At 48.4% G+C, this 141,440-nt stretch overlaps 6 protein-coding genes across 6 annotated transcripts in view; 1 reads left to right on the top strand and 5 right to left on the bottom strand.

The window, feature by feature from the left end:
• Positions 1-595, bottom strand: part of YWHAB (tyrosine 3-monooxygenase/tryptophan 5-monooxygenase activation protein beta) — a 13,866-nt gene extending 13,271 nt beyond the window's left edge. The window contains exon 1 of the mRNA XM_034066679.1: positions 478-595. The gene's annotated coding sequence lies outside the window, so the exon portion shown is untranslated. The remainder of the gene's footprint in view (positions 1-477) is intronic.
• LOC117436754 (WAS/WASL-interacting protein family member 1-like) lies at positions 130-813 on the bottom strand. The gene has a single exon (XM_034067001.1). The coding sequence runs from the start codon at positions 811-813 to the stop codon at positions 130-132; it is 684 nt and encodes a 227-aa protein (XP_033922892.1).
• A 34,000-nt stretch (positions 814-34,813) lies between these two features.
• RIMS4 (regulating synaptic membrane exocytosis 4) lies at positions 34,814-83,887 on the top strand. Its single transcript, XM_034067070.1, has 6 exons — positions 34,814-34,910; positions 68,042-68,183; positions 80,514-80,626; positions 81,282-81,383; positions 81,639-81,778; positions 83,669-83,887. Exons 1-6 carry the CDS (start codon positions 34,814-34,816, stop codon positions 83,885-83,887), a joined length of 813 nt encoding a protein of 270 aa, XP_033922961.1.
• Positions 83,888-94,911: 11,024 nt separating this feature from the next.
• KCNK15 (potassium two pore domain channel subfamily K member 15) lies at positions 94,912-104,070 on the bottom strand. Its single transcript, XM_005146737.2, has 3 exons — positions 104,055-104,070; positions 98,917-99,201; positions 94,912-95,825 (listed from the first exon to the last, which is right to left on the bottom strand). The coding sequence occupies exons 2-3, from the start codon at positions 99,197-99,199 to the stop codon at positions 94,912-94,914; spliced, it is 1,197 nt and encodes a 398-aa protein (XP_005146794.1). The 5' UTR covers positions 99,200-99,201; positions 104,055-104,070.
• A 9,212-nt stretch (positions 104,071-113,282) lies between these two features.
• On the bottom strand, positions 113,283-114,296 carry LOC101874457 (P2Y purinoceptor 1-like). The gene has a single exon (XM_013128457.2). The coding sequence runs from the start codon at positions 114,294-114,296 to the stop codon at positions 113,283-113,285; it is 1,014 nt and encodes a 337-aa protein (XP_012983911.2).
• Positions 114,297-115,212: 916 nt separating this feature from the next.
• On the bottom strand, positions 115,213-122,868 carry CCN5 (cellular communication network factor 5). The gene is made up of 5 exons (XM_031046929.2): positions 122,809-122,868; positions 120,294-120,507; positions 119,490-119,744; positions 119,117-119,310; positions 115,213-115,326 (listed from the first exon to the last, which is right to left on the bottom strand). The coding sequence occupies exons 1-5, from the start codon at positions 122,866-122,868 to the stop codon at positions 115,213-115,215; spliced, it is 837 nt and encodes a 278-aa protein (XP_030902789.2).
• Positions 122,869-141,440: the final 18,572 nt, after the last annotated feature.

Genomic DNA, 141,440 nt, shown 5'->3' with positions numbered 1-141,440 from the left:
CAACCCCTTCTCCTGGGCTTGGGGCGGCGAAGGCGGAAGCCTTCGGGAAGGGCAGAGCTGTGACCGGCACTGCCCCGGGCGCTCGGTACAGGTGTGCGCGCCCGGCCTCGCCCTCGGGGAGCGAGTGACTCACCCAAGGCGGGGCAGGGCCCGGAGCTGGGGGGGGGAAGGAGGCGGCACCGCCCGCCCGGCCCCGCAGCGGCAGCGAGGGAGGGTCACTCCGTTACTCGAAGGGGGGGGCAGGACCCGCCACCGGCCCCCACGGCCCTCCCGCGGCCCTCTGCGGCCTCGGGAGCCCCTGGCCGAGCCGGCCAGCGGGGATACACGGGTCCGGCCTGCGGAGAGGCGGAGGTGGGGGCAGGCCGCGGAGGCCTCCCCCGCAGGCTCCCGTGGAACCGCAGCGGCGCGGCCCAGCCCTGGCGGCGGGGGAGGGCGAAGGGAACGGAGCCCCGGCAGCGGCGGGCCCGGGACCCTCACCTGGCGGGGGGCGGCGGCACCGCGGCCTGGATCCCGGCGGGCGAGGCGACTGGAGAGCGGCGGCCGCTCGGCGCACGCACACACACCCTGCGGCGAGCGGGCCCGCTTCCGGCGCCGCCGACACGCCCCTTCCGGCACCAGGGGCACCACCGCCCCTCCCGCCTCCCCATTGGGCCGGCGGGCGGCAGCCGGTGCTCGGTTGCCATGGCGACAGGAGGGGCTCAGCCCCTGCGGCCTCTCGGCTGCCCCCGGCCCGGCCCCACCGTGGCCCACCGCGGGAGAGGCCCCCGGCAGGCAGAGGGTACAAGAAGGCGGAGGGTTTGGGGTTATTGGCATTTCCCAGTACTGTTCTCTGGCTGAACCTTGCAATGAGGGACATCTCCACAGAGCGCAGGCAATGGGTGCCATGTGGTCGTGTAAGTTCGTGAGTCCTTTGAATTGCAAGGTCACCTTTAAGCACTTCTAGTAGTGTATCCTCCCCACAATTCATATTGCACGTTTTCACTGTAAAAAGCCCAAGATCCTTATCAGCTAGATACGTTTTATGCATCTGTAATAAAATGAGAGAGAATTTAGCAGGGAAGTGGCGACAGAGAGCATTTTTGGGGGATGAGGAAAAGTCTAGTTTGGTCTCCAAGAAGGAATCCAAGGAAAAGAGCTCAGTTTTATAATGCATGTAATCCTTTTGGATAAGAAGGGACTGAATGCACAACCTTCCCCGCTCCCAAGTCTCAAATTTATAGCAGCACCACTTGCCCAAGTGTTACTGGGGCTGAGAGGCACTCTGTTCAATTACAGTATCCTGGAGCCCAGTTTTCTCTTTCAGATACAATCATGGTCCTGCCAGAGTTGCTGTCAGATTCCTTTTCGGTGATGGAAGGACTTCATTCGTTTCCTGCTTTGTCTCGGTTCAAAGGTTAATTACTTTGTAAGGTCAGGAAGAAAATGACTTGGCACTTGTGAGTTATCTTAAGCTGCAGACACTGATTCAGAGAGATCGGTTATTGTCATCTCTCTCTGCTTTTCTTGTCTCTTCTCCATAGCCCTCATTTTCCTGGTTTCCATCTGGGCTGTTCCCACTGCTCTCACTGAGGCATTGGAAGTGCTGGTTTGGGACAGAATTACTCGCATTCAACACCCCTTTCACGTATATCCGCATACAACACGTGGTTTGTAAAGTGTACTGTCAACACCTGTTTGGTCAGTCACCTGCTGTACCTCCCTCAGCCTTCTCACTTCGCTGTCTGCTCCAGCTGGTCCCTGCCCTGCCTGTGCTGTCACAGCTCACTCTTCCTGCTTCTAGTGAGGTGCACCCAGCTCCCTCATCCTGCTCCTCCAATCTGTCCAGATCAGATTCGAATAATCACCTCTGAGGTGTTTGCAATCCTTCTTAGCTGGTAGTTTTGGACCGTGTGTCCTCCATCTCAGCATTCAGGTAGAGCAATTCAACACTGTGTACTGACAGAGGTGAAAATACCACCCTCTGCTTTCACAGAGCATACTGCCACTCAGCAGTTCTTTCCTCCATGAGCTCTTCTTAACCTGGGGTCCTCCTAGCCCTGTATACCAGGTCTGGCAGAAGCGATAAGCAATGGACCTGTAGTTTCTCCAGGCACAGAAGGGTGAAGGCTGGAACTGACACCAAATTAAGCTCTGAAACACATTGCCACAGCAGCAAGTCTTTCACAGTGTCACCTTCCAGAGGAGGAAGTGCAGCTCCAAGGATTTGAGACAGATGCAAAACCTGGTGAAAGCACAACTTTTATCTCAGGAACAGGCACAATCCATGACTAAACAAGTCCAACACAGTTTCTCCAGTAGAAATCATGCTTGTGTATTCCCAGAGGCACATTTCAGGTGAAGAAGGGTGAAGAAATACCAATGCTATTTGTACTAGTCAGTGTTAACCCTGTTGTTGCTCTATGGAGGGCAGAGCAGCTATGCTTGCAGCATGCTTGCTGATGTGCTCATGGTGAGCTGCAGGCACCTGAGGCGTAAAACCACAAGGAGGGAAATCACAGGATTCTGCTCCCGTAAAGGAGGTGGCCCATGGCTGAGATGGAGACCCCTTGTTAGAGGATCAGTTCATTGCCGGAACTGTGAGAACTGTGCTCTTCCCTGGCTATATGATAGACTTCACCTTTAAAAGAAGCCTCTTAGCCTGCAGCTGAGGCACGCAGGGACAGTTTGTTCCAGCCTTTTGCGACTGTTTTCACTCCAGAGAGAGAATTTCAATCTTCAAAAACGCTCCTCTAGCATTAAATTTACTTAGCATCGAAAACAGTCCAAAGAAGCAGAACAACCTCATTGTCAAAGGTGGCCTGCGGCAAGCAAAGAGGGCTGCTGGCTCTGTGCTCCCTGTGCAAGCAGCTAAAATACGTTGTTTCCAGCAGATGGCACAAGTGGTTGAGCCGCTTGAACTGCTGATTTCAGCAGCAAGGTAACAGCCCTCAGGTGTGCGTCTCTTGTGCAAGAGATGTGATCATGAGATTTGTAGCAAAATATTGTATTTAAATGGATAAAATTTGTTTCAGAAATAAAGTCTTGACGAGTTGCTCAATTCTGGTATTTTTTTTCGGTCATTTTTGTTGAAATCAGTAGGTCTCAGATGATGTGCATACCAGAAGCAAACAGTTGATGGCACTGCATGATTGCTGTCCCTGCAACTGATGTCTTCCTGGATATCCAGCAGTCTTCCTCTGAATGAAAAGGTAAAGTGTTACACTTTCATGATGCAGGAAAAACACTCAAAAAGTGTAATCATTACTGAATAAGTATATTTCATTTCTTGACTCCTCTGTTACTAATTTTCTTTGTCTTCTGCTCTATGTGTGAGAGTAAGCTCTTTCAGAGTTGGATCTCACAGGTCACTAAACAACATCACAGAGAGTTGGGGTTGTTCAGCCTAGAGAAGGATCCAGGGAGACCTTAAAGCAGCTAAAGAGGCTGACAAGAAAGCTGGAGAGGGGCTTTTGACAAGGGCATGTAATGACAGGACAATGGGGAATGGCTTTAGCCTGACAAGGTAGATTGGTGCTGAGGTGCTGGCACAGGGTGCCCAGAGAAGCTGTGGCTGCCCCATCCCTGGCAGTGCTCAAGGCCAGGTTGGACACAGGGGTTGGAGCAGCTGCTCCAGTGGAAGGGGTCCCTGCCTGTGGCAGGGGTTAGAGCTGGATGAGCTTTAAGGACCCTTCCAATCCAAACCATTCTGTGATTCTGTGATAACACATTAAATGATGGATCCTAAATGGAATTAGCTCATGGTTTCATGAATATTTCTTCAATAGGAAATAAAAAGAAATCCCCAAGGGAAAAATTTCTACATTTTGTGTCTGTGTTTTCTCTGTACATAATGTGCTTGTGACAATACAGACAGTTGTAATGAAATTAAGACCAGAATTGCATCAGTTAGAATTAAATTTACAACCAAACTGGGATCAGGGCTAAACATCTTGCATAGGATGGAATTAATATTAGCATTATTATTAGCTTTAATTAAAGCAACATTTAAAGCAAAGAGTAGCAGGTTTTCCTCATGGGCCCTGCCAGTTAAATGCTAGACTAAATAAGACTTTGTTTGGACATCTTTCAGTTCTTCCTTCTGTCCAAAGAATGCAAGTACAGCTTTCCTATTAAATACAATTTGGACTGAAGTCAAATGGCTGTTTTAATTTTAAGGTATTTAAAGGTCTGAAGGTGACTTTAGAGAACACAATTAAGAGCATAATTGCAAAGAATCATATAAGAAGTAAGTGTGGGAGCATGAAATTCTAAATGACCTAAATCGTATAAAATAGTATGATGGGAAATATGGGTAGAATGAATGTCTTGGATGGGATAGGAATTCAGCTCCAGGAATGCAATTTTGGCAGTAGTGTCCCAAACAGAGTGTGCTATTTCTGGTGAAATGCTCTGAACTCTGGGTCATGAATTAAACTCAGGTAATTTATGTTTGGCTCATGAACAGTGGCAGTACAAAATCCAAGCAGAAATGGAATAGAATATATTGCTGTAAATTCTCTAGCCATTCAGACTTGTCGGGTTGTTGTGTGCATCTGATGCCAGGTAATGCCTAAAATAAATTCAAGCCAAGGAACACATAGCAAGCCCTTCAAAGCTGCCAACTCAAAGACCTTAAGGAAACCCAGTTTCAAACAGCATATTAAGAGAGGTTTGACAAGGTAACTTCTCAGACTCTGATCTTTATTTATTAGCTGCTTCTTACAAGTCTGAAAGAAAGCAAATGTCTTGATATTTTGAAATTGCATGGCAAGCGTTCATTTTATAGGAAACTCTGATCTTTAGGAAATACCAATACTTTTCCATTTCCTGATTTCTCATTCTTTTTCTCTCTTGGTATTTAATACCAGTCTGCTGTGAAGTTCTTCCAAGCCAGTGTCAGTTCCAAAGCTTGGCTGCCTGGGGCTCACAGAGCTCCAGCTTTCGCACTACCAGCTATCTTCCAGGCGCCTTTAAGCATGATTTCTGCTGAAAAACTAGCTACAGAAGAAATACACCTCCATGTTCTAATCAGAGTTAGGTTTGGTATCGTTTCGATAACGTTTCACTCCTCAGCAGGGGCAGGTCAGTTGGGCTTCTTCATGGGGAGATGCAGCCAAAGGAGAAACCTCCATTATGCAGGAGGATGGGTCCCTTTGGGGTTTGGTGAGATCAACTCAGACAAGCCTAGGCCCATTATGGCAAATGTGGGAGAAACCTCTCTCCTAAATATCCAGAGTGGTGGAGCTCCTTCTTTGGTATAAAGCATAGGGGAGCCTGGAGTGATGTTTTCTCTGAATATCTCTGGGGAAAGGCAGCTTCTCTCACAGCAATATGTATCAGTTTCAGGCCATACTTCAAAGTCCAGCCTGGGGTTTTGGTGTTTGCTTTGTTCCTTTTAAATAGGAACTATCTGAAGGCCTAAAAAGCTGAAGCTTAAAGAACTGTACAAGCTGCCTAGAGCTCTGAAGAGTTTCTTTATAGTTGCAGTGTGTGACAAATCAATGTGGAAGAGATGACCATTCCTCTGCCTCCACATGCAAAAGACTCTCAAACCCCTTATTTTTCTCTAAAAAGTCATGGTGAGAACTCTTAAGTAGATCTCTCTACTGGATATCTATGGGATATCACCGTAGACATCACTGGGATATCTCTTCTTTATTCCTGTTTGTGGTTCAAGGGGTCTTTTTCTTAATAAGCACCTACCACTAAACCATTAATGGTTTAACAATCCACAGCTTCCAAGGAAATGCTTACCATCATTCAGAGCTGGAAAAGAATTCAGAGGATGGCACATGCTTGATGAAAGGATTAATAAATCTCCACATTGAGAGCTGGGAATTCAGCCTGACACTGTCACTAAGGATTGTTTCATATATTTAGTGCTCTGATTTGCTTTTTCTCCCCCTTGTGCAGCTCTAGGATAGGCACAAACTGAACTAGATTTCTTCTTGATTTACATTTCAATGCAGGTCTTTACAGCAGGCTCTTGTGTACTGAGTCAACCAGATTACCTGATTGAACTGATAGACACAGGGGGTATGGGTGACACCTGCTCTCACTTCTATCATGGCAAAAGTGGAATATTTTTGCAGAATAAAGCTGTGAACAATTCCAACCTAGCCTGGCTATTCCGCTTTTCTTGGAATCCTTCCGTCTGTTTCCCTGAAAATGAAAGTCTGTTTTCACTCCTGCCACCTGCTATTTCCATATGAAAGAGCTGTTTTGTTACAATGAAAGTACCGTTTCTCCCAAGGGCAAACTAAGGACGTTTCATCACACTGATCTTCCTGAAATCTCAGTAACCAAATTCAATATGTTAGTAGATATGATCTACTTTTCCACAGAGCTGTAAAGCCTTTCAGGAAAATCACAAGTTCTGTCTGTGGGTATTTACAAAACAAAATGCCATCTCCCTGCTGAACTATAATGGAGTCTGATCTGGCAAAACAAAAAGGGAATCCAAAGCCAAGATTCACTTTAGCTTTGATGCTTGTTTAGTGACTAGACTTGGAAACCAGGCTATGATTTCCAGGCACAGACCATGTTTTTATCCCAGGCACAAGTGAAGCACACTGTGACCAAGAAGTTTCTTCATGATGGCCTGAGGTTTGTCCTCTGTGCAAACCAGCTCTTTGCAGATTCACTTGTGCTTTTTAAGAAACGACTTAAACTGTCTTTTGACTCCAGCCAAAACTCCCCAGATCAGCCATCCTTGGCACCCACCTTTTATCACTTCTCCTGGCAGCCTGGCATTCCCCTCACCTGAGATGTACTCTTCCCTCTGCCCAGGGTTAACAGGTGTCATCAGGATGAGAAGGAACAGGCTGAAGAGAAGATATAGCTGGATTTTTGCTCAAATTCCCAGGAAGTCACTAACTGTCACCAGCTCTCTGGCCAGGATGCTACAGGTCATCTGAGACTATCCACGTTCAGAATATACCAGGAGTGTTGCTTCTTCTTTGACTCCTTCAGATTCTTGTCTAAGGTGAATCCTACAGAAATAAGGATTGGGGTCCATAAGAGCATGAGGCTTTCTTGAAAATCCCAACTGATACTTCCCCATTCATATTAAAGATCTGGCTGCTTCTGCAGAACATCTTTATTTCAGGCCTGATTCATTTATCAAATATCCAGAGCTCAGCCAAAGGCCAGGACATGGGAACGTGTTAATGCATTTACCCTCAGATTGCCAAAACATCATCTAATTATCCATGTTAATGCCAGCTGCTTTGGAAGACAAAAATCCCTTAATAAAGTGCAGTAAAGAAATGATGAATTGAAACCAGCAGAAAACGGCTCCACAAGCTGGGGGATTCTGACCTGCAAAGGGATTAACAAACGCATCATAAATTGATACCTAAATATTTTGCAAACACAAATGTATCAGGGAATGAAGTCATCTGCAGTTGTGGTCCCGGGAGCTGAGACAGAGTGTGTCTTTCTGTTTCAAATCTGTTCTCTGCCAGATTTCTTGTAGGAAGCTTTGCAAAACTGCATGAGCCCTGGAACTACGAGTGCTACCAGCCACTAGATGTCCCAGAGCTGCACTCAAACCTGCAACCCACCAGCTGCAGAGGAAAGGCAGAGCACCGGTGGTGCAGGAGACAGAGTATCTTTTATCAAACCAACTGATTTGGCTGAAAAACAAAGGAGTTTCTCTAGGCCTTGTAGTTGTGATGGTGCAAGGAAATAAGGAATCTGGACAGACAGATCTGAAGCAGAACTTCTACATCCCAAAGTTGGTCTTGCTTTGTTGTTAAACCAGGGTACCGCAACACTGCTACCCCAACAGGAAAGCAATGCAAGATGGGTAAACCAACATTTCAGCATTAATAAGTTTCTCAGAATAACGATATGGAAGAGCAGAACAAAGACAAGTATTTCTGTGCTTGTCAAGCTGGTGTAGCCATGTGATCTGCATGTGGTGTGGCATAGAACAGTGCAATGGCACATTGCTTTTCTTTTCCTGTTCCTCATTTGTGGTTTAGTGGCTTTGCTCAGCAAGCTGCAGTGATGCAAGTTTCCATACACACACAGTGTTTCTCCCTTCATTTAATTGCTTTGCCATAATACTCAGCAGGGTTTGTGATTCTGCATGCAACCCAGGAGAAGGATGTGAACAGCTCACTGAGACGAAAGAAACAGAAAATGGCTCAAGTGCAGTCTGTGATCCTTCCACCCAGAAGTGTTTTAGAAACAAACACCTTTCGAACATTCTGATACTCACAGGGCCTCCCGCAGCCCACGTTTAACCTCCTTGCATCTCCCATTCTTGGCTAGCTCTTCTCTGAACAACCTTTATGATGATCAACAATATCTCAGCTTATATGAAGCCTTCTGCTATGCTGGACTATTGTGTTAGGGCTCCCATAATTTCTTTTCTCTGTTTTTCCCTGCACATGGGCTGTGCTCTTGCGTGATACATCTGATACAACCCAAGCAAAACAGCTTTGCTGGACACCCACTGTGAGTCAGTCCTGAGTGGGCACAGCAGATCCTTCCTTTCTGGGGTCTTCTGGACTCTGGGACTGCTATGGATGTACCCCTAAAACATGGTTGGGATTTTGGGAGGCTCAGAGAAAAGCGTCAAGAACCCCGTGCTCCCCTCCCTGGTCTAAGTGCACTCCTACACATAGAATAGATTATTTAAAAGATTAAAAAGATTAAAAAATTAGAAAGATTAAAGAATTAAAAGATTAAAAATAGATTATTATAAAAAAGGTGTATGTTATCCCTTTGCAGCTCAGAATCCCCCAGCTTGGGGAGCCATCTTCTGCTGGTTTCAAATTCATCATTTCTTTACCACACTTTATTAAGGGATTTTTGTGTTCCAAAAACCCAGGAGATCTGTGTTCCTGTGACGTACCCAAATCTGCCTCTTCCGTGGATCTTCCAGGCTCACTTGCCATTCAGTTGCTATTTCTTCTCTGTCAGAGCAGTAATTCAATAACGCATACCAGGAACCAGCCAGCATGTCCAATACGGGAACAGAAGCACTTTAATGTCATTCATGATCAGTCACAACTAAGCAACAGAGCTAATTTTTTGGCATCCATTCTTCGAGTAAGGACTCAAGTTAAAAAAAACAACATATTCTTGATTAGATTTGAAGGAAGTAGAGGAGTCTGCAACCTACTCACAGACAGAAAGGCAACTTAATCCAGGACATCATCTGTGTATGTAACCCACTGCACTGATGGATGGAGAGGGAGAAAGGATCATGTCCTGAAAACTGGTGCTGCCACTGGCCTCCTCCAAACCATTCCTGTTGGAAGACATTAAAAAATTCAGAAGACAAGGCTGGATGTGAGAATACAAGGTGCTTGAAGTACTTTGATCTCTTGTTTCCTTACCCTTGGATACATCCGCTACTAAACAGAGTGAGATAGAAATGGGTATCTAAAGGGAGTTTAGAGGCAGGAAGGTTGTATGGGGGCACCTGCTCTCCATTTTGGTGCAGATTGGGTGGTGTCATTTGTGCTTGGCAGGTCCTGAGGATGAATGAGAGAGGACTAATGAGAATGTCAGGAAAAAAACATCTATTAATGCTCTTGCCTAGGTAGAAAAATCCATTGTGTCCTTCTCCTGTTCCTTCTACTTTACTTACAACTTGACGACATTTTTAGGTTCATCATTTCATCAAGCCTGTGAGATAAATCACTGCCCAGTGAGGGAAATGGGCTCAGCAACATTTATAACAGTGTAGGGTCTCATGAAATCTTAATTTAATGACTACCATTCCCATGACCATCATTAGCTGTCATATCTACCATCAGTTATGGCCTGCTTGCTCTGGTTTTACCCCAAAACATGGAAATAAGATACTCCTCACCAAAGGGAGCACACAGTGATGCAGCAGTCCCTCAGACTGGTAGGGACCTATTGCTCCCTATTCGGTTGCATGGTGGCAGACTCCTCTGGTCCTGGGCAGAAACCCCATCCACCAATGAGCCTCTCACCTGCGAGGAAGCAAAGATACAGCGTTTGATGCCGGCTCTGTGTGGTGACGGGGAGCAGAGCGCTCGGAAGGGGAGAGCTGGCTTTGCCAGAAAGCTGAGCTCCTGCGTGGTGGGACGCGGCTGTCAGGAAGCCTGGCCAAATGTCTCAGTGAGCTGGTGACGTGGCACTGCCTCGCCACCATCTGCCGCCAGCCGTCCCCAGGCACAGCCTGAGCACGGAGCTGCTCTGCAAAGCAAGGCTGCAAATTAGCTCGATGAGAAGGAGGCCGGTAACGAATCTCACCCCATGCAAGGGGAGCGAGTGTGATGTGGGAGATGTGGTAGGTGAACTGCACAGCATCCTGTGAGCACCAGGTCATGAGTAGCTCGCACAGTCAAAGCCAAAGGCTGCTGAGCACCCAGCACTCACACACCACCATCTTCCTGGGGCAAAGTGGTTCGATCTTCTATGCATTTCTCACTGCCAGCAAGGGGTCTATAAAACTGCTGATTCCTCTGCAGGCCTTGCTCATCTTCTGCAGCCCAGACACCCTTGGCTGCTGCATGAGATGCTGCAGGTCTGAGTCTGCCTTCCAGACAAAACACTGGTCCCTCCCACAGGCACACAAGAAAACTTGGAATTGGTGTTTTGTTTTCTACAGGGCCAGTCTCACACATATGTTCTATTGCCTTCTTTACTGCCCAGAACAACTCCCCTGGAGCTAGAGGAATTTGCTGTTTTAAGAGGAAATAATTACTGATGAGCACTAAGGGTGTCACAGATTTTACTCTCCCCCACCCTCTCCCTTTCCTCTCCCAATTTTCTTGCTGTTGGAAACAGCCATCTGCTCTGCCTGCCCCAGGGTTCAGCCCTTGCAATAATAGCATCTCCAAGTGGTCCCAAGCACAGGAAAGCTGTGAGCCAGCAGAGTCTGCAAGCACCAGGCTGAGGAAGCCTCATGGGAACTGAGTGAGAAAATAGCAGGCCCAGCCTAATCATTCTCTTGGAGTGTTCCCATCACTTGAGAAGCTGAGACCGGTGGCAGAAAGAGGCTGCTCTGGGTTATCACTGTTGCACATGGAGCAAACCTGAGCCAGGCAGCTTGCTTGATTCCCAGTCTGCTTGGCACCTCTCTACCACCCAGATCAAATCCAGAGACTTTGCAGAGGAAGGATGCCAATCTTCTGGAATACTTACAGGAAGGAAAATGTGGCTTTATAATTCGGTTCTTTGTCTCTAGAGTTTCACACTAATCAGCGGCAGCCCAGCAGCACGGTGCCAACTTCAGCAAAGCCCAGAGCCGTGCTGCAGCCAGCAGGAGCTGGGCAGAAGGAGCTGTCAGTGTAGTATTGCCCTTTGCCTGACGCTCACGTGCAGCTGCATGGGACTGATAACATTGCATTGCTTTGTGTGCACACCTCAAAGCAGAAGGCATCGAGCTCCAAAATGATTCCTGTGTCAAGTCCAGTCCAGCCTTCCTGCCAGAGTGAGCTTTCCAATCAGGTAGCACAGGCAAAGGTGGCTTCTTGCAGCACAGCGTTGAGTTCCACCATCCAGGGCGTTTCTCCTCCATGCTCAGGAAACAGGACCATGCTCCACTTTTCTCTAAGAGCTACATCTCTCTCCCTGCGGTGCTGTGAGCCTTCAGCTAATGAGACAGCTCCGCTCTAGAAACTCGGAGGCAAAAAGCAAACTGTTGCCAATTTTCTGCAAGGTTCCTTTCCAGGGAGTCCAATAAAGCACAAGAATAGAGCTGATTTGCTAGAAAGTAGGACTTCTTCATCCCTAGAGCTTGTTCTTATTGCCATAGAGCAAGCTGCAGCATGGTGATCCACCCGCGCACGGAGCATGGTGGAAACAAGCCCCGAGGCAAGTGAAAGATCCTCAACTCCCTTCCAGTGGTGACAGAGTTCCTGGAATGCAGGCAAAGGGCTTGAGGGCTGCTCTGTTCGTGATCTCCTGGGGAATTTTAAAGCATCTTAACTCCGTTCCTCTTACCTTCCTACCAGGTGTGTGCTGTAAGTGCTGGAGATTGATCCTGTAAACAGAAAGGAAAGCGATGACATGGTGTGAGCCACAGACTTTTAAAGAGGGACCTGGGAGCTTTCTCGACTAATAATCCCAGCTCAGTGGGGTCGTGCTGGGGATGGAGATAGCACTGCAGCCCCACACTGGCACAGGACACTGTGTCCAGTCCTACAGCCCATTGTGCTCCCTGGAGAAAGCAGCTCCATAATCCCATGTTTACAAAATGCCCATTTAGTGCTGGAGCAGGACACACTGGGCTGACTGCCTTTGCCAGGGAAATACACATGTGCAGGGTGGCAGACTGCCTGTAGCACTGCAGAGGCAGGTAGGACAGGAAACCAAGGGGAACAAATATCCTGTTCAAATACCAGAGGACAGCGTGTAATTACCTGAGCTGGGAGCCAGCCAGGACTCCAGGAGTAACACTACTGCAAGAGCAAAGGAGCTGAAAAGCGGAAGGGAAGAAAGGAGGGAGAAGGATGGAGGAGGTTGGTACCAAAGAACCAGATGCAGAAATTGACTCTTTTTAGGAAGGCAATAGCACAACATCTCTGCAGTGTGTATCTCACTAGGGTTTTGATCCAGCACGGATGGAGAGAGAGATGTGGTCCCCAGAATGCCTTCCACATTCTGTCTTCCCCAGCCACTCCACTGCCCTGTGGAGCTGGGATCTGTGCAGAGATGTTATGACCCAGGTACTCCTTGTACCATCCCTCATCAGTGTGACCCAGCCATAACCCCCTCACACCAGAGTCCATAAGAGCTCTGCTGGCCTCTTTGCACTGGGTCATTCTATACCCATTCCAGTCCTGAGGTAAGCTTTTGCAGCCACACCTGAACACTGCTGGAATGGCACATAAGGACTTGAGGCCAAACCAGCCCCAGAATCTGGTGAGGTAGATGTAGCTTGATTGCATCAATACACCACAAAATATTTCAAGGACAGAGAGCTGTAGCCTTCAGCTGGTGGCAAGAACCTGCTGTCACAGGAGGAGCATCAGGTTAACAGTGACAGAGGCTGTGCTTTGCAGAGACAGATGCAAAGTGGTTTCAGCCTTACATCTGTGACCTTCCTCAGAGCTGGATGAAACCTGCTGAATTCAGACTTCTCCAGATACTTCAGAGCTGCCAAGCAGCAGGTCAGGCTGTGCTCTTTAACAGTGTTCATGTGTGCATCAGGAAAGTGACCCTGCAGGTACGTAAACCAGGATGAAAACCTTCATGTTTTCTAAGAGAGGCAGTGCTGGAGTCTCTGCTGAGGAGCTTTCTCAAATTGGGCCAAACCCTCCTGGCTCAGTTTTGTGCCTGTATTGAAGGAATCTGGATGAACACAGGATTATGATGTGCTATTTTCTCAGGACTTTGCTGTGTTCCTTCGGCTGGCTCATGCCAGGCTTCAGTGCCCCAAATCTCTACTGAGAGCAGCCTTGCAGACCAGGTCTCTTCATGGAGGAGACCCTCACCCTGGTCCCACCACCCACAGAGGTTTTCCAAAGAGCTCATTCTGCTTGGTGCTTCCAGATCTATCTACAATTCCTTTGGCCTGGTGGAGCTGCTGGCTTTGGCTGAGACATGGGACCAGAGCCATGGCTGGCAGTGCCCAGGGCAGACGGGCAACTGGCTGGCTTTAGGGTATGTGTGTTAGGATCCAGGACTTATGAACCCTGAACTTCTGTGTCTCCCATAGGATTTTGCAGCTGGTGTTGAATTGATTCAAAGCCATCTCAGTCTCTGGAGCTATGTTTCGGTGTCCTTTGGAGCACTGGGCTATGCAGTTCCCATTGCGGAGAAGTGAGCAGCCGCCACCATCTCCTGCTTCCATCCATATCACTGCGTTTCCCATCACACTTTTCAAGAACAATTTTTCTTCTTAACCACAAGTCCCAAGTTTCAAAGTTAATTGGGGCTGGTGCGGTATAAATAGATGCTGGACCAGATGGAAACTCTGTCGTGATTTATAGCTAGCTGAGCCATCACATGTTCCACTTGTACTCTGAGCAAGGGCACTATTAATTACGGCACTGCCCAGGCAGATCGCATGGGAGGTTACAGTGATATTCAGGCTGAAAATTTAAATATAACCAGGCTGTGACGTTTTGCTGAGTGAGCAAGATGCAGAAAGGACCTGCCCATTGCAGCAACACAGTTTGCAGGGCGCTTCTTCATCAAGCTCCAGGGAAACAGGGGGTTTGGAGGGCTTTGCATAGACAAAATCAACATAGTGGGTCCTTCACAGCGACTGTTCCATTGTGGGATCCTGCTTGTGTCCAGGCAAAGGGCAGTAAAGCCAAGGGACACTTTCCCTGTGCTGAAGCTGTGTTTTCCACTGTTCCCCAGCAGCTGCTTTGAGAAGAGCCCACATCACAGGGCCCTTCTTGCTGATGTAGACAAGACCTCCTGATCCAAACAGGGAATCAGGATTGAGCTTCACCCATAAGCCTTCTCCTCCAGTAATCTCCCATCCCTGTGCTTCTAGATCCTGAAACATTCCCCAGAGGAAGAGAAAGGCTCCTGTTTGAGACCCTGGGAGGGGAAGGACTGGGATATAGTAGCAGGAGATGAGGGAGGCTGAGCCCTGACTGCAGCTGGCCTCTCCTACCAGTTGCCTTCACTGCACAAGGCAATCCAAACACTGGGAAAGGAGCACTGTACATTCCTGGCCTGAGGAAGGCTGTTAAAAACAAGAGTGTGAGCATCCCCGCGCACAAGCCCTGTCTCCTTCACATCACAGCTCCAGGTGGATGTGGACCATTGTTCTGCCAGCCCAGAGCTCAGCCCTGCAAGGCTGCAGTTCAAGCTGATGAGAGAAGGGGAGAGGGAAGGCTCCTTATTGGTGTTTCCAGGGGGATATAAGGATCAAAGGACTTGCCTGAGGTCATGTGGAAGAGTCTGGTGCTGTACCAGGTCTCCTGAGTTTCAGACCTCTTTTCATCACTGCTTGTTTCTCCTCACAGCCCACACTTAAAACATCTATTCAGTTATCCATTGTGAATTGGGATTTTGCTAATTACTGGAATAAAATGGGGGCCAGGACAAGGGGGGTGACTATTCCCACCTTTCCCCAAGCCCCTTCTGCCTGAGGAACAGATTCCCCATCACTTAGGAAGCAGCCAGTTCAAGAACAGTTTGCAGATGTCCTGATTTTTCTGGGACCTGCTGCTGAGTGGTAAAAGACAACACGAGCCACAGCCTCCTTTTGCTTTTAGAAGGCATTGGCTCCTTGCATTCCCCACACTGTGTAGCCTCCAGAATACATACACGTGTCACACTACTGTCAAATATGAAGTAGTCTTTATAGAGGCTTCCCTGGGAGCTCTTTGTATCACAGACTGAATAAGATGTGCAATTACAGAGCCATGATTTAAGAACTTAAAACCCAGCTGAGCTTGATAGAAGGTATCAGACAAACAATACGTAGGGAGAATTTAATCTTGCAGGGACTGCAGTTATTTGAGGGGAGAGATTGTGTTTGGGATTAAGAGGCAAATTACTGCCAAGTTTTTATTAAATCTTTATATTTTCAGCCATACCTTATTATGTCTGTTGTGGGACAGGAGCTTGGGTTTACGAGGGGCATAAATCCAAAAAATAGTTTGGATTCTTTGAAGCAGGCAGAACACGAGCAATGTGCATTTGGACATTATCTAGGCTACTGACTGCTTAGAGTTCACACACCAGCATTTCATTACTGCATGTGATTTTCCAGAAAGCACCAAAAGGAGGCAAAAAATACTTAATTCTTAATTTCCCTGGTATTTCTAAAACCCCAAAGAAGCCCTGAGCACGTACACACAGCCCTCCCTTCCTGCCTGCATTCACACTGGGAAGCATGTGTCTGAGCATCCCTATTTTGAACTGATCTCAGTATTAACACTCTGCAGGGACACAACCTCCTTGTTACCTTAGAGCTCAAGGGACCGGAGCCCAGCTCCTCCTGTGGGATGCTGGGTGGGTGTTAATGGTCTTTGCTGGGCTCCGCAGCCCTGGCTGGATACATGCAGTGGCTTTGCAGCAGCCATGGGAGGTGGGGAGCAGGGACTGGGGGCTGCTGGGGCTCAAGCCCGGGGCTGGGTCCGCAGGTGAATATCCTCCATCTGATAAATTAATCCAAGCACACCAACATCATGTCTTGGTGTGCAAGGACATAGCTGTGCAAGGCAAACACCTGATTTAGAGTTAGCATCATTGCCACAGGGGAATGAGCAGGAGCTTGGACAAATGTTTTTCCCCCTTGACATCTTAGATTTAGGTGGCTTTGTGCAGCTGATTCCATAACTGACTCCGGGACTGGGAGCTAAGCTTGGAGCTGAATGGAGATAGTTGTCTCCAGCAACAGTGCAGCATCCCTCTCTGGCTGTGTGATGGATATTGTCATGTTATTATAACAATACTGCCTGCAAAAATACTTGGGGAAGTAAAACTGAGTGTCTGTGGCTTGATGCAGGCAGTGCTGGCCCCTGTGTCCCCATGTAGCAGCTCCCTGCAGCTCATCCTTAGTGCCAGTCACTTGGGCACAAGTGCTCATCTTGCTAGATAATGTTTAATAAACCTGTTCATGTCCCTGCACCTCTGCAAGTGGTGTGGCAAATGCAAAATGCATTGAGATCCTCTATGGGAAATGACTCACTCCTGTTGCCAGACCTGAGCACTGACCATCATTTTATCTGGCAGGAATGTAGGTCTGTGCCAGATGAACAAGGATATAATCACAAGTGATTAAATGAACTACAGAGGCCAGGAGTTGGGAGCAGGAAGGAGCAGTCTGGGACAGGGAGCAAAATACTAAGTACACACGGAGATGTTTGTGGGTCAGATCCATGGCACCAGGAACACTTCAGCCTCAGCTGCATTTGCTGCTGTTCAGGCTCCCTGCTGCATCAGTTGCTGGCTGAGGATCAAAGCTGCTCCAGAGCTCTGGTGGCATCTGGTGCTTGGTGTGGCAGCAGGAGGAAGCTGTGTCCCTCTGCTGAGCCATCACATGTCCCTGTGGGCATAGCTTCCATGCAGGCTGCAGAGACCCCACTGGGGAACTGTCACAGCTGACGCAGCAGCAGAAGAAATGGTCTGTTCCCTGTCACCTCTCACTTGTGCTGCTGGCTCATCAGCTACTCTACATTGGGTCACTCCCCTCAGCTCCGTTTCCTGCTTTGCCCTTTCCATCCCAGTGCAGTTGCTTTATTCCTGCTGAGACTCGCATTGTTTCCCAAATTGGGTCAGTCTGGCCAATACCATCTTGTTCCATGTCCCAAAGACCTTTTCCCTTTTGCGTTTTCCATTGGGAGAGGACAAGGGAAAGCTGGAGCAGCACCCCTAGTGTGGGTACCTGATGCTGCACCCGTTGAGAGCATCACGGGCACTGGGATGTATTAAACATTCAAGGAGCAGAGTGGTAACCTACTGCTATGAAAATACTCTCCTTGTCACCGTGGCTGTGGTCACCTGCCACTAAGGGCTGACCCAGGCCAAGTCCCCTTCCTGTCACACAGCTTCACAAAAGCTGACTGCTACTCCTGGGCCAGCTGTGCTCGGGTGCAGCATCCTTCTAGGTCCAGCACCATCCTCCCTGCCCACTGCCCACTGCTCCAGGCAGCAGGAAGCCAACAAGAGGGAAACATTCACTGAGCTCAAGGCTGGCTTCTTATTAGAGAGAAGCCTGATTCTCTCATCAGGACAAACACTTCTGATTTATGGTGACAGATGGAAGGAATTTGATGTTTCCTGGCAGCCATAGTTTTCTATCAGTCTTCTGTAACTTAGTCCCTGTTGTGCAGAGTGCTGGCTCTGCACAGAGCGAGCTATGGGAGGAGGCACCCTGTTGGGAAATGGCCATGCCGGGGCCATCAGGACAGACTTGGTGCTCTCTGCCATGTCCTCAGGTGCTGTTTCCCTGGCACTACAATACAGCCTCTGCAGGAATGCAGCACTGGACCACGTCACACACCTTGCTGACACCTCCTGCTCTCCATGTCCTCCTGGGGGGATAAAAGAGCTGTGCACAGCACTCTGCCTTCTGGGCTTTGCACAGAAGTCCTGCTACATGTCTTGCACAAGCCATGGGTCAGCAGCAGACAGGGAAAAGCAAGGGCCTCTGCCTCCAGCATCTTTGCCCAGGAAACACTGTCCCTGCACGGGGCTGCTTCCCATCCCCGAGGCACCAGCGCCTTCCCCAGTGACCCTGGCTCACTCCCACTGCAGTTGCTGCCGTTCTGGGTGATTAATTCAGTGTGAGTAATTTTGGAGCAGATGATCTCGTTCACGTGGTTCCTGCAATTTCTCCAGCAGAGCAGAGGGAAGGGGGAAAAGAGAGGAGTGGACAGGAACACGATGTCCATGACAACCATCCCCTCCATGCATGCTCAGAAAGCCTGGCACCAGCTGCAGACCACTTACTGCTACAGGCAGAGCAGAAGGAAACTTGCAGGCAAATTGGTTTCTCTCAATTGAGGGAAATTTAATCATTTAGGCTGATAAGGCCTCAATTATGGATTTGTAATAAGGCCAGGGTCTGGGACAGCAAGCAGCAGCTGGGACCAAGGAGCAGCCTCGCTTGCTGGGCTCCCAGGAGGGTGGGGAAGGCCCCTGATGTGGAACGTGGCACTGGATGGCTGGGCCATTGGGGACTGCCCAGCTCTGCCTCTGCCAGGGCTCAGGGAGGCTTTGTGAGGGACTCTAGGGACCCACTAGGGTCCGGGCTGATGGAGAGATGTCAGTCAGGAGAGTGAGGGTGGCAGCGCTGCCCTGTCCCGGGCTGCACTGCAAGGAAACTGGAACGAACCCTATGAAATGGGATGAGATTAACCAAGCAGCTGAATTATTCTAAGCTAATAAAGTACCTGGTCCAGATGGCTCCTACTATGAATACTATTAAAGAGAAAAACTCAGGGTAAATTAGGAGATTTGAGGCTGACGCTTTCAATTCCTGAGCAGAAGATGCTCTGCGGGGTGGGGAGCAGTCTCCTGCTCTCTGGCTGCCTCCAGGGGCAGATTTAGGGCTTCCCTGCAGCCCTGGAGACAGGAGTATCTGCTCTTTCTCATCTAATTTCTGCTGGTTTTCCCTCAGAAACCCATGCTGCTGCATTTGTTGCCTCCTGGCAGTGCCAGTTCTGGAGCCATGGAGGTAGTCTTCTGCCACACATGTGCCCAGGCAAACCCCAGCTGCTTGGGATGCATTTGTGGAATTATTTTCCATCTCTGAAAGTGGTCTGAGCCCTCAGATAACTCCAACCCTGCTATCTCATGGGTGCCCACACTAAGACTTTGCTAAGAGAGCAAGCAACATGACTTTACTCCTAAGTTTTGGTGCCTGAAATAAGCCATAAGCAGCAATAAGACTTGCACTGTGTTTGCCTTGCAAAGGGCTGAGCTGCAGCCCCAGATGCAGAGGGGCTTTGCAGGAGTCTGCATTTAAAGGGCAAGCTGCAAACCACAGCATGTGAGGTACTATTTATCCCCCCTGTGCCCTGGGCAATGGATGCAAGAGGCAGTAAGTGAGATCTTGCTGCAGAGCTGGGGCAGATGCAGCCTTGAGCTGCACTGAAGGGAGTGGGGCAGAGCTAACCAGGCTTCAAAGGGCTTGGGACATCCATGCCATGCAGAAGAGAGTGACAGCTCATGACATGTGTTTGGCACCAGCCAGAGCAGCTCAGGACAGGGAAGCAGAGGAGGGAGGACTCCTTAGAAGCACAGCATTTCCTACCCACCATGGTGACGGCTGGGGATGGATATTTAAAGCGCATCCTTATTCTAACAGGGAAAGGGAGAAACTATGGCAGGGAGAAAAGAGCTGTTTTTACTCTGCTCCATCTGCAGTGACTGGGGCAATAGATGGCTGGTGTGTTCAGGTTAATTCCCCTGATGAGATGCATAAGCTTGTTATTTGTTTTAATTAATGTGAAAGAAGTCAGAGTGCCAGAAAGTGGTGAGAGAGGCGGAGCAGGGAGGGGAGATGGGGACATTTGGAATTGAAGCATCCTATTAATAACCCTGCTGTTATATGAAAAGTCATTAATGAACCAAAGAAAAATGAGCAGGGAGGGAAACAAGAGAATTGAATCACTTTCTGCTTCCCATCACTTGCACTGCCACCAGGACACCTTCCAAGCCCTGCTGCAGTCCTGCTGCCCTGTGTCCTGTCCCCTTCCCTGTTGTCTTTAGTCTACTGGGGGAGTCACGCTCCTGCTGGCAGTGGGTGTGATGGGAGAGTTTCAGAGAGCTGGTGCCACATGACACTGACACCCATCTGACATCCAGAGCAACATCTCCTGCCTTGGCCCCAGGACCTTGCCTTGCAAATCTGCTGCTGCAGGCACCGAAATCCCAGCCCTGGCATGTTGTTTGACAAGGAGAGGTGCTGTAACAGGCAGTAAAACCTCACTTGGTTTATTTATCTTATATTTTCTGCTCTTTTGGAGGTTGACGTGACCAGTGTGTGTTCCCAGCCTTGCACTGAAGCTCTGCTTGCCCAGGAATTGATTTGCCACGCTTGAGATGGAAGCACAAACAAAGATTAAATTTAAGCTATTTGTTCAGTATCTCAGTTACGCAATTGGACATCGTAGATTAGGGAAGGTGACCTCCTGTAGTGCAGGGGGGATTTACTGACATGTTCGAGTAAATACTACACTTCCTGGGATCCAATACAACTCAGGATCGAGGAGAAAAGGGAACCAGCCTGGCTGCCTGGCCCATCTGCGCTGCCTTACTGCATCATCTCTGCCTTTCCCCAGAGCTTCAGACTGCAGGACCAAGGATCTCCAAAGAAGGGCCAGCATTGCTTCCTCCAGAAAGGAGGAAAGGGAGAAAAAGAAAAATGAATGGGAGGGGAAGGTGGAAAGAGCTTTTGCAGGATCTCGGCCACCTGCTAAGCATGGTCAGCCCCAGGAGATGAGGCGTTTGTTCTGGTCACCGTTTCCCATACTCCTGGCTCCTGAGAGACGTGGTTTTGGTGGAGCCAAGGCTTTGGGCTCTTGGTTTGCTGAAGGGAGGCTCCCTAGGGCTAGGGCTAGTTTGAGGGCTGTGGCAACAGGCAGAAGCCAGGCACAGGAGAGGACACAACACTAGAGACCATGGGAAGGTTCATTTGCTCAGGAGGCCATTAATGGAGCAAAGATTTAAAATTTAAGTCTGTGTGCTTAAAAACAGCAAAGAAGGGAAAGAAGCCGGGTGAGGACTGGTGTTTGCATTGCAAAACTGTCACTGCCTCTGTTTGTGAAAAGGCTTTTGACTGACAGCAAAGTTTGTCAGAGGCATCTGACGTCAGAGCTCTGATCAGCGAGGTGTCAGAGTGACAGTTTGCCAACAGCAACAGCAGCATCAGCTGCCTCTGGGTAGCTCCAAGCTCTCCTCTTCCTCCTCCTTTCCAGGTTTCAGAGTAGATGAGTGGCTGCCCCAGCATGGACCTGCCCTCTGCCTGGGTCACTCCTCGGTGGAGGAAGAAAGGAAAGATGCATTCATGCCACGTGGCTACGGAGTTGCTGTACCCTAATAATTGAGCCACAGCCCCTTCTCTGCCTTCAGAAAATTCATGAATGTGCAAGTTCCAGACTGCAGCACTAACCAACCTCCTCTGGGGCCTTCCCCCTTTTCTTGCTGGCTTCTGTGCCACCTTTGACATGACCTGGATGAACTAAGGGCTCTGCCAGAAGCAAAACAGGCAAATCAGCAGGAGGCTAAATCAGTTATTGCATGCTTTGACACTGAAACAATATCATACCTCTGGCAGTGGCAAGGCCAGGGCAGAGCAGAGGATAGAGAAGGAGGCTGGGGTGAGGGCAGCGCAAATGGATCATGTTTGCTCTCTTGATGTGAAGTCTTGCAAATGGAAATGATTTGTCAGAAGAGCATCTGTTCCTCGGGCATGGGCTGTACCACTGCAGGCATCCTCCAGAGACATTGCTGGCCCTTCCTGCAAATAAATAAATCAATAAAAGCAATGGCTATAGTGAGGGATTTAGCCATCCAGGCTTGGAAACACCTGAGCCATGGGATAACTGCCCTGTGGCTGTGGCTGGATGGGTTTTCTGAGCCGCAATACACCTGCTTGCTGCCAAAGTGGTTTAGCCCATCTGTTTAATGCTGTGCTAGCTGGGAAATTGTTTCTCTGCTTTGGCTTTAAATGATGAATTATTGCCTCAAAGATTATCCTTTGTTTATCTCTCTTTGTTCCAGTGACCCTCTTGGCTGCCCTTCTTCACACCTCTGCTCAGGAGCTGCAGGAGCAAGGGCAGAGGGAACACAGAGGGAACAGAAGGCAGGAACATCCCAGCCCTTAATATCAGACTGTTGATCTTTCCTCCAAGACACTTGTCCCCAGTTGAAATCCTGCCCCTGTCCAGCTCATGGCTTCTCCAAAACGCAGAGCAGGGTCTGGCTTTCCTGGGAAAAGAGCATAAATACATAATAGCTGTAATAAAAAGGTGAGGAGGAAAAGGACCAACCTCCACGTCTCAGCCCCTCCCTGCCATCACCTCCTGCCTCTAACTTCCTCCACTTCCATGGAGAGCACTTGGGGCTGCCCTCTGTGCCTGAACAGGAAGGTCTGTGTGTGCTTATCCCCCTGTTTTGTGGCCCTACTCAGATGATCTCTTCTGTTTTCCCTGTGTTCAGTGGTCTCTAGAGGAGGGATTTGCCAGCTTGATTTGTGGTTTAGATAATCTCCCTCAGGAAAATCCTCAGGTTGTAACTCTATTAAGAGGGCCAGATACTTCCCCTCTGAAATTTGTTCCTGGTTGCTGCTCTGCCGATGCAAGTGTAAAAGTGTTAAACCTCCTAAGCCAGCTGGGTCTCCAAGCCTAAACCAATAGAAGCAGCAACCCCAATCCCCAAACCACCACTGAGAAGCTCTCATTTCATCTGGGTGTTTCTGAGAATAGGAACCCAAATTCCACTCTGTTCCCTGACAACATGGACCAGCCACTTGGGAACCAGGTTTTCATGCAAATGAAAGGGAGCTGTTGAATCTCACTGAGATTCATGAGCCCAGCTCAGCGCAAGAGCCAGAATAAAGCGATGAAGTGACAGGATGGATTCAGCTGTAATTTAGTTAGAGCTGGAGTGAGAAATCTGCAGAAGGTCACAGTGACACTAAAGAAGTGTCTTGTATTAAACTCAGCTCAGGTTTTCATGTCTCGGTAAAAGAGCTGGAGCATCTATAACTAGTAGCAGGTTATTTTTGGCATCCCAACCTATTTTGTAGTTCCCAGGAGGGCAAAACTGCTTCTCTTTGACTTTGCAAAGCCCAGATTTCTTTTTGTGTCTGCAGGATGCATTTAAATTCTTCTGCCACAGCCTGTCTTAACAAAAACTCACAGGTTCAGGCAATTAATCTTCTTGCTTGCTTTGCATAAAGCAAAGAGCCCAAAACCTAGACGAGGGCTGTGTTGTTCAAGCTGCTGTTCAAAATGACAATGCAAAAGGGTATCACAACCCTAAAAAGCCTAAATTCTCAGCAGATGCAATGGTCTGAGGGATCACTCTATTATTTCCTTCTTACAGATCACTTTGCTTGAGGTCACTTGGAAAGTCAGCAACAGAGGCTGATACAAGAACCAGGCCACCAGTGGTTCCATGGACCCACCATAAGACAGGTTTCCATGACTCTCTCTTCCTTTAGCATGTCCTTTCCCGAGCCCTACATTCACCCACACCATGTTCCCTCACTTCCTCAGGCTGTTTGTGAGATTGATGCCAGTTTTGCAACACACTGTGTGACATCTGGTCTGCCTTCCTTCCCACTTCTCCTAAGTGGAGATAGCCAGGAAAATATTTAAGCCATCATACACAAGCCCATCAAAATCAAAGTCCTTCACAAAATTGACTGCATTTCACTGGAATGTTGTTTGGAAATGAAACAAACAAACAAAAAGATCTGGCAGCATCAAAACATCTTGTTTCAGCATTTTCAGGAGAAAGAAAACCTCCTGTTTTACTCTGAAAAGGCTTTTCACTGCTGAGATTGTTTCAGAAAATAGCTAAATCAAACGGAAACAAACCTAAATACCAAAGTCTTTTGGAGATGGATGCAGTTTCCATATTTTTCTCTGATGGGCAGCTAAGGAGGACTGTGCCATGCCAGGCACCCCACCCAGTACAGTGCTGGTACAGCACTGCTTGCCTCTGGCTCCCTGTGCATGCCTAGGAGGCCACAGAAGGCCAGGGAGGTGGCACAGGTCTATCTAAAAGTGGGAAAACCAACCAGTATCAGAGAAACCCTGCTATCCATAAGGAGATGCTCTTCCTCTCAAGGACTAACCTCCACAATAAAGTTGTGCACTTAAGAGGGACAAAGGGGACTCATGATATGACAAGAGCAGATTTAAGAGGTGTTCCCTGCCTCTGTCTCCTGTGTGAGGAAGAACCAGGTGGGCTCTTCCATTGCATCAGTGCATGTAACACCCATGGCATGTACCCAGGACAGGACTGCTCCTGCACTGCCTGTGCCAAGGCCCCATCCCAGCAAGGTGGGGACCACAGAGCTGAGTGCTGCAGCTGAGCATCCTACAGCTCCCCCAGCAGCCAGGCAGTGGGAGCGAACCCCACAGGGCTGGGGTACATCTCACAGGGTACACTGGTTTCTGTGGCAAAGTTCATTATAGGAGAGTTTTCAGTGAATTCAGGGCTCTGAGCTTGAGCCTGGCTTTCAGCTGCCCAGACATCTAATCTATTCATATCTCAGTATTTCATATTTCCATCAAATACTTGGATGTGTATGGCCACTGTAACTCTTGGCCGTGACAGGGAGTAGAGCTCCTGGCACAGGGAAGCTGGGTAGATGCCTGCAGAGCAATCAGCTAGGGACTGAGGGAAGTGTATATAGGGTCAGCATCTCCTCCAGTGTCCATCCAGGGCTCCAGCATTGAGTGTATTTTGTCCTGAACAGCAAAACCAAGAAAAAACTGAAAATGGACTCGAGCCACTGAATCCCCATAGTGAACAGGTACTGATGCTGAGGAGTCTACTAGGACCTTGGGCAGCCACTGCTGGAGAAACAAAATTCCTGCCTCCTTTATTGATGTCAATTTTAGACAGGCAGGAAGGAGAAAAGCAAACACGGTGTTTACAAAACTAAAAAACTCCAAAACCTCAGCCTCCAGGATGGGCATTATCCTGTCCACGCAGGGATCCAGAGAAGAGCTGGTACAACATGTGCTGGTGCATAGTCAGTGGTGAACACCTCCTTCCCATATTCCTACATCCTTCACAATTTTCTTGAAACAAACTAAAAGCAAGTCCTGGACCTTGTAAGACAAGGTAGTTATCTCTACAGCCAGCCAGCAACAGATTTATTGACCTCTAAGATGCATTCAAACCATATTTCCTTCATATGACAAGTGTCCTATTTTATTAAAGCAGTTTTTCAGCAGTACTGAATCACTGCTGCAACTCCATTTTGTCAAAAGCCAGCTGAAGGTTTGTTTTCTACTAGAGTCAAGGAAACTGAACACTGAACCTTTGCGAAACAGGGCACACCAAGCCTTTAATGGTAAAAATTGAAGCACAAAAAGGGCACGTTTTCAGGCAATAATAATAAACACTTTAATAGTTGAACTTGAAAGTGAGGGAGTCTTTTTGGCAGCAAGAAAAAATATGGTAAACTGTTTTTACAGCACTTTCACTGAATATTGGAGTGAGTGGGACTAGATTTTGAAGACTGGAAGCAATCTGAAGAGTTCTCTGTTGCAAAAGTGTGGAACCCAGCCTGAATTGCATTGGGAATGTTGATAACGATGCCCTCAAAAAGACTGACAAAGATGAAGGATTTGATGAGTTTGCAAATGTAAAAAAAAAGTTGAAATTAAATGTGAAGAGGGGAATAAAAATAAGACTGGTGAGATAAGAAATGCAGTGATATATCCAGGCATTTAGTGTTAAATATAGTGTCTGTAAAAACATGAAAACATTATCTGTGTTTTTACTGGTAGTACCAGAGCCAATCTATCTTTATAGACAGATGATAAGAAATATAATGGCTCTGAAACTACTAAAGCAATCCATGTAAAAATATATTCCCAAGATATGCTTGTAGTGAATTTTATCATGTTCTCCTTTAATGCAAACTTTCAGAAGATATATATTCTTCCCAGTACAAAATCCCTTACATTTCCTCCTAGAGTTTTCTATATTTAGAGAATGAAGAGAGGAGTTACAACACTTGAAAGGGCAGTCTGTTGATGGCATATATACATAAGGCATTTTCAAAGGTAATGCACATTATTTTTGGCTTTAAGATGGGTTACATCAGCAGACAGACGAGTGTTGGGAAGCTAAATGTGAGCTTGCTATGAGGTTATTGAGATCTCTGTTTATTTTCGAGTTGATGCAGTGTTTTAGGGTATTATGGTAAAACTTGTGCTATCACTTGGTTGATTATAACTGGTCTTGCCTTCAGTTTGTAGTTACACAGTTTGAGTCACAGCTTCAAATTATTTGTCTTGTATAGTCTTCTATAAACAATCTGTTGGGGCTCCTTATGTAACATTATTCTTCTCAAGTTCAGCAAAAAATGCTGCATCGTGAAAAATGTGCATAAATTTAGCCCCCACTGGTAACTGCAGACAAGCAAATCTTTCTTTCATTTTGGAACATGGTTATTGCAGCCTGGAGAAAAGACAGAGAGAAAAGGCAGAACAAAAAAAAAACCCAAGGAAAAGGGTAAATGCAGCCTTTGGGGCAGAACTATAAAAATACAAATGTGTTTTACCAAACTGTTGCTGGCTTTTGGGATGAATAAAAAGTGTTTTTTCCTTTCTCCACTGGTTTCTAGGGTCTTGCCCCACACTGTAGGACACAAAAGTTCTTTTGACTGAGACCAGCCTCAGCACAGGTGCAGGATGGCAACACATCTGGAGTATCCTCAAGTGCTTGCAGTGACTTCTCCCTCCAAGAAGCAATTTTCCTGCAGCCACTATGTTGCATCTCATTCTATAAATCTGTCAATGTCTATCCAAGCCCAGAGCAAATCCATTTGCTACAACTTTTACAAGTACTAAAGCCCATCTGTAGGAAGCCGCACACAGGATTATTTCTGTCCTGTTCTTATTACAGACTCAGCAGACTCATTTAAAAAAGATATTTCACAAACCTGTTGCCTCCCAGGCTGAGAGCATGCGTGCAAAGGGGATGGTAGTCCCAAAACCAAGGCCTTCAGCAGCATGGATGATCCCAATGTGCCACTCCTGTGGAGGGAGCAGAAATGTCGAGATGAGGCATGCTACCGTGAGGAGCATTTCATCCACATGAGTATTTATTCTGGAAACTAAAAGACCTAAATCCTAACATTAAATCTAAATTAAATTACCATTCACTGAGCTGCTGAGAGTATCTGCTCTAATGGAGGGTTTATGCCACAGACTGCAGGAAAACCCGAACGAAGTCAGCTCACAGTTACCTCCGGCACCAGCAGCCCGCTAGTTGCTGTAGCACGGAGTTTACATGCCCTTGTTCTGCCTGGAGAAGAGAATGCTCTGGGAAACCTTAGAGCAGCTCCCAGTGCCTAAAGGGGCTAGGAGAAAGCTGGAGAGGAGCTTTGAACAATGGCCTATAGGGGCTTTTGACAAGGGGAAATAGCTTTAACCTGACAGAGAGAAGATTGAGATTAGATAATAGGAAGAAATTCTTCCCTGGGAGGGTGCTGAGGCGCTGGCACAGGGTGCCCAGAGAAGCTGTGGCTGCCCCATCCCTGGCAGTGTTCAAGGCCAGGTTGGACACAGGGGCTTGGAGCAAGCTGCTCTAGTGGAAGGTGTCCCTGCCCGTGGCAGGGGTTGGAACTGGATAAGCTTTAAGGACCCTTCCAATCCAAACCAGTCTGGGATTCTATGATTTTCTGGGTTTCTTGACCTGACGAGGCACTGAACTACTCAAGCCCTGCAAAGCTGGGCTGGGGAATTGGGGCTGCCCAGGGCATGGGGTAATCCCTGCTATGGAAATCTTCCCAGGGATGGCTGGAGATGTTCTGCACTGAGGGCTGCTGAACTACAGCAATGTTGAGGCATCTCACAAACACATCCTTACTTAAAAAGCTAGATTTATATTTTCAAACTCGGAAGCTAATATCACAAAGATGAGGTGTCTATTTTCTGTATTCCTTCCTGGAAATAATCTAGTCTCACAGGTAAGCAGAACTTGCCAGTCCTGGTACTGAATGTTAACGTTACAACAGTATTTAAACATTTACTCTCCTTTTACACATACTGTGTGTATGCAGGGGGAATCAGGTGGACACATAGTCCCTTTGATGTCAATGAGAGAAGTAAGCCTGAATCTTTCTAAGTATGACTTGGGACAGGTGCCATACTATTGCTATGTAATTTGGCTGGGTAGTTCTAAGACATCTTAATTCTCCAGCCTTCATTACTTTGCTTGGTTAATGTATGCATTCATACATTTCTATATGCTAGTTTGCTTGGAGGAAAGAGGCTGGAAATTTACAGCTAGAGTGGATGAGTCTATATTTTTGGAACTGGAGTTAAATTACCCACTAGTTGAAGCATTATTGTGTTTTACAATAATTACTGATTAAAATTCAAATGCACTAAATTCCACCTGTCATTCCCAGCATCGCCTCCACTTGTGACAATGCCAACACCATAAGCGGGTATGAATGAAAGGACTAAAGGAAGTGGGTTGTCTGCACAATTCCATGCTTTCATTCTGCCACAATCTGCTAACGCTTTTCACTCAAATCTTCAGGATATTTTCCACAAAATCTTCACTCCACAGAATGCTGTGTAGAATGAAGACACTGTGGTCCAGGTTTTCAAAAGCAGCCTCTTTATTTTCACACCCATGCAGAACAGACATCCACCTGAGCTGCAGCACTGTACCACCTGTGGCCAATCAACTTCCTGCTTTAATATCCAGATGCTTATAACTATTGATTGAGTTTCCAGGTGGGCTTTTCTCTCATTAAGCTTTATAGAGGAGCTAGATGAGCTCCTACTTGGTGTCTCATTTTTGTTCCTGGCCCTAAGTCCATTTCTCTGGCTATCTTAACTTGCCTGTGGCTGCAAAACTTCTTTGGACTGGTTAAAGTCTCCAGTCCTTTCCTTCTCTTCTTGTGCCACCCAAAGTTCAGTGGTTTTGGCTTCTTTCTTGCTATTGCTCTTCTATACTCTTTTCCCCAGGTCTTTCAAACTCTTCCTCAGTGTGCCTAACATTTCAAAGCCTGGAGAGCGGGAGAATAGCATGGCCCCTAGGGAGATGATGTGTTTATGATAAATCAGGGAAGTGGATAAGCAAGAACCTGCTCCTAACAGCATTTTCTACATGCAGGTGTCTCCTCCTCCTTCTTGCTTGTGGCTGAATACTGGGACAACATGTGACTGAAAATTACCACTACCCTGTACTTCATCAGTCTGGGTCCACGTTTTAGTCACTGGAAAAGAATCAGCCTGATTTAACATCCATTTACCATCTTGTCTGACTGAACTGGAAAAAAACACCAAGCAACACAAAGCCCCAGCATTTGGGAAGGCACAATGAAGCAGAGGATAGTCTGCTGAGTTACACCCCTTGGCAGTGCCCAACCCATTCCCACACTCCTGCTCCCAGGGCTTGGAAGCCACTGAATGGGCTGAACTCGTCCAGATTTAGTAGGTACCAGCAGTAAAAACAGAGTACAGCATGTACTGTGTAGCCTCAAGTTTTCTTAACCCTTGGGAAAAGGCAGGCTAGACAAATGTGAGAAGCAAGGGACCTAACAATGACGGCATCACATTACTCATCCTCTTGGCTCTGCCTCACTAGTGGTTTAGCACCTTTGTGGGCTTGGTTTTGATAGCAAGAGAGATGTGACTTTAAGTCAACAGAATATTAGGAGAAAAGGGTGGAAGAACTGCAAGACTGAACACAAATCTGCTTTTAGATGGGATTCATGTTTAAATAAGTGCAGCGTATTTTGAATGCCACTACGTACACAGTGTAGTGTTCTGGCTCTTTAGGGCAGCACTTGCTACTCCACAGCAGCACATGTATGTGCTTGGGCTATCAACAAACCAGAGCACTCCTGGCTTGCCTGGATCCCAGCCAGCAAAGGATGCTATAAAAACCTGTCTGGCTTACAATGCAATTTTGCTAAGGTTTGCATTAGTGAAAAGCAGACAGTAGTCTTGAGATTAACACAGGAAATCTGCATTCAATTCTTAGCTCCAACAAAGACTTTCCTTATGCGGTCTTGGGCAAGCCAAGTAAAACTCCCATGCTCTGTAGCCTGAACTTGTATGAGAAGAATTAAATTGCTTTCTGCTCTTTGTCTTGACTACTTAGGTAGTGAGCACTTGGGGAAGAGAGAGGTTTTCACTCTGTGTTTAGCATCAGTCTGCAATATTCCCTCAACATAAATAACAACAAATAATAAATTAAAATGCATATTGTTATACAAGTTATACAACCAAGCCCAGTGAAACTGGTACTTGGTGTAGTCAGGCACATTGCGTCATTATCTCTCAGCACCATCTTATATTGCTGCAATGCTGCTAGGGTGGAGGTGGAAATGCCAGGCCATTCTGTGGTGTATATTCAGTGGTTATCTGTATCCATGCTCAGCACATCTCACCTGTGCCCTCCAGTCTGCCCAGAAAGACCAAGAGGAACTTGAGTCAGGTAAGGGCATCAATTACAGCCCTGGAGAGCAGGGATGATCAGGTTTGCATTTGCTTTCATGAGCTGGAGAACATCATGTACTACCAGCTATGAACTGCCTGGCTCTGGCATCAGCTTTGCCCTGGGGAAGGAGAGGTGGTGTGAGACAGGAGGAGCTCAACTCTCCGTACCCTTAGGGATGCTGTATTTACTCTGAGTAGATTTATGCATGAGATGTGTTTTCACTAGCAGGGTTTGCTTCTCTGCTGCATTTTTGCTCCTAGCACGTGGACTCTTTTTTGAGCAAGCAGTGGGCAGGCGGGGCTGAGAGAGCAACACACACAACCCAGGGAGTTTGGGTTTATTTCCAAACAGGTACACACACAACTGTAGAGGAGTACAAGAGGGAGAGGGCAGTATATCCTCTCACTCCACTCTATAAAACCTAACTTCGTAGGCTGACCCAGACACCTAAGACTGAAGGCAAAAATATAAGCTACATGACTAGTGGGAAGAGAAAGAGCCAGCAGGAAAAATCTATCAGAGCTTTCCATGGTTCAATCAGTCAGAGCCTGCTTCACTGGGGAAACAATCAATTAACCACTTCCACTACAGCATCCACAAATGTGCTGTTCTGGAGGCAGTAGATCTTTGAGTTTATTTGTTCTCAGTTGCACTCTCAGCTTATTTACAACATCACAGGCATCTTCTGCCTTGTTTATCCTCACTTCTCTAGGTCTCTCAAAAGGATCTTTCTGTCCATGATGATCAGTGAAGAGGAACACTTTCAGATTAACAGTTTCCAGCTTCACTGCAAATCCTTATTTTCCTTAAACAGGCAGCCAAAACAAACTGTTTCCTCCAGGCATCTGGAGGGCATTACACCTTTAACTGTCCATCTGATTTCCAGCTGTCAATGCATTTTGTCTCACTTCAAGGCAGATGGTTTTGGGTTAGGATGTTCTGGCCCAACCAGTAGTCAAAGAGCCCTGCAGCACACGAGTTAGGCAGGTCCCTGTCCTGAGGAGCAAAATGCAGCAGGCAAATGAGAGGCAGGTGACACCAAAATTAAGGGATAAGGCTGAGAGCACTCAGTCCAATGCCCCGTGAAACAGAAAGGTGCAGAAAAGGACCTGAACATGGGCAGTCCCACAGGTATGGTAAAGAGGGAGATGTGAGACAGCTTGGATAAAAATGCACAACAGGAGGATTGAGAAGATGTGACCAAGTGGTGCTGAGGTGTGCCTGCAGAGGGAGAGGAAGCTGGTGGGTCATGGTGATGGTTCCCCTCAGCACCTCACAGGTAGATCTTGAAGCACTCAGAGCAGAAGGGTCCCAGCACACTAGCGAAGAAAGGGAAGTACAGAAAAGACAGGGTAGAGATCAGATATCCAAACCACAGGCCTGTGCTGTCCATTAGGCACTGGTACCTCTGCCATCACTATGCTTTCCAGATGTAGTGAAACAAGAGATGTCTGTGATTCTATGTTTAGAGGACCACAGCATAAAATTGAGACTAAATTTCTATTCCCCATTTAAATTTTTCCTTGCATGCTTTAAATGAATGGGAAGCAGCTCCCAGCAGTTCTAGGTACCTCCTGTGCTTAGGAACCTGGAAGCAGATTTTGATTCACAGATGCCTCTTGCTCCTCGGATCAAATGTGCTGCCAGGACTGCTAGACAGGAGCTGTCTTAACAGCTTTAGTGAACTTGGATTTGTCCCTATTGCTGCTAATGCCTTGATTGGTGCTATTGAAATCTCTTTTTAAACATATGGTAATACATTCCTCACTGATATCCCTGCTTTTCAAAACTCAGACCTGGAGTCATCATTGTCTGTAATAAGTTCATTCTGTTCCTTCTGCTTTACTGCCTCCCCAGTCTGGCTCTGATGAGGAATTCATGTAACTCACTAGCTCCAGAGCAAATTTTGATTAGTTTTTGAATTAAAAAATGTATTTTCTATTAGGAAGCTCTGCAAGCTCAGCCTGGCATCTGATATTCAAATGACCTCTGGATGCATCACCAATAATGAAGACTCTAGATGTCAGAGCTGGGAGTGCACTAATCAGCTTTAATTGCCCTGACAAGCCTCATCTGGGACTCACATTCACTCCCTCTGCCAGGAGCTCTATTTAACCTCCAACCCCAGGGACCTTCAGTTCTTGCCTGGGTCATGTTGTAAGTGATCCTGTTTCAGACCTGTTCCTGAGCTGGCATTGGGCTTTTCCTGATTGACCTTGGAGCTAGTGTGTTGATAGGACCTGTTGCCACCACCACCCTGACCATGTCCTGTGGTGTGGGCTGCTCCTGGCTCTCCTTCTGTGTGAGCAGCCCTGCTCTCATTGCTTCCTCACGCTGGCAGCCACAAACACACTTTGGTAGGTTTTTCAGTAGACAGAAAACTCTTACTGGATTGTTTCATCAAGTGTTTGAGAGAAGAGTACAGGTCATCTTATGGGCTCTAATTCTTATGTTGCTTACTGTGAAATAAACCCAAAAGCAGTATTTGTAAGTATGAGGTCTCTAGCTCTACTAGAGCTCTAGTGGGGATAAGTTGAGAGCTGGGATTGACTTACTCTGGGATACCCAGTCCAGTCATCTTCCAGTTGTCTGCAGCTGGGCTCCAGTGCTGAAGGAGGAAAGCACTTTTTCACTTCAGGCTGTTGCACTGCAGCACTCGGTGTATAGCAGTTTTAGCCACAGTTCTCCTTAGAGATGTTGGGCTCTAATCTGCATTCTTGGAATAGCACAAACAGACCTGTCACTTCATGCGTTCAATGGGATGGCATTTGGGAATCGTGATGGGTCGACAGGCCAAGTGCATGACAAGCATGTTCCTTTGTGCCCTGAGGGGACAGCAGCCATGCTGGGGAGATCACGTTGCTGTCAGAAAACATGCTCTATCTGATCCCATCCTAGCATTCATTGCACTGAATAAATGAGGATATGCTGGTTTCCTTTCCCAAAGTGGAAACGGGTGATACTGTGATGTCTATACCCAGACAGCACCTGTGGGCAGCTGGTACTTTTGAGCCAGTAGTTCTCCATAAGGCTTGTTAGAAATGGGATACGTGGAGCTGGCTTTTGGGAAGGATCTAAAATTCACTCTCTTTCCAGAACAACTTCTCACCAGCATGTACCTAACGGTGTGCTGCAGAACTGGTTTAAATGCTCAGCCAAGCCAGCAGCAGCCTTCCTATCACTGAGGAAGGCTACTTGGTTTACGTGCTTTCTGCTGGGAGCTTGTATGCTTCCAGGGTCGGTAATGTTTTAAGGGGTTCGTTGGTTTTGCTGGGTTTTTTGGTGCCTGAAGAGAGGCACTGGGGAAAGAAGACTCCTGCGCTGGTGGGCAGTGATGACAACAGCCCTTCGGATGTGGATGCAGGAAAGGGGGAAAAGTTCAATGCACAGAATTAAATGCTGTCATGGCCTGGTTGGGAACAGCCTCTTCTGGATACACAGAGGCCAATGGATACAGGGAATGACTGAAACGTCCCTTCAGAGGTGAGAGGGACAGATCTCACTGTGAGGGTGCTGAGGCGCTGGCACAGGGTGCCCAGAGAAGCTGTGGCTGCCCCATCCCTGGCAGTGTTCAAGGCCAGGTTGGACACAGGGGCTTGGAGCAGCTGCTCCAGTGGAAGGGGTCCCTGCCCGTGGGACTGGACGACTCTAAGGTCCTTTTCGACCCAAAGCATTCCATGCTCTCTCCATCCGTGTCAGGCTGCAGGCGCCTAAGAACCGGTTACCCTTCTCCACCTCAGAGGAACAGCTGCCCTTCAGGCGGCTGTCTGCGGGCTGGAGTGCTCCCGAAATGCACCGTTTATCTCCCCTCTTTTGGGAGAAACCTCCTGAAAGTCTCAAGAGTATTCCTGGGGGACACACAGAACCAAAGGGGATGAACGAGTCTCCGTCGGGCCCGTAAAGGGCACTGAAAAGCTCGCCCCAACCCTAACCCCACCAGGAAGATGGCCGCGGGGCTGAGGAGCCCCTGCCTGCCGCTCCCTTGCGGGCGGTGATTGGCGGCGGCGCCGGCGGGCGCGGGGCGGGGCTGCGGGGCGGCGCCCAGAGCGCCGGGCGGCAGCAGGTGGCTCCGCTCCGCTCCGCACCGCTCCGCGCTGCTGCCGCCGCTTCTCGTCTCGTCTCCGCCCGCAGCCGCCTCACCGCGGCCACCGCCGCAGCCAAGACGCCGCGGGCCGTGCTCCGAGTGAAGAATGGGGCGGCGAAGCTGGCCAAGCCGCCGGCGGCGGCGGGCGAAACCCCCGGCGGTGCCCCCGGACCAGGGCTCTTCATGGAGCGGTCGCAGAGCCGCCTCAGTCTGTCCGCCTCCTTCGAGGCCCTGGCCATCTACTTCCCCTGCATGAACAGCTTCGACGAGGAGGACGCGGGTACGGGGGTTGAAGCGCGGAGGGTCGCGAGTGGGGCTGGGAGGGGTGTGTGGGTTGGGAGGGCGCCATGGCAGCTGTGGGACAGGGGGGCCGGTGGGGCCGGGGGCAGGACGCGGTGCCGGTCTCCAGCCCACGCTTGTCCAGCCCTCGGACGCTGTGGGAGCGGTGGGGCCATGGGGCTGGGCAGGAGCGGGCGGTTCGTGCAGTGTGTCGGTACTGCCCTGACCCTGCCGAAGGGCTGGGGTGCGGCTGGTACCAGGTTTCCAGTCCATGGGAAGCGTGAGCCTGTGGAGATAAGAAGAGGGAATTTATGCGTGATGGTGAAATGTACTCCCATTTCTCATCAATAGGAAAACCGGAGTGGAGTGGCTTACGCTCCTGGTGTGCCTCTTGTGCCAAGCTGCGTAAAGTGGTGAAGGGCAACGCTTGGGGAAAGCATCCCTTCTGCTGGACCCTGTGTCCAATCTGTGCTGATTTATACACAGTGAGCTAATTGTTTTGAGGGGTCGTTGGCACTATGTGTCATGCTGCAAAAGGGATTCTGTTTAAATGAGGGTGAAGTAGCTCACAAAATGCGTACAGAAACCTTTCAGAAGGATGCAGTGATTTCTGCCCTCTTCACAAAGACATTTCTGGTCTCAGAGTGTTGGCAGTGGTCATAAAACGAGACTAAGCTTTAAAAAGAGGGACGTTGGTGAGGAAAAGTGGGTAAGAAAGAGGGCTGAACAGGAAAGGAAGGGCACTGGTGCTGGAGAAGGTGCTGGGAGGGGAGGGCAGCGTAGCAGCTGTGAGGGTAGGGAGGACATCTGAGAGAGTGGATGGAGAGTGGCAGAGAAACACTCTCCATTCTGTCTCACTTATAAACGAGGGATGTGTTTCACAGTACACACAGTACCAGAGACTGAACCTGTAAGTGAATCTTCTGAGCAGCATATAATGAAAGTTGGTAACTAAGGCATATTTTAACATTGACTGTCATGGTTGCATCCCTCAAAATGCCGGCATGCTTCTTTGTCTAAGGGGCTCATCCCAAGATGTGCAGATGCCAGCAGGAATAGATGGGCAACTCAGCCCGCTAGCTGCTACACCTGTAACACTGTTGTTTCTAGAGGAATTGACGTAAGAATAAATTCATCATCTGTGTGATTAACCCAGGATTGTCATCAGCATCATGCAGGGGTGTCGAGCAGAAAATTGTCTCCTCCAACAGATGTATTTATTTAAATCTTGTTCTTGAGATTTTGCTGATGATTTATTTGCTTCATCTTTGGTTCCACTGCTGGGGAGTGATAAAACAATAATGGGAGCTTTGGGAAGTCTCAGCGCTGTTGCTTCAGCAGTGATTGATAGCGAGACATGCTGGAGTACGAGGACCCTGCACAACAGCATTTCATTCCCTGGTGTCCGGCCCCTATTGCTCTGAGCAGGCTGATGGTTTAAGTGAATGCTTCTGCTTCAGCCCTTACAGTGCAAATTCATTTTTCTATTTATTCATGCTTATTGAATGCTCATGCATGAATGTTAATAGGCTGCTCTTAATACAATACAAGTACTTGTTTCTGAATTAAATAAATCTACAATTAAGACCTCATTCTCCAGCAGCTTATTAATGGATTTTGCCTGCTTGAGTTAGTCTCGTTAGTAAAGCTGCTTGGGGTAATGTTCAGTGCAGTGGGGACATTGCAGTGCTGCTCCTGCATTCTGTGCCTATGAGTGTGTGTTCAGACATGTATGAGCAATCAGCAAGGAAGAACGTGTGCTGCTTTGAGTGTTTGTGCATTAAAACTACAACTGTATAATTTTCTCAAGAAAATAAATGCCATGAAAGAGAAATGGCAGAAGAAATGCTGAAATTGTGCCAGACATGATTCTGTATTATTCATTCCCATGCATGCTCCTGAAATTGAGAGAGATTCTGACCAGTTTGGGTTGCAGTGTGATTTCTGTCAAAAAATAGATTTTGATAGCTCATTCAGGGAGATGAATACTGCACTTGGCAAGATGTTCTCTCTAGGAGATGGCAGGAAAAGAGAAAAAAATTGATCCCATGAGCACTGACAAAGTAAACAATCCTATTTCCAACAGACACATCATCCATTTTGTCTGAAGCTGAGAACCACATCTTTAAGAGGATAGTCATCCTACAGAAAAGGAGAGTAGTTGATAGATGGCCAAGCTTAAAAGAAACTTGACATTTCCTCTGAAAAGGGAAACGGGCCTAATGAGAGCTCAGATCTACAAACAGAAGAAATTCTTGAGGTGTACATTTAAGTTACTACGTTAGGGTCATATTAAAGGAGCATAAAGGGAATTTTGAAGGAGTGGTTATGTTGAAAGCCACTGTGATGTGGAAACAGCTAGCCACATCTGGCCAATGGTAAGGGTATCTCTGGGTTCCAACATTTCCCATGTTTGGTCTTGGAAAATAGCTCTGCTTTTGAGAAAAATGCTTTTACTTATAGAATACTTCCTTTTCTGCCATGTTCCTTTTGTTCTTCTTTGCTGTCTGTCTTCTGGACATTAGGTGAGAAGACTCTTTTCATCTTCCGCAGTTCTTCTGCCTGCTGCCCCACCAGTGTGTCTGTACTGAGTTCTCGATGGTGAAGTAGATGCAGATGATATCCTGGTTATATTTTGATGTGCAGAGCAGGCAGCCAGTGTAGGCAGGAGAGCAATAGAACCTGGAGCAAGAAACTGGATTGCTTCTGAATGCTTCCCGAGCATGAGGTTGATTGAGTTTCAGATGTGTCCTGTGGCAAATAAGGCCATGTGCCTGTCTCTCCAAAGAGGTGGATGTGGACTCCTACATTGTAATACCCTTTTCATTCCTCCGCTCCGTGTACAGAGAGGATACTCTGAGCAAACACTGAGCTCTGTTCACCAGTAAGGTGCAGTGGGGCTTTAAAATAACAAATTACTGTCTGAAGTCAATAGTGTAAGGACTCTGGGTTAATAACTCTTTTGATCTCTGCATGGTAATGTTGCTCTCCTTCCTGCTGGCTGAGTGCCACTGTCTTTGCTCCATTGAGGTCCCCAGTAATGTCAGTGAAGTTAAGGAGTTTTAAACTGTGGCTATCATCATAATTGTTGGTTTAACTTATGCAAATTATCTATCCTGAGCTCTGATAATTTATCAGTTATTGAGTAGTAGACTGCAAAGAGGTAAAAGTCCATCAGGCATTCTTTGTGGACATGTAGAAATGCGAGCCTTAAATCAGTGCCCATTTCTAACAGTGTGAACACAAATCTTAGCTGTCCTGAGGATCTGCTATACACTTGGTCTTGGCTGGAATCAGCTGTTTAATACACTGGTATTCATCTGGCAATGCTGCAAAGGACCAGACTGCCAAGGACTGAGTTGCCAAGTGGTGAATTTGTATAGGTTAATAATAGGGTGTTGAGGATCCATGATGGCTGTGGGGACCTGTCTTGTAGGTGGCTCTGGAGTCCTGGTTGCAGTTTGCAGCTGTGGAATGGGGTGTATCAAATCTGCCTCTGACAGCAGCCATAGTGCAGACCTGCCCACTCCAGGATGAGGGGCATCCATAAGTTTAAATAGGGATGTGTTTGCTGTCATGGAGGAAAACCAGCTTGTTCAGTGGGAAGAGCATGAGGTTTGGAAAGCTGCCTAAAGCAGGACAGAAAGTGAGGTTTTGGTAGAGAGCAACAGCAACTGACTTGAGCTGCACATGCAAAACCCAGCAAGCTTTGGGCAGGAGAGAGAAGGTGGTTTTAGTCACAAGAACAGTCAGTGTAATGGTGGTGGACCTGCTGGCAGTTGGGAAGCCAGAATCTCAGAAGAGCTCAGAACTTCCAGATGAGGACCCTGTGTACTTCAGAGCACAGGGACTGTACCTAAAGAAACACAGGTAGGGAAATGTGGAAAAATTGCTGAGGGCATGGGATTTCCTTAAGCTCCTGTGTCTAAGCTGCAGGATCCAGGGGTACTTCTCAGGCCTGGCTGTGTGCTCCAGCTGTACTTTGGCTTAAGTGGATGAGATGCAGTAAGACACCAGCTCCTTTCTGTTTCATCCTACACCCTGTTTTTCTAAGGAAGGACACCCACTTGCAATGGCAGAAGGCACATGAGGTGGGCCTGGACAGGGGTACAGATTTGGATGTTTGGGAGACTATAGCCACTGGTCATATTGCAAAAGCAGATACAGCCCAAATACAACTTGAGCATCTGCACAAGAGGAAACGCATGTTTCTTACAGGGATCTTATACCCATGGAAGTAGGGATAGCAGGGATGCTTTGATCAGGAAACGGGGAAGGTACAGAATAGCTGTGAGGTATGTGTATGGGTCCTGTGGGTCAGGACCCCAGCACAGGGTCCATCCAGCTTGGCACACCTCTGCCCTGGCTGCAAGACAGTAGAATCAAATTGTGTCTCAGCCAGCTGGAACCAAGTGTCTGGCAGAGAGAAAATGGTTTCCAAAGTCAAAATGTCTCCTAGATACTGACGGTAAGCCTTCCTCGTGTCAGCTGCTCCTTCAGAAGAGAGTTGAGTTTGAGATAAAATTCAGCCTAAGCTGCTGCTTTCACACACTATCAAGTACTGGCAGATGCACTGTGCTACAGGCAGTTGCTTTAAAGAGAAGCTATGTGAAATACTAATTTAGTGGATTTAAAAAAACGTGTATAAAATTGGGGTGGAAGAACGTGCTGTGGACATGTTGTTTAGTTTAGAGTACTCTTTTGTCTAGCTTTTATTTATTGAACTTACCTATAATTGTAAGCATTGAACTTTTCTATAATTTTAAGCATTAGAGCATCACAAAGTTGTTAAATAGAGAGAGGGCCTGTGTGTGTTTCATATTTCCAGGGATGTTTTTCAATTGCAGCACTGTACTGGGTTGAGGCACATATGGTTGTTAAAGAAAATCATGATTCAAGTGTTTTAACTAGTCAATTTGTGTATTTTTTTAATGTATACGTATCAAACGTGAAGTCCTTTGGTGTCTAGTCTGGTTTTGCTTCATCCAAAGTTACCTTAAGTTTTGTAAGCCTCTAACTAGTTTTGTTAGTTTTTTGTTAGGACAGGTAACCATGTTCACCTGGCAAACATACAGGGGACAAGGGAAAGTATTTGCATATCTGGAATGTTGACTTTTTTTCATTAATCTTTTACAAATTAAATGATAGTTCATTCCTGAAACCCTGCAAAGACACAGACTCTGAGGCTCATCTGGCAGGGTGTTACCCCAGGAGTGCTGCAGGACAAATCTGAATCAGTTTTGGGATAAACAAGTATGTAGAGAGTTTTCCTGTGGTCTGATCCTTGCTGCATGCCTCGCCAGCTCTCTTGGCTGGGCAGGAGGCAGCAGAAGCCATGGCTTTTCCCTCTTCTTGCACAGTTAGCGGTGTATCTTTGTAGGTTATCCTAGTGATTGCAGGCAATGCCTCTCTCCCTCCTGGGCATCTTCTAGCTCTAGGTGAGCAGATGTTTGTTTCATAAATGGATTAAAATGAAATAAAAAATGAGAACAGTTTTAGAAGGGCTGCTGTCAAATCAGTCTCTCATCAGCGGGAAGCATATGAAATGGATCAGCACCCTAGAAGAAGATGCTACAGATAATACCTGCAGAGGTTGGTGATCTCACACCTGCTCATGATTTAATCCGTATCATAAATGCAACAACTGACTTTTACACAGCAGATGCACCTAGTTGGGTGAGAGCTGAGCAAGCTGTGCTGCTCCTTGCATCCCCTGTGCACCAAAGGCAGCTTTCTGGATCTGTTGCCTGCATATGTGATTAGTAGATGCAATTACGGAGGACGGGTTTTGTCTTCTCCTGTGACTGTGTGAGACTGGAGCAGAGCAGGAGCCCTGTGAATGAGTCAGCACTAGGAATGAGTGATTTGAAGCCTCATCCTCATTTGTGTTGCTCTTGGTGTTGTGGCCGCACGTGAGAGCTGTAGTCCTCGGCCAAGATCATGCTGTGCCTGTGAAATGCAAAGCAAAATGTCAGTCTCTGTCCCATAGAGCTTCCAGTCTGTGGCACAACCCAGCAGATGGGTACAGTGAGACAGATGGGAGAGCACAGGGGAGGGTGACATGGTAGCGGTCAGCACACAGCGTGGCAGGCAGCCATCCTGGGGCACAAGCTGCTGCTCATTCCTGTCTCCTATGGGGCACCCTGGCAGACTCATCCAGCACGTTCCAACTTGGAGCATTCACCTGTGCCTTGTGCTGGTGCTGGATGAGATTTAGGAATTGTTCTAAATGATGATGTGGTAGAAGAGAGGTAGCAGCTCATCCTGGGATCTCAAGCATTGTAGGCATTTCACTGGTGGTCATCTGGGTGTGGATTGACAGGGGAGAGGGGACATTGATGAGTTCATGGGCTTCACTGCACTATCCCCTTAGCGCTGCTTATTGGCAGCACGCACGTGCAGTCATTGGAAAGCTCAGTGCTGTCTCCTTCCCTCGAAGGTGGTTCTGCCTGGCGTGAGGTGCGTTATAGGTGTTTGGAGGAATGTGTTCTATTCGAACCATGTGTGCAGGGGTTGTAGAGGGCTGATTGTACGTGACCCCTGCCAGCCACAGGGGAAGGATATCTCTTTTCTCTTATTTTGCTGTCAATTTACTTCCAAATAGAAGAGTCTGTCCCTGAAAAGCTTTCTGTCTAGGAGAAGCTGTTTCCTTACTGCTTCTATTTCATGTGCATTTAATTCTAATGCAACATTTATTAATTCAAAAGCACTCTGTTCTCCAGGCTAAAAAAGTATTATCTTTACTCTGTTGGATTTCTACATGAGGACAAGTTGTGAAATGCTGTAACTACTTTGCTTCCAATGTTTCTGTTTGATAGAATGCACGTATCTCCTTTATGTAGGAAAGAATTAAGTTTGATTGGAGTAGTTGTTTTGAGGAATAATTTATCTGTGCAGTTTTTTTCTGAAGCACTATCTGCTCATGTTTGAGTGCCTTTGGTTAGATTAGAAATGTGAACACTTTAAGTTAGGAAAGGGCCTGCAAGTTGCTAATGTGCTTTAGTGGGTCAGTGGGACCTGGCTTACATAGGCCCCTCAGCCCTCCCATCTTCTCCACTTCCCCACAGACATCTGGTGTGCAGCACCATTAGCATATTTGAATAAGGTTTTCTGGTCGCAGTTTGAATATTTGTCTACCCAAATGCTGTTCCTTTGAGGTTTGGTTTTATTTTTGGGAAAGGGTGTGAAAACCATGCCATGCTGCATAGGAACATGTGTCACAATAGGGATCCTGCAGCACAAATGATGCCTCAGTAGATGGCATTGCTTAAATCATTTGCTGATGACATACACAAATTAGGCACGCTCTGCTTTTGCTGTCAAACTGTGCTTGCCTTGGGATCTGCATTTAACTTATATTTTTGGCATTGCTTTTGCAAACAGCACACATGTACAGGCTGGGAAGCCCTGGTACAGCCAAGCTTCGTGTGGGAATACAGCAAAGCTCAGCAGCCCTATCTTTTAACCAAATCCAGCCACAGTTAAATCACTGTGGCAGATAACATTTCAGCTGTGTGCCATTAGAGTGTTATATTACCTTTGTCCAATACACGAAGAACTTGTGCAGCCTTGCAGGAGCCAGTTTAAGTGAGTGCTTGATCTGCAGAGTACAGAGTATACAGAGGTAAATGTCACATTCTTCTCAAAACTGTTTTATGATTAAGAGGAACTTGTACTAATATTTGTATGTTGTTATTCTTACAAATGTAGAGGCAGAAGGAGTCCTGAGGAGTCATGTGTGGCTGCTCCCCAAATAGCAACCTATTTCAAATGAGAAGGACATTTTATCCTAAAATTTAGCTTAAATCTCAATGGAACTTAGGCTGCTTTCTGTTGTCTTGCTCCCAGCCGCATGAGAAGCAATTGATCTCTGCTGTCTTCTGAGCACCTCCTCACATCACAAAACTGTGCTTCCCTGTGCTGATAATCCCAAGACAGGAAATTACCATAATCACAACCATTGCTGCTTGTCACCCCTCTTCCTCCTCTTGCATTTTGGACCAAAGAAGCCTGATTGAATTTGGTAGGTCAGTTTTCAAGCATCATATTGGCCTTGTTGCTGCACTCAGGATCTTGCAGGAGGAGCAGTGGCTGCTGTCTGGCTCCTAGCAGGGAGAAGTAACTTCTCTCCCACACTTTGTGTGTAATATTCCTATAAATACACACAGTGCTTTGCAAGAATGTCCCCACTCCTGACTCGCATTCAGGTATAATCCAGATCATTCTCTGCAGGACTGCTGCCTGGCTACTCATTCTCTTTCTGGAATTTATGCATTATCTTTTTTCAGCATTATGAAGTTACTGCTATTTCAGGGAATCATAGAATGGTTTGGGTTGGAAGGCACCATAAAGATCTAGTTCCACTCCTTGCACTTAGCCCCATCTACCTTGGTCTTGAACACTTCTAGGGATGGGGCAGCCGCAGCTTCTCTGGGCAGCCACTTCTCAGGGCCTCACCACCCTTGCAGGAAAGAACTTCTCCCTCATATCTAATCTAAATCTCCTCTCTGGCAGGTTAAAGCCATTCCCCCTTGTCCAAAGCCCCTCTCCAGCTTTCTCAGAGCTCCTTTAGGCACTGGGAGCTGCTCTAAGATCTCCCCTTAAGGAACCTTTTCTTGCTGAGGCTGCCCCAGCCCAGCTCTCTCAGCCTGGCTCCAGAGCAGAGCTGCTCCAGCCCTCACAACGTCTCCGTGGCCTCCTCTGGACTCGCTCCGATGGCTCCATGTCCCCCTTGTGCTGTTGCCCCAGAGGTGGATGCAGGACTGCAGGAAGGGGTCCCCCGAGAGCACAGTAGAGGGTGATAATCCTCTCCCTCAACCTGCTGCTCACGTTCCTTTTGATGCAGCCCAGGACATGGTTGGCTGCAAGCGCACATGGCCAGGTCATGGGGAGCTTCTCATCAAGCAACAGACCCAAGTCCTTCTCCTCATAGCTGCTCTCAACTCTGTCTGTGCTCAGCCTGTATGTATGCTTGGGATTCCCCCACCCAGGTGCAGGACCTTGCACTTGTCCTTGTGGAACTTCATGAGGGCCACTCAGGCCCACTGCTTGAGCCTGTCAAGGTCCTTCTGGTTATCAGGTCCATGGTTGACAGCTCCCTCCAGACTGTCCACCAACACACAGCTTGCTGGTGCTGGCAAACTTGCTGAGGGTGTACTTAATCCCACCATCCATGTTGCCAACAAAGATATTGAACAGCACTGGTCCCAGTACTGATCCCTGAGGAACTCCAGTCATCACTGGTCTCCACATGTGCTTTTATTGAGTTTCCTTGTGTTGATTTGGCAGGATGGGATTTTATGCCATCCGGATCAGTCTGAATTCTGTATTGTTGTTTAGCAAGACCCATGCTGCTGGGATGTTTCTGGGATTGGGAGATGGGGTGAATGTCTGTAATACGGTGCTTTGTCCTCCAGGCTCCAGGAATACTGCACCATTTTGTGGGTGATTTTGGCAGCTGGAGATCCTTTGTAACTGAGGATCTATGGATGAAGGGCAGCATCCTTAAAACCCTTTGCTTTCAGTGCAGCTGGAGTGGCCTGGTTTTTTCAAGCACCTTCTCATTGCTTCATTTTGCAGTGCTCAGCTCAAGGGACTGTTGAGGTATCATTCACAGTTAGTACCTAGAATAAAGGTAATTGTGGTTAATGGTACTTCTCGCTGGTGGCAGATCTGGTTTAAGAGGTTATATTCTCCCTCCACAAGGGATGTGTGATTGTGTCCTGTAGCTGACCATCCTCTTATGTGAAACAGCTCTGCTGTTGATGGAGTTGGATTTGCAGAATGACCCACCTTGGTGGGGGAACACTGACAGTGTGTGGACCCCACATGCCCCTCACTTGGCTCCGTGGACAGTTTAGCACTTCTCAGCATCCTGGAAGGATTGGGTGGGTGGTTTTTTTTTCTTCTATTTTTGCTATTCACCTTTTTCCCTTCTTGTACTTGATTAATGATGTCCCAGCACTAGTGAAAAGTTAGGAAAATCTGTTTAAAGATTTTAAGACTGATGCTTTATATATCCATATTTGGGGTTTAATGAGATTGTCAGGAGAATAAAACAAGAGCTTTTCCTCTTTCTAGTGCCAGTTAGACTTCCAGCTGTTGTAGTAGATTCATTTCTGAATGGCAGTGGCATAAATCAGCCCCAGCTCCCCCAAAACCAGAAGGAATTGCAGGAATTGCTGTCACAACCCAGTGTTACGTTTCAATTGTGATTTTGGTTCATTTGGCACAGACCTGCACATTTTTGTGCTGGTTGATTCCTCTGTATCCGCTCTTGTGACTCACATAGTCCACAGTTGCATTCCCTTCGGATTTGGGATTTTTGTTCAGGAAATGGTTAGCTAGTATTACCTGATATGCCTTGAGATAAAAACAAGCTTTCTGCAGTGAGCAGCATAGTTTTGTCAAGAGTCTGTGCATGTTTTAAATATTAAATAGTGAAGTTGAGCATTTTCACAAATGTCTGAGGTTTGGTCTCTAGTAGGACAAGGGAGAATGGCTTTAATCTGGAAAAGGGTAAATTTAGATTAGATCTAAGGAAGAAGCTCTTCCTGTGAGGGTGCTGAAGCGCTGGCACAGGGTGCCCAGAGAAGCTGTGGCTGCCCCTTCCCCGGCAGTGTTCAAGGCCAGGCTGGACACAGGGGTTGGAGCAGCTGCTCCAGTGGAAGGTGTCCCTGCCCATGGCAGGGGTTGGGACTGGATGAGATTTAAGGTCCCTTCCAACCCAAACAATCCTTTGATTCTGTAGTACTTGTTTAAAGTGAATGGGATTTAGGGTTATACCTGACTTCAGCTGTTCAGGAAACCACCCCACAGCCCTGCAGGCATGGGGCTGAGACTTTGCTTCTCTGGTCATGCAAAGCAGCATGAGCAGAGGAGCAGACTCTCCCTTGGATTCTGCAATTCAAGTAAGTTGATGAGGAACACTGAAAAAGCTGGTCTAGAAAGCAGGGCAAGCAGTGCCGAAAGCAGGCGTATGGGCCAGTGCTCAGCCTGGCAGACAGTGCACATTAAACCTGGGTGATTTATGGAACTGTTTCTGTTAAAAGCTTCCTCGTGCACTTTAGAAAGAGGAGCTGCCAGATTGGTCAAGATCCAATACCCAGACAGTTGGAATTGACTTCTGGCTGCAGTAATAACCGTGGTGAAACTCTAACAGGATTTGCAGGCTGCCACATCATTGCTGCTTCTCGGAAAACAGACAGTGTCAAAATGTTACGTGGTATGAGGACATTTCCATGGTAACGTTAGCGTCCCATGGCACCCGTTCTTGCACTGTGGTGTCAGTGCATGCTGTTAACGTTGTACTTTCTTCCTCCATCTGGGGCCTTTAGGAATGCTGTGGTACTGATCATATGGATTTCTTGAGTGACTGCTCTTAGATGTGGGGCTGAGGGTAGAAGAGATGCTCTCTCTGGGCTTTCGTGTGAGTGTGTGTGTTAAAAAGGGCAAGTATTCCTTCTTGTAGATAGCAACTCTCACATAATTAGCTTAAAAGCACCTGGTTTTGCTTTCTGCTGCACTAAACAGCAGCTTTCCCTCCGTGATCAGACAGCTTGCTGCAATAGTTGCTCTGTATCTGGCATTGAGGCGTGTGTGCTACTATCACATAGGTCTTTGTCGGAGTGCTCTGAGATCACTCAGTTCATGAAGATGCTCCAGTCTTGTTTCAGGTCTGATCCTTTCATCCTGGAGAAAGCTCATTGCTGATGTCTGTTTGCAGCCCGATAGTTGTCTGCTCCCTCCTCCCCTTCCTTTGCAGGAGATGACTGCTGCTCCAGGCACTGCTGCCCATGGGGCTGGTTTTGGACAGCAGCCTGAGGTCTTTGGGTAGAGTTTCATCTCTGTGGCTGCCTCCTGATTTTATCATGTCTCGATCAATAGTTTTTGCCTGCCTATAAATATTTCAGTTCCTGCAGCAACCTCTGCAGTAACAATGTCTCGCTAGGATTTTCAGTATTCCCCCTATGTTTTTCTTCCCTTTTCTTCCTGTATGTCTGTATTTCCAACAGGTCATGTATTCCAATATTAGCATCATGGTGTTTTTTTTCACTGTGCAGGCAGCACATGTTTATTGGATCTTCTCCTTTGCCATAGAGAAAGCTGTTCTCAGTATTTAATTGATAAGCTGAAGCTTTGGCAAGCAATAATAAAGATGCTTTCTCTATGGCAGCTCAAGGACCTTCCACCAGCACATGTTTTTCTTTTCCACTTGGTGCTTCGTAAGAACAGTTGAGAGGTCTTGATTTAGTTATTGTGCATGTGTAGGTTCTGAAAATTGCATGGGTAAGGAGACAGTCATTTAATGATTTGACTCCCCAATATGCATAAGCTCTGGATGTGCAGTCTAGGTCTGTGGGTGCACAGCAAGGCTCTTTCTCACACAACAGTGCTGCAGTGTAAAGGGATCACTTATAAAACAAAGGGCTTGTGATTTTAATGTCTGGTCTAAAGTATTTCACTTGAAGGGACTGAAAGGATAAATGTGTGGCTTGAGAAAGTGCAGGTTGAAGCTAGGAGAAGGAGCAGAACTTGCCTGACAATTATATCTGTTCCTCAGGACCCACTTCTGGACTGTTTCACAGCAGTAATTCTCAGCTCTCCCATTTAAGTCATGCCACAGTCCCAAGTTATCTTTCTATAAGCTTGTTTTTCATCTGTTTCCACTGGACTCCCAGCTTCTGCCTAGTAACAGGGGTAGGTCTGTTCTGTGAGCTGTCTCCTCTTGTCTCTGCAGAAACACTCTTACTGCTCCTGGACAGGAGGTGGCTGCTATGGCCCAAACTCAGTTTTTCCCAAGACCCAGCCCAAGCCAAGTGTCTCTAAACCTGGCATCGTGTCGGCCCTATTTCAGTATTCTTCTATTTCTGTCTCAGTGTTGCCTGGTTTACCTCCTAGAGAGCTCTGTGAAATACTGCTTGGTTGGTTGAGGCAAAGTTAGCTGCTGCTCTAGGAATAATACCAGGCAAATTAGCCCCACTCCATTTTACTTGGTGAATTTGACTCTGTTTTCACAGTCTGTTCACTGCAGCCATCTGCTGCAGAGAGACAGCAAGTTTGCAGGACACACTGACTGTGAAAATCAGGAAGTCTTATTTCAGACCGTAATTTTGTTTAATTTCCTGAAATACAGAAAGCTGGTTTATTTCCTCAGACACGTTTTACCTAAAGCCCTAAGACTGGGTTTCCAAAGATCACCTGTACAGGGTACATGAAAGTGTTTGGAGGGGGAGCTGAATCTGAAGTGGTGACAACATGGTGACCTGAAAATGTTTCACTGATCAAAATGTTCATTAATAATTTCCCAGCTTCTGTCAGTTTTGGTAAGAATGTGCTTTTATGTACGAGTTGACCAATACAGAAGTGTTCTGCGGGTGTCAGTAATGCAGATTAAAGCACCATTTGGCATCTGATACTCAGTAAATGGTTTGGAAACTGGATTTTGCCTTTGATACCAAACTACTATGTCAGGAAAGAGTCTCAGCCTTTTATTTCAATACTTGGGGGGGGAAACAAGGAGAGAAGCTTAACATCTTGATATGGGTACATCTTACATGGTTTAGACATTGTAAAAGACTCAGTGACCTGCTCTATTAAGCTTTTAGAGGCATCAGACTTGAGAGGAAATTGCAGTCAAAAGTGAATACTTTAAATCTTGCTGATCTAAATGGTCTAATAGTTGATCTGTTTTTCCCTTGATAGCCCTGTGCTTATCTCTTCAGACCTGCAGGTGTTCAGTCCACTAAGGCTGCAGTGCAGAAAGGGGAAAAGAGCTGCAAAACTAGGACAGACTTGGATTATATTTAACAATGTTCTATTTCGACATGACAACCAGCTATCGAACACCTACAAGTTTGCAACTGTGATTCACTCGGAAGCTGACATAACTGATGTCACGGTGTATTAATAGCTACGGAATTGTAACTGCTTTTAGCAATGAGGCTCATTAACAGCCTCTACAAACACACTGACAATCAGTTGAAAACCTGAAAATATTAGGTGTATATAAAAATGGATTATGCCATAAAGGAACCTCCCTGTGCTGCCAAATGTGTTTACAGCAAGCTGTTGCGGGTGTTAGGCATAATGATTCCTCTTCATCACTTTCAGTAGGTCTCGCTTATAGCAAAAGGTGTTTGAGGACTGATCCACACTCTAAATTAATTAGGAGCTGTTGATCTAATGGGGTTACGTGACGTGAGTGTATCTGGGAGTTGCTGTGTCCACAGCATTGTTCTTGGCAAGTGGAAACTGCCCAACCAATTCTTGCATCGTGCCAGGGTTCTTCTGGGAGGTACTTACTTGGTCCTTCACTTGTTTTAGTTGAACATTTTGACTTTGACAGGAAGTGTTTTTGTGACAAACCATCCCTAGGCATTCTCCAAGATGTACTAAGTGCACTGAGTTCAGCTCCCCTTTTGGGCTTTGTGTGCTTTCCTTGTTGTGGGCTACTGGCCACCCCCAAGGAGACTGGCATGGAGCAGATGGAAGTGTTCACTGCTTCCTGCTATCTTCTTTGAAAATACTGAATTAGTAGCTAACAATGGTGGCATGTAAGTGGTCCTCACCAGCCACTGCTAACTGTCCTCTGGGGTGAATGAATCAGTTACTTTTCATGCTCTTAGTAAAATCATCTCTACATTACATATGTCCAGTTTTAAGGTTTGCATCAAGACGTTGTACAAGTGAAATGAAAACAGCTTCAGGAGGGGAAGTGTTTAGGATGGGATTCAAGAGGAAGTGTTTAGGATGGGATTGGCTCTATGTAGAGTTGTGTAGTCAGACTTGTCACTGGGAGTAAGTCTGTGGCTGTGTATGTTCAGCTGAGATTTCTAATGCTCTAAGTACCTCTGAGGAGCTAGTCCATTGCTCCTTACTGCAGTCATCTCCTTCTCTTGGCTCCTTCTTTCCCTTCTTTCTCTTATTTACATCATGGTGCCTCTTCAGTTACTTTTTCCATGAATAATACAGTTGTGCTTAAGTTTTCAGGTGATGTCTGCTGTCTCATTCATGTGTCACCTGTATCTGGTGCCTGTCATTTGGATGTGTCTGATTTTGCTGGCCTCATATGCTCACTTCTAGAGACGGAAGGTCTCCAGAGACTGGCAGGAATGCCTGGTTGGCTTAGGATGCAGCAAAATTGTAAATAGCAGTCATTTGGAAATGGTACTGTCTGGCAAGGGAGCAGAGTTCCTTATTTTGAGAAGATGTAAATCCAAGGCATTATCCTTTCTCATTGTTCTTTTTTACAAGGTTAGAAACCTTGTTTTCAAGTACACCACCAAATGGTCATTCACCCTTCATCCCCTAGCATTATCAGCAGCTGTCCAGATAATGAAATGCACTTGAGCATCTTCCACTATTTATCTCTTAAATGTCACAATAGCAAGTGATTCATTGGGCATATAACAGCAAGTGATCAAACCACCTCTGGCTCAGTATGTATGTGTTGAAACAGCCTATGACAGTGAAGGAGTGTAATTAGCAAGACGCATAGAATGGGATTGAAAAAAGATGTGAAAATAAGGAGAAGGATTTGAAAAGGATTAGGAGACTAAATGACAAACCAGTGGTTAAATGGTGCATGATTAATGACTGTACAAGTAAAAGGTTGACTAAATATTGTGACTCTGTAATGACTGCCCCAAAGTAATAGAAAATGGTTTGTTCAGAAGATGCTAGAGGTGGGTTTATATCAACACATAATGCTGACTCTGGGCTTAGACCTGTTTCTTAGACTTGGCTTAGGTCAAGGTGGGCATCCTGAGTGAGGCTGAAGATGAACCTGTGGTTCATCTTCAGACTTTAATATTAGCAATCAGCATGAAAATATCAGGTACCCCAGCGAAATGCTGTGAGAGAGTTTATTCCTCTTCTGAACCTTGATACAGGCGGGAGTATCAAAACTGTTGAGTAACACAGGCAATTGGTGGCTTTTTGTTATTAAAGAACATTGTAATGTACTGGAGCTGTTTTTCTTAGTGGTACAAAACTGGTTTGTGTATGCAAAAAGAGTCTGAAGAAGGTGCAACTTCCACAGTGCTTGGAGAAGTAAATAGGAGTTGCTCTCAGTCACATGGAATTGCTGGGTGTCATTCTTTATCTGAATACTGACTTTATTGTGCCTTCCATGTAATGCCTGGTTTGGGGCTGGATTTCACCTCTGGTTTCTTGCGCTGCATCTTAAATTCTCATTTTCAAGGAGATACTGAGCTCTTCCATGCATGTAGTAAATGCACTGTTGAGGATTTTGAGCAAACGCTGAGTTCTCTCTTTCCTGTAGTACCTGTGTCTGCTGTTTTAGGATCAGGATTTGCATTGTTCCTATCATTCTTTGCTTTAAGTCTAGACCTCCAGCCATTCTTAGATGTGCTCTCTTGTGTCTTAGAGGAAACAAAGCTGTATATTAATGTGTTTTATAGCTCAAGATTCGCCTCATACCAATAAAAGCCAACAGAAATTAAGTGCATCCTAATGCTGAGATGCTTTGACCAAAGATTTGTGGTTGACATGATTTTTCCATTCGGAGCATTGAAGCAGAGCTGCAGGGTAGGGAAATTTTGAATGCAGCTCAGTGCATGGTTTTGGCTATCAGGAAGAACATTTGCTGTTACTACTGCACTATGGACCCCAGTGAAATTATTCTGTAACATTTGATTTGTTGTGTGTGTGCTTCCCAGAGGGTTGGGAGCTACTTCATTGAGAAGATTGCTGCCATTGCTTGCCATGTTTTAATGAAGATAAAAGACTGTGTCTCCTCTTTGAGGTTTCCACTGGACTGGCACTCTACAGCATGTCAGTAAGACTGTTCTGAGGGAAATCAAGCTCTGTGTTCAGTAGCTCCCAGCTTACAGAGTTTAGTCTCTGAGCAGTAAATTATTGTGAGTTCAGTAATCCATCTCCCTCCAATTGGTTTATTGTCATTTGATGTATTAATAAGTTGGCTTGGATTGCTCACCTAATGCTTTAGCAGAGCAAAGTGAAACCAAGGCTTGCACTAAGCACAGCTTGCACATGTTGTGCGAGCAATACACCATTTCCCATCAGCTGGTTCCAGAGGGACAGTGTAGTAGCAGGTAAAGTGTGTGAGAACTGGACCTCCTAAACTCTAACCTTGTTTTGTCCCTCAGTATCCTTTCCCAGAACTCATTCTCTGTCTCTCTTTTGCCATAGAACAACATCAGTTCATGTTTTCTTTTTTTCAGAAGTAGATTGTGATATTTAATGAGATGCTTGTCGAGCAGTGTACAAACCTGCCAGGGGTTACTGTGCTTGCTGGTGGTATTAGAGCTGGAGGAAAACTGACAGAAAGTATTGATTACTTGGTAAAAACAAACCCTTCAGACTTCTCTTTGGTCTTTATTCAGGACTGGTTTTTATCTCTGCATCCTGCATGGGTTTCAGAGGTCGGATTTGTTTGCTGAAATAGCAAAACAAAATGGTGACAATTCCTGGTACCAGTCTGTAGCCTCCTGCATGGATGATGTCAGATGAGTTTGTGCAGTGCAGCCTTTCCAGGCTTTAAATCCACCTGGATCCTGGAACCAGAGCATCCAAGTGGTCAGGTAGGGGTAGCACACCAAGTATCAAACCTCATAGAATGGTTTGGACTGGAAGGGGCCTTAAAGCTCATCCAGCTCCAACCCCCCTCCCACGGGCAAGGACACCTTCCACTAGAGCAGGTTGCTCTAAGCTGTGTCCAGCCTGGCCTTGAGCACTGCCAGGGATGGGGCAGCCACAGCTTCTCTGGGCATATGAAAGAATCTCTTTGGGAGGCTTGTGAAACTGTATCATGTACAGAAGTTGTATACTTCCTGAAGTTGACCTTTTTGATTTGGGTTTTTTTTTGTGAAGTTTGTTGTTGCGTTGGGTACAAGCTGAGTCTTGCAGGGTAGAGTGGATGCTGTTGAGAGAACTGCGGCTGACTGGTGAGAAGGGCTTGCTGGCTCTGTTTTCTAGTTTACCTCACAGTGATGATTTACAGCTTCTCTTATACCTCACTGTGGAAGACAAAATGTCACACTTCGAATACATTAAACAGCTCTTCAAAGGAGAACTATTGAAAGGGAAAGCTGTTTTACACAACAGTAAAATACAGGGGTAAAAGTCACTTGTCTGTAGCAGAAAATACATGAAAAAGACAAATATTGTATAACATTCAGGAAGACCAAGCCATTAATATTTCTAAAGACAAGCCAGGTGTATGGCTTATAGGACACCAGAGAGATGGATCCAGAGGACTAAAATTTAGTAGTGACTTCAAAGGCAGATGTGGCCTTAAGGTTTCTTCTATTGAAAAGTGCAGTAGGAGCAGAAGTGAAACATCTTTCACCAAATGAGGCCAAGGACCTCCAAACATCTGCACATCATGACCTAGAAACTGCTTCAGCTGGGAGACTTCCCTTGGTGGAGACTGCAAAGTGCTTTCTGTGCAAGTGTTAGACTCGTGAATGGATTCACTTTGGTTATCACAAGCACCTTTCATGTTCATTTCCAACTATTAAGCTTCTCCAAATGAATATTTAGGTAAATGGGAAGCTTTGAAGCAAACACCGATGACTGCACTTCGCTCGAGTCATTCAGCAACCTAAGAACTGACCTGTTATGGGTCAGAGTCACCCGTTACTGCTTGAAGGTCCCATGCTGGCCTGCCCTGCCCGCCTGCTTGCTCAGGAACAGAGCACCTTCTGGCTGCACTGACCAATGTTAACTTCTGGTAATCCTGAACAAGTACCAGCTACTTTTAAAACGCAGGACAATTCATGAGCAAAGAAAGGGCAAGAACCCATCAGCAGATACTAGAAGCTCACTCCCACAGTGCTAGCTGCTCAGATTTCTTCTAGACATAACTAAGATATGAGCAAGTCTTCTTGTTGCTTTCTACATAAATTGTGAAACAGGTAAAAAAGAAAGGCAAATGGCAGAATTAATGTGTAGCTGTGTGGGTGTGTTACTGGTGAAAGGGAAGAGTGGTGCCAGTGCTGAGAAGTAAGAGGTTTTTATTACTGAAATTTGTCATAACCCATCTGTAACTTAGAGGGAGAGCTTTGGGACATGGGTCAGTAAACACCTGACAGTTCAGTTTTAATGTTCTTTCAGTGGAGTTATTTCTGTATAGTTGCCTATTCGAGGAGACTACCGAGTACAGATTTTAATGCTGGTGCAGCTATAGGCAGGTTCTCATGAGCATTGCAGCATCATCCCTGGTGGTCCAGGCACGTGTGGAAGTACACATGAGCATGCTGAGGGAGAGGGGAGCAACAGATGATCTACAGCAGGGCAGGGTCTGCCCTGGTGGTCTGGACACGTAAGGAGACCAGGTGGACATCCAGTAAACCTATTGCACAAGCTTTAGAGGAGGGAAACTTGGAAGCAGTCTAGGAAGGAAATAGGAAACTACTGTAGTCTGGGAATTATGATCTCACTTCTCTGCTGTGGTAAAACAGAAGGAGTAAGAGGGTTTTGTGTCTTCAAAGGTGCCTGGAAAAAGTCAGGGAGATGGCAAGAGAGTCTGACATGATGGAGGAAACCTGTGAGGGAGATGAATGCTGGACATCAGCCTCCACTGTCTCAGGGGCTTCTGCTCCTGACTTCTTTTGCTCATTAATTTTGTTCAGTTGCTTTTTGAACCTTGTTAATGTCCAGCAGCACCACAAAGTCCTGCAGCAAGGAGATACTCACTCATTAGCAAGGACCAGTGTCTGCTGCCCCTCTTACATCATTAGAAAGTCTCCCAAGTTGTTGGCATGATGAATTCTTGGCTGTGGGTCACCACAAAGCTGTGGTGCAGCAGGCTCATTTTAGCACACTATGCTGGCTTAATGGCAGTAATAGAAAGTCAATTTATAGGCAAGAGCAAATTGCCTTTTTATATGGGGAGGAGGATAATTCATCCCATGTGTTACATTATTAAATTTGTAATCTTCATTTCTAATGCTTTTCAAAAGTGAATATTAACAGAATCTAAAATGCAGATCTTAAATTTATGAGCTGCATTTTTTTCACCAAACTCCTCAAGTTCTATAATTTGTCTTTAAAGGTGAACTTCAGCAAAGGTGGGGTTTTCTTTTTGTTTAACTTAATAAATTGAAATCCTTTACTCTCTCCTTATCTCTGGACAAGCTTAAAGGCTCTAAAGATACTTAAATGTAAGTAGCAATAGTGGGTATCTATTTCTGTCTTTGCTGAGTGGTGTGTTCTGAGTTCAGGCTTATTCCCTGGTGATAAAAGACACTGGAGAGAAGAAAAAAAATGACACATTTTCCTATGCCATTTGCTAGCGAGGAGGCTGTTGTGATGCTCTCTTGTTGCCAAGGAAACAGAGCCTTGAACTCCTGGCTCCACAGGAAGGAGGAGGAGGAAGAGGAGGAAAGGACTTTGCTGTTTCCCTCCTGAGCTTGCTATGAATTTTGGACTCATTATCAGGACTGTGAATGTGTCAGGACTGAGGGTCTCTTGCTGAAGTTCACTTTCAGAATTGTGTCCTGCCTCCTTATGTTTGTCTCTATTTTGAAGTAAATCTGAAGGCTGGAGCCTGATGGCACAGCTCCATTCTCGTACTGATAACATGGGGTAGGTGGCTGCACACACACTGGGCATCAGCACAGTTATTGCACGGAGCAGGGTGAAATGGAGCCTGTGGTGTGCAGGTGGTGGTGGAATGGGATTGTCCTTCCCTGACCTTGCCAGCACCATCCTGAGAAATCCCAGGGCCTCCTTATGTCAGCCCAGTCTCTTGAGTATCAGATCAGCAATGTAAAAGTTAACTGCAGGTGCGAGAAGGAAGCAAGTTGCGCAGATGCAGGTTCTTCATAGCAAGGTTAATGCACAGTGTCCTCTCCTGACCTTGTTTCATTACTATTGGTCCGTTATCTTATAAAAGAGGTTCCCATCAAACATTTCTTTTTTTGTTACTTATGTTAAAACTATTTTTTCACTCCTAAATAAAGATACACACTGCTCTGTGGTGCATGTTTGATCTCCTGAACTGGCATTATCTGGTGCTGGCTGTATCACAAGCCCGTACTTCACTTTTATTCTTCTTCATCTGTTCTCTTTTCTGCTCTCACAGTGGAGAGAGAGGAATCAGCAAGGTGCTCTGATGCGTTTTGTTCATCCTTGCTCCTTCTACAAAATGTATTTAGAAATACTTGGCAGAAATGATGGGATTTTGGTGAACTTGCTGCCATGTACATGCCATGGGGTAGTCTTGCACCACACAGCCATCCACTTCTCCTGAGGCTGTGCTGGTCCATGGCTGTTTTACACTGTAAGTGATTAATACAAACTCCGTTCAGTACAATACTGAACACCACAGTGGGTCTGTTCGTGACAAAGGACTGATTCTTTCTGCATCTAATGGTTGGTAATTGAGAAAAGTAGATCTTTGTGCTGTTCCTAAAAGGTATTAATCTGCTGCATTGATGGCTTTTTCCTCTAATCCTCAGTAATCTTCAGACAGGCATGATATTTTGGTTGGTTTCCCATGTTCTCCAGTATCTTTCAACAGAGGAGAAGACAATTATGTCTATTTTGGAGCTCTGGCCAAAAGGCTTTTTTTTTTTCTCCTATTGGAAGCTCAGTATTCTCTTAGAAATGATGAACTGAATTTCCTGAATGGACTTCACATAATTTGAGGTGTTTTTAGAGCTGAGCGCTGCTTTTGTGCATGCAGAAAACAGATGTAGGAGGCAGTTATGTGTCTGCCATGTTTGTCTGTGGGAGAGTTTATCACTCAGATGAGAGTCTGCATGCAGCTCTGGGGTTGGGCTGTGAAATTTGCTTGTGGGGTTTTTTTTCTTTAGAAGACTGCTACTTAAATCTCAGTGCCTCTGTTTTTGGTATTGGATGGTGTTTTCCATGTCTTAAAAGTTCCACTTGTCACCATTTGAAGATATTTATGATGTATGATTGGCAGGGCTGTCTGCTATAAGATAAAATCCAAAGTTTTGACTGCTTTGGTTTCTTAGTCGCTATGAATCTCTTTACATTTTAAGGTCAGTCCTGTCCTGCTTTTCGCCACCAAAGCCTTCCCACTCTCTAGCATCTGTCCAGAGATGCCTGCAGCATCTCTGCATTGTGACTGTGACAGACAGGGTGCTCTCTTTTCACTGCAGCCAAGCAGAACCAGGCACTTGGGCTGTATTAAAATGATCTTGATCCTTTCTACTAGGTTAGGGAAGGAAATTGTTCTGTTTAGTGTACCTGTGGTGGGATGCAGCAGCTGCCCGGCACAACAGGCAATGCACAGCCATGGACCTGTCAAAGGATGTGTCTGTATGAGCCAAATGCATAGAATTGAAGGGGGGAAATGTGCTGGTTTGCTTGCTTCCTTTAGCATTTGCTATAGCTTTACATTAAAGTACCTTTGGTGAAGCCTGACACAGATATCATCTGGTGAAATTGCCTGGAATTAGCAGCTGAATGCCTGAAATTGTTTGACTTCTCTGGAAACCAGACCATCCTCTCCCCCCCTCTGCTTCCACACTGGATCAAATAATTGCCTCCAAATGGACGCAAGTTATTAAGCAGTGTGTATAATTAAAGTCAACTCCTTGTGAATTCAATCCTTCATTTCCTTAAGGAAAATATGATGAAGTAATTACAACCCAAGCTAAACACAAATCAAACACTATTCTAAGTGCGATTCTGCACTGTGATTCTAGTTTATGAATGACTCCAGGGTTCTGTGGGTTTTATGCCTGTTACAGAAATGTGGCTGTGTTTTTAATTGTGTTTATAACAAATGAACAAAAGGTTCCATGACTCACTCGCTGTGCCAAGACTGCTGCTCACTCTTTGTGCTCACGCACACGTGGTCTTGATGGAGTCACTCGCTCCTAAAAGAGCGTCACTGGAACAGAAGAAAAGGAGAAACATCTTGTTAATAAATCTGGCCTTGTCAGTTCTTTAACCCTGAATTTTGTCTGTACCAGAACTAAACTTTACCTGCCTTAGCTGTGAATATGAGGGAGGCAATTGTTGTTCAGAACTTAAGCCAGAAACCTGTCACTACCCCTCTCTCTGTCATTCCTATGGTGGGAATGTCATAGCACATACTTCCCATTTTCAACCAAATTTGGCAGAGAAGTGGAAGGTAAGGAGACTCTACAAATGCTGTTAAAAGATGGCTCTGAGTAGAAAGACCCAGACTGGTGCCCCAGAAGAAAAGGTCTGCTGTATAATCTCAGCTTAAAAGAAACATTCTGAGTGAAAGCAAAGCACTGGAGCCAAGTGGTGTAAATCCCCTTGATGGAAAGGCATGTCTCTCCTCTGAGAAGTTTTCATGGTTTCTGGAGGCTCAGGACCCAAGTTCTTTTCTGCAGTGGGAAAACACAGCTTGCAGACAGGCTGCCTAAGTGATTTTGTCCACTGCTCTCTTCCCAAGAGCTACTGAGTGAATAGCAGGACGTTGGGCCAGGCAGGTTCAGTGGGCTCAGGAAGGGCAGAACAGCCTCTGGCAAAGCTTTCTGGCTTAGTGAAGTGTAGGCAGGGCAGCTCTTTCATCTCATGCCAACCTTCTCTTACAATGACACTTTCTGGCTGCTTTATTTTTGGGAAGTCACCTCATTTTCGTGATCCTCTTCTAAACCAAGAGGTGTTTTGCAGCTCAAACTCATTCATATTTCAGATCCTGGACTTAAGCATCCTCAGAGTTATGAACAGTGTGAGATGGATGACAGAATTAGGACAAAGTGCTCTGATTCAACGCATTTGTAATTAAGTAGAGATCCTCACCTGGCCTTCATAACATAGGCTGGTCAACTGGAGGACTTCTAGCCACTGGGACACAAGTTGGCTCCATGTCTGGTCCTCCTTTTGTGGAAGAGCAAGAAGAAAGCCCTGTGATGGCTTTGGCAGCCAAACCAGCCACCCACCTTTTGATTTTTCATGTTTTCCTGATGTCCAGATCATCATAGTTTTGAGAGTTTTGAACTAAGAACACTTAAAACACTGCTGCCCATTGGTATTAGGTCTGACATTTCCCACAGCTTTTTAGGAATAAATATGACAATAGTAGTTTAAAACCTGTTACTTACTGATATCAATTGTTGGTGGCTGTGCCAAATTATCTGTTTGCTGAACCCATAAGTTAAACCTTCCTTGACTTGGCATATACTCTGAGACCCCCAGGGTCTCCTGGGGGAGCAAATGTCAGAGGGGGAGTCAAACTCCTAGTGGGGTTTAAACCACAAAGTCCAAGAGGTGGAAAGGCTGGGTCTCCTTCTTATTGTGCAGTTGGAATATGTGTGTGTATGTATGTGGATATGAGGAAGAAGTTCTTTACTGTGAGGGTGGTGAGGCATCAAAACAGGTTGCCCAAAGAAGTGGTAAATGCTCCATCCCTGGCAGTGTTCAAGGCCAGGTTGGACAGGGCTTGGGCACAACATGGTCTAGTGTGAGGCATCCCTACCTGTGGCAGAGGGGTTGGAACTAGATGATCTTAATGTCCTTTCCAACCCAAACTGTTCTTTGATGCTATGATTCTATGGGGGTTTTAAGCCTTCACTCCTTGCCTCGGCACAAAAGAAGGAGAGGATGGAGAAAGGTCTTAGGTGTACCTGTCCCAGACATGCACAGCTCCTGGGATAGCCAGTGCAGCATCAGCAGTCCCATGCCTGCCCATCCCTGGCGACCTGGGCCTGCAGAGGGGCAATACTGGGATCTCATTGCCAGGCTGCTGGAGGACCAGTGCAGCAGTGAATTTCTGTATGCATATGGACATTTCATTTAATGAGGCTCTCCTGAAAAGCACAGCAGACTGGGGAAGAGGGCAGCATGTTCCATTTTCTTATAAAAAAGAAAACGCAGAAGCAGCCATCAGATGAAGCTATTTGGATCCTGCTGCTGCAAACAAAACAGAGACATGGAAAGAATTCTGAAGAGTTGAATCTAGCTGCTAAGTAGTTCCCATGAAATGCTCTGAAAGAAACTGATATTTTTATTAGGTTTATGGCACTGTAACGTTTTTATGGGTGAAAGCTAAACAATTTTTTTTATGGTAGTCAAAAAATCTGTTTAAAAATCACTGTCAGTGGAATATGTATGTTTACCATTTGGTTTGCTCTCTTTCTCTCTTATGTCTGTGAAGGAAGAAATCTCAAAGTCATCTTCCTGGCTACATTTTAGGTGCAGAACCTTTTCTTTAGACATTTTAAAATGAAAATTTTGGCTGGTTTTTAATACAGATAAATTATCCAAAAGGTCAAAATTAAAAATAGTCTCATGGGAACTGTTTAACCTCAGATGGCACAGAAATAACATTTCACACTTTCTGAGTTTAAAATATGACAATGGAGCTCATGAAGACAGGAAGCAGAATCAGTGCTTTACCAGCATTCCACCCAACCTACAAGAGGTGGTAACATCTTACTGGGGATGGAGACCTACTTAAATACAAACATAGCTGGGTTTCAGACGAGCCTGGAGGAGAAAACACCTACTGCTTTAAAGCAGTTGAGGAGTTTGGGATCTGGGCTGGGTTGTGGGTGTAGGAGCTACAGGCAGGCCTAAAAACCAAAGCGTGGGGGTTGGTGCTTCCCCTGCCCACATTGATGGGGTGGGAGAGGAATAGAGGGCTGTCTCCTTGGGGTGGTGGGAGGGAAGGACAGGCTTTGCAGGGGAGTGTCAGATCTGTGTTCTGGTTTTGGCATTTATAAGGAAGGAAGAGGAAGAAGGTTAGCTTTGTAGAGCCTAAATTAAGCTGCAGTTAGGCTTGAAATAGGGCTGTTGCTTCATGGAGGCTCACAGAGCTCCTGTGCCAAGCACAGACGTGTCATGAGCTGCCCTTTAGGCCAGAGGAAGTTTTCTGCTGTGCGTCCTGCACTCAGTGGGTAAAGAAGGAAGGCAGCCTCTGAGACTGCAGCCAGGTGCCTGTTTAGTAAAAATAACCTTGGGAATGATTTTTGGTCCTCTTTTAATGGTGGGGAGGAAGAAGAAAAAAATGATGGGTTCAAGGGGGAGTTGGTTTGATGGTCATACATCTGGGCCTGGGTGCAACCCCTGCCTTTTGGTGTGAATGAGGAAGGACAGGGTTGAACATCAGAATGAGAGAATGCATTTTAGTGCTAAAACACCATAGTGGCCCAGAGCAGCAGGATATGTTGGTGACTGTGGTGGGAGTTTGAGGTGTTTCACTGACATCTCCATGGCTGCCTGCACAGGTAGCATGTCATGGCTCTGCTCTGCAATCAGTGGGGCTCTGTAGCTCTCACAACAATACAAATAGTTGCTAATTTTACTGTTTTCTAGCTCTCGCAAGAAGAGTTGACTGACCTTTCCCAACCCTGTGGATGTACTTAGTCTGTACACATAAGAATTAACACATTGAAATATTTTCTTCCATCCCATGGAAGACTTTCAGCTTAATTTGGAAAGAAAGGGTGTGATTTTATTAGTGTCTGAAAGTAGGACAAGGGGAACGAAGCAAACAGCCTGATTAGTGTCCCTGCTTATCCCCAGCCATTTTCTGTAATTTCTGGCGTGTTATTCAGGCTGTGATGATAGCCTGGCATGTTCTGGAGCACACAGTACAAACTGCCTCTCTTTAGGTGCTCATAATTCACACTCCATTAGGATGTCGATGTAGGGAATAGTTGGCAGGATGTCAGAGCTTGCCGGGCATGAGGAGATTGAGTTCATCTCATTAAACTGCATTCTGAAGTGACAATCCAGTATTTATATGGGCTTTTTTTCCTCAGCAGTAACATCCCCTCAGGAGAGCAGCATGGCTTGTTCTGAGCAGAGATACTGATGTAGAAGGATTGTGGTGCCCACCCCAACAGCTGTTCTGCTCAGCATGTGCCAGGCTGCTGCAGGTGTTGGATGTTCATGCAAGGCTGTGGGAAGACTTTTCTTTTCCCCCTTTTTGGAGCTGAACAATGGAATTCTTTTATTCATCTTGGAATTGATTCATGGCACACACATCTTAGCACACGTCTGTAGGGATTCAGCATCTGACTAAACAAATAAATCTTCTATTTTAAAACCCATTAGGAACACCAATGCAGTGGCAGAGTTTGAAGTGGAGAAGTTAATGTGTTGGCTCCTTACTCAGAGTATTTAAGTAGTAGGTTAAATGGTCAGCGCTTCAGCAGTCTCACACGGTGCTGAGCTGAGGCTCCCACTGCTGCTCTTTGCCCACAGATGTGCCAAAGACCAGCAGTTGGACTTGGGGGCCACCTTCTGAACCTCAACAGGTGATAATATGTGCAATTAGGAATAATAATATGTGTGGTTTTGGTGTTTTCCCTTCTTCATCTTCAGCCCCAAACTGGCATGCATCATCTTTTCTCTGAGGCAGATCTTCACGGAGAAGAAAGCAAGCATCATCTCTGGTTTTGATCTGAAGAGTGAAGGTAGTGGCTGTAGAAAATGAAAGGGCTTGTAAAGTCTATGTTTGAGGGAATGATAGAGCAGGCAGATCCAGTGTAAATCACTGCATAGCTCAGGGTATATCTCTTTTGCAGCCAGGCAGGTACTATCCTCCCCAACCAGATACCCCTGGTACCCCTGGATGCTGTATGCAGATGCACTCAGGATTGCAGGTATTTATCCCCCTCATTTTTATATGAACTACGACTTGCTCTGGAGGGTACATTGACAATGCCACGTGGGTTTCTCTCTGTTTCCTTTCTGGTATTGTCAATTTTCTGTGCTTCCTAAGTGCTGGTTTCTGCCTCATTTTGGAGCAAAGCCGATAATTCACTTGCTGAGGACCCCAGGTGTGAAGCTGAAGAGCAGAGCCTGGGCAGGTCGATACCCTGCAGCATGTATGGATGCAAGTCAATGCACGCTGCTTGGTTTGGGTAAGAAAAGCAAAAGATATGCAGCCTCTTTGCTCAAGCTTGGACTGGTCTTTTCTGGAAAACACAAAATATTCCCTTTTCTAGATTTTTACAACAGGAACAAATGAAAGTAAGCATTCAACTGATATTCCCCTTGCACTGGAATGTAAAGTTTAGGAAGGAAATAAGCTAACCAGGCTGCTTTGCCAACCCCTTGGTGTGTATGGGGTAACCTGCAGCAGTGCTGTGTGGCCATGTGCTTTGGGTACTGTGTTCTATGCTTGGAAGCAGTTGGTTAATTTAAGAGCGAAGCTGATTGAGTTGAAATTCAGTCAATTCCTAATCTCAGGGTTAAATCAATATCAATTAATTTTAAAGTATGGGAGGGTCCATAGCATATGCATCATGCTGGTCTCTTTTTGTGTTGGTAGTATCCAGCAAACTGAGCAAACATGGAAGGGAAAATTGAGAACAAAAAGGAACAGAGAAGGAAAGTACCAAATACCTTGGCGGGGGGGAAAGGAAGCGTGAAGAGAGGAGGTAGTGTAAGGACAACAGTGAAAGATGCACACTGTCCCTCAGAAACGTCAGCTCAATAAGCATCTATCTTAGAGTAATTCTGTGTAAAAGTAATAATTATATAATGACGACCTTGTGATGAGCTATTGCAGAACTCACATGGATTTTTCAAGACTTGATGGCCTCTGAGCACAGAAAAACCTACCAGCAGCTGAAAGGGCTTTGAAGAGTTGTGCATTAGACTGATACAGAAGAGGATGTGAGAAATGGTGACTCTTTCCTTGGGGCAGAGAAGGGAACACTGCCACTCTTATTTACGTCGTACCCGTGAGATTAAGGCAAATACATTTCTTGGTGGCAGTCAGTTCTGCCACTAGAGTGACATCATCCTTGAGAAGAGCTGCCTTGGCACCTGAAAACATTATGAAAGAAGGGAACTCTCTAAAGGATGCCCTGTTCTGCGCAGGGCACTCACATGATCACCTTACTCCTCTTTGTCCATTACTGGGTTGTCTGGAGGGAACTTTTTATCAGTTGGTCTCAGACAGAATTAGGGGAAACATAATGAGGTCCAATTAGTAAAGAACAAAATAATGGGATATAATTAATATCAGTCAGGAAGGATTTAAGGAAAATGGGTCTTGTCAGACATTTTTTTTTTCATTGAGTTTTAGTAGAAGCAGGTATCTGGGTAAATGTGGTAAGTATTGTCAGGGTTTTGCCCTAGAACAACATGGCCCTAAAGATAGGATAGTGACAAATAGATTAAAAACTTACTTCACATTTCATAGAGCAATTGTTAAGGAAAAGCTTCAAAGGGAAGAGGATCTTTTGAAGGCCTAGTGCTATTCAGCATTTTCATTTGATTTGTGACAAGTATGAGTTTAAGCCTCACTAAGTTCACAGGTGATAGGCACATTAGAAAATCAGCAAATAGTATTGAGGTTGCAAAAGTTGTATAGAACTGGTGGGATATTTTTTCTCTCCAAGTATAATGTGTTTTCTTGCATATTTCTCAATATAATCTTCTACAAGGTTGTACCAACATGACAGACAGGGACTGCACAGCGACCAGGTGAGGTGCAGTGCTGCACTAAGAGCTTACTGTGGTTTTGGGAGATGCAACCAAAAGCTGTGAAAATGAGAGTACAAGCTGATTTTTACCTCTGCATGTGTTCTTGCAATAAAACACAGTCTCCAGTTCTCCCGTGTGCATTCTCAAAAGGGCATCTAAAACCTGGGAAGGTCATTAAAAAGATTCAAGGGCAGGATTAAAAAAATGCCAGAGCAGAAGAAACATAAAGAGCTCAGTCTGTTTAACTTGTCAAAAAAGATTGAGAGGTGACTTGATTCTACACTGCAGAAGACTTTTTATAGCGAGAACACAAAGCAGTCCTTGCAGTGGAGAAGGGCATTAAAAACCTGATGGGTGAAAGCTGAAACCAGGCAAAGTTAAGTCACATCTCTCAATGTCAGGTAGTAAAATAAAACTGCACGGGCAAATGGCAGATACTTCATCTCTTGATATCTTCAAATCCAGAGTAGATGGCTTTTAGAAGATATTCTTAGGCCAAATGTAAATTGTTTGGCTGAACAGAGCAAAATCTAAGCGCCTGTCAGCAGAGAACTTGGCAAAGTGTCTGCTGGTTCCTTCTGGTTCTTGGCATCTGTGAGGTGATTTGTATCTTCATCCTGGATATTTGAGCAAAAAATATCTTCTTCCCAAGGTCATCCTGAAGCAGAACCTGCTCTTCAGCTGCATGCTGCACTGCAGGCCTGACCTGCTGCTTAACCTTTGCCATTTACTGCTTAATTGGAAAAGGCACAGGGATTAAATCTGGAGACACGCAGAAAATGTCAATCAACTCTTACTTATTCCAGGTACTGCTAGAATTAAGACAAATGTTTTTACCACAACGCCCACATAGGTGCATATTATTTACCTTCTTAATATGCAAAGGTGTTAAAGCACAATATTTCAGGTAAGGGAAGAGGCACAAGTCCTATACCATGTTCAACACTCCCCAGAAAAGGCTGCTAGTGCATGACTGTTGTTTGTGAAGTATTTTCACTCTGCAGATGAGCAGTGCAGCTTTGTCCACATTTATTTCCTTTCTGTGCTGACCCTTTCCAGGTGTGCTGTTACTGATCTGCCCTTCTCTTCCTACTGAAGGGGTTAAACCACTGTGTTTTTATTACATGCTGATTACAGGTAAAATTTAACCAAAGGGTTTATATGTATAGTTTAGGAACCTGTGTTGCATTTCTGATGGTGTCACTGGTGCTTGTGCTGATGTCTTACCCTCTTTTAATCTCCACTCTGGCCGCAGTGGTTTGGGAGCTTGTCTGTTTGGCAAAACTTGCTACTCCCCTCCTGTTAAGGGAGACTTCTGGCAAAAAGAGACTGGAGGGGAAAAAGACTGGTGAAACCTTTCTCCGGAATAATGGGAGATGGTTTCTGAGATGCAAGAATTGCTGTGCATCTCTGTCTGGAAGGCGAGGGAGGAACAAAGGATTCCTGTCATCTCTTCCTGTCGTCATCTATTTCAGAGTTTCTCCATTATTTTTTAATGAGAATATCCATGTCATAGCTGTAAAAGCAATGAGAAATACTAGAAAAGCACCCACTCATAGAAAGCCAGCAGTGCAAAGCTGTTCATGGAGTGTTACAGCTGATCTTGCCCTGTGCCAGCTGAATCGACTCCAGTGCAGGACTCTGGTGCTGCCTGTTGTCTGTGGTGCTGCCTTTCCTTGTCTTTGGGGCCTTATGCTTTATGTCCTTACCTTTGTCCCAGGAGATGGCCAATAGAAGGCATCAAGTACCTTGGGTTGCTCTTAAGCCCTGCTCTGCCCCAACTCTCATTTGTTGGCAGATATGGATACAGAGTCTTCTAAATAGGAATGTCCCATTAGACTGGGGAAATAAGAGATCTTTGTAAACAGATATTGCATAGTTGGGCAACTGGACATTTTTGTTTCCTACATTTGTCATGTGCTGCTTTGACTCTGTTCGCATACTAAGTTTCTTTTAAGGACTAACCTAGAAGACGCAGAAGGATGAGCATTCTAACAGTGCAGGCGTGAAGGAGGGATGGACATTGATGGATGTAGATGACTAAAAGATTGTGGAGCTGAATGTGAGGCAAATTAAATGGACCATAAAAGCTTCCCACAAGTCCGTGGGATGCTCTTTGAAGGGAACCTACAAACCCCATACAGCAGTGGGGCATGTAGAAGGTGCATCAAAGGCAACTGTTCCGCAGTGGTTGGGGAAATTGGTAAGGCCATTTCATGAGCTTTGCTTTTGTTGATGCCTGCATTGTTTCTCTTGCCTGAAGGTTTGGATTTTGGAAGCAGATTAAAAATATGTTTTATGTTTGTGTGACTTCCTGATTTGTACAATGTGCTTCATACATTGCTCTAGGCACACAAACAATACAAACTGTAGTTAATGTTAACCCAGAACATGCATATTCTATCCTTTCAGCCCATGGGGACATGTGTACACATGCTGCACCATATGTGGGGACAGCAGCTGGTACAGAGCCCTGGGGCCAACACTTTTACCCAGTTGGAAGCCTCACAATACCAAAGGAAAAGGGACTTTATAGCTGTATTTATAACAGAATTTTTTGTCTTGCATTTTACAGTAGGTATAATTTGAGAAATAGAATAGAAAACATTTCTGATATCTTACATTTTCACATCAAGATCTAAAGGGAAATGCTCTGGGAGCAATATTTGACTACCGTTTCTCCCCTTTTGCTCCCAGATAGGGATGGTCAAACATCTAAAGAAAAGTATTTTAAGTCAAGCAGCTTTCTACACAAATAAGAACATTCTGCATGGATTAGACAAGCTCTTACAGATATCCTCATACTTCCAAAGTAGTTGGGAAAGAGTAGTTTCTCTAACATTTGGGGATCCCAAGTTCTCTAGATGCTGTAGCTGGGTCATTTTTTCTCCAGGGGTCGTAGTCAAAAAGCTGGTGGGATTCTGAGAGCCCTGTGGGTCAGAGGTTTTGTTGCCTGAATCCGAGTTAATGGGGAGACATTTTTAAAGGATGTAGATAATTCTGCTTTGTTCAGCAGACTTGTAGCAGATGTGTTTCAGGATTAATGCTGTATGTGGGATGGAATCTGGAGCTTCAGAACACCAGCTAAAGCAATTAATAGTAATGGTATTCATTACATATTCATTACATAACATGGTTTGTTCTGAGAAACAGACTGCTTGAGGTGGAGGATGAAAATAGCAGCTGTTAATTTCAGAGGGCTGAGCCTCTGAAGACTGCACCCAGGAGAAACCAGAACCTCCTGAATTCCCTTTGCGCTGTGGCTGAGGGCGAGTACGGAGGGGAATAGTCCTCTCCAGGGTTTTCCACTGCTGATGCCGTTCCAGGTGCCATTAGGGAACATTTTGACCATGCTCAACCATTCCCCTCTAGCGCATCTTGGAGGGCTTCTGCCTTCCCACCACCTCTGGTGCTGCCTGGCCTTTTTCTTTCCTCTGCTCCCTTGATGCTCACCAGGACTTGTGGCTCATTGCTGCTCTGCACAGTCTGAGCAGCAACATGGGATTTAGGAAACGTTTTGAGGTATGGTCAGGTTTTATGCCTTGGATATGCCCATGGTTACTGCTGTTCCCAAGCTGGGTAGCTCCACATACAGCCTTTGTGCCTTCATGCACCAGCACTCAATGCATAATTCATTGGTACAAATGGTTTCAGTAGGTTGGGCAGTGTGTATGTTTTGAGCATTTGCTTGCCACTGCAAAAGGCTCTGGGAGCAATAGCTAACTGCCTTTTCTTCCCTTTTGTTCCTAGATGGGGATGGTCGAAGACTCAAAGGAGCCATCCAGAGGAGCACAGAAACTGGGCTGGCTGTTGAAATGCCCAGCCGGACTGTCCGTCAAGCCAGCCATGAGTCCATTGAGGACAGCATGAACAGCTATGGATCGGAGGGAAAGTAAGTCATGAAAGGGAGCTGAGTATTCACTTGTGGGATGCACTGTTCCTCTTATACCTATTAATTTCCCTCCAGCATGATAGATGATGTTTTTTTCTGTCTTGCCTATGCTGCAGGTGTACTGCCCATTCAATTAGAGCAGGTCTTTCTGCCTGCATAGCTGGCATATGCTTTAGCTGTTTATATACTTTTTTTTAGTGTCCTCATTATTCTGAGCTGAAGCAGATAGCTGTTACTTTTAACTGCTTTGCCTTTAGAAGAATAACTCAGGATGAATAGCTGAGACTCATTACTGGTAATAAATTATAAGCCAGTAGTTTTTAATATTGCACAATAGTTGTCCATCTTCCCTGAGTCAACATAGCCTTTTGGTCTGGGGGGAAATGGGTGCCAAGGTGATGAGAAGGATGCAAGTAGCAAAATTACCATTTTGATATCAAAATATATATATACAAGCCTACATACTTTTGGTAATAAACCTTTTGTTTCATCTCAGTGTTGTAAAATAATGTATTTGGAAAAGGCTTTTGATCCTGTGAAAAGTTCTAACTCACTTTGCATAAAACCTCAATTCAACAAATGAGGGGATCCTTAGGGCAGAACTTTGGGGTATGATTTGTCACCAATTCTGGGTTTTATATTTCTATTACTTGCAACCATTTCTGGAGATTATAAAAATTTTATCAAGATGACTGTTCATGGGACTCTTTGGAGGCAAAACCCCTTCGGTATTTAGAAAAGGAGGTAATATATCCTACCAGATTCCATGCTTCTAGGTATAAGTCCAGAATGTTTGTACTTAAAATGTGCTCTGTTTGAGCCAAATACCACACTTGGCATTGTTCTGTACACCCTCTCTCTAGTCTTTTGTAATATTCCAAGTACACTGTACTGGTAAAATGCTGAGATAGTCCAAAGATGCTCTCAATTAATGTGATTCTGGTGTTAAATAAGTAACAGGCTGTAAATTAAGAGAGACTTTCTTTAGCTTTGGAAGTAGGCTAATCCTGAAAAGGCATCATAGATCCGTGCTGAAAGTTGGAAATAGTAATGAGGCACAGGCTGCGATAGCAGTCCTGTCACTCCAAAGCTGTGATGTACCTTATCTCTTCCCTGAGCTGCTGTCTCCAGGGAAATATTCCTGCTACACCAGCACAGTCCTGTGGCTTGGAGTTCTGCCTCCGCTACGAGATGGAGAGGATTAGTGATTAAGTTCAGTCCCTTGGCAGTGCAGGGCAAGAATCTGCTTTCATGCAGAGTAGAATTCCTTTTTGTGTTTACATAGCTTACCATCTTGGGAAAGGATACAGTTCTCTGAAAGGTCTATCATTGTCTTATCATTACATACACTGGCTGCTTTCATTGGGCTTTCCTAGAAAGAGAGTATTTCTGCCAACAAAATACTGCACCTTTGCAAGTGCTGGTTTACCCTGAAGGCAGGCGGCGTGTAGCTATCAGCTCAACAAAGAAAGGAAAATCCTGTCTTGCAACCCAAATGTCTGTATTAGAACAAGTCTAACATTTGGTATTCCAACCTCGAACGCTGCTGGAACATCTTTGCCAGCCCCTCTGCCAGGGATGGGATGGTTTCTCCTCTTACTTCTCTGAAAAGTGTGATTGAGTGGTTCCTGAACACTTTATTCCTAGGTGGGAGAATAGATCTCTTCTGGAAAACCAATGGGAATCGCAGTTATCTGTCTTGAGCCATAAGTGATAAGCAAAAAGGGCTGTGAGTACAAAGAGCTGAGAGGGCTCTTTTCTCTTGAAACATGGTGGGAGGGGAGTTTCTTTGCTTTCTTTTCCTGCAGCAAAGAAAGGAATTGTTTGGGGAATAGCTTTGAGGGATAGAGGATAGAAATGTATTCTTCTAAATCAGATTCCTCTTGACCTCTCTCATTTATTGTACCTCTGTTCCCAGGGAAGCAAAATGAAGATTCATATGACTGTGTTAGCTGTGGCAAGTTTATTTTCTTTTTAATGCTGGGTTTCTGACTGCTGCAGATTCCCCTTAGGTCAGAGAGAGTTTTCACCACTGACTGTCAGAAACCCACTTTTCAGCAAGACAAAAGCCCTAGTTCTTCCTGCCTGTGCATCTCTTCAGTGTACTCACACGGGGAAGAAAACGGATTCAAAACCTCATCTTCCAAGAGGGCTTGTTTCTCAATGTCCGTATGTTTTCATAATCCTTTTCAATTTAAGGACTAAAGGGACAACTTCCAAAGGTGGCACACTGACATGATCAAAGATCTGGTGAAACTTTGCTGCAGAATGCCTGAGTACCTGCTCTCAGTAATACAAATATGCTTTTAAAAAGTGATGCTTTCATGTTTGTTGCTACAGCTGCTCTGTGCCGGTGTAAAGTACTGCACTCAGAGAATGTTTTGTAGTATGTGGTTTTGAGAAATGCCATGTGAATACCACCAGAGTGCATGAAATCCAATTGTTTTTTCTTCTTTTTATGGGGAAACTTATTATGTAGGGATATACTTCTCCCCAGCTATGCTAGGCCCTCCTTCAACAAAATACAGCCTTTAGGTTTTCACCTGAAGATGAAGTGCCCTGAAGATTGGTCTAAAAGATGTGTCTCCCAGAAGGAATATAATAAAACTCAATGTGAGAATTTGTAAAAGGGAAGGGCTGTATTTATGCTAAACACAACTGTTCTCAGTCATTCGCCTTCTAGGTATCACTCACTTGTTCTCTTGCTGCCCCATGTAGTGCTGTGGCCAGGCTTGGTTGTGTGCTGCAGGGAGGATCAGAGAGCCCACCTGTCAAGCCCTCACTATGTCTTCTGAGTTGTTCTTTGCAGCAGACAGGCTCTTCAACTGGTTGTTGGTTGGTTGGTTGTTTTGGGTTGGTTTTTTTACATTTTCTAGGACTGCCTGTTATTGTGGAGTGATCTTTTCATCTTGGGGTCTTGTTCTTGATCTCTGTAGATCTTGAGCAGTGCCGTTATCTTTTTGTTTCCTTGTTTGGGGGATCTTTATGGCTACAGCCTGCCTTCACGTAGGCTATGGAAGTGATATGCTCATTAACCTTGTTCTCCCACTGTTGTTGGAGGACAAGTCTGCTGCTGATAGGTTGATTGTTTCACACACATGGATGTTTGCATTCATAATCCATCCAGACCAATCTTAGCACCGGTTACAAATCTCTAAGCAGTGAGTGTTTTCTTCTATGTATGTACTTAGGAAATCTGCATGGGAGGACAGTTAACCAAGTGCCTACCAGTCTCAGGACACCAAGAATACTGCAAGGGTAAAATTCTGAATATAGGCATAACTTGCCAACAAACCCCTGAGATTCAGCAGAGATCACCAGCTCCATCCTGGCTATTGCACGACCTGTGTCTTGTTTTGGCTGGGTTTTGTTGCAGCTGTACAAGGCTGTAGCACATTCAGAAAGCAATACATTCTGGACTTGTGTATATCTTACTCTTGCCAACCTCTTTTCTTTGTGAAAATGGAGCAGAAGACAAAAATGGACTTGGAACAAAAGACTGCTAGCTGCCATAGGCCTTAGTAAGTGGTACTCATCAGCTTCTTTGTTCTCCCTGGCTACTGCAGAGATAATTAAGTTATGGAGAGCTAAGGTGATTTTTACCTTAGAAAAGCACAGCAGGTGATGACTAGCAAAGACTTAACAGACTGTTCTTATATTATCTGAGTCTGCCTGTCCACCAAGAAGCATCTTCTTGTTAGCCATATCATTTCTCCCATCGTGAGGGCAGCATCAGCCTGAACCCACCGCTGTGAGGAGGACAGGAGTAGAACTCAGCTTGGCACGTGTACTGCTGGCATGAGCACTTCGCGCCTCTTGGCTTTGTTCTGTCTTGTGCTGTTCCTGCAAGCTACAGTGTGTACCAGTTCTCCCATCTGTGCACACAGGGCTGATGTGAGCCAGTGCTGGGACTTGGGCAGGTAGCTCTCCCAGCCTTTCTCTGCTTCACTGTGGAGCAATAACTAAAAGAAAGCTGGAGAAAATATTGGCTTGGCTTGTGACCTTGTGGCCATGTGAAAATTCACTTCCCTTCACCAAAAATTATCCATCAACAATTGAGAATTACCTAAAGAACTGATTCTTAAACACACTATTCAAGAGATCTCTGTTGTAGCTACTCACTGAACATCTCTTTTTTTGGTATCCAAAGCCAAAGGACTTCTGAACTCTTTTACAGCAAATTGTCTTTAGGGCTCTCCTTTTAGAATCATAGTCCTTTTAAAAAATGTAATGAAATGTGTTGTTAATACAGTTCAGGCTATAAGGAGCCTTTTGAGATGGGAGCTGGAAAGGACATGGGGATTGCTTCTGTAATACACCAAGATTAGTCAGCTTGTTCAGCAACAGCACATACTCTTGTGCTTTAAGCTTGACCAGCACCGCTCAGAAAGGATGCAGCCTTGAGAGCTGTGGTTACAGCAGTAAATAGAGTGAATCCCACCTTCAGCAGCCTCTTGGGAAGAGGCAGAATAGCTCCCCGAAGGCAGGTAGCTATTTTTTATTCAGTATGTCTGAGATGAGTAGTGATTGCTAAATATGGAGCCAGCCTGGTAAGGTGGGGAAGGGAGTGGGGGAGGTCTTTGTACATAATTGACTGCATAATTTTTATAGCACTGTTTAGGTAGCAGAATTCATACAGCAGAAGGAATGGGATACAGGAGTGGAGTACAGTGTGTTACAGCACATAAGACAGTACATCACAGTGCTAAAAATGTTATGGAAAGTGGAGTGGTCAGGAGAGAAGCAGCTGGTTGAGCAGCAGAGGTGAGATATTGCCTATTTGTGTGGGGGGAGAGGTTAGGCTGGGTTTGGGTCCTGCAGGCATAGATGCTCATAAAAAACCTTTCCAGCCAAAATAAAGGCTCCTGCAGCATTCACATCATCTTTGACAGGGTGAGGGGCTGTGTGTGCCTGACAGTGCAGGTAGATGCATACTGCATTAATAATACCTCATGTGCACCATAAATATTTTAGATAGGAGCAGTAGACATTAAATTAACCAATTCTGCCTTCCTCCTTAGCTGATAGATATCTACTTGGTTTCTGCCTGTAAGATGCGATTTAAAAGACCTTAACATGCAATATGGATGAGTGTGATTGTTACACAGTACATTACTGCTCCCTGGAATTGGAATTCTGATGGGTTTTTTTATCCTCAGATAAAAAAACTGTCAAATATGTTATCAGTCTCAGAGGAGATTTTCTCCCTCCCCTTTTCTTCTGGATGAAGGAAGTTTGTGTTGCTGCCCCTGGTTTTTAAAGACAGAGCTGGAGATGTCAGCTATGCATTAGATGTAGGTATATAGCAAATTTGTTAGTTGAGCTGTGCAAGTCAATGAGGTTCGGTTGCATGGATGTGTTTCAGCAACTTGCTTATTAATTGCAACATTTTGCCCTAAGATAACAGAAAAAAAAGTATTTTAGGAAATATTTATGACAACAGAACAATAATTTCTGATCCCTGGCCTCAGACACATCCCATGTACATACTGGACATGGTGGAACACCTCTTTGAGGGTATGTGTCACTTCTAAGGACTTTTGAGTTGATGGTGAATGGGCGGCTGTGTGGATAGTGTGAATAAATCCATGAAAAGCACAAGACAGAATGTTACCTTCTGAAAATAGCTGTTATCTGGGGGTGCCAGGGGGTGGCTGAGTTGAAGCTGTCTGGCTTCACCACTGTCCCACCTGGCTGAACCCACTGCAGCAGAGCAGTGCTGCTCTGCAGAGGTCAGGGTGTGCAAGTGTAGTAGAGGCAGTGATGTGGGTTTGGTCCAAGGGAGAGGACACAAAGGTTTCTCATAATAACCCTCCTCTTGACTGAGCTCCTCGACAGAAAGGTGTTAAACCCAGCCTGTGGATGGAGCAGATTAATACCTCACTCTACATTTCTTCTACACAGACCTAGCAGCCAGCGTGTGGCCGTTACAAGTTGGTACAGTCAAGACCAGTCCCAAAGTCTTGTAAGATAGAAGTAAAAAGCACTGTATCAAGGGCAAAAGAAATAGGCTGTTCTGTGCTTTGAACTGATAACTCACAAGTGGTGTTGAGGACTGGTGTGCAAAGTGGAGAGACTGTAAGATTTAGAAGGAAAGAGTAAAGCAAAGCAGAAGAATAAATTCTCCAGGGAGGGATTATAAGAGCAGGTTAGACAAGCAGCTATCACAAATGGTGTAAATAAGGCTGCTCTGACCTTGGGACCGGGGTGTGGACTGGGTGACCTGTGGAGATGTTGCCTTACCGTATTTCCTGTGAGTTCTGCAAGGTTTTGACAAGCTGACACTTGCAGCAGCATAATGGTATATACCTGACATACAGATCCCAGAAGCAATTTAGAAACAGATTTAGAAAAGAGGTCAGACAAACTCTGCATGGACAGGAAAAGGAATTAATGATACATTTTCCCTAAATGTGTCTGTGCTGTTACATGCTCTGCATGCTGATGTGCAGTGAATGGCGGGTAAGCAGAGCCATGTATGCGGTACAAGAGGGATCAGCATAGGAGCTCTGACTGTTCTTTATACCATTTTGTATTGAAATCAGCATTGTCCATTTAGGCATTCAAATCCTCGTCGGTTTACAGGCAAACTTTGAAAAGCTAGTTCTCCACCTGAATATATATGAAGAGCAGCAGCAATCGTGCTGTGAAGGAAGCAACTGCATGATGCTTTGTATGTGAAGAGGGAGGGCACAGATCTTTGCAGTGGGTACATCAGAAAATGCTGCTACCTGGAAATAGCAGAGAAGCAATCGGCTGGCAAAGAGCCTTTAAGCCACTCTTAAATTACACTACAGAGGACAGATTTCATCTGCCCTGACCTACAGCGTGCAAAGCAGGAGCAGTCTTCAGAGACTGCTGCGCTGATTTCCTAAGTAATCAGGATTATGAATGTTGTGTGTAAAAGAAGAACATCTAGGCAATCTCAGCCCCAGGTTGAGCACACAGTTCCTGAGGTTGCTTGAACACAGATTTTATTCTGCATATAAACGTGCCACAAAAGAAATAGATTGTTTATGCAGCCACTTTTCCATAAAGCCGGGAATGGTGATGGGGAACACGTTCTGCATGGGGATTGCTCCCGGGCATCGCCTGCAGGGCCCGGGGCTGGGCTGAGGCTCCGGCCGATGTCTGCAGGACCTTGTCTCCCTCTCGTGGGTGTCCACACGACTGCAGCAGGAGCTGTCCCCAGCGTCCCGCAGTGTGTCCAGCCGGCGATGCTTCGGCATGGCCTGGAGGTGTCTGTGCTGCTGCGCCGGGGACAGCTTGGGCTTAGAAATGACAGCTTTATCCATGTGTGCCAGATGGGGTTTGCAGCCTTGGAGTGGAGCTGGCACCTGTGCGGACAAAAATGATGTTCTGTGTATTTCTGCTGATGCTGCACCGCATTGGTGAGGTCTCAGAGACCCCTGGATCAGTCGTATCCAGAGTGTTGTCCAGCTGCTGTCCCTGCTCTGCCTCCTTATGCACAGCCTAGCACTGCGGTTTGCAGGTCCTCCAGCAAAATGTCCTTCATTTGTCCTTGACACCCTGGAGGCATCAGCGACCTCCTTGTGCTTTCAGGTCAATAACAGACTAATATTTGACTTGCAAACACTTTCACAGCAAAACCTGTAATCTTTAACTTCATTAAAATTGTTCTCATTTCGTTGTGGCAAAGCAGAGCCTGTGAATCATGATTAGTGACAGCAGAAGGCCTGGCAAGAGATAATTAATTTCTCTTTCCTATTCAGAAGGCTTCACTGCTCTCACTCAGTGGAGGATTTGTGCCCTTTAGACAAAAGGCTGACAAGTGTCACTTCTTAATCTTCTCTGTATGCGGCTGTGTGTCAGGACAAGATGGTCCTGCTGCAGCCTGGGTCCCCAGAGCACTGCTGGTTATGACAATTGCTATTTGCAAGTCAGCTGCAAAATGCTCCCTCTTTATTCCTCCAACTATTTTTAGCACTACTTTTTAGATTGTAGTAAAACAAAAGACATCTCATATTGGTGATAACCAGGTTGTAGTGATTTCTGCCCTTAAGGGAAAGGCATGTTTAGTGATGGGAGAAGAAGGGCTTTCCAGTGCATGTGAAACCCATCTGCTGGCTGTTACCCATAGCAGAGCCACCTCTGTCACCTGCAGCAGATCTGTTTGGGAGCACATCTCCGTGCCAGCACATCCAGCATGTGGTGGTTCAGCAGCATAGCTGGGAGCAGGTGAGAAGCAGCTCGGTTTCTTCAGAGGTCAGGCAGTAAAAGTGCTGAGCATGCAGCAGAGTGGCAGAGGAGGGAGCACCAGGGCTGTGCTTAAAGAGCTGAAGAAAATACACAGTGGTCCCTGGAGCTCTCTTCCTCCCTGCTTCAGCTGCAGGAGAAGCAAGTGAGTGAATGGGAAGGTCTGTCCCACCGATCTCATAATCACACCCAAAGCAGCCCCCTCACCTCAGCATCCCAGCTTCTCACCGAGCATTTGACAAGACAGCTTGCTGAGCTGGATATGAGCATCCTAAATTTAGTTGATGCAGCTAAATTGTGCCTGCTGGTTTTAATTTACATTCGTGCTAAATTTCTGCAGTTTTATTTTCCCCTCCCCTCTCCTCAAGGGAGAAGCAATGGCTTTCTTGGAGGTAGCTTATGATTTTTCCAGACAGAAATTGTTTCCATTCCAGGGTTATTGGCAATACCCAAGTATATGTCCAGGAATTGGTCAAAGCCAAGGAGCCTGATTTAGAGCTGCTGCTTCTAATGTCTAATGAAGCAGTACTGCAAAAGGTCAGCAACGTTGCATCCAGTCCCACCAACTAATGGCATAATCTGTTGAAGAATTAATTCCCTCTCCAGTCAAATATAACAACAATAGGGAACACTAACTGTCTAAGCTAATACAAAGTCTTATACAGCACCAGTAAACCTGTTAACTGAGGCTGCTACCCAAACTGATGGAGTCCTGACCTTGGCCTGTGTTTCTAAGTGGGATTTTGCCATTCCTCTCGAGATCAGCCTCGGTGCTATAAGGCAGCAGCAGCAGCTCAGCTGCTGTCCTTGTGAAGGTCCATGCTCATGGCACAGCCTGGTGCCCTTGCATTAGTGTCCTGCCCTCTCACTGCGGTTTGCACTGAGGAGCATTCATCATTTCAAGGTCATCCCAAGCCCTATGACTTCTGAATCTTATGTGTGGATAACAGCAGCATTTGCTTTGCTGTAAACGCTTCCAGTTGCTGTTGGTTTACCTTTGGCCCAACAGCTCTTGTTCTTGTGCTTTTCAAATGCTATTTTTCATGCTCTCCTGCTATTTTGTTCTGCTCAATATCATTGATGGCGGCTGCACCATGGGCTGCTCCATTAGCAGCCAATTTTCTCCTGAGCTGTCCCAGCTGTTGCAGAGCCTTTGCCAGTGGTGTTCCCAAAGGAGGGGTGAGCTGGTGTGTGGGAGCTGGGTGCTTTCTCTCCATGCACATATCAAGCGCAGACAAATACTTGGCATCAGCCTTGACAGGATTCTCTCCCCAGCAGGTTTGGGAAATGGGTTCAGGTCTCAGGTTTCATTAATTATTGTGAGTGTTCAGGGGCCAGAAGGCTGTCTCTTTGCTGTCCTACAGCAAATTGAGTTTCTGTGGGTGATTTTCTCACAGCTTTGTGTCCCACTGCAGTAGCATGGATGGACTTCACCCTGGAGGGGGATTACTCTGAGATCTAGGTCTGTGCTCTGGGCTCACATAGCGCTCATCTTCACTCAGTCCAGGGCCTCCCCTCCACTGTCCTGGTCCTCAGCATCTTGTTAATGAGGCGAAGCATCTGTTTTGAGCACAGCAGTGAACATTCCCTGAACAGTTGTGAGTTGTCTTACCAGCCTGTTATTTACGTGCTCTTTCAGGTCACATACTCCCCAGGGTAGGAGTGAGACCTGAGCTCAGCCCATTTATCTTCCATGAGTTGAGGAGAATAAGGAAAACATTTACCTTCTGGCTGATGGTCCATTCATCTCCTGCTGAACCTTCTGTCTTTCTCTGTCAGGTCTCCTTTTTCTTGAACTATTTTGGGTTCTCTAAGCACCAGTTTTCATCCTTTTTTGACTCTCTTTGGGCAGCTCAAAGCTCCTGAGCCAGCATCTTGCTGGTCCTTGTGTTCACCGGGATGCACGTCTTCCTTCCTTGTATGGGCAAATCATGAGCTGGATAAAGGCCGTCTGGCTCTGGGCTCCCCCTTCCCTGCTTTCCCCAACACATGTCCCTGTCCCTGCAGATTTATGAGCCCTGGGGATGTCTCTCTCTGTGCACAGTCTGTCCTTGGGAGCCTGACTACAAATCCAGCATCTCTGGCCTGGTCCTGTGCTCAGGATGCTGCTCCCTGGCAAGGGCTATCCATTGGGCTGACAGGAGCAGGAGCCGAGCATGGCCCTACACTGTCTCTGCCCCCAGGATGGACAGTGGCACTGGGGATGTGCCTTGTGCCTCTGAGGAGTTGGTGGCACTGAAAACTGAGAACAATCTTAAACCTTTTGCATAATTAATGCCAATTATAAATCCCACTGTTTGTGTTGTAGTTCAGAGTGTCACCTGGAGTGTTTGTGCAAACACGGGATGCAGGGTGAAAAAACACTAAACTGGGAAAAACCCAGCCAGTGCAGAGCCTGGCTTCCAGGATGCCAGGACACCCTCCTCTCTTTCTCACAAAGGTGACATTTATAAAGAGCTCAAGGGCAGGTTTTTCTGTGCTGATGGCTCAGCAGCTGTCTGTAGCAGTGATAACCAGGTTTCTCAAAGCGCCAGGTCAGCACAGAGGGGAGGTGCTGTGCTCCATGGAAAACTCCGGCCCTTTTATTCAGTGCCCCCGTCACAGTGAGCTGAACCTGTCACTAGGACATGTGTCCTCTTCAGTCCCATAGATGCTGAGGTGTGTGCTGGCTTCCTAATTCCTCTTCTGAATAAATATTGCTATGGAGCTGAGACCAGGTTTGCAAATAACTAATGAAAGCTGAAATCATGCCCTGAAATTAACACTGTTCAGGTGGAATAGGCTTTAAAAGTATGTCTTTTTGTTTATGTCTTTTAAATGTAATTGGCTTGGGGGGGGCAGGAATCAATTAGTCGTTGTGGCTGACTCAGGCTGCATAAGAGCCCACCCCACAGGCAGGGTTCCTCTGGCTTCACTTGTATTAAACACACAACCTCCTCATAGCATCCTTTCTAAGAAATGAGTTTGGGAGAGCAGGGAGGTGTATGATTAATTGTCTCCCTCCAAGGACATTTGGAGAAGGGCAGGAGGTTTGTAATTGTGTTTGACTTCAGTGTGCAGCTTTCCACAGGCAGAGTGAACCCTGATGTAGTAGCATGGATACCCCAGTACAAAGCTCCTGATGCATGTTTCAGCAGCACTGTTGTGGTTTTGTAAATGCCTGCAGGACAAATACAGGTGTCAACTGGTGACCGCAAGCCTCTTCCTTACTATTCACAGCACGTTTCCCCACAACCTCTGAAACAGCTGCATAAGTTAGGGCACAAGTGGATAAATCTTGGTTTGTGTCAGTATAGCACAGGGTTTGCCCCTTTTGTGTTGCTTCACTCATGTCCAAGTGCAGTGATCAGCACCTGTAGCTGTGCCATAGACCAGCCTCAAGTGCCTGGTGACTAGATTTGGAGGCTCTCTCTCCCCAGCAGCTTTTGCTTTGATGCAGTGAGTGCATTGCTGGTGTCTGAGGGTGTTGTCCCTTTAGCCTTGCACCAGTATGCAGTCCTCATCATGATTGCTTCAGGCCTCGTCATGGAAGCAGATATGAAAACCACGTAGTGGATGTGATGAATGCTTCTGGTGTTGAGCAGCCAGAAATAGGGTCCTCTGGTCAAGAAAGTGCATTGTTCTTTGTGTTTTGCTAAATAAATAGGGAATTGAGTGCCAGGAGCATGGATGCTAGTACCCCTCATCTCACTTCTAACTACTAGATGCATTATTTCCTCCCCAGAAATGAGGACTGGGAAGGGACAGCTGCCAAGAAAGATCCAATAAGCTATGCTAGGAAGCTGCTTGGATTATAGTACTACCTCATAGAGGTTGCATGCTTCATATGAGCCTGACATGGCAGAGATTTTCCTTACAGATAATCGGTTATAGTTAAACAAGTATTAACTGGCTGGTATCTGCAACCATCACTGTGTTGGCTTTTTTGTACAAGGAAAGGGATTTTAAATGCATTCCATGAAGCTAAACTGTCTGGAAATCAGTGAATTTTGCAAGGGAGAAAGGCTTCTGTAGATGTAACTCATCTCAAAGATACATTAAATTTGGTTCTTTAGTTACTGGGTTGCTTAAAAATGCAAATTAACCACTTGCCAAAATCAATTTCTTTTGCAGCTTGAATTTCAGTGGAGTCCATCTGGCATCTGCTGGGCAGTTTAGTGACTTCCTGGGCAGCATGGGCCCTGCACAGTTTGTTGGGCGTCAGACCTTGGCCACCACCTCGATGGGTAAGCAACAAAAAGATATAGGTGGCTTTAATGTAATCTTAAACAGACTGCTCCTACAAATCACCTAATAACACATCCAGCATCTGCTGATCTGCCACTCTCCCTCTCTGTTTCTCTATTAAATCAAATAAGCTTGGCTGAAAGGTATTGCTGATTGCTGCAACTGCAGTGTTAGCAGGAGAGCACCAGCTTTGTGCTTTCTTCCATCAGATCTGAAAGGCATAGACTAGGTAAAACCAGTTACAATCCTAAAAGCACATCCTGTGTATCTTCATGGGTTTTTTTCACTCTCTAGGGCCCACCAGGCTCTGTAAAGATTTTCTTACAGTCCACCACAATTGCATTTACCAAAGCAGCCTACAGTTCTAGGTGCTTCCCTATGGGAGAGATGAGAGGCTAGCAGCCACTGAAGAGTGTGAGACTGAGTCACCAAAGCCATGTAGAGGGCTGGCAGTAGAGACTGCTTTTGAAAATGTGGGCTTGAATCACTGTAGAGCGGCTTGAGTACAATGCAGGAGGAGATCAGGCACTCAGGGCCTGCAGTTTGTTACAGCTAATAGCAGGCATGACATGAAAATTGGTTTTTATAACATTGTGATAACCCACAGATGTATTGTTTTGAAAGTTTTCTGTCTGTTTTGACGTTTTGGTTTAGGGGATGTGGAAATTGGCTTGCAAGAGCGAAACGGGCAGCTAGAAGTGGATATCATTCAGGCTCGAGGACTGACACCAAAACCCGGCTCTAAAACACTGCCAGGTAGTATGCTTTGACCTCCTCAAGTGATTTGCTGAGCTCCAGCCTCCTGCAATGCTTGTGAATAGGAAAAAGTGTAGTTCTGCTTGGCTTCTGCAGGAGTAAGCAGTCTATATGCAGTACTGAAAATAAGGCTGGTTGAGCAGATCTTTTCACTGCTGTAAATGCCTTCTTTAGAAATACCCAAGACATGGCACTGTCTTTTCTAAAGTGAGCATGAAGGTATTTTCCATATTTGACCATCTTTATTTTTTCCAGCTGCTTACATCAAAGCTTACCTGCTAGAGAATGGCGTGTGCATTGCGAAAAAGAAGACAAAAGTGGCTCGCAAATCATTAGACCCTTTGTACAATCAGGTGTTACTGTTTGCTGAGAGCCCCCAGGGCAAAGTATTACAGGTAAGATGAGCAAGTCTCAGGTCTGCCCATCTTCCACTTCTGTTGGAAGATACTAAGTCTGGCAAGGGATCTGGATAATTAATATAGATGAGACAAAGCCAATGTTTTCATTTTACCAAATGCACTCGATCTGAACAAAACAAATGGAAAGGAAGACCTTTTTTTCATGTTCAAACTGATCATTGTTTGACACCCCGGCAGTTAACATGAGAACCTGCCAGGAAAAGATTGATTTTTCTTAATTCTTTTTTTCTCACCCAGTTAGGAGCTAGGTAGTACCTACAGGTGCTAAACAGTCTTGCAGTATAGCTTGTCTTCTGTGTTTATACATATTCAGAGCACTCTGCTTTGTCCATCACCCCATCACATATCCTATTTTTTTTCTACTTCTTTTTCTTTACTACCATACATACTCTCCCCTACTCAGATTTTCAGTTCTGCATCTAGAGCAAAGAGTGATTTGTGTTGCTAATTCGTACTTAAATCATTTCCACCCAATAAAGCCTGGCTAAAATCCACTGCTCATACTGATGTAATTAATCCATGAGTTTCTGTTGCTTACCTTCACTGGCATATGAATTGCCAGCTACCCTGCTGGATCCTTCTTGTAGTGAACTCTTCCTCATTTTTGGTGGTTAGTAGCATTTTCCTCTGCACATTTTGGCTGGAATGAGGTAGGACCTTGCTTGGTCTGCTCTTGCCTTGCATGGGTTTCCTTACCTGCTGCCTTATTACTAGGAAAGACACTTACTCCAAGAGAATAAAATGAGGAGCTGGGCTCTCTGCCAGTGGCCATGCCACAAAACCAGCTTTCTGCAGTGGCTTGCTCCATCTCACACTGCCCTAGACTGTTAATTTTTGTCTTTTAATTGACATTGGTTGTCTCTCCTACCTCATTTTACAGAAAACTGTAATTTTGTGGTTATTTGGAGCCTAGGGAAAGAAGCTGTCAGGATCAGCCAGAAATCTCTAGTCATTGTCATAACCCATCGTACTCATCCTCTCCTCTCCAGAACAGGGACTCACTCTGGAGTCAGTCGTCACCTTTGTCTTGAGCCACATAGGGCCACTTGGCCACGTGCAGGCCTCCAGCATGCCTAAGCCCATGACCCTCACTACATCTGTTGTTCCACTCGCTGGTCTCCATCATGTCGTAAGTGTGATTCAGCTTTCCCTGCTGGTCTGCCAGCTCCTTCATTAGGCCTTCCTCTGTGTGTGCAAGCCTGTCTCAGCAGTGTGCTCTGCCCCTCTGCATGCCACCCCATGTGTGCCCCTTGCATCACCGCTCCCGCTTGCCAGCACTCAGCTCCTGCCCTTTCTCCAGGTGAGTTGCCGGCCTTGTCTCCATCTGCCCTGTGTCACGAGCTCCGAGTGCAGAAGTTAAGACAAGCTGTTTTCCTCGAGCTGCTGGCTTTTGACCCAAGCTATTGCCTACCTTTTTTGTTAGATAATTTTCCCAGATCAGGAGCTCTTCATGCCCTTTTCCCCTGGGCCACCTTTTGTTGTGTCGAAGGCCTGTTGCTGTGCCAGGGCCAGGTTTTACCTGCAAGTGTTGGAGCTGCAGCTCTGGGGGTACTTTGTGCATGTGCTGTCCCTGTCCTGCAGGTAAAACAGCAGAACAGTGTCTCATCCACAAGCACAGTCACCTCCTTTCCATGGGAGTGGGGGGAGAAGTCTGCTAACATTAGGGTTTGTAAAACCATGCTTAAAAAGATAAGATCATCAGCCAGAGCTTCACATCACCTGATGGTAGCTTAAACCTTTCTGCTCTTCTTAGACTGTAGTAAAACCCTGGGAGGCTGGGTGAGTAGAAGGATTGATCAGACTTGTACTTCCCAAGCAAGTGTGCAAGTTGGAGGATTAACTGTGTTCCCTCCTCTTGTTCCTAAGGTGATAGTCTGGGGAAACTATGGAAGGATGGAGCGCAAGCACTTCATGGGAGTCGCCAGGGTCCTCCTGGAAGAACTGGATTTGTCAACTTTAGCAATTGGCTGGTACAAGCTTTTCCCAACCTCCTCGATGGTAGATCCCACTACAGGCCCGCTCCTGCGTCAGTCCTCACAGCTTTCCCTGGAGAGCACAGTGGGACCCTGCTGTGACAGGTCTTAGTGAGTAAGGAAGGGGGAACTGCTTTTGTTTTTTAAACATGCTGTCAAGGTTTTGTTTGCTGGAACTCTGACCTCAAGCGCAATGCATGTTCAATCAGTTCTTGTGGAGCTGGAAGAGGAGGATAAACCAGTGACCTTAGACAGAAGACGAGGGGGAGGGCACTGTGCCCTCTCCGTCCGAGGAGGAGGTGCCGTGGGGCATGAGTCCTAGTTGTCAAATTAGACATACACCTCTTGTTTCACTTCTCTCGCTGTCATTCTTGGACCCTTGTTTCAGATCAGTATTACCCCTGGAAAGTTGCAGCATTTGGAAGAATTTGGGGGAGTAAGGAAGGAATTTTTCTTAACTGTGCATCTTAGAAATTTCTAATACAGATTCTTTCATGAGAAGGTACCTGAAAAATTCAGAGGCCAGTATCTGACCTGAAAGAGCAAGAGCAGAAAGTTTAAGAGGAAGCATTAGGGTTTTTATAAGGTCTTTCTTCTTGAAAGGAAGAAAAGAAAGAAACCTGCAACTCTTTCTTTAGAATCAGTTCCCTATCACTGAGTCATGTCAACTGTAACACTGTCATTGCTGTGTTTCCAAACTGTGCCAAATTACCAGCAAGTGTCTTTACTGCATTACTTGTCTAACAGTGCTGCTGAAGCATACTTGGTGGGAGAATAAGTAGCGCCTACTTAGACCAGACAGTCTGAACAGAGTTTGAGTTGAGCAGGCTAATTAACTGCAATTTTGCTCAGAAAAAAAGCCCCTAGAAGTGGGAGCTGAACATCAGACTTGCTGCTTGAGATATGTTTTGTATTGTCAGATACAATGTTCTGCAATTTACTGACTCCCTTACTTGTTGCTGTGCATCCTTCAGTCACGATGTCTTCTATCTCCTGCTTTTCTTCCATCTCCTTTGTGCCGGTACATATCTGCTGGATATGCTACCCTTCCTGTTGTGCTGTGGACTGACCTGAAACAGACCTGTTTTATTCTGCCATGGGAGAGGAGATTGAGGTTTCTGTGGGTGCAGAAGAAAGAAACCTCAGTTTGTCATCTGACAAAAAGGTGCTGGAGAACACATAACCTTCCTTGAGGAGAGAGGTGCTTTAGGCAGTCTTGGTAGTACACAAACATTGTTAAGTGTTCTGCAAGAGGAGAAGCAATCCCCAAAGTATGGAGAGGTGGTAGGTGAGGAATCTGAAGATGAAGTGATCACAGCATGTGTATTCTGTTCACTGAAGTGCAACGCTAGCTGTAAACAAGTCTTGTAGGTTAAGCCAGCAACACACGTTCTCTGAGCTGCTGAGCTGTGGTCAGCAATCATGTGCTGCAGTAAGCACGCTGGATCCTTCAGATAATTAAAATCATCCACAAACCACAGAGAATCTCCAGAGATTTTCTGTTGAATGACCTGTTTTGGCTAGGTTTTGTCTTAGTTCCTAATGAGGATTTGAGGACTGCTGTCTTAGAATCAGCTTTTGGAGAGGTTTTACTTTGTGATTTAAAAGTGAAGGTCCCATGTCACGTTTAGGGATGAGCAGATTCTTGGCCTGTTGTAGGGGCACACTGAACATTTATTTCTGCATGTGGACCTCAGCTTTGTTAGAATAAAAGCATGAGTGTTGAGTGGATGGTAAAAGCAGTTGCTTTTGATCCTAGCTTGTCTATGGCATTTTAAATTATTTTGAGATAAATTACAGGATAGATGCAAAAATAATAGGCCTTACAGTAATCTCTGTAAAAAACTACATAATATAAAGGAGAGGGAAGGAGAATGAGGGACATAGAATGAATACTTTTTTCAGTCTTCAGTGGTAAAAGCCTCAACATTTCAGATAAATCTCTTAATTTCCTAGATCAAATATATCTCTGGCCTCTCACTATTTTTTCTAATCGTATTAGACAATTTCTATATATTAGCTGAAGAAAGTTTGTTGCATGCTGGTCAAACTATGTTGTGGCTCTCTCTTTTAGTTTTCTTTTTGAGAAAAAAGCACATTTACTGTAATTCAAGTCAGCATCTTTTCCTCTTGGTATGTAGTGAGTACTAGGCAATATTGTACAATATGTGTATGAACTAGAATAGATTAGGTAGATTTAGTGGTTTGTAGCACTGGATCTTTTAATAACTATGTCTTTAAAAGGACTTTGGGGAGCTCCAGGTACATGCCAGACCTGGCAGCTGAGTAACAGGGCTTTTGTCTTAAGTTATGCTGAAAACTTTATATTGGTACTTAGTTTGGACATTATCTACCAATAATAGCTAGTTAATAATGGTTTTCCTGTGTCCAGTAAGATGAATGCAAAGTTTTTGCAGTCTTTAATATGGAGTAGGAGACTATATATGCCAAAAACATTTCCCCAGAAAACTTTGTTTAATGACTGTCTATTGAAAAGCTCAGTTGCTGTATGCCTGGCAAATGTGACGTGTCTCTATATCCTACCCCTCCAAAAGCTCTGCAAGCTCAGTGATGATCAGTTTAGTTACAATAGGACTACTTAACACTGAGGACTATCTTCCGAATGGTTTTAATCATGTTAAAATGTCACTGTCAGGGGAGGGAAAAAACAAAATCAAGTTACAGTTCAACTTGTGTTATTTTTGTCAGCGTCTCAGATTCTGACATTTGGAGGCAGTTTTAAGAGTCTGCTCCATCCTGTTTTCTTCTGCATTTTTTACATGGTTGATTGTAGTCCAGTGGTTCTCACTTTTGTTTCTACTCACTTCCAAGTCCTGTTTCTCCCCAGTAAGAGAACGTTGCAACCCCTGGCTGCCACACACAGCACAGTCACATGAACTGGCAAGTGCAGTTGATCTTCCTTCGTAAAGCAGACTTACAGGAGCCCTTTGAGAGCACCCACAGAGCGCAGAGTGAGGCCAGGAGGGTTGCATGGTACCCTGCTGCCTAGATCCTTGCTTCACTCGCACCTGTGATTTCTTCATTGACCATGGTGTATTACAGTTAAAACAAAAGTCTAGTTATTCATCAATTTAAGACACTCAGTATCGCATCCAAGGCAAGTCTTAGGCTTGGAATAGCTGATTTTTATAAAGCCTAACCTTTTTTTTTCCCCAAAAGATTTGACTTGCCAGTTTATCTAAGGTGATGTGATATGACAGTTGGGATTGCCAGTATGGTCATGTAAAAAGTAGCAGTTTGCTAGAATGATGAGCAGCTGAAAAATGAGTTTTGGTCCCCTTTGCAAGTCCTGAAGGAGTTTTTTCCTGTGTCTGAGGGAAGCTGTTATAGTCAAGGAGGGGGAGAGAGAAAAACAGACTTCAGAAAGGAAAAAGAGGTATTATAGTACTTCTGTGAGCGATGATGAGGGGTGAGACTGAGGAGGGATAGATAATACAGCTGCCCAGCTCAGGGTTGATTCCCCGTTCCTTGTGCATGGAATACTGCGTTTAATAGTAATGGGATGATTGCTTGTCAAAAGAGAAAATGGAGAACCAGTTCCTAAATGTTACCTGCATTACTATTACCATGAAAAACAAGGGAATGTTGGTGCTGGGAGGAGAATGATCTCTCCGCAGCGGGAATCCCCTGCACACAGGGAGCGCAGCCTCGCGTGTGGCTTTGTTCTCTTTGTGGTCTGAGCAAAATGCAGCCGTGACCACGGATATAGACCTGGATTGTCCAGGAAAAAGATGTGATACTTTCCCAGTCTCCTGGTGTTGCTTTCCTTTGCTCCAGCACAGCTGGGATATCACAGAGCCAACACAAGGTCCTCACTCTGTGATTCAATCCGTGGGTCGTCATCCCACAGCTGAAGCTGCATGGGCAGGCTGGAGCATCCCTTTGGCACTGTCCATGGGTGTTTGTGTCCATGGGCAGGGTAAAGGCAGGGTGACTTTATTGTTTAGCCAAGTACATCCCCACTTCTTGGCCATGGATTGTTCCAAAGGACGTTGCAGAATTATTTGCTTTGAATGAAAATCTCTATTTGTTGTTTCTAGCTACCAGATCCTTTATCAATGTACTGTTCTAAATTTACAGGTCTTCTGGAGTATGAATATCACAAGTTCCTGTAAAGGAGCTGTTTTTAAGATGTTGAGGCAGTTAACAGAATCTCAACCTAAGCATGTTTAGTAATGTTTAGACAGCAAGACAACTTTTTTATGAGACTCATTTTAAGTTAGTTTATTACATGCTGATTTAAAACAGGAAAAATATTTTTCTTTAAAGACAAAATGATGTATGTTTTTTAACAGATAATTTAGTGTTTTCAAAACTGTTTAATGTTCTGGGTATGATGTTTACTCATTCTTTTGATTTCTATGTTCCTTGTTCTATTTTATCAACTTTTTTTCCACAAGAAAAGAGGCATATGTAAATAAACACCAGAAAAGAGTCCTATAAGAAATTCTGTTCAAACTGGCCATAGAATTATTAGTAAAGATTTGTTATTGTTCATTAACTCTCAGCTACTATTCAAGCCTTTGTTGAAAGAATCGATGTTGTATTTTCAAGATGAGAACTACTTAGCTAGTTTTGTCATAATCCTGTACTCTGTATAAAAATCTTTTTATAAAGAAAGTCTAATAGGCTAACAAGCAATAATATATTCCATTTGGTGTGCACAGATTGTGACTTGCAGGCTGTAGTACATATTGTTGATACAGTTTATAATTGTCTTCAATCTCAGTGACATCACTTTTGAAAAAGATCCATATTAACTTTGATTGTAAAAAAAACAAAAAACCAACAAAGACTGGGCTGATGCCTTGTGAGATATATTCATCCTATAGACTTCTCTGTGAGTATATGTGCCCATCGACATGAAATCTCTCTTAGGTAAAGAATGAAACAGCTGTAGGTAACTCCATACTACGGAGCTAAGATATAGTTTCAATATAAACTTCATGACTGTTTTAATCTCCCTGTTTTTCTTAGGCTATCTAGTATTTGTAACAAAATGAGAATGGTTCCCACTGCCACTGTAGCCCTGATAAAGCAAAAAAGCCTCTGGAGCCACATGAGTTCTGCCTGACAGCTGCCTATTTTCCTCGAGGTACCAGGGGCAAGGTAGAGGGAGGGTTTTTTTCTCAAAGCAGCAGATTGAGCTGCTCTTCTTTAAAGGCTTTGTGGGTTATTTTGTCCATTTCATAGGTGGTATTTGTCCATTTTGTTAGGAAATTCCACCCAAGGCAGAGGGATTGCACCTTCACAGAGCATCATGGGGCCCAACATGTAGAACAGGGACAGGCTGGTCTGTGCCATCCTTCAGGAGTCAGCTAATGCTGGGCTCATCTAAAGATTTTTCCAAAGTGGCAGGATCGGGATATTGGATTTTAAGTCAGCTCTGCCGTTGATGTGGTGCAGAAAATAAACCAGCTTCAAAGCAGCATCCCAGTTCATTGCCTGTGGATTTCTTGCAGCATTTTCTGTAGGAAAAGTCTTCATGTTATTATGGAATGGTTTGGGTTGGAAAAGACCTTAAGATCATCCAGTTCCAACCCCCTGCCTTGGGCAGGGACACCTCACACTAGACCATGTTGCCCAAGGCTCTGTCCACTCTGGCCTTGAACACTGCCAGGGATGGAGCATTTACCACTTTGGGCAACCTGTGACAGCACCTCACCACCCTCACAGTAAAGAACTTCCTCTTTAAATCTAACTTGAACTTCCCTTGTTTAGTTTTAACCCATTACCCCTTGTCTTGTCGCTACAGTCCCTGATGAAGAGTCCCTTTCTGGCATCCTTTGTAGGCCCCTTCAGCTACTGGAAGGCTGCTATGGGATCTCCTTGCAGCTTTTCCATGCTGAACAGCCCCAACTTTCTCAGCCTGTCCTCATACAGGAGCTGCTCCAGCCCCTGATCATCCTCGTGGCCTCCTCTGGCCTTGCTCCAACAGCTCCATTTCCTTCTATGTTGTTCTCAAGATGGGCCACGCAGGCAGCAAGTCCTTGGCCCAGTGATGCTGGGAGCCACTATGTATAGTGAAATAATTAATGTTTTTGTTGCAAAATGCTTTGAGAAGTAAAAGATGTGTAAGTGCAAAGCGCTGTCAGCAGAGAAGTCCAGGACATATTGAGACCTGGGGCAAGCATCTAAAGTGACGTTGCAGCTATCGAATTTGAGCCTTAGGGAGGTGAAACCCCTTAGAAGGGGCTGTCAGGTTGTGCAGTCAGTATCTCATTTCTCTGTCTGAGCCCTTTTGCCTATGCAGGACCCAGCAGCCAAGTCTGGGGACACTGGTAAAACCCCAGAGCCCTCCGTGTATCTCTGCCTGGCTTTCCAGTGTGCCTCTGAGAATGGACAATTCCCCAGAGGGTTTGCAGGTGATCAGATATTCTCAAAACATGGCTAAAGAGGCTTAAACCCACACTGCCAGACTCCTCCTCTGCTCAGTGTCCAGCCCCAGCCTTTCACCCATCACAGCAGCATCAGACTCATTCCTGGGTAATCTCAACCTCTCATCGTAATGTAGACTCCCTTCTGCCCACCCTTCCCTGTTGGAGCTGCTCTCATCCTTGTGGAGGAGAAGAACTGGGGGAAGTTTCTTATAGTATTTGGTTATTTGCTCTTCAGTGGCTGAAACTGAGAAGGAGCCAACACCAGTCCTTTACAGAGCACCAGCAAACAGAGGCTGAGACCTAGCGATTTTCTCTTGATGACTCTCCTGTGGCTAAAAGGGCAGCCAGAGCTGTATTGTTAAACCCCTCTGCCGGGTCAGTAGACAGCTTTTGCCTTTACACTGCACATTGGGCACCTTGTGTGGGCTTCAGCCCCCTGTGCATAGGGAGGATGGGCTCTGTTTTGCAGCAAGGCCACATCCAGCTGTGCTCACTGGGCTGTGATGGAGCAGAAGCAACCCAAAGGAAGAATGGAGGCACATCTGCCAAAGCCATGCCTACAAGCTTTCCGAGAGCTAGGTTTTGTAGCTGTCTTGGTGCCACAGATCTGGATAGCTGCCTGCTGGGGCTCCAGATCCTACTGAACACCAGCCTGGAACTTTAAATCCTGCAGCAGCTTTTTTCTTTGGGGCTGTTGTTCCTTTCCCAGTGCTGCTCACTGGTGTCTGCTCTGGTGATTCCATCTCTTCAACCTGGAGCTGGTTTTGGCATTGTTTGAAGTGAGGAAGAGTGAGGTTTGGAGAATGAATCCAGGGCACGTTCCCCCCAGCCTCCCTATGCTGGGGCTGCAGTGTCTCCCCAAGACCCCCTCCTGCAGCACTGCCATGGCCTGACACCCTGCCGGGGTGCCAGTGTCCTGCCCACATTTTGTGGCAGTTCTCAATTCAAACCATGGGGGAGCCTTCCTTTCCTGCCCTTGGGAGGAGCTGGGGTTCTTCTGCAGCCCACGGCAGAAGGCAGGGATGGGGATGGTGCTGCCTCTGCACTGGCCAGGGAGAAGGGGAGCTCCCAGTGAGCTTTCCTCCAGGTTCCCTTTGCTTTCCTCCTTTGCTTCTCCCTACATGGGTTCTCCCTTCCCTCTTGTTATGAGGCCTTATTCCAGCCTGAGGGGACTGAGGCTGCTGCAGCATCTCTGCAATGAAGCATCCATCACACACTGCCCGGGTGGTGCTGCAGAGCTGGCCTCTGCTTGGACATGGAGCCACCACCCCAGCACATCCCCACTGTCTCCCCCCCAGCTCTCTGCCTTGTCCCCCTGCTGCCCAAGGGCCTGGCCATGGGGGGGAAAGCTGCTTTTGTGGGGCTAAACCTTTTTACTTCATTAACTGCTCCACAAACCCCTCATAGCTTGGCAGGGGCACTGCAGAGCTGCTGCCGCTCCTCTTGCCTTTCCATAGGAGTGGGGGCAACTGATCTGCTCTTTTTTGGCCTCTGTAACCCTCTCCAAAACCTTTTGGAGGTTTTTAACATCATCTGGTGAGATGTAATCTCCGTGGGGCCAGAGGGAACACAGGCAATGGGGCCGGGCAGCTTTCCTGCCACTGTGGCTTGCGAGGTGCATGGGCTGCCTTGGGTGGAAGGTGGGACACGGTCCCGGCAGCGCCGGTGGGATGCTGGCACTCATCTGTAGTCAGGAGAGGATTCTGATAGACTTTTTTCCTGTCTGTAGGTTTTATTCAGACACTATGTAATGATTGAGTGATTTACAATTCAGTGTTAAGCTAATGAAAATGTTGATAATGGTGATAATAAAGCCTTTTTTTTTCCTACAGTGTGTTGGAGGGGTTTTGTGTTTTTCTCTGTTGCCACCAACTATTATCTTCAACCTAAGAGTTCAGCTGGCCCATCCCTTCTCCTTGTGCCTGTAGGGAATGAGAGCAGCTCAGCCTGGTGTGTCCCAATGCTGTCCTAGCTCATTCCAAGTGCTCTCTGTGGAAGAGCCCTCTCTGAATCAACTCCAGCTTCAAACCTTTTCCCTGGGCCATTTCCAGATGGAATTTGGCTGTGGGCATCTCCAGGCATGGAGCTAAGCTTCCTCCCAGCTTGTACTCTGCTCACTACCCCTAGCAGGAGCCTTCTGCTCCTGTTGTCTTCCCAAGACCCTTCATGGTCAACAATGAATCAAGGTTGATTTTGAAACCCTGGAGGTGAAGATGCTGCTGGCAGAAAACACTGTCACTGGCCCAGCCTGTTGGGAATACCCTTGGTCAGTGTGGGTGCAGGGGGAGCCTGAGGACCCTTGGGGAAGGACACCCAGAGGTGCTACTAGTCCTGGATGGCTTCCAGCTGCAAGCTCTTGGGTGGGGAGCATGTGAGGGCTCTGATGTGACTCCTGCTGTGGGTGTGTGGGGGAGGCAGCATTCCCTTGGGAGCCAACATAAGCTCAGTGTGGTACCCAGGGATGATGAACATCTCCCACCCTCACGCCATCACCAGCTTCCAAAAGCAGGATGGGGCTCAGGCAGTCACTAAGCAACAGCTCAGGCTGCTCAGCACAATAAACCCACACGGGTTCCCTGCTTCCTGCACCATCAGCTCATTACCAGCTCTGCCCTCCACCTGACATGAGCTCCATGGTGTGGATGTCCCTTGGAATGTGTCCCAGGTTCAACATCTGGAGATCTCCATCCACTGCACAGCTCTGATGGCAAGAGCACCACAGCATCCCACCCCAAACCTTGGGCTGACAGCCTTGGTGAGGATGGGGAGACATTGGATACAGCAACAAAAGGGATCAGCATGAAATTTCACAGCTGAGAAGCCAATGGAAGCCCCATTTTTAAGCCTGTTTTATCTGTTCACAGGTTGTTTTCTTCCCCCATCATCTTCCTTTCTATTTAAATCAAGGCTTAGCTGGTCCATCTTTGGGGCCACTGGTGCAGAGCAATGCAGCTGCTGAGCATGGGGGGGACTGCAGCCAGGGCGTCACCCATCTCAAAGTCCAAATCCTGCCACTTCAGAGACTGGAATAAGCTATTCCCAGTCATCACAAGCCTGCACAGATTTGGGGTTATATCAAAGCCCACAGCTGCCTCCTGGGAAGCTCCAGCACCAGGAAAGGTTGGAAACACAGTCACTGGTCAGGGTGGGTGGAGAAGCCCAGAGCATCCCTGTGCAGGGGCAGACACCATCCCATGATGGGTGAGACCCAACTGCTTCCCAGCTCCAGGACAAGCACTCCACCTCCCTCTGATGCGCAGACATCCCGGCAAACATCCACAGGGATAACATCCCTGGATACAGACACTGCCCACATCCCTTGTGGTAGGGGAGCCAGCCCTGGCGAATCCGTGCAGCCAGGCAGGGCTGGAGTTTGGGGCTCAGACACATCCTTCTGCTTCCCCTTGTGACAAATAACCAACCACCACCAGCTGGATTCACCTTTTATTAAACTGCCCAGAACAAAAGGAGGAGAGAGCAAAGCCTGCCCTGAGGCCTTCCCAACACTGGCACTTTGTGTGCCTTCCTACCAGGAAAATGGAATTTTCCTCTGGGAAAACCTCTTCAGTGGGTATTTGAAATAGAACTAAGAGTGAAAACGTGCCTTTTGGGGGGAAAGAAAAGTGAAATGAGGCTCCTACCTCTGCTGATCCTTGCAGACAAGGCAGGATGGACATAGGCCACACTGGGGGTACCAGCTGGAAACAAGCTCCCAGGTGGAGCTGTGCAGGCACCACATCCTGCCTGGGGATGGACGCACACCAGGATGGGATCCCCCCAACTCTAACAACCCCAGAGCAGTGAGCACAAACCCATGGGCTCATGGGGACTGGAGGAGGTGAAGGAGCAGTGTGCTCATTGAGCTGGCAGCTGGAGGAGAGGTGGAGGAAAGGGGGATCTTAGCTGATGACCCCACGAGCAGCAGAACCCTTGCATGTGGCTCTGGTTCAGGGAGGCTCTCCCTGGGGCTGTGCCCTTTGCACAGTCTGGTTTTATTCCAGAGGGCTGTGGCTGGGCTGGAGTTCAGCATCCCCCATGACTGGGACATGGCATCCCACCCTGCAGGACTCCCTGTAGAGAGGCAAGATGAGCCGGTGGGTATGTGGGTGAGTGGATGGAGCTCCAGCTTCCAGCAGCACTGAGCCAGACTGTAGGGCTGGATGTGGGAGATGCCATGAAGCTGTCCCCATGTGCTGAGCAGCAGGGCTGCATCCTGCTCCCTGCCTGCCTCTCCATGCAGACGTGCTGCATGGCACCTACTTACCTGCTCCCGGTGTCAGAGGATGGCTTAAAGATCACCAGTGCTGCAGGGCTCCCTAACACGGACTTTGCTTTTGATACAATCATCAAGTGCAATCCAGCCCATGTAGCAAGAGGCAAGTGCTGGCAGCAGCCACAGCCGAGGTTAGGCAGGGTGGGAGGGCAGCAGCGCCTCTGTTTGGGGAGCAGGGAGGTGGGAAAGCAAACCTACAGCCTTCTGGACCTCTTAGACCCAAACGCTTGAACCTACTTAGGAGGGAAAAGCAAAGGCGAACAATGCCATTCAGTACCTGCAAAAAGGAATGATTATTTAACAGGGTTTAAAAGCTCCTGCTGGACCCTGCGTGGGGCTGGCTGCCGACTGAAAGGGGAAAGGAAGAGAAGAAAGGAGCGCAGTAAGAAGAACCTGACATCTCTGTTCTTAATTTATCATCATAGTAAGACTCGAGCACCGAGTGCAGGTCGGCACATGCTCCTAGATGGATTTCCTCCGCAGCCGGGGGTGCTGCCGGCAGCGAGGGCTGTTGGATGACAGAGTGCTCCCCGGGGAGGAGCCGGTCTGCCCCCGCGTGCTCAGGGACACCTCATCGATCTTGTAGGAAATGGAGTTGTAATAGACGGGGTTGGTGTGGCAGCTCAGCGTCTCGGGGTGCGAGGGCACCGGGCTGCCGCACACCTGAGGTCTGTAGCACAGGCACGTGCAGAAGGAGGGGACCGCGGCCGCCGAGTTGGCCGATTGGCACCGCTGCCTCTCCGCATCCTCCTGGATCAGCGGGATGAGGTTCATCTGGCTCGTCCTGTCCTCCGCGGGCAGAAATATGGCGTTGCTGCTCCGGCTGTCCTCTTTGGGCTTGAGGTGGATGTTGTTCCGGGCTCTCCTCAGCGATGCTCGCTCCTCGGCATCGCGCCGCTCGTCCTCAGAGTTCATGGTCAGGAACCGCAGCACCACCAGGTTGAGGAAGGCGCCGATGACGGTCAGGCCCACCAGGATGTACATGAAGCTGAAAGCCACGTACGGGGGCTTCTTTTGCAAAGCCTCGTTCTTCTGCAGAGCCACAAAGTCTCCAAAGCCAATAGTGGTCAAGGTTATGAAGCAGTAGTAATAGGCATGAAAGAAAGTCCAGCCCTCGAAATAAGAGAAGGCTGCTGCGCCGATGCACAGGGTGCCCATGCAGGACAGAAAGCCGACGAGGACCATGTTCTCCATGGAGACATTGGTTGTCCTCATGCCCAGACACTTCTTGATCTTCTGGAGCAGTAGGCGCACAACAGTGTTCATGCGCTCCCCCAGGCTCTGGAACATGACCAGTGTCAGCGGGATGCCCAGGATGGCATAGAACATGCAGAACACTTTGCCAGCATCTGTGCCTGGGGCAGCATGCCCATAGCCTGTGGAGGAAACAGGAGAGGCAGGCGTCAAGCCCTCCCTGGGGTTTGCAGTGAGGCTGCCCTGGGACCCAGAGGAGAAGCAGGATAATGGGGAAATGGAAAATGAACCACTAACAGATCTGCAGGCAATGCTAACAGGGCCATGGGATGCTACAGCCTTGGGATGATAGCACATTACAGCATCTTGTGGGCAGAACCTTATTTCGTCTCTAAAGAGGGAAGGTGTAGGAGCTACAGGGCCCCTGTGCTATGGGGTCCATCCCCACAAGAGCAGTAAGTCTAGGGGGACTTCTGCAGAACAACTTGGGATTTACTCCAGCGTCATTAAGATTCAGACCTAAAGCACTGCCTAAAAGCAGGGGTTGTGGCTGTTTTAGATGCAGGGAAGGATTTATGTCACCACAGCCCTGTCAGCCCTTGTCCCGGGGACAAGGAGCTCGAGGAGGACAAGGTTGTCCTTGGACACCTTCTGAGATTTAATTTCCCCACTTGCTCCAAGTTTGCGAGCTGTGACTCAAGGACACACACAATTATCCTGGGAGTTGTAATGAGGCATCCACCGCAAGCTTCCGGACTCGGTGATTCTGCACCACCTCACTTAATTATAGAAGCTGTGCAGGCATCGCTGGCCTCTGACCTCCGCGGATGAGTAACGAACTCAGTGCAATGGAGTCACACAGCGTGGGGAGGCATCCAAAGGCATCCAAGGCTCTCTTTTGAGTTTCTATGAGAAACTACCAGGGCTGGAAACTTCCCTTCTGAAGGCGCCTGCAGAACAGCGCTGGCTCCTTCCCGTGCTGCTGCGTGGCCTTGAGCAAACACCCATTTCTATTTGCACTTTTTCTGCAGGTATTCATGTGATTTTTGTGTGAAGAACAGAGGAAACCATCCTCATTTCCCAGCCTTGTTCAAAGCTGTGACTTGGCTTCACCTCTGTCTCTGCTTCCAGTGCATTTCCAGAACTCAGGGAAGCTGGTAGCAGTGATGGGAAGACCGGAGGAGGATAACCATGTTGTCCCAGGCTCCTGAGCACACCTCCTGCTCCAGGAAACTCCTGGGATGGGGCTTGGAGGCTGAGGACAGTGTTATCCTGAGCCATGCAGTGCTCCCATCTACAAGCTGGCAGGAAGGGACTGGTTTCTGATTGCTCTGTCTGTCCATAAACCCATGCAATCAAAGCTGATAAACTTAATGCCTGCATGCCACATTTCACAGAATACAGAGCAGACGTGAGACTGCAGTGGCAAAAAAATCCCCACTCAGATCCAGGCTTAATAACTGAGTGCAATTATCAGGTCCTAGGCTACAAGATAATACAGGGGCAGCAATGAGGAGGTGAATATAATGATCCAGAAGAGCAGTGAGTGGAGAAACAGTTGTGGTACCCTGAGAGACTGCTGAAAGAGCATTTGACTGATGCTTTGGAAATGAGAAAGAGAATTAGAAAGAGTAAACAGAGCTACATTAACATTAAATCTGAGCTTTGGAGCACAGCCCAACACAGATCTGCTGTGCCAGTGTTTTAGAAATATGGCACCTGGGATGATTTACCACATGGGGTTTGTGATAAGCTCAGCAACTGTTTGTCACAGTCAGCAGAGAAACAACATAAACGGAGCTATAACCTGTCCCGTGGTGATGGAGATGCTCGCTGGAGCCATTCATCCCACCCCAGGACATGGGGCCTGACTCCAGCCATGTCCTGAGCTCATCGCTGTTTGCTGGCCACGTGCATGGCTGCTGCACAAGCCCCACAGCACATCCTGGGGGGCACACGGAGCACCCCAGGGCACAGCCTGCAGGTCACCTGCCCCTCCGCACCTCTTGTCCCCTGATGACAGCACAGTTGATCCCATCACCCCTTGTCCTGAGGGATGGTGCTTTCAGCTATCAAACATGTTACCCTGTCCTACAGATGAGGAGGTGGAAGGGCAGGGTCTGGCCTCAGGGTCCTGCCTCCAAAGCACATCTGCTCGCTGAAATCCCAGCACAAGCGCTGACACAAGCACAGGATCCCGTGCCTCTACATCCACAGGCTGCTTGGGGTGTGTGGGTTAATGAAGGTGGATTAATTAAGCTATGCTCAACTCCCATGTGGTCACCTCACCTAGAACTGAGGCAGCTTTATTCAATGTAGTTTCATTCCCTTGCAGACCAAGGCACTGGGCTCTGCTGTGGGTAAGTGCCCACGGGAGGGGGGTGTTCATAAGGTTCATCACTCCCCTCCGAGCTGACACTGATCCCCCTGCAGGCTCCCTGCAGAGCACACTCGGTGTCTGGTGGCTGTCCTGGCAACCTGCACCGGGTCTCACACAGCCAAACACCCGGAGTTTCGAGCTGGCAAAGAAGCCAAGAGTTCTCGGCCAGCTCTTCAGCCTGGCTTGCTGGCTACAACTGCCTGGCTCCTATCTCCATCCCCCTACCAGCTTCTTCAGCTGCCTGCCCTGAAGGTGCTGCAGGAGCTCCATGTGCTGCTGCCTCCCTGGGACATCGTGTATGTCCCATTGTGTGGCCCCAGCCATAGCGGCACCACCAGTGTCCCCCAGGACTGGGTGGCCTCCAGCCTATCCGTGGATTACCTCTCCCAGCACTGGGCATGGGGGATCACCCAGAGATGCCCCAGCCCTGCAAGGGTGAGATCAGCTTCTCCTGGGCAGGCAACCCAACAGAGACCGTGGAGGTGTGGGAGGATGTGGAGGTGCAGGGGTGGAGGGATGGAGAGGAGCTGGTATAGGGGGATGTCGAGATGATTGAGTGCTGGGATAGTGGGAAATGGGGGTGCAAGGATGTGGGGATGAAGAGGTGCCAGGACAGTGCAGGGATGTGTAGGTGATGGGGTGCCAGCATAGCATGATGGAGAGATGCTGGAATAGGGGGGTGCTGGGTTGTGGGGATGATGGGGTGTAGGGAAGTGGGGATAGAAAGGTGGCGGGACAGGCAGATAGGTGAGCGTAGGGATGTGGGAATGCTGTGGTGCCAGGATAGCAGGATGGAGAGATGCTGGGTTGAGGGGGTGTGGGATATGGGGACGATGGGATGCGGGACAGAGGTGTGGAGGGGCGCAGGACACAAGGCGGGTGCCAGCGCTCACCTATGGTGGTGATGACCGTGATGGCGAAGTAGAAAGAGCCGGCGAACTTCCACTGCCGCCCGGCGCGGTGCGGCTCGGCCTGCAGCACCAGCCGCTCCAGCTCCCGGTAGTCATCGGCGGAGAAGCGGTACTTCCTCCGCAGCTCCCCGCGCTTCTGCTCCAGCAGCCGCTTGCGGCCGCTCTCCGCTTCCGACTCCAGCGCATCGAAGACGGCGGCGCCCACCAGCAGGTAGGAGAAGATGCAGAGGATGAGCGCGGCCGTGCGCAGGTTCTGCCGCTTCATGGCGAGGGGCGGCCGCGGCGGCTCAGCCCGGGCTCCGCATGGCCCCCGCCGCGCCCCCCCCCGCGCCCCGCCTGCGCGCCGCCCCCCGAACCCCGCGCACCGGGACCGCCCGCAGCGGGACCGCGCAACGCCCGACGGCACCGGGATGGGGACCGCCCGTACCGGTAACGGGACCGGCACCGGGACCGCCCCGTCCCAAACCCCGAGCCGGCCCTGGACACCGGTAAGGGGCCGTGTCCCCGGCTGCGGGAGCCGTATCCCGGGGCTGTCCCCACTTGCAAAAATCAGAGTACAGGCTGGTAAAAAACAGGTTTATTCTTTGATTGTTCAGCTTCTAAACCCCACACGGTAACGTTTGAGGAGAATGGAAATACAAAGCATCCTTAAACAGACAAGTAACTTTGCTATCACCAAACCTGGAAAATAAACCTACCTTTGTTCCAACACAGCCTTTGGAATTCTTGCTAACATCCATAAATGACAGAGTCTGTTAATGGTCACTGAAACTGTGTTAGAATGTTTGGAACAGCACTTACAGACAGGGAAATACACAACTGCAGCCACTGCATACTATGATCATGGAGTGGATGGTCCAACACCATCTGCTGGGATTGTCCCCATGCCTGCAAGCAGGGATGTCCTGCAGGACCTCCTGCCTTTACTCCCCAGCCTAATTACACCAGAAAGATGAAGCCAGTTTTTAGGCAGAACAAACTGATTACTGGCTGCAGGGCAGCCCGGGCTGGCCCTGTCCCCACTTCACACCCAGGGCAGTGGAACTCTGCAGTCTGTGCTACCAGCGGTGTCTTCACTCTTGCCAGCCATCACCAGAGAGGGTTTCTGGCCTGGTGCTGTTTTAGGAGAGCAGGACAGAGCAGTGTGCCCAGGTCTGGTGTCTCTGTGGAGCTCTTTGGCATGTCCATACCATGCATGTAGTCCCTAGGGACTGTAACAATAGGACAAAGGGTAATTGGATAAAACTTAGAGGAGATTCAGGTTAGAAATAAGGCAGAAGCTGTTCCCTGTGAGGGTGCTGAGGCGCTGGCACAGGGTGCCCAGAGAAGCTGTGGCTGCCCCATCCCTGGCAGTGCTCAAGGCCAGGTTGGACACAGGGGCTTGGAGCAGCTGCTCCAGTGGAAGGGGTCCCTGCCCGTGGTAGGGATTGGAACTGGATGAGCTTTAAGGCCTCTTCCCATACAAACCATTTTGTAATTCGATGCAGGGATGCAGGGACATTGGTCCCATCAGCCCATACTGGGGTGAGGGCAACAAGCGGAGCCTCATGCATCATTGCCCCATGGACAGCTCTGGTGTATTGGGAAATCAGCCGGGGTAGGAGGCAGAGCCCATAGCGTGCAGCCCCTGCTTTTCATTCCTGGTCTCCTGAGCTTTTATGTAACTCTTATTTTTCGCTTTCAAAAATAGACACTTCATCGAGCCGTATGTTGCAGGAGATAGCATCTCCTTCAAGAAATAAGCTCTTTCTTTTGACTGGGAATAAAACAAACCAGGAAAACAAATCAGCGAGCAGGCTTACATCCCTCTTCATGCATCCCGCCTCTCTCTGGAGAGGACAGGATGTTTAAGCCTTTAATTGCAGCAAAAGAGGATTGAATGGGGTGGAACAAAAACTTTTTAACCATGAAGACAGTCAAACACCAGAACAGATTGTCTGGATGTCTGTGATAGCACTCTGGGCACAGCTGATGCTCTCCTGGAGCCCCTTCCAGCCCTACCCTCAGCATTTCCATGGCCAGCACATCCCACTGTGATTGTGAACCCCTTGTCACCCTGAACACTTGCCACTTCCCACTGCCTTGCCGAGCCTCCCCGCCAGCACCATCACTGAAAGTTGTCGAATTCAAAGCACAGGCTCCAGCATCCATCACCAGCAGCACAAGCTGTCGGTGTGTTGCTGTTCAACATCATAGCGCTTCCAGCCTCCTAAATCACTCGGCAAAGCCTGTGCTGAAGGAATGTGTCTGGTTCGTGTTCTCCATGGTGTCGTTCACAGCCCTGATAACAGGGATGCTGTCAAACCTCCGGACCCACAGCAGTGTGGGGCTGCCTGCTATGGGAGATGTGCTTCACCTGCTGCTAGTACTGTTTTCAGCAATGACATCCCACCTTGAAGACCAGACACAGTGCTGCTGATTGAGCTCCTGCTGGTTCCAGTACAGAGGAAGGAGTTCTTACACTGGTTTTCCTGCTTGCAGCAAGCACGGGGGCATGAACGAGATCAGACTCTGCTGTTGTGTGGGACAGTCCCTCCTGAGGAAGGCACAGGGAAGTTTCATGCTTTCCCACTGTTAAGGTCCCTCAGCTCAACCTTTGTCTTTCCCCCCAAGCTCACTGTGCTTGAGAAAGGTCAGGCTGGAGCCGCAGGATCAGGCCAGGGAAGATAATGTACTTTACCATTGATTTCCAGTGAGAAATTGCATTATGAGATTAAATGTCTCATTTTTATTGCATGGGGAGGCAGAGAGAAAGCAAAGGCTCTGAAAATAAAACACAAGCCGAAGTGATGTGTTTCTGTTGTAAGGTGCTTGTGACTGGGAACAAATGTACCTTGTTTGTTCAGCCCTTCGGAGGTGAACTTTGAGAAGCTGCTTCCTTCAGAGGCTGGTAAACAAAGTCAGATCTCATCTGTGTTTAAACCAGTGCCCAATGAACATGTCTAATTGCCCCACATCCACTAATTCCAGGCTGGCAGGGAATTCATTGAAAAGCCTTTCTAGTTTTAATGGCTTGAAATAAGCAAAGCTGCTCAGGAGTCTGAGGCGAAAGATGCTAAATGGGGACCAGCAGCGTGGCTCTGAGTCAGTCCCACAGCGCAGTGTACGTGGGGAGAGGTGGGAGCATCCCACCAGTGTCTGTGTCTGCACAGACAGCTCCTGGTCCCCCAGCAAAGGGGATGACATTGGTGGGAAGTGCAGTACCGGTCGCTCTGCTTCTTTTGGTTATTTTAAAGGCCAAATAGATGTTTTCTTTTGCCTTAGTAAAAGCATCAGCTATTCTGGCTTTAATGCCATTTAATACTTAGATAACAGCCTCGCGATTCCACAGGATATTTTTAAAGCAATGGATTAGTTAATTTCTAGAGAGGATTAGATACTGAGATATGAATAACAACCAGCTGCAGCCACCCAGAGGAGAGCAGGACTCCCAGCACTGCTCAGAGCAATCCCTCCTTTCCATGTAAGGGGCTGCAGCAATGTCCTCTTCTACAGACAGGGTCCATGACCTGGACATAGTATTTGCTTCCGCCCCATCACTCCATAAGCCTTTCTGTGAACACCCCCCCGCTAGCCAGAGCTAACTTGTCCTTGTCCTGCAGGCATGCTCAGGGTTACTGGAGGCTCAGGAACCTTGATGCTTTCTCTTGGCTCTGGGATCTCCCTTCTCTTCCATCCCTGCCTCTCTATTGCTCAGATGGCTGCAGGTGCTTTGCTCTATGCTGTAATCTGAAAGCTCAACAAGGGAATTAATGAAGCATTGGATATAAATGAAGCAAATGCAGATTGTCTCCACCTGGTCACCATGGATGTGGCTTGCAGGCTTCAAACCCCAGGGCAGGTGGACACAGCTCCACATATGACTGACTTCAACCACCTTACCTAGTGCCAATCAAGCTAAACTTTGGCCATACCTCCTGATACCTCATAGCCCATTAGTGATCCTTCCTTAATTACCCTTCCTACCCAAAATGGGTCCTTGCAAGGGGCTGCACAGCCCCATCCTTCTCCCCCCTCCCAGCTTTCCCCAAGCAGCCTGCTCTGACAGTGGTTGTACACAAAGCAGACCTGGGCTGGAAATGCTGACAGTGCTCTTGAAAGTTTATAGTCACAAACTCTATTTTCAGCCTAATAAGTTTTTTATATGCTTGGAAAGCTGTCAGTTGAACATCAGCCAGGCACAAAGTACCTGCCATAAAGTGCCTGGACCGCAACCAAATGGGAAAGGTGCTGCTCTACTTTAGCAAGATCTTGATCTCGGCTGCTTTAGCTGGTTCATTTAATTGGTTTGAGCATCCTGGCTTTACTAATAAAGATATCAAATAATAGTGCCCCTGCTTAATAATCTGTGGAAATATTCACTGAGAAACTGTTAAATCAGAGCTGGCAACCTGTTCGGATTGGGGCTTGGGGTTGGGAGGCTCTGTGGTGCTGCTGCTGGTGCTGGTCCCTGCAAGGAGTCCCTGGACCCCAGTGACGAAGGAGAGAGGCTTTGGGAATGTGTCTGGAAAGGGATCTCACTTCCTGATAAGGTTAATCTGGAGATGAGCTGCCTCAGACTTCCATGGACACATGCCCACACCAAACCCTTGGCCAAGCACAGAGCAGGACCTGATCCTGCTCCCACCGCAGCACCGTCATGATGCTATAAATGACTTTCCTGCATCAGAGCTCGCAGGGTTGCCAGGAGGTCAGGGGTGGGGGGGCAAAGGCTCTGGGAATGAATCCCAAATATGTGAGGCTCTTTCAGAGGGTGCCCCAGTGCCATCTTCACCCCTGTCCTTCAAGGCAGCACTGCACTGCAGGGACAGGAAAGGTCCTGAACCCCTGTAGGGCTCCTGTGGGACACCCTGGGTGGTGACAGGCTCTGTCATGCTGTGTGAGCCATCATATCCCATGCGGCACCTGGTGAACACCATGGCCCCTGCCAGGAGCCCTGCGGGTGGCTTCAGAACCAAAGGGTCTGCCTGTACAGTCACGTCCCTGTGGCACCCTCCTTCCCATAGGGCAGAGGGTCCCACTGCAGGGCACCACAGGCTGCCTGGGGCAGGAGGGAACTGCTGCCTGCTGGATGTGCTGCAGGAGCAGTGGTGGCTCCATCCCACCGGATGAGACCTGGCTGTGCAGCAGCCGGGGCAGTGAGCGGGTGGTGCGGGAGCTGCAGCAGTGCTGTCTGCACCCCAGCCCTCTGCTGCTTCCCAGGCAGTTTGCAGCAAATGGCCCATTTCAATGCTAAAAATAACCCAGTAGGAAACAAATTGGCCCCAGCACTTCATCTGGGGAAAGTGCATTTATTGGTAAAACTCAAGATGTCCTTTCCTGTTCTGCCTCTGAAGCCCAGGGAACTAGTGCTTCCCAGCCAGGCACCAGCTTCTTTCATTGCAGTGTTTGAGCCCACCAAGACACGTTTTATCTTTCCCTGCTACTGATGCTCCACAGGCTGCTCCCAGCTGCCAAATCCCACTGGCCAGAAGTGGTTCTGGCTTTGGGGCCATGAGGGATTTCCCAGCTTGTGGAGCTGTGGATTGCTCTGTGTAAATGCTCCCAACCCCATCATGCCCCAGAGCACAGCAGGTTCTGGGTGGGCGATGAATAGAGCAAAATGAAAACACTTGTTTTCTCTTGCAGTGAAAGTGCAGTGTTGGGGATGTATTTCTTCCTCCACCTCAAACTGGCAGATTTTACTAAGTCTTATATGCTGAGACTTTCCAGCTGCTTCCTTCAGGCTTTTCTCTGGAAGGATTAACTGGGGAGATGAGACGCATCCTCTCTGAACTACAAATACAAAGAGGTTCCGGTGTGCCTGGACCAGCTCTTTGTCCTTTATTCCAGTCCTGGCCCCTTCTTTCCAGCCACGCTCAGGGGCTCAGAGCAAACGGCAGCACAGGAATCACAGCTGTTCCAGGCATCAGGATGCCAGATCTGCCATGAATCAGGTACAGGGAATCGAATTAACATAGGGCTGTTCTGGAGGCAGGCGAAGCGCCTGAGCTAAATGGGGAAATGAACCGGAGGCTCCTCTGGGTTCTGAAATACTTAGCTAAGGCTGAGGTCTCCTGCCTGAGTGTCTCTTGGGGTGGGAGCTGAGGTGCTGAGCCTGGGGAGTGAAGGTGGTAAGATCTGCATGAAAAAGAGTTTGGGAATGAGCTCTGAGGCCTTGGTGCTTGACAAGCTCTGGGGCAATGAGCTGGATCATTGAAGGACAGGGAAGATAACCAAGCAAGAGTTGGTAGGATGGGAGAGGATGTAGATGAGTTGGGAATCTCAGTTGGAGGCCAGAGGATGTGGGGTTGTTGAGAGGGTCTGCAACATTGTGATTGGACTATTTACCTGGAGAGTTTTACAGGGGCCAACGAGATTGAACATTGTATGGATGTGCAGGTTGGGAAAGTACCGACCGAGGGGATAAAAAGGGCTTGGTGGTAATAAGCCAGGACTTGAGTCTCTGCATCCACTTGGGTCCGTGTCATGAAATACCACAAATGGTGCCCACCACGTGGAGCATGGAAAGTGATGTATTGTCGACCCAGCGGCGGGGCTCAGCCAAGCTGCTTGCTGGATGTAAGCAAAGGTGTAGGCTGAAAGGAAGCGAATTTAAACTGCGTGGATTGCCTCCCGCAGGATGGGTGAGAGGCTGAGAATGATGGGATCTGCTTTAACAAAGGAGCAGGGAAGTGTTCTAGGTGTTTTTGTTATGATTCTTAAGCAGTATGGAAAAATTGACAAGGAAGAACCGAAAATCATCCTTCTCTGGGCATCAAAAGTCAATCCATGTAATATTCATACCCTAAGGATTTGGGACAAAATTGGCTTTAATTTGTGGGACTGTGCTACAAACAGTGATGAAGTTGCCTTCAATTTATTGAACCTGTTGTGAGTTATTTCTGAAACTGAAAGTTCCTGCTGGCTCACAAGCACAGAGGCAGAAGCGGCACCTTCGGATCCATCACCACTGCCCTCGGTGCTGGACTCTGCTGTGAGATCAGAAAATCAGTCTGCTGGTGTTGGTCCTGCGGTTCTGCCGCCTGGGAATTCTGATGCTGACCTGGATGGTCCTTTTGACCCGGGGCCTGTGGATGCGGAAAAGGAGCCTGATTTATATCCCCCACATCCTTATGACAAATGGGTGGTTGTAAAGGGAGAAGTGAGATGGGTGGGGGATGCAGATGTATTGAGTGCTTTCCCGGTGGTGTATGTGCCAGACCAGGCCCTGCGGTGGGAAGGTCTCTCATATGCTCTTATCAAAGATATGAGAGGAAGGATGACAGACCACAGACTCAGGGCCCCATATAGAATTCATTTGATACAGTCTATCTGTAATACTCATGTATTTATCCCAAATGATTTCAAAACGTTGTTTCATATGATAATGATGGACATGCGATATACTGTGGGGGAGTCAAAAATGAGGCAGCTCACGGGCATCCAGACTGCTGGAAACTCAACATTGAGGGCACAAGACTCACTGCGAGCGGTTACTGCTGGTGTGTTACTGGGTCGAGCTGATTTTGGCACCAATGCTACGCAAGCTAGGGTTTGCCAGGCAAGCTTGCAGCAAGTTAAGCAAGTGGCACTGTGGGCTTTGAAAACTGTCCCTGATGCTGGTAAACAGAGAAGCCTTTTGTCCGAATCAAACAAGAGGCAAACGGGCTGTTTATGAAGTTTTTAGACCGACTTAATGAGGCTCTAGAGAAACAGATTTTTTCAAACAACTTGCTATTGAGGATGCTAACCCTGACTGTCAGGAAGTATTGCAGCCATTACGAGATCCCAGCATATGTTAAATGCTTGGATGAATGTCGGGTCTAGACAACACGCTCTGTCTCTGCGGAAGCATTTATGGCGTTGTCAGCTAAGTCACAGCAACACTTTCTGTGCGGTCAGTGCAGCCAATGGAGAAAGGACTGTCTGAAAATGAAAGCAAATACTCAAAGGGGAGCACCTGGGATTTGCTGGCACTGTAAAGGGCACAGTTATGTAAGTTATTGCCGGGGGAAATTTGACCAGGGTGGCCTTTAACTTTACCAGGAAACATCCAACAAATCACTCTTCCGAATGGCCCCCTCAGGAAGCTGCTGCACTTTGTGCACCAGCACAAGCGGTGGTGCTGGAGTGGACCTGGCCACCTTGGGAGAGACAATAATTCAAGACACATCAGTTGTGCTTATTCCAACAGGCACATGTGGCCCATTTGGGCATGGAAAGGCAGCACTGTTATCTGCACGATGCTCTACAGCCATAAGGGGTCTTTCTGTGCTGCCAGGGGTCATAGATGCTGACTTTGAAGGAGAAATGAAAACAATGGTGTGGACTCCATTGTCACCATGTACTGCACCAGCAGGAAGCTGAATCACACAATTAATGTGTTTTTCACCCCAGTTACTGGATGCTGTCCACAGTGTGCAGGGCTCAGAATGTTTTAACTCTGCAGGGACACCTGAAATTTATTGGACTCAACAATTAGCTTTGGACAGACCCCAGTTGTCCTGTGCTTTAAAATCATGGGGGACAAATGTTACTTTGCAAGCAACTGTTGATAGTGGAGCAGATGTTGCAGTCATTTCTGCATCAAAATGGCCTGATCTTTAGCCTTTAATGGATGCTAATGCCTCATAAGCAGGAATTGGTGATCGAGCCTCAGCCAGTAGAGCAGGACAACTCAAGACAGTACAATAATGCAGCTGCTAATCAGAATTCTAATGCTACTTCAAATACAAGAAGGGAATTTGTACCGAAGTGGAATAAACCCTCTGATATCAGAATAATTCAAAAGATAATGAAACTTACTGCAGAAGTGAAAGACAGGCCAGTAAACCTCAGAGCTCATTCCCAAACTCTTTTTCATGCAGATCTTATCACCTTCACTCCCCACACTGAGCAGTGGCACAAGATGATGCTCATTTGGGTATCCCCCCAGTGCACCTCCACACAGGGCCAGGTGACAGACTCAGGCTCTTTTGGGTTTCTGGCTTGGGAAATGCATGTGAATGGTCCCCTTTATGCAGGAGTATGGAGGAGGCCTCCACAACCAAATAAAGCTTCATTCAGTGAGAGTGTTTGGTGCTCTGCATAATCACCAGCACCAAACCTACCCCTGAGCTCTCCTTCATGCCAGCAGTTTCCCGTTGCCATGGGACCTTCTCACCCCCAAAAGCCTGGACCGAAGCACAGAGATGATGCAGGCTGGTCTGGGATGGTCAGAGCTGACTGGGAGCTATGCTGTGCAGTTCTCCCCATCTCTGCTCAGCAGCACCTCCACATCACAGCAAAGGCAGCCAGGATGGAGTTAATCTGTCTCTTGTCCTTGGATGTCCTCTGCATGGAAGCAGCCTCCCCAAGGAGGAGCTGTGTTGCCCCTGAGAAGCCTGGGAGCTTTCTGATCCTCCTCAGGGTAAACTTCTTGCCCATGAACCCAAACAAGCAGAAGAATTTCACGCTGGCTGGGCTGTGTCCTGGCACGAAGGGCTCTTCAGGGAGCCAAATCTGACCTGAGCATCTCCTGCTCGGGGCAGAGAGAGGTGCTGGGTGAAATTCAAACTGGACTCTCCTTCCCAGTGCTAAGGCAGAGCAGGTTGAGGTGCACAGAGCATCTACTGGGGTTTCTTGCTGCCCTGCTGACCCCTGCCTATGAGCACAGAGGGCTTTGCTGCTGGGGGATATTTAGAGGGATGGTCTGAAAAGTGGCACCTGTCCAAGAAGCCTGGGCTCAGGAGGTCCTCAGGACACATCCCTGCCCACAGGGTGCAGCTGCAGTCGCTCTGTAGTGCACATACAAATGTGTGTTTCAGCTGCAAGCTGCACAGTGCCGCTGCCGCCGGGCTGCAAGTGCATTCCTCAGCTCTTGCCCTCCCCAGGTCCCACGCTACACGGCATCCCCTATTTATAACTGCATGCACTGCAGGAGTAATATTAGACTGATGGCCTCACACAGTCACGCTAAATGTTATTCTATTTATGTGACTTGCTCTTCTTCACAAGCTGTTGGGCTCCCAGATGCCAAAACACAGTGCATAGCATAGGCAAAGACTCGGATTCTTCTCTTCTGTTAAAACCTTTACCAACTGCACGCAGTCCCAAGTATATTTACCAGTGTTTCCCAGGTCACCTGGCGTAATTGCATCTACTATTCCTGCCCCAGTCTGATCGATATCCTTGGTCAATAAGATAACGTGTCAGGTCTGCTGTCCTGTAGCCAAAGGTACTTTAGCAATGAAATTGGTTTGTGGAAGAAATGCATGCCTCTCACTGAATCTGAGGATGCTGTGACCTTTCATTAGTGACCCGGGTGACTCATCCCTTTGCGTGTGCACACTGCAGCCTCCCACCACATTGTAAAAGATGCACCACAAAGTCCTGCTGCCTGGTGCAACATGGAGCTGGCACCTGTGGGAGCCTCTGCTCATGCTGCTTCTCCTCAGGGTTCACACGTGGTCTTCATGCCTCTGCTGGGGCTGGGGGCTCTCATGCTATGGAGATGCCCTGTTCACACAGTGTGCACCATCTCTGTCCCATTTTCCATGGAAATCTCTGATACAAATGCAGAAGCCCAAGTTTTCAGCACACCCAGGGCTTTACTGGCCACACCACCCCACCTGAAGTGAGGTGGGCAGCTCACTCAGAGCCAGATTTCAGCCAGAGGCCATGTGTCACACTCTGCATTCACTGTGGAGGCAAATCCTCTCACTCCACTCGTACCTCTGCAGCCAGCAGCTGAACTCATAGTGTTCTCATGGTTCCTGTGGCACTCACTGCTCACTTCTGCTCCCTACCACGCTTTGCTGGGTGCTCTGGAACCAGAGAACCTGGAAACACAATGTGTTTAGTCTCCTTTTAGAAACGTGTGCAGAGTAAAATAAAGAATCAAACAGGGTTGAGCCATACACATTTAGATGCTGTTGGTAGCAATACATCCCTCTTGTAAAGCGTTTTGCATGCCAAGAAAAACAGGTTTAGAGAAGGAAAGTGGTTGTACATCTGCATCTGTACATGTGCCTGTTAATTCTGCCTGAATGGCTTCCCTGGGCTGTCAGCTCTAAAGTTTTCTTTAACATAACAAATCTTGACTGTGCAACAAATCCTTGACCAAAAGGAGTTGATTTAATGAAGCAAGAAATGCTGCCAAATTTCCAGGCTTGATCTCCACCCCATTAATTTCAGCAGAATTCCCATCATGTTTGGTTTGTTGGTTGGGTCCAATATGGGTAGAGGAGCTAAAAATCTGCTTTCAGGCTGATTTTGCAGATAAGATCATTGCTCTGCTTCTCTGTGCCAGAGAGGCTATGGGAAAAGCAGACAATGGTACAGGTGGGATTCCTTTCACTTGATTTTAGGCATCTTCAAGTCCAGCAACAGAGAGACAAGGGAGGGAAAGCAGAACATTCAGCTCATCATAAGCCAGGAGCTTGAAAGAGATAAAACCCATTTATTTCTTCCTGCAGAACCATTTTACCCCATGAGGATGTGCAGCTCATGTAAAGGAACCTGACAGTGCTGGAACATCTCTGCAGCAAAGGGGAAAGGGCCTTGCTCAAAGTCACCCCTGAGCAAGTGAGTGTTGACCCAGGTGCTGCTGCTGCCCACTCAGGTCTTCTCCCTGTGCTTGTGCCACCCAGGAACCAAGGATAACGCCTGCATCTGGATGCAACCATGGCACAGCAGCTCCAGTGGACACTGACCACCTCCTGCCAGCAGCACGTGTGTGTGCATGGCCCTGCCAACAGCTGGCAGAGCTGCTGGGAGAAGGGGAAGGGGGAATATGGCATCTTCCCACCTTCCTTGTCCCCTTACTCACTCCCAAACATGTGTTATGTCCTCTCCTCCCGATGCCCAAGTTCTGACTGGCCCAGAGCAAGAGCTGCCCATGCTGGTTGCTCCAGGGACAATCCCTCCCCTCTGGTTCCAGGGGATATAGAGCACCAGGGAGGTTTTGAGGTGCCCACGTGTTTTGGGCAGGTCCCCAGTGGTGACCGTGCACCCGCAGTGTCCCACAGAGAGCAGTGGCTGCTCTTTGCAAGGGAAGGAGCTTCCTTTGTCACAAGGGCTGGTGGAAGGAGGGCTACTTTGCTGCTCCATCAGCAGCTGCAAAGGTGGCCATGCAGGCTCATGTGCTAGCGATTGGCCCTTAATTACACATACAGCTAATAAAGGGAGAGAGCTCAGCCCTTCAGTTCATGGGGAGAAACAGCACTGTTTGAGAATTGAGGGGCCTGCAAAGCACGATATACAAAACCCCTCCAATATCTCAGGGGCATCAGCTGAACGTGCAGCTCCTTAACGGCTTTTGCTGATTTGACAGATGCAAGACACAGAAAACAGAGCAGATTTATGACTACAACTGTCTCTGAGGCTCAGAGATGCTTCTTAAGGATACAGATCTTTAAATCATCATTAACAGTGACAGGAGGGGGCAGTGGAGAAGAAAGAGCTGGGCACAGCAATGCAGGGGTGAGAGCAAGTTTGCTGGTGCTTCCTACATGGCACTGCCTCCCTGGGGTGCAGTGATGCTTTACTTCCATCAATCATGCACAAGGTTGGGTGCAGTGACAGGGTGCTGCAGCTCCTACGGGATGTGGGGAGCCAAAGCCAGTTCTGTGGGGAACTGTCACATCTTGGATGGGCTCCATGTGTGAAGGTGGAGAAGCTGGACAGCTTTTAGAGACATGGGTATTTCTTCAGGAAAGGAAAAGAAGAGCTCAGAGCTCTGGATAAGCCCAGATCTGGCGAGTGTGTGCACGGAGCAGATCTAAACCTAATGTCCCAAAGATCTTCCCTGCTGCAGAGACAGAAGAATGTCCCATTTGGGAATTTCAGCTTCGGGTTTCCTCTGGATGAGGTGGGAGCTGAAAGCTTCCAGGTTTTGCTGTGACCCTGAGCAGACTCTGAGGACCTACCTGCATGCACACCTGGCCCAGCATTGCTCCCCATCTGCAGAGCCCCGGGAACCCCATCCCTGCTCCCAGCAGTGGGCTGGCTGCTCTCTCTGCTCCTGTGAAGCATTGCAAGCAGCCAGACGACTCACGACTGGAAGCTTTAGGTGTTTATTTGCACTTTAGACATATTAACTGCATCTGAAAGTGAGCTGCGGCTCCCTCTGCGCAGCAGCGAGGGTGGGTGCGTGCAAAGAGCAGCTGACTGTGATAAATACCAGGTTTTGGTTCAAAGAGCAGTGTCTGTGGGTTGGCCCTTTCCCAGAAGAGGCTGATTTAGACTCTCAGTTCACTTCCTTCAGCCGAGCTGCAAGGTCTGCTGCTGCAGATCACATTGCTTAATTCACAAGGACCAAAGCATCCAAGGTGTTCATCAACATCAAGAGCAAAAACTAAACTGCTGCTCAGTAGCCCCTGCTCCCCTTGAAGCAGAGATCCCATGCCAATAGATGGATTTCTCTCACCATTGAATCCTTCCTTCACAAGCCTTCAAACCCATGTTGCTTCTCTTTTCTTTGCATGTCTAACTTTTAACAGACATGTCTAACCCCGTTGCAAGGCTGGATGCAGGAGTAAGATGCAAGCACCCACCTGAAGATTCCAAACTCTCCTGGGATTTTGCCCATTGAAAGCAGCAGTTCAGGCTACTGCAGTCATTTGCCTTGCAAAAACAAAAGAAACCCAACCCAACCAACATCCTCCAGAAGCTTCAAAATGCCAATTTGCTGTTGTCTGCTGGGTGTTTTTCCAAAAGAGAGTGAGTAATGCTGAAGTTCTCATTTTTCTCCTGCAAAGGAGGTGGGCAGTGGAGGATCACACAGATCCCGAAGCAGCTCAGTCACCCAGGAACAACTGATTCAGGAGCTGGCAGAGCTTAGTCATCTATTTAAAACTTGATATTTTAATGACTATTTCCACCTCCAAAGCATTCCCCCCCCCCCAAAAAAAAAGCTCATCTCTTAGCTGTTGTCCAACACAGGTAGTTAATTACTGTCTCAAACCCATGTCCAGGAGGGGAAAGGGGATGCAGTTGCGGGACAAGGCACATTCACCCGCATCTCACTCACTGAGAGCTCAATGGGTGGCTGCAGAACCAGGGAGATGTTGACCAGCTTGGACCACTGCACTAGAGGATACACTGAGAAATGTTTTAAGTCTGGAGTAAACACAATGTTCATTTCTTGCCATCTCTGAGCACACTGTTAGGCTAAATGGTTGGGTTGAGTAGCTTGGCTCTAAAATCTGGCCTCAGTTTCCTCTCTGATGCCAGTGGTCCTGTCTATCCCTTGTGTGAGACTGAAGCCAGTGATGCTGCAGTTACCAGCTCTCTGCAAAGCAGGGATCAGGGTGAGGAGGTGACTCCCAAGAAGGGCTCAAGTGCAAACAGAAGTGGTGCATCCTATGCAGGGGGTGTTGGGTACCTCAGAGCTCATCAGTAGCCTCCTCCTTACAAAGAATGATGCTCATATTCTTCTCATCTTCCTGGCAAGAGGTTTTCCTTGTTTGGCAGAGGGTCCTCATACATGACATGCATGTTTCACTGGTCATCACGTAGAGCAGGGGGTTGAGGGCACTGTTGAAGCTGGCCAGGCCCCGGGTCACCTGGTATGAAAGGTAGATATTCTTCACAGCCTGCGTGCAGAACCCTTGTAGCTGCCAGCCTCGAGACAACAAGTTGAGGTTTCTGAAGATGTGGTAGGGGAGGAAGCAGATGGAGAAGAGGATCATCACAAGAATCGCCAGACTGATGCTTCTTCTCCTGAGGCTGAGGTTCACAGTGTCATTCCTGCAGAGCACCACCACCACGTGGCAGTAGCATCCGATGATGATAAGGAATGGGATGATGAATCCAGTCACGGTGATGGTCATGGTGTATGGCAAGTAAACACCCAGGTACTCGTGCTCTGTTGTGTCGTGGCACTGTGTCCCCGTGTCGTCCATCTTGCTGAAGGCAAAATCTGGAGCTACTTGTGCGATGACCCACACCCAGACCATCGTGCTGAGCCACACTGAAGGGGTTGTCCCATAGCACCAGCCCCGTGCCTTCAACGGATGCACGATGCCCAGGTAGCGGTGGATGCTGATGCAGGTGAGGAAGCCGATGCTGGCATAGAGGTTGAGGTGGAAAAGGCCGCGGGTGATCCGGCACCAGCCCTGCCCGAAGAGCCACACTCTGCCCTGCAGGTAGTAGCTGACGAGGAAGGGCAGCGTGCTCACGTACAGCAGGTCAGCCAAGCCCAGGTTGCCCACCAGCAAGTCGAGGGGCTGTCGGGCTCCACGCCTGGCTCTGGTGCAGAGGTGCCCCAGCCCCAGCCCGTTCCCCACCAGCCCCAGGGCAATCACCACCAGGTAGGCGGTGGGCAGGAAGCGCTGCGTGAAGCCGGTGTCCACGGAGCACAGGGTGCCATTGCCGGCCCGCCGGGGGGAAGCCTCCATGGCCGTCGGGCGCTGCAGCGGGGTGGCCGCTCCCGGGTCGAGGTGGCGGTGCCAGGCGGAGCCCGTTGCCCTGGGCGGAGCGGCCCCGGCGTGCCCGGGTGCGGGCTGGGGCTGCCCCGCTCCTTCCGGGCCCGTTCTGTGGAGCAGGGCTCAGCCCCGGAGCACGGGGCCGATGTGGTGAGAGCCGCCCCAGCCCAGGGCTCCTGCCGCTGAGAGCCAGGGACCCGCAGGGCTGCGGCTGTTCCGGGCTGCAGCGGGAGGAAGGGAGCAGGGAAGAGGCAGAGCGGCTTTGCCTCGCAGCGGGTGGGAGCTGCGTGCTGAGAGACCCAGAGCTTTCAGCCTGCTTCTGATCTGTGCCGCTCTGGGTGAGCAGAACCCCCCCCGTTCCGCAGGGCTGGAAGCCTGCACCCCATGAGCCACCCCTCATTTTGAGGCAGGGGAACCCTAAGATTTAAAACGTGTTGCTGGATGGGTAATTAGTTCGCATTGTTAATGTAATTAGCTATAATATACCTTAATCGCATTGTTAGTGCAGCCTAAGGGTTAACGAAGCGCGGGACTTAATGCTCATTAAGAGTTAGCTACATCTGCAACTCTTGAGATAAGATCAGCCAATCCGAGGGGAGACTGAGCCCACGGAAGAGAACAGCTGGAAACCAGCTCTGTGGTCTGGGCACGAACCGAGGAGCAACTGAGCCTGCGTGAGGCCAAAAAGTTACTTGCGATGACGAAGAGGAGCCGTTAGCCTTCATCCCACGACCCCCTACGACCACCGCCAAAAACCACTGCGCAAGCACAGTAGGAGGAGTTTATGGAGAGATTAGTTATCATACGAAGCGGGGACCGGTTATGAATATGTATAGGCGATCTCATGAATATGTAACCACAAAGCTATATGCGTTTGGAGGGCGGGCGGCTACGGGTGGGATACCCCCGTGCAGCCCAGACTGAATAAACATTCCTCCTTTACAGCCTTTATTGTCCGATTGGTTGTAAAGTCCTTCCTCCGCACGTCAGTTTCTCGCTGGACCTGTTGGAGGCACGCAGGCAGCAGCATGGATCCCCTCTCCTGCCTGCCTGTGTGTTCAAGCTGTTCTCTTGCCCCATGATTTCACTCACAGTAGAGGTGCTACCGCCCTCATCTGTATCAGGATGTCCCCTCGGGTACCAGCAGTGTGAAAGAGAGCACAGGGCTGGGATGGCTCCTCAGGTAACCTGAGCAATAGGGAACCAGTTCAAGACCACCACCAGCAGAACAAAGGGCCTTAATCTACCGCTTTTTTTAGTGAGCACTGCACTGCTCTCAGGGAGGTACCTGAGAACCTTCAGCTTTATCCAGGGTCTCATCCAGCCCTCTCTCAGCCAACTCCAGGCATTTAAAAATCATCAGACAGGAGAATGGCTTGGAAAAACCCATTCTGATGCACACTGTTTACTCATGCACCAGTGCACAGTTTCTCCTTCAGCTGCTGTGCCTTCTTGCACTGCAATGAGCTGTGATGTGTTGCTCACTGGTGGTTCAGGAATACAGTTGTCAAATTACATGCCGTTTACGTGTGTGGATTTGGCAGCTTTCCTCCAGGACAGGGGTGAGTTCTCTTCTGGTTTGGGTTTTTTATCTCTTTAAGGGTGACCATGATCATCTGGGGATGGCAGAGTATGTATCTGCTGCCCCACAAGAGCAGGCAAAGCCCAGGTTCCGCTGCGTCAGAGGCTGCAATAACTACATGTTTCCAGGGTAGCAGAGCTTTAGAGAGAACAGCAAATATTGTGAGACTGGCAATCAAATTGCAAGAGCTGATTTCCCTGCATTCTTAGGGGGAAAAAAGAACTCTGATTTATTTGGATTCATTAATTCATTATTTAGATGTTTTCCGCTTAGTGAATCAGGGAGAAATGACATTTTGGATAAAAGAAAAAAAGGAAATTATAGCAGAGGTGTGTTGAGTCATTTCAGTTTGAGATGAGAATTACAGGTTGCTGCTTCAAAAACGACCTTTTGATTTTTACCATCACCGAGAGGTGGCTGGGCAGGGTTTGGGAGGGGGTGAGAGCACTGGCAGCATTCCCTGCCAGCAGCCTGTCCCATGTTTAAACAGGAGCTGGCTTAAGCCCAGGTTTTTCAATCCACAGAACGTATCTTATTCATGTCAGCCCAGGAACACTGGTGTTAAAATCTACCTGCACCTTGTATCACTGCTCTTTTGGCACAGCCATTGCAGAGATGAGAAGTTAACAGAAGCTTCAGACCAGGCCACTTTCATCCTGTGATCTGCTGCCTGCCACATACATATCTCCTGTATTAAACTGAATTAATCATCTGCATTCAGGCAGAGCACCAGATACCACAGTAAATAATTCCCTTTGTAAGCAAGCTCATGTGTTTTACTGCATGAGCAGTGGGGTATTTTTTCTTCCCCCACCCCATCCCTAAGAGGTGGCTGAAAAGCATCCTTGACTTTCATTTCATTTTCAGCACTTGCAGGGGCTGGGGGAGCACTGAGTGGCTGCCTTGGCCCTGATGCCTTTCCTGCTGCTTATGGGGAGCCTTTCCCCTGGCAGAAGAGGGGAGCTCCCACTGACATTCAGCCTTTTGCCCCTGCACCCCCAAATCTGCCCTGGGATGGTGTTGGCTTAAGGGTCGGGATGGTGATGGTGCCGGCATGATGCCAGGGAAATCCTGGTCCGGGGTGAGTGCAGGAGGTGTGGGGCTGGTGGGAGGAGAGATGAGTTATAGGGGGCAATTTGGGCTTTGGGTCTGGGGAGGCTGAGAAGAGGCATGGCCTGGTCTGTGTGTAATGCAACCAGTGCCATGCCATGCTCTCCTGTGCACCCCAGCACTGACGTGCTATGGGTTGGTCCTGTTGGCAGAGCTGGGTGAAAGCAAATGGGCAGAATTTAATCCAAGGTATAATAGCCTAAATAATGTTTTCAGTGTTTTGATTCACTTTGTGTTTTGTGTGTTTTCTTATTCTAAGCAGCCTGAATTGAGGTGCCTCTGAGCTGTGCCCCGTCCTGGCTCAGACCTGGCCTGCAGCCCCTGAGCTGGCCATGAGCACTGGTGCTCCTGAGGGCTCACTGGAGCTGTCTCACCCCCATGGACAGCCGTAGACAAGCTCCACATTTAGATGAGCACATCTTTATTTTCAGTTCCACATGTATGAACTGTCCATATCTCACCTGGACACGTCACCTAAACCGTGGGTCCTTTCCAGTTGTCCTTCTTGCCCTACCATGGGGACAAATGTTCCCTCCACATGCTTGTGCGAGGCTGTTAGAGGGCATTTGGGTTTCATTTTCCAGTCACTCAGAGGGATTATCACTGTGAGAAAGTGAAGGCAGAGCTGCCAGGCAGTGCTCCTGCACTGGCTCTTCCATAGCTGGAGCAGCTCCAGCCTCTCAGGACATGGCCCCGACTCATCTTTGTGAGCTGTTCTCTCTGTTTCCTGCTTTTCCCTTGGCTGTGGCTCACAGGGATGTGCTTGGATGACAGGAGCTATGTCTGGTGCTGTGGAGCGGTGTCTCCTGTGTCTGAGCTCCCTGCTCACCGAAGCCCTGCCAACCAACAGTGCTTTGGGGAGGAGGAGGCCGGGCGGAGCAGGAAGGTCCATGTTGATTCTGGAGAGATGGGGTGAATTAGAATGGAGGTGAATAGGGCTGCCAGCAGGGGGGTGCTTCTGCCCATGCCCTGGAAGGCTGCTGCTGGGTGCAGAGTGGATGTTGTGGGTTGGTTTAGTTCGTGCATGGTCGAGCTGCTCCTCCTGGCATGGCAGTGAGTTGTGGTGTGTGGCCCCATGTACCTGCTCCATCCTTGGCGATTGGTCCCATGAGGGTTCCCCTGGGGATTTGGGCTTCCAGGTATTGGAGATGGTCTCTCTTGCATCCCCTGCAGAGCATAGCTGTGTGTGTGACGTGGTGGAGCAGCAGCATCACCTCCCCAAAAGCACCACCGATGTGGGAAAGGACCAATTCCTGGTTCCTCCGGTGGGTTCACACTCAGGGCAGGGTTTCCTCATTTTCCATTTCATTCAGCCAAAAAACTCATGGATGCTGCCCAGTACCCCTGCCTGGGGCAGCAGGGTGTGCAGAGGGGGTAGGTGCTGGGTGACACGGGGATCTTGTTCTCTATTTCTACCCTCCTTTGCAGCCAAAGTCCATCAGTTCATTCCCAGTTTCCTAAGGGATGTATTCTCCATCTTCACCAAAACCACAGTGCCAGGGGCTTGTGCCAGACTCTTTGCCGGGATGAGATGTTGGCTCTGGGATGCAACTAGGGTGCAACTAGCTACAAATAACCTCGGTTTCCTCGCTGCAAAGGCAGAGCAGAGAGAGATGGGGAGATGGAGCGGGGTGCTGCTGTGTCCCCCATGTCTAGGGTGGCAGCGCAGGTGCCTGGCTCCAGAAAGCACTGGCTGCATGGAAGTAAGGCAGGTTTGCACCTTGTCTGCACGGGGGCTGTGCCTGGCTAACTAAAGGGGTGGCAGAGCCACCTCTCAGGTGTACCCAGGGAGCCAGGCAGGGGCTACAAGTACCTATCTGGCCATAGGGGCAGGTTGAGCTCCCTGTGTGGCTCAGGGTTCTGTGGGACCCACAGTGCTTTTGGATTCAGACATCCAGAGACCTCAGAATTCAGGTCTGCCCCTGCCAACAGTTGTTTTCCAAGCCAGGTTTTGGGAGATGGTTTATCTGTCCTGAGGTCTGGTCAGGTCATGGCTGAGGAGGGGTGATGAGGTGCCCACAGGTAGCTGGGGGTCCGATGCCTTGTGTTGCCTGACATTTCCCTTTCTCAGGGCACCAGCTTCACCAAGGCCCTCACTTACCACCGAGGATGCTGCCGGCAGAGCCGGGCAGGGTCTGGCCATGCAGAGCCGCCTCTGAGTCTCCAGCCTGCAGTAGCGGTTCTGGTTGGAGACACGGGTAGAAAAGCCCATGCCGCAGGTGGCTGAGCAGGCGCTCCACTCCGTGCCCCACTCCTGGCACGGGTATGGCAGCAGTGGGGACACTGCCCGGGAGGCTGCATAGGAAGAGAGGGGGGGGAAAAGGGTGGTTGGGGGCAGTCAGTGTGCAGCATGCCCTGCTCAGCAGGAAAATGTGCAGAGAGGTGTCTCCTGTTGATGTTCACAGCCTGTGGTGAAGGGACCAACCCCAGAGATCTGTGTGCTCATCCTCTCACTGGCACATCCTGCATCTTACCTGCTCCAGCATCCTGGAGGGGAAGATGCTGGTCCCGAGCTTCACAGATCCACTCAGGGCAGCACTTCCCTGGCACTTCCACTCGCCGTGGGTAGGGGCAGTCTGGGGTGGGCAGCCGGACATCCTCCTGGCACAGTGGGATGCAGGTGAAGCCCCCATCCAGGCAGCGGCACTGGAGCTTGCAGCTGGGCTGGAAAACCTCCCCATCCCGATAGACCCGGCCGTTCACCTCGCAGCCCTCCTCGATGTCTTCAACTGCAAGTGACACCCACGGAGCCCGTTAGAGACAGAGGCAGAGATGTGGGTGGCAGAGGGGGTTGCTGAGGGGAACTGTGGGGACTGAGCTGGGGGGGGTCACAGAAGTGACTGAGGTGTTACGTGGGGCAGAGATGGGTTTGCATGAGCATCTGCATCACCCAACCTCCTCCCCTTTTCTACCTCTTCTCCTCATCTCTCTTTTTTCAAAGCAAAAAGCTCACCAGTTATTAAGAAACCCACTGCCCTTTGGCTCTGACCTTGCCTTTCAGCACTTTCAGGCTTGGTTTCTCTTTCAGACTCAGGTTTCTCTGCAGGACCCCCAGGCTCCATGCCCGGCAGAGTGACTGCAGCATCCCCGGACCCCCGTGCCCATTCCCGCTCTAACACCCTGAATCCCCAGCCAGCAAACAGCACCAGAGCTGGAGCTGCAGCACAGCCCTGCGGCCGCGCTCCATGCATCATCCTCGCTGGAGCTGCTTCCCTGAAAGCTGCGGGATGTGTGGGGGTGCAGGGATCCCGGCGGGGAGCGGCCACCCCTGTGCTCACAGTTGCAGGTGCCTCTCCCCATGGGTGCTGCGCTGTAGTCACACACGAGGCCCTGGCTCTGGTCGCAGACGTGCAGGAAGTCGCAGGGCTCTCCCAGGCGCCGGGCGCAGATCTTGCAGCAGCCGCAGCCATCCAGGACCAGGGGGGACCCGCGGGGGCAGCGGGGGGGCACCCAGGGGCAGTAGCAAGGTCTCCGGCACAGCTGGGCGCACACCTGCAGAGGCAAAGCCATCGCTGGCTCCATACGGGCTGGGTTTGGCCGTTTCACCGGCACAGACACAGAACCTTCTCTCACTCGTTGGGGCAGATTTTGGTGGAGGGAGAATCTGCACATCCGTGGGAATGCGGCAAAACAGCCTTGAAAGCTGCTGTTCCCTTACGGCACAAGGTACCCTAAGGAAAACTAGGGAGATTCAGGGATGCTCAGTGCTCTGCAGGATGGTGACTGAAACGCTCCACTGCTCTGAATACAGAAAAGGAGGATGGAGTTACAAAGCCAGCATCACACGTAGTGGTGGTTGTTTAGCATATTTAACAGAGCTGGCAGCCCCAAGGATACCAGCAGGCCTGAGGGAGGAAGGTGGGGAAAGCAGCCTGGCTCCAAGGCAGCAGGTTGTACCCAGCTGGAGATGTGGGGCTTTGCAGGGGCCGAACGCACATGGCAAGGGCATGGCACCTTTCTCTGAACAATCTTAACAGCCCTCATGCATGCCAAGGAACAGGGCATTGCATTGGCAGTGAGGGAACTGCTGCCAAGCAAACCTCACTGCTTTCCTTCCTGCTCCAGCTGCCTCCTCTGCATGTCCCTTCCTGCAGCATCCTCTGCCTGGCCTGGCCTGGCCTGCTGGGAAATGAGCCCTGTGATAGGCACAAGGAATTACGTTTCCCCTCCTAACTAGACCGATTAATCCCTTTGGCACGGATGTGCACAGCAGCCGTTTGCCTGCTCCATGACTGTTTGCCAAGGATGTGCCTGCAGGAGATCCCCCAGGCAGGGGGGTGTTTATATCCATGGCCTGCACAATTACCCTGGCACCAACAGCTTTTGTAGGCAGCACTTATGCTCCTGTCATGTCACATCTGACAGGGCTGTTGCATACAGAGCCTGAAGCCAAGTGAGCTGGCTCTGCAGTTTGCATGTGGATTCTTTGCCAGCTGTGAGCTGCATGCAGCAGCTCTGATCCACCCTCCAGCAGCCCTGCTGCTCCACTGCATGGCCAGCACATGCTCAGCCAATGTGCAACCAAAGCATTCACCAGTGCTGGACCAGATACTCGTGTGTCCACTGAGACTGCCAAGAGATTGATGGGTTCTGCAGGACCATGTTGGTTTAGATACCATCTTTCTTTCTCTCTTAGTTTCTCCCAGTAGCATCAGGTCTGACATAACCAGTTAAGAGAAGGTAGGCACTGGTGTGCTCTCTGTTCCCCATTTGCAGCCATTCAGATGGTTTTGTATGGGGCTGTACAAATGTCAATGCCAGCAGCTGGAGATTAAACATATACAGAATGGGCTGGGCAATGTGGGTCTTGTTCTGGTTCTCTCAATGAGCAGCATTATTAGTGTGGCAGAAACCAGAGAGCAACTTGTGGCTTGAAGCACTGGCTGTGGTAGCCAGGTTTGGGCTGGAGAATGAGGGCCTCTGGTGATTCTCCAGGCACTCAGGAGTGCCTGGGGCAGGAACCATTTCTCCCTCACAACTTACCCAGGCAGCCAAGGGCATTTTTCATCTTTCAGGAGGCTGCTATTACAAATCAATGTTTTAGAAAGCTTAGCCAAGCCATTAATCCATTTCCTCTTGCTCCTTGTAATTAACTTGTCTTTAGATGACAATGTGGTTCCTATCAGAGATCTTAAATGCCTGGGAAAGGAGTCAAACAGGCACGATGCTGCCATGATGTCCCTGCTTGCAGCAGGTCAGCCTTGGGATTCAAGCAGCAATTACAACTTGGAGCTGAGTTACCCCATACCTTTCAACATTCCTGTTCACGACACAGGCAGCTATTTTCACACAGAGTCCAAGGGAAAAAAGAAATCACTGCAATAACTCAAATCCTGTCGGAGGCATTGGCTTTGCATGAGCATCCCGGGCAGGGGGAGAGATGTGTAATGTTGCAGCCGGTGCTTGGGGCTTGGCTTCCTGCCTTGGGAGACAAAGGAGCCTTCAAGAGCCGCTGCTGCGGAGCTGGGGCTTGCTCACAAGGACACATACCACAGCCCCAAGAGCTGCGGGGCCAGGCGAGCAAACAGCACATTGCTGTCATTCCTGTGTGCTCCCTGGCCTTGCTCAGCAGGCACATTTGGCCCATGAACTTTAAGATCCTGCTGCTTCATTGCAAATGTCTCTCCCAAGCATAGCTCTGTCCCTGTGGGACGCATCAATACAGCCTGCCTGCAGCCAGCGTCAGCCACCGGGCTCACTGTAACACCCCAGTCCTCCCTGCACCTCACTTCGCAAGAACCAGGTCCTTCCCCCAGTAAGGCTAAAGCGGCCCCAGGGCCCCGTCTCCCTTACCTTGGAGAGGATGCAGAGGAGGGAGAGGAAGAGGAGCTGCTTCTCCAGCTGGAGCCTCATGCTGCTCTCCCCTCTGCCACTGCAGCACATCACCCCCCAGGCAGTTTGGAGGCAGCGGCGTGTTCGCAGGTTTTAAAGCCCCGAGTAGGTCCTGCTGGTGTTTATACTCTCCCTGCTCTGATGTCACTCGCAGGCTCCAATATAAACATGAGTAGGTTTGGACAAGCCTCAAGATTCTCTTCTTTTTTTCCTCCCTTCCTTTTTTTTCTTTCCAGCCCACATTCCAGCTGCCATTTCCACTCCCTGCAAGGTGAGAACGTGCTGTCCATCCAGACAGGGAGGGAAGGGATGGGACACTCTCCCCAGGGAACATGGGAGAGGGCTGGGGGGGTGAACCAGCTCCTTGCTGTTCTTTGCAACCAGGAGGGAAGCTCCACACCTCCTCTGACTGAGCAGGGTCTGCACAGATGGAGCTGGGGTCTTCCTTCTGGGCTTGCAGGGTTTGCCAGGGCTGTCCCATGGACCATTCCCAAGCAGGAACAGGGCACCCACCCTGTATTTTATGCTGAGCCTAATGCAGGGCAGGCTGTAGGAGAGGGGTGAGCTGGCCCTGAAGTCAAGGGCAGGATGCAGTCCCTCCATCACTGGGGACAGCATATGACTGGGTCAGGCTGCAGCAGTTTTCCAGGCAGTAGAGGTGCGCTTCTCTGTTTCTCTATGACAGCCAGAGCTGGACAGGGATTTGCTGTGGTGGTGCTGCTGCCACAGCACCCCTGTCCTGTATGGGTCTGTGGCTGCCCAGGGAGCCTGCAGGGGCAGAGGGCTGTTATGTGTCATGGTGCACCCTGTTTACATGGTGCAGGGAAGCTGCAGTCTGACCCTGGTGACTTTAATCCTTGCAACCCCAAATACAGCTCCTGAAACTCATGTCCATCTTAAGCAACATGAGAATTTAAAATACAAGTTGGAGAAGCGAAGTGGGTGCTCAGCAGTTGCCTCCCAATGCTTTACCACTTGTCATTCTGCCCTGTATGAGCTTTCCCTTTGGCCACTGTGTCTGGGGGATGCGAGGCTGGCTCTTAGGAGAGGAAAACCTAAACATCACAAGGCCTTCAGGGAACTGAGCCCTTCTCCATGTTTTCATCCCCCAGATCTTATCACAAGATGTAAGGGGAATTTGTGAGCCCAGAGCTCGAAGGAAAGGCCTGAGCTCACACAGGGATGCAGGATGCCCTTGCAGCTCTCCTGGCTCCTCTCCTGTCCTCAGCTCTGACACTGGCTATAGCCTGGAAGCCAGGGCATGGAGCAGGGTGGGCAGAGCCCAGCAGGAAGGAGCACACAGCCAGAGCTCTCCTGTTACCACCTGGATGCTCTGCTTTGGTTTTGCTTCGTTAGCTGCCATCGGTCTGTTAAGGAGGTCATGGCAGCCTGTGCAAATACCAGGCTACCTTCCAAAGGAGACTGTCACTGATCCGTGTGCGGCTCCTCGTGTTGGAGCTCCAGTTCCCTGCATCACCCAAGCCATGCCTGGAGGTCCAGGGATCTGCACTGGCATCCCTGTGTGTGAAGAGCACACAACAAGCCAGAAGGTTCCATTCCAAAGGCTGGAGCCACATCCTGTGCTGTTGCTTTCTCCTGCACTCCAGGAGCTGTTGCCCTCCCTCTGGCTACCACGTTTCAGATGCTGCAGCTCAGCCAGACATGCTAGAGGTGGCTGCGGTGCCTCTATCAGCCCAAGCACTGATCCAGCCTTGCCGCAGGGGGACGGGGAGCTCAGTTAATTATTCCAGGCTTGTGTTTGTTGGGGACTCCTGATGAATGGAAATGACTTCATGCCCCAGTTAGAAATCAGGTGACAAGTGCTGGTAAGGGGAATAAAACCCTCTTGTTGGCCCCAGTGAGCAGCTCTTGGAGCAGCCAATAGCTCCATGTGTGAGGCTTTGGGGGGGCTAGAGCTCAGGGCTACCCAGGGAGCCCACTGGCCATTAACCCCCTGCCTGCCCTCTCTGGGGTACAGGTTTGGCACTTTGGGGTAGGGACCCCTTATTTTTCCTCTCCCTTGGCTTGGAATAAGAGGAGACATTGATTTCCCACCACCACCACCTGATGTCACTGGGATTTTGCTGCGGTAAGATGACATCACTGTGATGCTGTGACATCACTCTGATGGTATGACATCACCAAGAAGCCAGCAGTCAGCTGCAGCACCAAGTCAAGCAGCCAGACAGGGGCCAAACCCACCACCACATACCTAGCCATCCCATGCTTCAGCTGCCGTTGGCAGTCCCCAGTGGTACCTCACTGGGTTTTGGGGATGTCCAGAGGACCTGGCTGGAGGGGTACCCACAAAGTCTGCCTGACTCTGCCTTCCCCAGGAGGCTTTTCTGTGGGTGATATGGGCTTGAATTCCCTTTTCCTGGCTCTCCAGGTCTCAGGTACCTGCCCAAGTCACTGTTACTGGGCTGCAGGCAGGGCCTGGCAGAGCAGTACAGCTCTTGCACAGGTTTTGATTTGCAAAGCTGCATGAGAGCAGCACATTTTGTAGATAGTCAGTTATAACCCTTCTCTGGAGCATGTAGCCCATATGTGTTCTACACCATACGTGTGATTTCATAGCTAGTAATTAAGTCCATATGTTGTGCTCCTCAGTTTCCATGGTATTATCCTCAGGTTTTTTTAGGGGTTGTAATATTTGGTTTTCTGTGGTCAGTTGTGCAAGAAAATAGTTGATACAGGGATCTGAATACATCTCCTTTGAGTTAGCCGCTGGCGAGCCCTGCTGTTTCTATAGACATGAAGGAACTGACCCAGTGAATTTACATTTTAGACAGCTGGGTTTTTTCATGCCTGTGCCATCTAACATGCCATCATGAATAACACTGCAAAGCTCTCATTTGAGCACCCTGCTCAGCTGAAATTGCATCCATCTGTGATAGATATAGACCATATTCTCCCTCAATCCCTTTCCTTTGCTCAGGACTCTCCTTTACACTGTGTGTTGAACACCCTTGATAGAGCTGGCTGAAGTCAGACCTATGTCTAGACATCCATCTCTATTAGGGAGCACCTAGGCTGTCCTGGGTCCTTCCTGTTTATCTTCATATCCACAGTGAAATCATGGGTCGAGGGTGATCCCAGCTCCATACCTTGGTGGGAAGGATGTTCCCTTTGCTTCTGGGCACTCCTGGCTCAAATCCCTGCTGCAGAGGCGCAGGGCTGCCTATGGAGGGTGAACAGCACTGGTGGGAAAGCTGGACAGACATCCAGATTGGAAAAGCCAAGAGCCCTAAGCTGGAAAGGAGACATTTCAGGTCTCCCTCATCTGTTGGACACTTTGGGTGGCTGCTGCCTGTTGTTCATGAGACTCCTGGAAACACCCCAGCTTTGGGAAACTTTGAAATACCTTTTGTTTTTGGCAGGATGAGAAAGTTGTTCCCTACCCAGAATGAATCCAGCTCCAGTTTCAAACAGCAAGAGCCGAGAGAGTTGATGATGGCTGTTTCCATCCCTGTCTGGCTATTTTTATTCCCTCTGGTTCTCACACCTTAACTGGAGAGTGGAGCTGGGTTGGGAGGACTGACCACCCCAAAGGACAAGGGACGGGCCAGGCAATCTTCTACCTTGAGGTCATTGCTTCCACCCTAGACCAGGGCTAGGAGAGACTGAAAGTATTTACCATCTGGTGCCTGGCCAAGTGACTTGTGAGAGAAGAATTCAGGGCTGCCATCCAGATTGTGATGGTCAGGCAACCACATCAGGAAACCTCGGCTCCATTTGGGACCAGCTGACCCCTCTGAGCTCCCAGCCACTGCCGCGAGCCCTCTCCAAAGGAGACAGGGTCTTTGTGATGGGGAGCAGTGCATGGTGCTTGATCCTTCACCATTTCCCTGGCATTTTGAATTGGGTTTTGTTAGAAAGAAGCACTGATAAATGGGGCTCAGTTCTGGTCTCAGAGTTCGACATTGCCAAGAGGAAGGAGCTGAGTGATTACACGGGAGCAAAAGGACAAGAAAGGGCTGGCTTAGCCAGAAGTGTAGTGAGAACTCATCATTCAGACCGAGGGGCTTCTCGTTAGTACAGCCCAGTCTGTATCGGCTGTTGTGAAAGGATGAGGCTTTTCTTAATAGACATCATCAAACAGTAATCCTGGGGGGGGGGATGGTGTTATTTTGCTGCAGTCCAGACAAGAGCAATTCATAATTGTCCCCCTAAATTAAACATTCAGATAACCAGAGAGTAAGACTTCCATAAAACAAAGCCTGGAAACTTCAGCCAGACGAGTCTTTCCGTTGTTATTTGGAAACCAGTGTCAGAAATCATCACGTATCAAACATGATGATCCTCTGAGAGTTTATTTTGATATCAAACATCACCAAACATAAGATCCTTTTCAAAAAATCTCACTACAAGTTTTGCCTTACAGACAAGATACAAACCCCAGATGCTGACCCTGTGTGGTTCCTGACAGGCCCGTGATATTTTCCATGGAGCTGCATGGCTAACTCATGTTTCCTGATCAAATTGCTCATTCTTTTGGCTATCTCTGTTTTTCTTGTGGTTTCAGGCTAAAATAGATGTGTTTTTCCTTTGGTTCTTGTCTTCCTCGAGCGTGCTGTGTGTTCTGAAGCAGCTGCCATGTCTCTTGCAGCATCAAACAGGTTTCAAACTGAGACATGCACTAAGGTGATGATGCTGTTAGGTGTCACCAAACTCACCTTGTAACTGCAGCCAGCTTTGCTGTGGGGAGGGAGAGGTTAGGTGTTGTCTGTGTTTCCTTCCAGCCCTGTTTCCTGTGACTCTGGGAAGACCTTTGAGGGTGCAGGTGCTGCACCCCTGCAGTGGTGAGTGTTGTGCCTGGGAGTGAGGGGTGCTGGATGAGGTTTGGGTAACATGAGCTGTGTCTGTTCCTAAATGTCACAGCCCTTCACATCCCCAGGGCTTTGGCTTGCCATTAGCAGGAGTGCTTTGACCCAGAGGGTGTCAGGGCACTGGTCGATCCAGGGAAAGGAGGGTGACAGTGTTGGGACAGGATGGTGCTGGGAAGGGGGCAGTGACCTGGGGCAAGGATAGCCCTCCTCAGCTGGTGTATCTGCAGTGGATGCTCTGCAAACTCCTGGTTGTTACTGGGACCTCCCCAAAGACCTTGTGCGGACATTTTTAACATCCTTGTTGGTTGGAAGGAGCCTGGCTCATGCAAGGTCTGAGCAGGACTGAAGCCAGTTCACCCCTCTTGTGCCAGTGCTTCTTCCACACCCAGCACTTAAACCACCTAAATGACTGCTCAGCAGCCAAAACTGATTGTCAAGGGGACCTGCTGCTATGCCACAGGGCTCACGCCAAAGGTTTTGGGGGTGAGTCCTTCTTCCTACCTCCACCCCAGGGAATAAAGCAAGGGCTGGCCTTGCTCTCCATCGTCTGAGCAAGCCTAGTAAGGCTGAGGCCAGTGATGCCTCCATGTGTAGAGAGGTCCCCGGCCCCCAGCCCTTCCCTCTGCTCCTTCCCAATACCAGAGACATCTGAAGACATCTCCCAAGCACGCACTCCACTTAAACCACCTCCTCGTGTCCACAGCCCAGCCAAGTCAATACAGACATGACTGAAACCTTTAGTGTCTGTGTGGGATCCAGTTGAGGAAAACAAACCTCTTGGTCTCACTATGGTTATGAAAGCAGCGATGTCGCCTGGAAAGTATGTACCAGCAAGCGAAGAGAGCTGCTGTGTCGAGAGATGAGAGGAGAGGAGGTGGGCACCAGCTCAAATATGACTCAAAATCAAGGGAAATTATTTCTGATGAACGTAATTACTTCGGCTCCAGCCCTGATCAATATGAGGAGCTAAAATGCTCATAAACTGGCTGAGAATGCGAAGTATGCAGCAAGATTTGTAAAGGGTGTTTGGCTGGGCCCACTCTCACCCGGCTGTCAGGCTGCCCGTGGGGCAGGGTGACCCACTGCTGGGGGAGCTGCAGAATGGGGACTTGTGAATTGCAAACTGGTGGCCCCAAAATGAGAATCCCCCATGAAGGAACAGGGAAGAGGCTGCCTCATGCAGGGCCTGAGCCTAATGAAAAGCATTAGGCTGCTTGGCTGGGCTTCTTTTGTGCTCTGAACACAGAGCAAGAGGCAAAACTGGCTCTTTACAGCCAAGCTGGCTTATGCTGGCCCTGTGGTGTGGGGAGGTTTTGATGGGCTGGCTCTGCAGGGGCCCTGCAAGGCTGGAGACCTCAGGGTCTGACCATAGGGACAGAGCTGGAGGGGATGATGTCCCCAGAGCTTGTGCTGGCTGAGCCTGAGCTGTTGTCAAGCATGGTGTCAAATCCTTCATGTAGTCCTCAATGAAGACCTTTTGGGGTTGGATTCTCACCTGCTGCAGGGCTTTGGGGGAGGAAGTACAGAAAAGGAGTGTGTTTGACCAATGGGACTGTCTGTACCTGGCTGGCTGGGGCTTGGCTAGGCTTGTCTTGTCTTGTCCCAGGAGCTGCTCCCGGCCAGGCTTCCCTCTCTGCTTTGCAGTCAGCCAATGCTCCAGAGGGCACAAGGGAGCTCCTCTCGTGGACCAAACTCCAGGAAGAGCAATGCAGCCCAGAAGCCCTGGTGCTGTGGGTCAGGACGGACGTGTGCTCTCCCTGCTTTGGCTGAGCCCAAGGACAGCATCCCTTACAGGTACTGCCAAGGCAGCAGCTTGGAAGGTGGAGAGCATCATGTGCAAGGGGCAGCAAGGATGCTCTTCAGCCCCTGCTAACGGCCCAGGCTGGAGGGGTTGTTCTGAGGTGGTTTTGGCTGCAGTGCATCCTGTTCGTGCTGCGTTTCCAACATTATGAACATCTTCCTGGGGCAGGAGCTCCCCAGGCCACACGGAGAAACCCTGCTCTCCCTGAGCTATGATTTTGCTGGAAACCACATCTCGCGCAGCGTGGTTGGGGTTAGGAGAGCTACTTCACTCTACCCTGCCAGAAGCTGACCACATTCAAAGCCTGGTTTTCCTTACACCCCCCGGTCCCGCTGAGCTGTGGTCTGCTGCCTGCGCAGCGAAGCCACCGGGCTGGCCTGCCATCAGAAAACACACTCTGGATCACCCGTGTGAGAATTAGACACAAACACTTTGCAAACCGCAGTCCTCGAGTGCAAGGCACCGAGCCGAGAGCTGTCGGAGCAGAGGAGGATCCTCACTGCTGCGCAGGCACAGCCAGACCAGGCTGGGATGTGCGAGCAGAGAAGGGACAAGGGCAGGGGCTGTGGCTCCAAGGGACACCACTGTGTGCACCCCTGGCTTTGAGATCTCTTTGCTGCTGCTGCTGTTCACCAGTTCCATGTGTGATCCCCATCACAGAGGTGGTGCTGGGTGTGAGAGGGACCAGTCCCTGCCCTGCAGCTTGGCCTGGGGATGCTCTGCTCAGACCAGGGTCTCTGCAGCAGAGCAAAACCATGCCTCCAGCCACTGCTGCTGCAGCCCCTCTCCCTTAAACCTATGCCAGACAGTGCCACTGTGCCTTCCCCTGCATTACACTCACCCTTATGCTACCTTTGATGGCACCAGAGGTGCTACAACTCATGGAGAGGCAGCTTGAAGGTTCTGTGGTGACATGCAGCTTCTGCTTGGACCTGCCCACATCCTCCACAGCCTGGTTGTCCTCCCTGTCCCACACAGGACCTCAGGTACCTGCTTTGAAGCTGGCTTTCCTGTCCCAGGACTTTCTCCTCCCTGGGCTGGTCTGCGGGGTGAGAGCCCAGCTTCTCTCTTCCTGCATCTGAGCCCTGGCCCCTGGAAACGTCTGCAAGGAAATAGCTGAAGGTATTGAAAGGGGAGGCAGGAAACACTCCAAAAAAGCATTTTTTCCCTAAATATAATGACACTAATGTTGTTTGCAGTGTTAAAAATAGAAATCCAGGGAACCTGCCTTTTTCCTGTTTGCTTTAAGCTCTCCCTTTCCTGCCCATCTCTGTGTTCTGGGAATCTGCGTGAAAATAAACCCAACCAAGAAGATCTCAGCAGTGTGCGAAGCGAAGCCAGATGGGTTTGGCCTCAGCTCCAGCTTCCCCAAGCAGGGCCATGTCCTGCTGTGCAGCACAGGAGGCTGTGGTCCCGGTGGGACCATGCACTGACCCCACTCTCGCTGGGTGTCTCTGGGAGCGTGGCTCCCTCCTGCACCCCGTGTCCTGGCGCTGGTCACTCTCCTGGCTTTCCCAAGTGTCCCAGCACAGTGATTCAGCTCCGAACAGCGCTGCTGCCCCTCTTCTATGGCTGACAGAGCTGTGCTTGCACCCAGGGCTGGATCTGCTACTGCAGGAGCCCTGCGAAGAATCCCCCTGTGCCCACATCTCCTGATGCCCGTGGCTGGGCTGGAGCACATCCCTCCATCACACCCTGCATGTGCCCATTCCCAGGTCTCTCTCCCAGCCTCTGTCAGTGCACAGGGAGGGTTTTGCTGCCAGTCTCCCCTCAGCTTGTTAAAGTGCAATGGTCACGCTCAGCACCGGCATCACTGAATTCAGAGGCTGATGGAGTCAAACTGACTTTGGCAGCACTGAGCCGGGCCGGAACACCCTGACCTTGAAGGCTCAGGATGTGGGAGCCAGCTCCCAGCCTGTATGGGGAAAAGAAGAATGCTGGAGCGCAGCAAACCGGGCAGGGATGCGGTGTCTGAGCAGCAGCGTGCCTTTCATTCAGGAGGCAGCGCCGCACGCCGGGTCAGCGCGGCTGCCTGCCCGCTGCAGGTGTTGAGATGAAAAGCGAGGAGCTCATTTCCAGCACAGCAAACCGGGACGTGCGTGTCTTGGATGGAGCCTGCTGCCTGATCGATTACAGGCTCAGCTCTAGGTGCCTCAGGAGAGTAAGCCCTGGCAGGGGATGAGAGGCGGGCGCGTGTACGGATGGATTGCAGCGCACAGAATGCTGCGTTGTAGTAAGACTGCCTGGAACACACCGAAGCCAGGAGTGGGAAGGATGAATGAGTCCTCCTGCCTGGTTTGCATTCCTCTGCCCTCCCAGTTCCAGTGAGCAGCCCTGGGCTCTTGGGCAGACAAACTCCAGCCTGAGGGAGCGTTGCTGGTGCTGGGCTGGCAGAGCACACAGAGTGCATGGCAGTGCTGGGGACTGGCTCTGCTATGCGGCAGGTGTAGCATCCCTCAAAAGCCTGATCTTTGTAAGCAATGGTTTTCTGTAACGGGGTTGACTTCAGGTTGTTCTTTCAAAAGTCTTTGGTTATCTGGAGATTTGGGGTTTAGAATGTCCCCGGACTATCATGAGGCACTGTCTGGACCACTTTTGCAGACCCAGTTCTCATGTGTGTCACTGGGAAGCCTGCGCTTGAACTGGGCATGTTGTGATTTTAAACACATCTACAAAAAGCTGTCCCAGGTTTCTGTCCCCTCTGGCTGCTTTCCTGGCCCTGGCATAGCCCTGGCCCCTGGTAGCCTGCACACCTCTTCTGCAGCTTTGTGCCTGCCTCTTCCCTGCCAGGCGTGTCTGGTCCTGATAGTGCCTGGTCTCTGCTGTCAGTGAATGTTCAGGTCTTTCAGCTGTGGTGTGTCAGCACTGTCCAAGGGGGCCACTGACTTGCAGAATGACAATGTCCTGGGCTGATGGATCATGTCTGCTGCTAACAGGACACCCCTGATGAGGGGGTTTCATCAGGGCCTTACTGACTATGCTTCTTGGAGCTCATTTGTGCACCAAACCTGTGTTGGCAATGGGATCCTGACCCCCCCCCCCCCCCCCCCCCCCCCCGCCACCTGGTGCTGATCAGCAGCCTGTCATGGTGTTAACTGGGGCTAAACTGCTGACAGAGGATGACTTACAGCCATGGGCCCTGATTTACAAATGGGAGCTGAACTGCAGGGGCTTCCCAGGCCTTTCCCTCTGCCTGGTCCTGCTGCTGACCTACAAGATATCCCATCCATAACTGATATCTTTAGTATGAACAGGGAATGGGACACAGTCCTGGCATCCCACAAAGATGCTCTGAGGGCTGGATGCAGCTCTGCTCTGGAGACAGGGTGAGAGAGCTGGGCTGGGTCAACCTGGAGAAGAGAAGGCTCCTGAAGGGGAAACCTGAGAGCAACTCCAGTGCCTAAAGGGGCTGCAGGAAACCTGGAGAGGGGCTTTGGACAAGGGCCTGTAGGATCAGGACAAGGGGGAATGGCTTTAACTTGCCAGAGAGGAGATTCAGGTTAGATACAAGGTAGTTCTTTACTGTGAGAGTGGTGAGATATTGACACAGGTTGTCCAGAGAAGCTGCAGCTGCCCCATTCCTGGCAGTGCTCAAAGCCAGGTTGATTGGGGCTTGGAGCAACCTGCTCTAGTAGAAGGCATCCCTGCCTGTGGCAGGGGTTGGAACTGAGGTTCCTTCCAACCCAAACTGTTCTGGGATTCTACAATCCGGGATGACACTGGAGAAAAAAAAATACCCCTTTGAAAGCACTTCAGCCATAACCTGTGTGTTCAGGTGCCCATCCTCGTTTCCCCAGCCAGGCCTGCAGACGAGACGCAGGTCCCAGGGGCGGCGGGCAGCGATCTCAGGGCACATCCCCGTTCTGCCCCGCTGAACCGGGACCATGGTCCCGGCTCCGGCCCCGCCGCAGCGCTCGGGCTCTGCCTCCCTCTTGTGGCCGCTCCGCTCGGGCTCCTTCGGGCGCACGTCGGGGCTGCCCCGCAGCTCCCTCCAGCATCCTGGTGCTGGGATCCCGGCTGAATCCCGGCAGCCCGGCCCCGTATCCACACGGGATCATCCGAACACTGTCCCGGCGGGTGCTGGAGCTGTGAGCGGTCAGGTCGCAGGCAGACCCTGTGCTTCCTTTTTCTCAGCATCGTTCCTGGTGATTTACCTTTTGCTTTTACGCAAAACCTTTCTGCTGCCACTGGGGAAAACATTTTATAGCCGACTTGCATCACGCCTGGGGAATGACTGGAAACAAAGCCAACTTCAGCAGAGACAGCTGTCTAAAACCTGAAGCCGTTTCCTTCCCAGTAATCTGGTTTCAGTTTCTCCTGCAGCCCTTGAAGGCAGGAGCTGAACAAAACAAGAGCTCCAGGAGATCCTATAGAATACTAATGGGGCCAGGGCCCTGGATTAGATCAATTAAATTGTGTCCAGAAATTTCCAGCTCAACACAATGAGGATCGGTTTCTCTGCAAACATCCTTTGCTCCAGCATGAGGCTGTGCCCACTCTGCCCCAGGGCTTGCAGCCACCGTTCACTGGGGCAGCCCCTCTGAATGCCCCAGCAGCACCAGCCCTGCTGGGAAGCAGCACTGGGAGCATCTGACTTTTTCCTTTCTCCATCTGCTTCTCCTCCCTTTCACCCACCTTCCTTTCTCTTCCTGCCAGTTCTCCTTTTAATCACACCCTATGTAGTAGCCCCTGGAGTTGGTCTATCTTCTGGTGCTCTGCAAGGCCAGCTTCAGGAGTTAACATCTCCTGGGACCAGGACCCCACATGTGAGTGCTGTGACCCTCAGTTTGGTATCAGCCATACCCTGCAAGGTGGGTGATCCGTGTGTCCTGGGATAGCAACCTTGAGCTGGGACCAGGGAGAAGAACAATTTAAGTCACTGATCTGTTCTCCAGATCCTAAATGTGGGCATGGGCATGAATATTGCCCCTGTATCACTCAAAACTGTCTACAGGGAGGGATGGAGGGACCAAACCCTGCTGTGTGTGAGGTTTAATGGCTCCAGGGGTCTCACTGTGTCCTGGCGCAGGGTGGCAGAGGAGGTAACCACCAGCTTTGCTTTACAGGACATGACACTGCAGGTGTCAGAGCCTTAATGGACCTTAATGGCCCTGACCAGCCTCACCTGACCCCACACCCATGGGCTCAGGAGCTCTATTTAAGCCCAGCCCCGGGTGTTAGGCCTTCCTCCAGCACAGGCACAGTGGTTGCAGGCTATAGGACCGCTGGTTCTGACATCAGCCTCCTGACTGCTCTCCTGGCTTGGTGTCAGCCCTGCCCCATCACTATGAACCTGCCTGGAGCTTCTGGACCTGATCCTACCTGTGATGGGCAGACTGACTCTCTGCCTTGACCTGCTTCATCACTGTGATACTGCCTTATGATCCATGCTCTTGGCTGGACCTGACTGCCACCTCTGGGTCTGTGCTGCTCCCCTTGCCAGCCTGACACCTGTGTTTGAGCACAGACCTGAATGTCTGGGGTGGAGATGAAGGTATGGGACAAGGGTGGATTCTAGCCCTGGTCCACCAGTGTGGTTGAAAAGGCCAGGGGTCCCCTTCAGCTCTGCTGCTGCTGCTGTGCTAGAGCTTGAGCAGTATGGCTCGGTAAGAGCCTGCACAAATGAGGTACCTTGTGTTATGCTTTGGGGGGGATGGGATGCCCTCTCCCCCGTTCTGAGGGGCCCTCAGGCAGCACCTACCCATGTGTGGCCTGTCCCAACAAGCCAGGCTCCAGAGGTGTTGCCTGGGCCCTTTGTAGAGTGGTGAGATGCAGGATTTGATTTAGGAGGAGCTGGAAGCTCCCAAATCCTCTTGGACCCTGCTTGCCCTGGGCTCGGGAGTTGGGGCTTTTCCTGCTCATGAGCTGAGGCTGTGCTATTAGAAACAGTCTGAGGGGGGCAATATTATGCTGCTGTTTTCTGCTGCTCGGTCACAACCAAGGTATCTCTGTGAAGGGTGGGTTTGGCAAAATCACTCTCCCTGCTTTTTGCTTCACAGAGAAGATGGGGCGTGTGGTGCTGACCTGCAGCATCACAGAAAGGCTGTCCTTGGTTCCTCTCTGTCCTTTAGTGGCCTGGGTGGCAGTGTCTGGCCAAGCACTTGTAATCTCATTACCTGCTTATGCTGGGGGCTGCAGGGCAGCTCAGCCCCCCCACCAAGCCTTGTGCAACACGTGCAGCTAAAGCCTGGGTATGCAGAGTCTCCTTTGGGGCTGGAGAAGCCTGTTCCTGCTGGGCACAGCTGCCAGGCTGTGATACAAGCGGCTGGTCAGTGATACAACACCCTGAGCAGAGCCTTCATCTGGGATCCTGGTTACCCTGCCCCACTGCAGTGACTTTGCAGCTCCCAGACAGTGCTTGGCTATGGAACAGGGTCTGAAACTGCATCTGGCTCCTCCATGACTTGAGTGGCCTGTGAGGATGGAAATATGCTCCCAACACAGCCCTGGATAGCAGGAGCAAGAGCTGGGGAAGCAGCACGGGTTTGAGGCTGCTGAGCTTTGCATACATGTAACACTGCACAAGGCTTGGCTCCCTGCGTCCTGCCTTGCACAGATAACATCAGAGCTGTTGGCCCATGTGTCTCCTGGTCCTCCTTCAGAAAGTGGATTTAAACAGAGGTGTGTGTCCACCGGCCACAGCTGGGCTTATGCTTAGCTTGGGAGCGTGTCTGCCCTGCTCTGGTCAATGACCCCTTTGCTGGAGCAGGGCAGCCTGCTCCGTGTGGAATTTCCTCGGGAGAGGCACTGCAGGAAGGGGTGTGTGGGGAGCTGGTCTGGATGGGACGTGGCTTCCTCCACTCCTTCCCAGTGTGTCCCAGGGTGATGGGCTGAGCTGTGGGCTCCAGCTGCTGTGAGCCAGGAGGGATGATCCAGCTCTGCAGGAGAGGTCAGGTAGGTCCGAATGGGGCATTGGGATCATGTTCCAGCCCCAGCCTGGACACTGTGCTGCTGCTCCTGTGGAGGTTTGATCTGCAGGTGAGCTGTGCCTTTGAGATGATGCTAAAACCCTCAGGAGAAGCACATTGTGCCCGGCTGGGCTGAAATGGTGCAGATCTTGGTCTCTGGTGCCTACAAGGAGGGCAAGAAGGGTTTAATCCTCTCTGTCCTCACAGGATGATTCCCCTTCCTGCAAAATGGTGAGGATGGCTCTGTCCTGCCTCTCCCCTTGGCTCCTCTGAGCATTCCTCAGGAGTTTTGCTCAGGTGATGGAGCTCCATTGCTGAGTCCCAGCTCTGTTACACCCAATGCCTTGAACAGGGGATGTTTGCTTAAGGAACAGCATAAAAGAAATGTGTTCCCACCTCCTTACTGCTGGGAATCAGACCAAGGTGCACTGGGACCTGCCCCGACAGGGTGTGGGGACCCACTGGGACCTGCTGGAGCGTGCCTGGCTCACATCCCGCTCCTGTGGCTGGGCTTCCCTCTGAAGTCAGGGCCAGGGCAGAGAGGAAATGGTGCGTGCTTGGGCTGGGTGCCACTGGGGTGCAGGCACTGGAGGATCTCCTCTCCCACATGGTGGGGGTCTCAGCACTGACCCAGGCAGGAGCGGGGTCCTCTCATCATCCCAACCAGCTACTGGTTGGAAGGTGGCTCTGTCTTGCAGGTAGCATCAGGTTCAGTAATTCCCTGGCAGCAAAGCCTTCCTTCCATGACTGAGGCATCATCACCATTGAGGTGGTGGGGTTCTTCCACCATGCTTGGCCAGGAAAGCCTTGTATCCCCTTCATCTGCTGTCCTTCTCAGGATGATCTTGGCTGGTAATGATGGGAAGAGGTCATATCCCAGTGAGATTTATCTTAACTGATGCAGCTGGTTCAGATTGCTCCCAGCTCCTCTTGACAGGGCTGGCACAAGAGGGACAGGACCACATCTTTTGGTAGGACGGAGTCTGCGCCTTCTCTTTACCCACAGGAAAAATCAAAGGTCAGCGAATGCCCAGAAGATGAGCTGTCTGCTCCTCTCCTCCATGGCATGCCAAGGTGAACCCAGTTTCCAGACCCAGATCACTGCTCTTTTCCATATCCCAAAGCATTGACACTATTTTTCTGCCTTTTCTCTGCTGTATCACTTTTAAAGCTGTGCTATCCCAGTGTGATGTGGGCTCTGGAGCAGTCCAATTTCCCCATAGCTCCATTCAAATGGCCCTTTTGGTCCAGGAGATGTTCAGCATAGGTTGAAATGCATTAGCATGGCCTTATGCTCAGTGTGAATTGCCCTTCCGTGTTCCAGTCTTAAGCTGGTTATGGGATCAGCGGGGCAGGCTTCCAGCAGCTCACATGGCTCTGCTGGCAGCTGCATCCCGGGATGTGCCTGTGTCTGCACTGAACATGTTGTCATGAGCCAGGTGAGTGTTTCTGTGCTGCTCAGAAATGCCCTGAGAAATGCAGCCTCATCTGTACCCTATGGTATTCCTTGGAGGGCACATGCTACTGTGAAGGTTAATAGGTCTTTATTTCAGGCTAGCTTTGCATTTAGTGGTGTGAGGGTTGTGGTTTCCTTGGGAGCAGTGCCAGGCAGGAGAGTGCCAGCTCTCGTGTGTACCCAGGTAGGCACCAACCCGCTAAGAAGCTGCTTGGTGGCACCCTGGGGTTGATGTAATGCTCTTGACGCTGAAGTTGCATGAACATCCTTGGGAAAAACCCATCACCTACTCCCTGCTGATGGAGAGCTGGGGAAAGTCTGCTGGGACCGTGGTGTGATGCAGGACCTGCTTCTGCTTTTAGAAGCCCGTGTCATTGGATCTGCTTCCAGCTCCTTTGAGAGCAGAGGGGAGATGAGGTCCCTTTGGGGAGCGGGCTCGTCCACTGGGGTTTTGCCTTTCCCATTGACTGCAGGGTGCTGTGATCCCCAGCAGGAACCAAGCAGGTCACAGCTGAGTTCCCACCAGTGACTCCAGTGTGGGGCCTGGTGGGGGCTCGCCTGGGGCAGAGTTTTTCCCTGTGCTGTGGGGAAGCTGCAGAAGTTAAATGGGAAATGCTGAGATAAGTTAAGGCTTTGTCTCTAAACAAAACCTTTGCAGAAGCAATGGATGTCTGCGCTGAGAGTGTCTGTGCTTGCAAATATGACCAGTATAGCAGCAGGTCATGTCTATACATGACAGCAGCGTTTGTAGTATCTTACTGGTAGAGTTAACTGATCTAACAACTTTTTTCTTCCCTTGGCCACTTAGAATGAGCTGTACTGTGACACTCTTTGGTACCTGATAAAAACCCAACAAAAAACCCAAATCAAACCAGCAAGGCACCATTTAAAAAACTGCTAAATATCTAAGCCCAGCATAAGCACAGTCCTTAGTTTGTTTGGAAAGCTCTTTGCAGGTGTCAGCAACCCTGGCACACAGCTGGTATTAACCTCTGTGGCAAGAGAAAGGGGGCAGTTTAGATATAGCTCCTGGGAAATAAACCCTGGGAGAGCTTCCAACATCAGTTTTACCCCTACTTTGCAGCCTGGGCTTTTCCTAAAAATGCAAAGATGAACAAACAGCAGAGACCAGAGCTGTGGGTAGGTTGTGCAGATGAGCAGTTGCTTTCCCCAGGAATGGCCCCAGCACATCCTCTTGTGGTGCCTTGTACTTGGTCAGACAGCTCCAAGCATGAGATGTGTCCCCATCCCTCTTATCCCTGCTATCCTGATGTGGTAACAGAGCCCAGGGTGCCTCTTGCATATCCCAGCCCTGTGAGTGTGTGCACTGATCCCTCACCCTCATGCCAGCAGATCTGGTGCTCCTGCAGCTGCCCAGATGTGTGTCCTTTTGTGTGCAGGGGTCAGGAGAGGCTCTCAGCTCAGGCAGTGATGTGAGCCAAGTGAGCAAAAGCACACTTCATGACTTGTATTTTCTTCCTGAGCTGTTTGCTTCTTACTCCTAACAGCAAGTCCTGGGGCGCATCTGTTCTGCTGAAGAACAGAGGGGTTTGGTCTCTTCTCCACTTCAAAAAGCATTGTTCTTCAAAGCTGGGGGCTGTCTGTCTTAACAAGTGACTCCAAGGTATGACCAAGCTGGAAGGGAAAGCAAATGAGGTCTCAAGTGTAGGGCTGACACAAATATCCAAGCAAAGGTTTGGGTGGAACAGAGGTCCCTGTTGTTGCCCCTCTGGCTTCCCAGGTGGGAAGTTGCTATTGACTGTTAAATAACAGACTTGTTCTTGAGCCCTCTGGTTGCAGGGACATGGGGTGTTCTCCATAGGAAAGCATTCAGTAAGGATCAACAGCACAGCAGTTACCACAACCACCTGGTTAAGCCAATGGTAAAGATGGATAAAGTGGATCAGGGTCAGGTCAATTAAAAGCAGCCCAAGCCCAACCCTTATTTCTAAGGCTCTGCAACACTCTTGCTTGCAGTGACTGCACTATGTGGTCCCGGCATTGACACTCCTGGAAAGAGCTGAGTCTGCAGCACACATGTATTTGCTAAGCAGAAAAAAACCCATCAAAACCCTTACTGCACCATTCCTAGTCAGTGGAGCCAGTTCAGATCCATTTGTCTTTCTGACCTTTCTTAACCCTTCTCTCAGCAGAAAATTACCCACATGCTATTTTTTACCTTATAACTTCCTTTAATCTCAAAGGCTTTAAGTGATGACTGTCCTCCCAGTGTGGATGACACATGGAGCAAGGCTGTAACCACAAAAGACTATTAAGAAAGCACCATGTATTCATACTGGGACCATTTATGCTACAGATGCTTTGAACCACAAGACAGACCTCAATTATGTGATGCAGTGGAATGTTCTTCAGGCAAAACAGATGTTTTTCAAGTGGATGCTAAAAAAGCCTGTGGTGTGGAAGTGAAATAGTCCATGGGAGCCACAGCACGCCTTGCCCAGGGACACTTTCACACCCAGTTGGTAATCTGCGCACTCAAGCATTTTATTTCTGCCCAGACCCTCTGTGTTTTACCTAAATTCAGCATTCTCAAAGCTTCGGAAGCCTGGAGCAATGTCACCTTTTGGTGACTATGGAAATCACAAGTATTAATGCAGAAAATACCTGCTGCTTATTCCTGCTGCTTTCCCATATGCCTGGTGTAATGCTGCTCCATGCTGCAGGCTTCTGAAAGTCCTGAGTGCTGCTGGCACCGTGCTTGGCAGCTAAGGGTTACTTTCCCTTGCCAGTCACTATTTTGTAAGGAATAGCTTTGCCAGTTAGCTGTGGCTAATGGGCTTTCATCTCTCCAGTATGGAGGCAGTCAGAGCATCTCTGAAAGGTGGTACTTATTAAAAGAGAACATGTTGATGAACCTTCCTCCCTAGCCAAACCCTGTGCTTTTCCCACGGGCTCCGCTTGCAGTGCACATACTCAAATGACCTCGGGACTTGAACTGAAAAACTGCAGTTTGCTCAATGCTTCTTGGCTTTGGGGCAGGAATTCCATCACTGCTCTCATGGCAAAGCTGGAGAGGAGTGACAAAGTGGCATTTCCCTGCAGAGCAATGAGTCTGAAGCTTGTCCTGCATTCACTGCACCAGGGTGCAGCCCTGCTTTCAGGGCTGTTTCGTGTCACCTGGCTGGGGGGGCAGTGTGGCTGTGACAGCAGAGGAGTGCCCAACACCCCGTGTCCCCAAGGGCAGGGCTCCAGCATAGCTAATCCCTGCTGCCAGTTTCCACAAACAGTGTGCCTCTGGTGTAAACACAGCTGGGAAAAGAGAAAACCTTATTTTCCAGCCATTTGTGGTAGCACTCACTCCTACAGCCCCGAGCGGTTTCTCTGCTTGCACACCAGAGTGAGTAATAACAGTGTTTTATGTTGAGCAGTGATTTTCACCTCTGAGGCTCCCCGCAGACCTGGCCTGTGGTCTGAGGACGGCCTCAATCCGGGCAGGTGAACTCCAGCCATGCAGAACAAAACTGTGGGTCTTGGCTTTGCTGTGAGTTTGGAAACATCACCTTCCTGCTCAGTGCCTCTGGGCAGCTCGGATCTCAGCCAGGGCCACGCAAATACCCTGGGGATGCTCCTCACAGCTC

The sequence above is a fragment of the Melopsittacus undulatus genome, chromosome 10, assembly GCF_012275295.1.
Source record: "Melopsittacus undulatus isolate bMelUnd1 chromosome 10, bMelUnd1.mat.Z, whole genome shotgun sequence".
In the NCBI taxonomy this organism is placed as follows: Eukaryota; Metazoa; Chordata; class Aves; order Psittaciformes; family Psittaculidae; genus Melopsittacus; species Melopsittacus undulatus.
Note: the sequence above shows the minus strand (reverse complement) of the source record. Positions and strands in the feature narration are given on the sequence as shown.

Coding starts and splice junctions, on each gene's coding strand:
- LOC117436754 (XM_034067001.1), bottom strand. CDS start 813: ATGCCAATAACCCCAAACCCTCCGCCTTCTTGTACCCTCTGCCTGCCG.
- RIMS4 (XM_034067070.1), top strand. CDS start 34,814: ATGGAGCGGTCGCAGAGCCGCCTCAGTCTGTCCGCCTCCTTCGAGGCC. Junction 68,184..80,513: donor AGCTATGGATCGGAGGGAAA/GTAAGTCATGAA, acceptor TTTCTTTTGCAG/CTTGAATTTCAGTGGAGTCC. Junction 81,779..83,668: donor CCCAGGGCAAAGTATTACAG/GTAAGATGAGCA, acceptor CTTGTTCCTAAG/GTGATAGTCTGGGGAAACTA.
- KCNK15 (XM_005146737.2), bottom strand. CDS start 99,199: ATGAAGCGGCAGAACCTGCGCACGGCCGCGCTCATCCTCTGCATCTTC. Junction 95,826..98,916: donor CACGGTCATCACCACCATAG/GTGAGCGCTGGC, acceptor TTTCCTCCACAG/GCTATGGGCATGCTGCCCCA.
- LOC101874457 (XM_013128457.2), bottom strand. CDS start 114,296: ATGGAGGCTTCCCCCCGGCGGGCCGGCAATGGCACCCTGTGCTCCGTG.
- CCN5 (XM_031046929.2), bottom strand. CDS start 122,868: ATGAGGCTCCAGCTGGAGAAGCAGCTCCTCTTCCTCTCCCTCCTCTGC. Junction 120,508..122,808: donor TCCTCTGCATCCTCTCCAAG/GTAAGGGAGACG, acceptor TTGCCTCTGCAG/GTGTGCGCCCAGCTGTGCCG. Junction 119,311..119,489: donor CCTCCAGGATGCTGGAGCAG/GTAAGATGCAGG, acceptor CTTCCTATGCAG/CCTCCCGGGCAGTGTCCCCA.